The following is a 144,179-nucleotide window of genomic DNA, read 5'->3' as shown; positions in this document are numbered from 1 at the left end:
AAAAATGCCAAAAATCAACGGTATTTTGTAGGCACTTCTCACTTGCAATTTGTTATACTAAAATTCAGTGGGTCATGAAACTGCATGCCTACAAATTCTGGTTAAAAAGTGAGTAAGTGTGAGAATCTTAGGATTTTGTGCGTTAACACTAACCGGTCCCAAAATAAGCGGTCAGACGTAAGCTTTAAAAATAGTGCATTGCGGATATTACCTTAACTCCTGTTCCAAATTTCATTGATGAAACCTTAGTATTTTGAAAAAGGTTTAAATTTGTGGCAAAGTGCAATCAAAAATATTACTCATTAGCCCCCTTGACGGAAGCTTTTTTGTTAAATAAATTTGAATTTGTTGCAGAGTGTATTCAGAGATATTACTCTTTAGCCCTCTTTACGGAATCCTATGAACGCAAACTTGTTTTTTTGAAAAAGAAACTTAAGTTTTTTGCACAGTGTATTTAGAGATAATACACTTTAGCCTCCTCCACGTAATTCTATCGACCGAAACTTATTTTTTTTTTAAGAAGTTTGAGTTGTTGTTGCACAGTGTAATCAGACATATTACACTCTCCACGTAATTCTGTTAACTGAAGCTTGTTCTTTTCGAAAACAATTTTTAGTTTGTTACACAGTGTAATCAGACATATTACACTCTAGCCTTCTCCACGTAATTCTATTGCCGGGCACTTATTTTTTTCAAAAAACATTTTGAGTTTGTTGCACAATGTAATGAGCCCCTTTACGGAATTCTATCGATGCAAATTTTTTGTTTGTTTTTTTTTTTTGAAAAAGAAGTTTGAGTTTGTTGAACGTGTAATCAAACATCTCTATACTCTCTAACCCTCTTTGCGGAATTCTCTCTACGGAAATTTGTTTTTTTTTTGAAAAATGAGTTTAAGTTTGTTGCATAGTGTAATCAGAGATATTACTCTTTAGCCCCCTGTAGCGGATTTCATCGACGCAAATTTGTTCCTTTAAGAAATTTGAGTTTGTTGCACAGTGTAATCAGAGATGTTACTCTATAGCCCCCTTTGCGAATTCCATCGACGCAATTTTTTTTTTAAGAAATTTGAGTTGTTGCACAGTGTAATCAGAGATGTTACTCTTTAGCCCCCTTTGCGAATTCCATCGCAAATTTTTTTTTTTTGGTTTAAGAAATTTTAATTTGTTGAACAGTGTAATCAAAGATATTACCCTTTTGAACCCCCTTATAATAATATCCCTTGATAAACCCTTATTTAAAAATGTCAGATTTTATTGCACAGTGTAATCAAAATAAATTTTTTTTAAGTTTTTGTACTCAAGGAAAAGCCTTTGATTTCTTTAAGATATCTGTTTTCATATCTTCAGAATATTCTCTCATTCTCTATTCTCTCTCTCTCTCTCTCTTTCTCTCTTATATCTTTTTCCAGTTTTCAACCGATTCGGATTGTTGTTTGGCTCTATGAATCATTACTTATATTTTTTAAAGTGATTTTCATGGCACATTTAAAGCAATTCGTTCCAGCTTACGAATACAGTCCCTCCAAATCAACTTTGTCAATCCTAAGCAACTTTCCTTTGATGCTAGCATTTAACGAATACTTCCATACTTACTTGCAGGGTATCAAATTCTCAGGATACTGGCATACCCGCCACCCACTCGGATTTTTATTTCCACCACTGTGTAATCATTAATATTTTATGTGCGTGCTTCCAAAAATGTAACGTACCGAGAAATGTTGACAACTGCAGCTGCGAAAATCGGTAAAGGGCGGCGCAGAGGCAAAAGCTTCTCAGCTGAGAAGAGAAATCTTAAGCGAAGCCAGTTAGCCGGGCGGTCGAGTGAACCCATTGACAAGCGTTAAGCGGTCACGTGGAAAATTGCAAATACTTTCAACGACATTTGACTTGGCACAAACTGCCCTATTTAATGTCAAAGCAAAAATGCAACAACAAAAGCAAAAGTAGTGCAAATAGCCCACACTGAAACAAATCATAGCAATAATAATAATAAAAATAAAGGCAACATAAGCACAGGAAAAATATTAGAGCGCAATAAATGGCAATGACGAGGAGAAAATTTGGCATCAAATGAGCAACAACAACAAGAACACCAAAGGATGGTAGGAAAAATGTTACAGTGCATTGCACAAAATGTCAACTAACCGAACGCAACGTTTGCTCGTTCAATAAATGTCAAAATATTGAAAGCAGCGGCAAGCAAAGCAATCAAAGCCAATGGGCGTTGAAAAAGCGGTAAGTGTGGCGGCAAGTAAGAGCATGGCGCTAAGTTGAAGGCAGCCTTGCATTGTAGGTACCTTCTCGGTTGGCATGTGAGCCACATTAAGGTTAAAGCGAGCGATGAACGAGGCAAAAACAATACAAACAACAAAGATTGCACAGCGGAATATTGTTTAATAGAACAGAACGAATTCAGTTGCACGTTGCATGCGCACATTGTTGCATGGAAAGAAAACGTCATAGTTGCAAGCAATAGTGGCTGCATATATACGTCTGTATATGTATGTGCGTTTGCATGTATGTGTGGGTAAGAAAAGCTTGATGCACGTTGGAACGATGCGGTAAACTATGCATTAATGAGCAAATGTGCAGTCTTCTGGAAAAACAGCAACAACAAAAGCAATAATAAAAAAATGTTTAGCAATAAAATGAAGCAAGGGAACTGCGGCAAAACAACAGCGAAAAGAACTCTTTGATAGTATGTGTTATGTGCATGCATGTGTGTGTGTGTGTGCTAAAACTGCTAAGCAGAATTACCGTAAAATATCTTGCTTTTTTTGTGTTTTATGGCACCAGAAATCAAAGCATATTCTTTACGATTTCTTTTTTGTGCAAAAAATTTATACATATAAAGATTTTCATACTTGTGACATACCGAGCAATAACAGTACAGCCAATGACATTCGAAGGAAGCTGCCACACACAGGCGATAACCAAGCGCTGCAAAGTGCAGCAAATTTGTGCTCTAAACTGGAATAAATTGCCAATACTCGTACACTTTGATGGCATAGCGAAAGTCGAAAGGTAATAGTTGGTTAGTTATTTGCGAGAAATGACAATTGCGAGTATTGTTAAGAAAAAAGTGATAGTTTTATGCTGAAAAAATTTGAAAGTAATTGGAAAGCACTTTTTTCAAGGCGACTGAAAAACAAAACTATGTACATTTAAATAACCTCTCTTTTTGTAACACCAATGGACAGGAAAATGTTACTGGTCACATAGAAGAGATTAATATTCTTGTTCAAAAAGCACGCCTTCCATATAAGGAGATCCAAGGGACGCGTTAATACTTCTTGTTTAATTTTTTATTTTTATTGAATTTTTTGTTTGTTTTTGGACTCAATAACTCCAATTATTACGTCAGAAATACGTATATAAATATTTAACTACAAAAAAAATTACGTCTGTAATTTTTGACACTATTTAAGCCAACTAACCCGGCGAGTTTACTAGAGCAAGAATTTAGCTTATTCTCATAAATATTTGAAACTGACAAAACTTGCCGCAAAACTAAATGGAGTTTAAAACAATATATTTTCGTCCACAAACTTCGTTGACCACTATGCCGTGAAACACAACAACAAGGCATTTAGCATTATTAACGTAGTACTCTAAAAAAAACCAAGTGTAACAATACAGGCTTGCACTTATATGGGTTCCAGGACACTCCGGTGTTCAAGGAAGCGAAATTGCCGATGAATTGGCCAACCGTAGATCAGCGGTCCCCACACAAGGGCCAGCGGCAATAATCGGAAAAAGTTCCGCAGAAATCATGAATTGGATCAGCGATTATATAGGCAATCTACATAAAGAGCAATGGTCCGGTCTAGAACGGTGCAGAACTGCAAAGTGTTTTGTGACAAGTCCGAACAGAAAACTGTCAAACTTTCTACTAAAACTTGGAAGAAAAGACGTTCGGTTGATGGTCGGTATAATAACAGGACCAACCCATGAGGTCAGCATATGACCACCATTGGAATCATTGAGGACCCAATGTGCCTGTCGTGCTTGGAGGAGGCGGATAGCACCGAGCACTTTCTCTGTGAGTGTGCTACCTTTGCTAGACCACGGCTACGAGTTTTGGGTTCCGATGTCATGAGAATGAGTAATATTCGTTCTCTAAAGCTGGAGGATATTTACAGATTTGCCGAAGAATCTGGAAAATTCTCACAGGACTAACTATCTCTACCTCTGTCTCTCTTCTTTTCTATCTCTTTCTCTGATACTTTTCTCCTTCCCTCCTTGACTATCTACTCTCTTTAGAGAGCTTTAAATACAATGCGCTTTTTAGCCTGAGTGCTTTAAGAGCCACCAAATCTCCTGGTGCTCCTTGGCTCGACGATTTCAAATTTCTATTTCAAGTGTAGCTTTTGGGCTAAAAAGTACCGGGACTAACAAAGAAAACAAATTTTATTTTGTTCAAAATTAGCTTTATTCATCAACGTTATTAACCTCAAGAACCTCGCAACCATTCTAGCCCCACTCTGACATTTCAATACCACTTTTGTACAACCATTTACCTTTTGCCTCAAAATGAGCCTCAGTGTCAGCGATATCCTCTTCACTCGAGTGAAATTTCTTACCGGAGAACATCTTGTTTTAGGTCTGCGAACAGCTAATAGTCGCTGTGAGCCAAATCTGGCGAATACAGTGGATATGGGAACAATTCAAAGTTCAATTCATGTAGTTTTGCCATTGTTTTGACTGACTTGTGACACGGCGCATTGGCTTGATGAAACAAAACAGTGAGCACACAGTCAAATGCTCATGAAATATAAAACCAAGACGTTCTTTTAATATCTTTACGATGTCAGCTAACTCGCGCAACTTTAAATTTTGATCATTCAAAACGATTTTGTGGGTTTTTTGGTGTTTCCTTGTGTTACCGCCTCATTTGGACGTCCACTGCGTTGTGAATCATCGGTCTCTAGGTGTCACTACGACCACGATTGAAGTCAGCAAACTATCGTTTTATTGTTGTTTCTGATGGAGCGGGGTCCCAATAACACCTTTCAAGCCATTGCTTCTCTTGCACGATATTTTTCTCCATCATGAAGCAGTGTAAAATTAAAGTACGAAATTTTTTCTGATCCATTGCTTGGAAAATAACAAAAGTAGCCTCACTCTTGGCACAATAACTCACGAACTAATGAATAGAATTTCATGAAATGTTAACCGTTATCTTCCTAAGGTTAGTACTAACTTAAAAAGAGGTGAATGCAATAAAACCAATGTCATCTGTATGTTAGGCCCGGGTATTTCCAGCCAATGTGTTAGTACTTTAGGTATACCTATTTGGGTTAATTGGATGCACGCACGTTTCATATGTGCATAGATACCATTATGGAAAAACACTTTTTTTAAATGTCACTTTTCAATTAAAAATATTTGCCTTAAATATGAACGCACACACAATTTAGCTTTCACTTGCCCACGAAGAAGTATTTTCGGTATGGGTTTATTTATTTGAAAGAAAAGTGCGGTTAAATTAATTCTTTTTTTATTGAAGTAAAAATTATTCAACAAAAAACTAGTGAAAGTATGGGTTAAGGCTAACTAAGCGGGACAAGTTCTTTTCCTTCCCTAAACAGAAAGTTAAGCGTAAGATTACAGCGCAAACGGAGATGGGAGGCAAAAAACACAGGAATCCCAGTACCACGCTTCTCCGATATTAGAGTTCAAACGCTCACACTTTGGCAGGCAAGATGGAACTCTGAACGGTAGATGGACAGCGAGACTAATACCCGACCTAAAAAAGTGGGTAGAAAGAAAGCACGGTGAGGTTAAATATTACCTCACACAGTTTTTGTCCGGTCATGGGTCCTTTCGCAAGTATTTGTGGCGAATGGGAAAAGTGAGCCAACCAAACTGCATATATGGAGATACTGAGTATGATGATGCGGAGGGAAAAATCCAAGAGAAGAGGAGGGATATTTTTAGTGGAATCACCACACACGTAGTAGCGACGGTCACTATATGGTGCAAAGGCATTTTTAACCCAACCTCACCAACAAAAAAAACGCATTAGATTAACAATTTATCCCGTCAAAAAACTATGTTTTCAGACCCTCAAACATGCTCGTATAGAAAATAGAACTAGTAGACGACCACAGAATAAAAACTTACGATTCGGAACTTGGAAAATGAGGGACACCAAGGTGGAACCGTAACAGTCACGTAAACAATTATGATGACGGCACACACTGCGAAAAGATGCTGCAGAAGTCTGCCGGCAAGTTTTTGAATAGAACCCCCAAGGAAGCCGCAAGAAGGTCCGTCCTAAGGCAACATGAAGGAGATCATTAGACAAAACCAAACCGATGTATTCGGTAAATCGTGGAATGAATTTTTAGCCAAATCAGGACCAAATGGAAATGCTTTATTACGGCCCTATGCTCCAATGCGTAGTAAAGGAAACGATGATGATGCTAACGCCATAGCTCTATGACATCTGTCAAAGAAATATGCGCCAAAAAACGGAATTTGTAGTCGAAAGACCCTGTTTTTATTAAAAACTGGAACAACATCAAGATACATACTACAAATAGGCGGAGGAGCTCGGCCAAACACCTACCAATTATTTATTTTTATTTTTAATATAAAACTAAGTTTCTGTGGTATTTTTGCATTCTTTGTTTACTTAATTTTTCTGATCCTTTCATATCCGTTTTTATCACGTGCACGTCTCCACCGCTATACTCTCTTCTAGGCGCAACATACGTCAACTTTTTAATAAGAACTGACTTCACACACACTTATGCTTATCTTATAATCCCAAAGCCAGCACAAAAATATTTAAATGCCAGTCAAAGTTGCGAATTTCACGCCTATTTCATTAAAATCACACAGTGACACAAAACGTCAGTGAACTTCTCACTTCATGAAAGCTTGAATGTGCGTAATGATGCTTTAGGCAACTTCCCACCAGACGTAAGCACTACGTGCGCACTCCCTTTCTGGCCGCAGCCAATTGTTGATTGCGCGTTTGTGCCATTTAATTACGTATTTTTTGTTTAACTCACGCCTCAAACCCGAGTTTAAGAAAAACTGAATTCTTCAACTTGAATCGGTGTGACTAGGCGGTAAAAGAACTTCTTGCGCGCCAACAACAGCAGCAGTAACCAAAAAAAATATGCCACAATAGCGGGCACGAAGAAAACTCTAAAGAAAGAAAAAGTTGTAAAAATAACGCTACAAATTTCACAGTAGTTTGAGACAGTTTGAGGCAAAAACAAAAAAAAAAACAAAAACTAAAAAAAGGTGAAGTAGTAAAAAGGAGAAAAAAGTTGCATAAACGAATCTCAACTCGCACACAAAAACACTTACGCATACTTATAAGCACAAAGTAACCTACTCTTCGTGATATGAAACGACTTAAGTGTAAGATAGCAACTTATGAGTTGGTTGTTGGTGCATATTCATGTATGTATGTGGATACCAACACAGTGAGCGATAGCAGCTACGGCGTCTGGGGTAAAACATAATACTCTTATGCAGCCAAATAGCGTTGCCGCGGATTGAAGCGGAAAAGTGTACGTAATTTTTCTTTGAGACTTTAAGAGGGCAATGAAAAAAGTAGTAAATTTTCTCGAGTGGCGAAGTGCAAGGGCATGCATAAGGGTGCGGGTGGCGGCACGCAGCAATAAAGGCACCCGTACACACACACACACACGCACATGCATAAAATTGCAAATATAAACGTGCTCATACTCGACACTAACGACTCCCATAAGTGTCGGACGGACGGACGGACGGACAGACGTTGCACAAGTAGTAACAAGACAACAGAGCAGAGTCCCTTGCAGAGGAGCAGAGCAAAGGTGCATACATACACACACACATACATGGATGGATGTGTATAAATAGCACGTTTACTTTGGTGCATGGATACGTGCAACAAGTTATGCGGCAACGCATCATAACTCAACGCGTAAATGCGCTACTGACACAAAGTGCAGTCGTAAAATACACACGCACGCACTCACGCATACTTCAAATTGTCGTAATGAAGTTTAATCGCGCAGCAGAGTAGTGTGGCATAGTGAGTGGGAGATGGGTGGGAATGGAGTTGTTCAAATGGCAAACAAGTGAAAAGGTGATTGGCAAGATTGCTTCAAAGAAAATAGATTGCAATTCTTTTATTGCCCGCATTATGGCTTTACGATTAAAAAAGTGTGTCTTTATGGCGAAATTATGATGGAATGGTAAATAATTGTATGCCTACTTTTTACTATCGCAAGCAATTCGTTTCTGTTGTTTGGTTTTTCAAACTTTCGATAGCATGGCTTCTCGGCATGATTGTATTTTGGCTCAGGGTAATAACCAAAGCAACATGACTCCTTTCAAGCTCCATGAAGCTTTGTTTATCTCTGTTTATGCTATGTATTTTATGTACTGCACGAAGTAGATAGCGTCTCACAAAAACGCATACAGACTCACTATTATGGCACTAAATTTAGTTACAGTGCTATACGAAATGAGGATAAAAATTTGCTAAGCTTTTTCCGGTACATCTCTTTCTTCTTCTTTTTGATTAGCGCTATAACTGCTTACGCGATTTTTTTTTCGAGTTTAATAAAGCGCTAATCCACGTCAGTTGAACACAGCAAGCGAAGCCAAGTCCTTCTCCACCTGAATGCAAAGGAGGCCTTCCTCTACTACCACAAGTTGCTACCGTAGCGAATGCTTTCAAATCCGGAGAATTTATTTTCCATTCGAACGACGTGACCCAGCCAACGAAGAGGCTGGATATTTATTCACCGCGCTATGTATATGTCGTAAAACTCATGTGCAAAAGTCCAAAAATCTTACGCAGAATATTTCTCTCAAACACTTTAAGGGACGCTTTATCGGATATTGTCATCGTCCATGCTTATGCGTCATACAATAGGATAGGCATGATGAGAGCCTTGTAGAGTGCTAGTTGTGTTCGTCGAGAGAGGACTTTACTACTGAATTGCCTGCTTAGCACAAAGAGAGATTCAATTGCCAGCTGGCAAGAGAGATTCTCCATTGGATTTCAAGACCGACATTGCTATCGGTGTTAATGCTGGTTTCTAGTTAAACGATGTCTCTTACAACCTCGAAATCATAAATATTAACTGTGACGTGGATGCAGATACGCGAGTACGCCGACTGTTTGTTTGAAGACAGGAGGTACTTCGTTTTTCCTCGTTCACCACCAGGCCCATTCGCTTTGCCTCTTTATCCAGTTTGGAGAAGGCAGAACTAACAGCGCGGTTGTTAAGGCCGATGATGTCAACATCATCGGCATACGCCAGCAATTGTACGCTCTTATAAAAAATTGTGCCTGAGCGATTAAGTTCTGCGGCTCGTACGATGCTCTCCAACATCAGGTTAAAGAAGTCACACGACAGCGAGTCACCCTGTCTGAAACCTCGTTTGGTATCAAACGGCTCGGAGAGGTCCTTCCCAATTCTGACGGCGCTGCTGGTGTTGAGCAACGTCATCTTACATAGCCGTATTAGTTTTGCGGGGATACCAAATTCAGACATCGCGGCATACAGGTAACTCCTTTCCGAACTGTCAAATGCAGCTTTGAAGTCGACGAAAAGATGGTGTGTGTCGATTCTCCTTTCATGGGTCTTCTCCAAGATTTGGCGTATTGAGAATATTTGGTCGATGGTAGACTTTCCAGGTCTGAAGCCACACTGATAAGGTCCAATCAGTTGGTTGACGGTGGGCTTCAGCCTTTCACACAATACGCTCGCTAGAACCTTATAGGCGATATTTAGAAGACTAATCCCGCGGTAAGACGGCACAGATTGCAGGATCTCTCTTCTTATGGATTTGGCAGAGCACACTTAAATTCCAATCGGCAGGCATGTTTTTATCCGACCATATTTTGCATAGAAGCTAATGCATGCACCTTACCAACTTCTTACCTTATAAGATTTCGCGCTCCCAAAAAATTTTTAAATTTCCTTTTGCCTAAGACAATGAGAAACTTATGCAGAATTCGGTACAATTGTGGGCCGATACAAATACTAGGGCGAACACAAAAATAGTATCAGCAGCGACACCTCTTTTACGAGGATAGAAACTTATTCCCATACCCAACTATTTTAATTATATTCATTTTTCGTTTTTATTTCGATTAATCTATTTGTACTTTGTTTTACTATATATTCTTATTATTTTTCTAATTTAATGTAATTTTATTTTTATTTTGTAATATATTTCTTTATTTTATTTAAAATTATTTCACTTGGTTAAAAAAAAAATTCAACAGCCCGAAAATAGCATAGGAAACCATTAAGGTTTAGACAAACATAATAGCGTTTTCACAAGACAAGAAAAAGGCCAAAGGTTAATGCGACAACACACATACAGTGCATGCAAATAAAACAAGATATAACAAAGATTTGCAATTTGTAGAAAAAAAATCACAAAATTTACATAGGCTGATTAACATTAAAGTACCAAAGAAAGTGTAAGAAGAGTAATTAAACACTGTTAAAAATAAATAGATACATATGTATGTATGTATAACAGCAACATTTGCAACAAAATTACAAGCAATAAAAGCTGTAAGCAACTTTGTTACAACTTTGCAAAAAAAAAATTTACTTGAAGCCTCCGGAAAGAAATAAAAATATCACAAAAATATTATGCGTTCGCAGGCAGCAATAAATAAAGCCATTAAAAACACCAAAAACAAAAACAACAATCTGAGCTGATAATGTAGAAAACTAAACAATTGAAAAAGGTAGCAGCAATGATAATTATAGCGACAGCAAATGCAAAGCGCGAAACTGACACATACAAACACGCATACGAATAATGCCTTCTGGCAATTTGTACCTAATCGAGCCCAACAAAGCAAAAGGGCCCCGGAGGGATTAGTTCGGAGCATTGAGGTCAGTGTGGAAAGGGAAAATGAAAAACAAGTGAGAAAAAGTGCATTAATAATGGAAAATACATAAGAATAAAGTTTATGAAGCGACTTGAGTTAATGACAGAGGCAACACTTTACATGCGCAAGCAAAAAATTAGAGAAAATAAAAACCAAATATGTTTTGCAAAGCAGCAGTGAAAAGCTATTATAAAAAATATAAAAAATTATGTATGCAGGGCAAGCAGTACCATAAAAAGAAAATGCGAAAATGCAGAAAACAGGAACAATCAACAATTGGCACAACAACAGCTCAACGCTACTGGTCGGCAAAATCATAAGCGATTAACCTGCAGTTCAAACAGTAAAAAGGTGTGTGGCGGTGAATATTTGAAAATCTAGAAAAAAATGGCAGAAACAAATGTTTATCACCGAGAGAAATTGACCCACAGCCGTTTATAAAATGCTAAATTTCTTCTGCTTGAGGGGTACAGGCTGCAGCAAATCAAAATCATACAACGTGCAATAATGAAATTTTGCGTTTGATTGGACCGCCACTGTGTTCCAAATTACCAAAAGTAATGAACCTTAGATAAAATTGATATGCTTGGCAAGATGAAAAAACTTATATTACATACATACGTAAATATACAAATTGGTCAAGTAAAAAAATCGAATAAATTTTTGCCTCATTTCGACATGGAAATTATAATAATCAATATTATCGGATTTATTCCATAACGTTTCCTTATTGGAAGACAAGTGGGCAATTTACTCGCCCCTCTTGGTAACAAACTTGGCCAACTCATTCTCACAAGCGTAGTTTTGAGTTAAGATTTGTACCATCAAGAAAATTTCGCAAATGCCTTATGCTGGTTCCTAATACTGTAACACATAGTGCGCGCCGCAGAACTTAATCGCTCAAGCACAGTTTTTTATAAGGGCGTACAATTGTTGGCGAATGTCAATCATGACATGATCGGTCTTAATAACCGCGCTGCTTATACTGTATAAAGAAGCAAAGCGAATGGGTCTGGTAGTGAACGAGGACAAAACGAATTATCTCCGGTCATCAAACAAACAGTCCGAGCGCTCGCTCCGGCTCTGAAAGTATTCGATACTGTAACAGCTGATGGTAACAAGGAAGAGGAAAGCCTTCTCTGCGTTGGAAAGATCAGGTGGAGAAGAACTTGGCATGACCTGGTGTGTTCAACTGGCGCTGGTTAGCACGAAAAAGAAACGGCGCGTTTTGTTAAACTCGGCCAAAATCGCGTAAGCGGCTATCGCGCCCACCGAGAAGAAGAAGAAACCTCCTATATATGTACTTATATACCATACGATCATCATCATCATCAGGTAGCGATTACAGTTCAGGGTGAGCTTCAGCTTCATCCACAATCCTCTTCCAATCTGCACGGTTCATAGCAACAGATCTCCAGCTCCTAACTCGTAGCTTTTTCAGGTCGGCTATGGCTTGGTTAAGCCAAGTTAACCTTGGACGTCCTCGGGCTCGGGTCATTAGACAAACGTTGATAAAAAAGATTTTTGGGGGCGGCTGTCTTCCATGCTCACAGTGTGCCCTAACCATCGAAGCCTTTGGGATTTAATATACAGGGTGGCTGATGAATTTTGCTACATTAAGAAACTCAATTAACTTTTTTTTTAGTGTATGAAATTCATTTATTTTTTTTTTCAAGTTGAAGGTCATTAAATTTTATTAAATGTAGCTTAACTAGTTTTAAAAATAATTGAATTTAAATGCCCCCCATGCTCGTTGACACAAGTGCGGCATCTTAGTAAAAAGTTGTTCATTGTTGCTTTGAGAGTTGCGACAGGAATAGCCGCAATTGTTGCCCGAATGGATTGTTTTAGTTCATCCAAATTTGTTGGCTTTGTTTTATAAACTTCTTGTTTACATAAACCCCACAAGAAAAAGTCAGGTGCAGTAAGGTCAGGCGACCTGGGGGGCCAACGAAATTCGGAGTTTCTTGAAATCAGTTTATTGGGAAATTTTCGTCGCAACTCTGTCATAACAGTCTGGGCTATGTGAGACGTTGCCCCATCTTGTTGAAACCACACAGAGTTGAAAGGAATTCTCTTTCGGCGTAGTTCTGGATAGAAAAATTCTTTCAGCATTTTCAAATAACGGTCTCCAGTAACCGTAACGGTGTGACCATTTTCTTCAAAAAAATAAGGCCCGACAATACAGCGTGAAGAAACCGCACACCACACTGTCACGCGAAGAGGATGCAATTCCGTCTCGTGGAGTATCTGTGGGTTAGAAGTACTCCATATTCGACAATTTTGTTTGTTCACATTGCCGTTTAAATCGAAATGGGCCTCATCAGACATGAAAAGGCAGTTTAACATGTTTTGGTCTTCTTCCACCATTTGCAGGATCTTCTGGCAAAATTCCAAGCGAATCGGCAAGTCTGCTGCATTCAGTTTGTTAACCATTTGAATTTTGTAGGGAAATAAGTCTAAGTCTTTGTGCATTATTGTTTGCAAAGACTGTCGGCTGACACCAAGTTGAGCAGATAAGCTTCTTGTTGAAACCCTTGGATTGCTTTGTATAGCTGCAGCTACAGCAGCGATCGTTTCCTCCGTCCGAACTGGTGGGTTTCGATGATAAGGCCTTCTTGCGACTGTTTCTTGCTCAGCAAAATTATTCACCAGTCTCATTATGGTCCATCTGCTCGGGGGATCGCCGCCAAGCATCCGCCTGTACTCTCTCTGTACCAAAACTACGGACTCCAGTGCGTGATAGCGGCGGACTATCCAAATTCTTGTTTGCGTGTCCCAGTTATCCATTTTAATAAATTTTAAAGATCAATCTGCAAATTAAAACAAAAATGGAACAGATAACTTAAAAAGAAAAAAAGTTATTCAATTTTTTTTTGGTAGCGGCTTTCATCAGCCACCCTGTATTTCACGACGTCTACTTATATACTTACTGCTTTGGGCAAAAAGTAAGGTAAATTTATTTGTCAAAGTTCGCGGGATTAAAATTTCGCTTTAGTTATTTTTTTCATGAGTTGGCAGCACTGTTAGTAACATCTGGGCCAACTTTCATGTGAATGTCATTATCAGTAGTATATTTACGCTTGTGTTTACCAAACGACCAAGAGTGCATTTTTCGATTTTTACAATGTCTGATTTGATTGAGCAGAGCAGTGCCATCAAATTTTGTTGGCGGAATGAAATTTCGGCTGCGGAAACGTGTAGCATGTTGCAGAAGGCATTTGGTGATTCGACCATGTCGCAAAAAAATGTTTATAAGTGGTACAAAGACTTCAAAGAGGGTCGAGAACGTGTTGATGACTTGGAGCGCTCCGGACGACCATCGACGTCAACAGATGACCAACACGTCAATAAAGTGAAGGAGTTAGTGCTCAAAAATCATCGGTTGACTGTTAAAGACCTTACTGATATGATCGGAATATCAGAAGGATCTGTGAAAACCATTTTGAAAGACCATTTGGGCCTACGAAAAGTCAAATCTCGTTTGGTACCGAAAACTCTCAATTTCTTGGAAAAAAGTCGTCGCGTTGATGTGTGTGAAACAATGCTTTCAAAGACGAGGCCAGACCGAAAAGAGCACGTCAAATTCGTTCAAAAATAAAGGTCATGATGACAGTTTTTTCGATTTACATTACGATTTACATGCACTATGAATTCCTTCCACCTGGCCAAAATGTTAATAAGGAATATTATTTGAGCGTTATGCATCGTTTACGTGAAGCAATTCGTCTAAAAAGACCAGAATTATGGGCCAACAACTCTTGGTTTTTGCATCACGATAGTGCACCGTCTCATACTGCACTCGTTCTTCGTGACCATTTCGCCAAAAATTCCACGCATATCGTTCCGCAACAACCGTATTCGCCTGATTTAGCTCCGTGTGACTTCTGGCTATTCCCAAAACTCAAGAGACCACTCCGCGGAACGCGTTTCGAGTCGATTGAGGAGATAAAAGCTGAATCGAAGAAGGTGCTGATGGCTATACCGGAAATGGACTATTTGGCATGTTTCAGGGTTGGAAAAATCGTTGGCATAAGTGTATTTCATCCAGAGGGGATTACTTTGAAGGGTATGAAATTGATTTACAAGAATAAATAAAGATTTTTAATTTTACAACCAAATTAACCTTACTTTTTGCCCACAATAGTATATATACAAGATGAAGTCTAAAAAAAACAACACTGAGCTAAAATAGAAACGACAGGAGCTTTATTCTGATAACTTCGAGTTTATTTATTCAAAATAGTCCCCTCTGGCCTCGATACACTGTTTTGCGCGATCTAAAACTTTTCGAAAGAGTGTTTCAGGTCACTGACCGGAATATTCTTCAGGATGTCGGTACAAGCCTTTTGGATAACCTGTACGGAAGCAAAACGTTTTCCTTTCATGGCCAAATGCAATTTACCGAATAGGTAGAAGTCACAGGGAGCCCTATCAGGCGAATAAGGTCGGTGATTGGTGGTTAAAATGGGATTTCTAGTCAAAAAATCAGTCACAAGAGTGGTTCGATGAGATGGTGCATTTTCATGCAATAAGCGCCAGCTTCCTCCTTCGAGGTTTTCAAAATACGAAGACTGAAAATTGCATTGATGGTTTGGTCCATTGGAACGAACTCTTTGTGGACAATTTCCTTGGAATCGTAAAAACAAAAACAAATTTTTTCCCTCTAAATCGACTTGATTTTTGACTTCTCCAAACGAGATATTTTGGGTGGTTGCTCGTCTGGGGCCTTCCGTTCGGCACTTTGACGCTTAGTTTCAGGTTCATGTTGGATACAGCCCATTTCATCACGACTTACAATGTTGTAAAGGAAGCTCTCGTCTTTTCTCGCCTCTTTAATGAGGTCTTTCGAAAGTTGAATTCTGAGCAATTTTTGGTCCTCGGTTAACTTGTGCGGAATGAAACGCGTACTGACCTTTCGTAAGCCCAAATTATCAGTTAAAATGCGATAAGTTGATGTTTTGGAGATATTCAACTCCAATTCCATGAATTTCAAGGATGATTTCGGTGCATTTTTGATAAATTTATGAACAATTTCGATGGAGTTTTTAGGTGATTACTGATTTTGGGCGGCTCGTATGTTCATTGTCATTTATGTCCTCACAACCATCACTGAAACGTGTAAACCACTCATGAACTCTGGCGGGAAATAGACAATCATTGCTATAAACTTCTTTCATTTACTCAAAGGTTTTGGTAAACGTTTTACCGATTTTGAAACAAAATTTGATATTAGATCTTTTTGCGAAACTCATTTCTGTACCGATGACACAAACATACTGACACTTTAGACGCAATAACTTCGCTTCCACTGAACCAAATGTCACCAAGCTTTCACTGAAAGTCAGCGAGGGATGTAACTTCCAACGCACTAGCTCATTAAAAAGATGGCGGCATCAAAAACATTTGTATGAGGTCAGTCTTTTTTATTTTGGGCTTCATCTTGTAAATAAAATCGTGATATTTATCCACAAATTAGAGGGCCTACAGTTTTAAGCCACCTCCGAACGGCAGATATTAGAAAAAACTTGTTCTATCAATTGGTGCTTTATGCCCGTTCTTTCGTACCCGAGCAAGACAGAATGGAGGCACGCACCAACCCATTCGGCTACGGTGAACTCCTATAAATATCTATATTGCATATATCTGGCAGTCTTTTTGGTAGAGTAGGTACTAAAATCCAAATATGTTCAATAAGTTTTGCAGCTGGAGATTTTTTTTTTTCGGTCAGGCTAGTTGTCCTACACACTAGTACAGCTCTCAGACAGAATTAAGTCGATTGTACTGCACTCGGATTCTCTTTTAATTTTCTTTAAATCTACTCGACCTCCGCAGCAATCTGAGTAGATCTTGCGGTGCCAAGGAGCCAAGATGGTCGCTTCTTAACACATCAGTGCCAAAGACCGCAAACCTTATTCGAGCGAAGTCCAAGCAGACGCACAGAAAGTGGTCCGCCATCTCATCCGCCTCTTTACAGGCCTTTTCCATGTGCCTCGCCCACAGAAAGTGGCCCGTCAGCTGTCTGGAGTCCCTTCTACTTAATGTCAGAAGGATTTGCGATAGTCGGTCGGGCATGACAGGTAACATCAGTTTAGTCCATCTGCAGCCTCTCTCAGCCTGGCAAGCTCGCTCGTGGGTTAGAGTAACCCGTTTGCTAACCGTGGCTTTGATAGCTGTAGAAGGGAGTGGCAGAACGGGCTCCGGACCAAAGAAGTTGGCCTCAGAGCCCATACTAGCTAAGGAACCTGAAGTCAGAGAGAGTGTTGCTATTATATGTATGTTTATGGCATGTAGAGAAAACTCGAATTTCCTTTTGGCATTCAATAAACAAAAAATCTATACAAGAAATCTTTATTTAAGGAAATCCCCAAAATAAAAAAATTGTAATTAATTATGTTCACAGCAGGCAATCACTTTACGACTTCTCGCAATTTTCACACATTCCGGAATATATGCACAAATTTGCCAATTTGTATATATGTGCATATGCATGTATGTATTTTACGACCACATCACACTAAAAACGTCGCTTCACATTTATTGCAATTGCCAAAGAATGCCGCCACGTTGTGACAAGCTGCTGCCCGAGGTGTTGCACTTCAACATGTAAACAGGCAGCTACTTGTATATATGTACATATATATAAAATATTTATATATCTGTACATGTATATGTATGTATATTTGTATCTTTAGAGTTACATACAACTACATTTTATGTGTTTGCTTGACTCTATTAAAAATGTGAAAGTGGTTAAACCACAAAGAGTCCACTCAAAAAGAAAAAAAAAAATAATAATAATAACAACTACAACGCGAATAAATGGAAGTTGTTGAATATGATGAGCAACAAGCTGCAAGCCACCACATGAGTATGTTTCAAGGGGGTCAAAGAGAGTAGAATCCCCAAAAACAAAAACTTGGCAATTGAAATAAAGTTGTTGCTGATTTCGTATGGAGTCGAGTGGTCGATGAGCTGATGCTAATGCTGCTGCTGATGCCGAAGTTTGAAGTCAGAAAGCCTGCACAAATTCTTTGTGTATTTATTCACTTATATTTTTGTTAGTGGATTATACAAGTATTTTATTTTCTTTGCTTTTGCTGCTTACTACGTATACAGGTTAAGTGTTATCACTGTCATTCGATTCTCTTCCGCACGCAACTTGAAAACCATAGCCACACTGTTGTTGTTATTCGTATTTTTGTCGTAATTATTCGAGTTATATCGATGCGGTGAGGTGTGCTGTTGACACTGTTTGCATCTGTAATTGAAAGTTGTTGCTGTTGCTGGCTTTTACAAGTAGATGACATAGAGATTTGGTGTTGAATTAGCAACAACAACAATGTTGGTCATTTTTTACATACTAATTGCATATGAAAATAGTTTATCTGGTGTGATGGTATTTTGTTATTCTTCAAGAACTTGACTTTTTAGCTTTGTATGTCACTAAAGCAACTAATTCTAACTGTTCTAATTTTATTGGAAAAAAATAAATGTTGATGTTATCGCAATAATTTGAGGTAATGCCTCTTAGCTCTAAAGTTCTTGATTGTTGAAGTATATTTATTATAATTGGAACAAAATATTAAACGAGATTTATGATGCGATCTCGAAGGTTGCTTTCTATTATAGCCAAAGTTTTCAAAGCAATCACAAAAGAAAAAGGTTATTTTGGTACTAAAACCTTAATTTTCCAAAATGAACATGGATTTGTCACTGGTAGGTCTTTTCCAACATATCTGTTTTTGGTGAAAATGGTTTTTCAACTTTTGCTGAAGGATGTTCCTCACAGTTGACGGTATTTATGTGGACTTCTCAAAAGCATTTGATTTAGTTTCCCACACAATTCTATTACGTAATATATATGTTATATTTCTATGATTAAAATTTAATTTATCCAATAAATAGACCATGTCTGGTATTGATAAAAGATAAATGTTTGAAAATTTTCATTGCATTTTCAGGGATACCTCAAGACCGTATTTTAGGATTTCTACTCTTCGTGCTTATTAATAACATTAGTAGCAGTGGGTATTGCGCGGAATAAGGGCAGAACAAAGCACCTGCTGTCAACACACAAAGAGTATTCGCGTCTTGGATACGGGGCTAGTGGTAGTCAGAATTTCCAAAAAATTTGATTTTTTTGCATTTTCATAAAGTATAATATCTTTAAAATATTGTGTGAAAATTTTAAGTGAATCCGACAAATACTTTTCGAGTTATTCAACAATTAACAAAGGGCATTCGGGCGCTCCGGAGAGTTTTTCTCAAAACTATGTTTTTTGAACTGGTGATCACTGTAACTTAAAAACCGCTTGGTAGGTTTCAATAAAGTTTATACTGCTTTTGAAAACCATAAAAAACTCGTGCCTGATCGAAGGTTTTTTTTTTTTGCAAAATTTCGATGTTTTTTAACAATTAACTGTCGATTTTTTTGTAAAATAATGCAACTGTCTAGAAAAAAAATGATTGAAAATCATCATTTTTTCGGGCATCTGACTACCCCTAACCGCATAATACTGGTATGTGAGTGTTGACAACCAACACTTCGAAGTTATGAAGCACTTTGTCTACCTTGGTACCAACATGAACAACAAAAATGGCGTTCGCCTAGTGACCAAATGGAAAATAACTCTTGCCACCAAGTGTTATTTTGCGCTCAGTAGGCAATTGAGAAGTAGAGCTCTCTCCTTCGAAGGACCAAACTAACTATATGACGCACAAGCATGGACGATGTCAACAGCAGTTAAGAAAGTCTTGGGAGCCTTCGAGTGATAAATTGGCATTCCCAAAAAAGGGGAGATCACGAAATGCAGTAACTGGAGAGGTATCACCCTTCTATTATAAATATGACAAACAAAGCAATGGAGCGTGTAATAAGCAAACTTTTAGCTACGCACGCAATTATACGGAAAGAGCAGGCAGGCTTTAGACCGAATAAATCACGCATGAATCATATAAATGAATGGTAGTCTCCGCTTTACCATATATTTATTGCTGCCCGCGATATCTAAGATTGTGGCAAAGGTCATCCTGGATCGGCTATGGGATCACCTCTATTCCACAATCGACTGCGCTCAAGCTGGTTTTCGAGCATCATCCTCTTGTGCTGGCCATATACACGCTATTGAAATTATCATTTACCTGGAAAATCACCACCGCTATAACCAGTCCCTTACAAGATTTTGTCAACCGCCACGCGAGAATTATATTCTGAATTTTCTAACTAAACATAATGTCAAAAAAGTAATTGCTCGAAAAAGCAAACTGCTAGACATTTGGATTAGAAGACAGAAATGGAAGTGGATTGGTCACAGTTTACGCAAGAAAGACGGTAACATAGCGAAGAAGGCAATGAAATGGAACAAACTCACAGCGAGAGGAAGAGGAAGAGGGTCTTTCAGGCCAAGGGAAAACTTAAAAAGAACTGTGGATCGCGAGACGGCTCAAATCGGGTTAAACAGCTACTTCCTGTGAACTGAACGCGTTATCCAGTAATCGGACGAAGTGCCGCGCAGGTGTAGTTGGTGCCCTATGTCCCGCTAGGGATTCAAGAAAATAATGACGATGATCATATTAATTTAATAAACATTGAATAGCCCCAAAAATGTCAGACAATACGACCTGATATATCCAGCTTTATATACAATTATATTATTAAAAAAAAAATGTTTTAAATTTTGTCTAAAAACACATCAAAAAGCAAAAAAACATCAATGCTTACTTTTAAAGTTTTTCCAAAAAAATAAAAATTAAGGGGGCTCCAATAGTTTTTGAGATATAGCTATTTTAGTAGCGGCACTCATCGTGATTTCCCTACACTGCAAGCGCAAAAACACGCACGTACCTGCACATGAGCTGCCTCATCCAGTGAGTTCGTCGTACTCATTCATGAATACGAATTGCATTTCCTGTACTAATAATTTTTCTTGTCACTCGAAATTATCGATAACCTCGTCTATGACTATGCATGCATCAATATTTATATGTGTCAATTTCCATACCCATTTCATCATTCTACTAACTGCAAACATTTTTCCTATTTAGCACATCAAGTGGCACCACAACACCATTTACCCATCCGCTGCCTAATTTCCTGCGCTTACGCCTTATTTTTCCATCACTCACATCCAGCCAGCCACACTAGCGTCACTCCTATCAATTGCCTCAGCAGCAAAGCACACACTTCACGCCTACTTCGCTTACCGATGACGCCTTACAATAATTTGTCACTAATTTGTTGCCATCTGCCACAAGGCGCACCTTGAATTCATCCAGCGACTCAACAACGCAACTCAGCGCGCCTTTGATATTTTTGTTTATCTTTCAAATCTTTTAACCCAGAAATTTTGTTGTGTAGAGGAAATTGACAAGACAGGCAAAAAGTGAAAAAGAAATAACAGCCGCGTAAGTTCAATTCATGATACCTGTTCTTTTCTTCTCACCCACTATATCCGACCTATAAAGATTGCCTGAAAATCAATTTCTTTTTTTTATTTGCCCGCCGCAATTATAATTTTTTTTTTTTTCATTTTATTTCGATTTTGTTTTGTTTTCGTTTGGCACACTACTTTGTGGTTTACTAATTGTCTGTGGCATGTTGTGGTGGCGTGCAACCTTAGCACATACACATTTTTGCCTTAGTGGGCTGATGTCTACCTTTTGATAACGGTTTATGAGTAAAATGTATGTCAGTATCTACTTCTTTGATTTTTTGATGTTTGCTAATTCTCATAATTCATTGGGTAATAAATACAAAATTCTTACCAGTGATGTTAAAGAGTATTACGTGATTGAATACGACTGCATCATCTGAGATTTTTTTCTTATTTTAAGTTATTAAAATACTTGTAGTAACTCGATCTTAACTGAATTTTCACGCAAAGCAATATGAATCGAATGATTGCATTATTTAATAGCACTGTTTATTTTTATTTAAGACCTTTCGTACACTCATAGTTGCTTAATAAAAAACAAGAATTTTTTATTTAAAAATTAAGTCATTTTACACTAGTTAAAACTTGAATCTCTGTTGTGGGCTTGAGACATGAAAATCGTATGCGTATTTGCGCTACAGAAAATCTATTCATAAAAGCCGATTGGCGTAGGAAGGCGGCATAAAGGGTAGCCCTTTAATTTTAGAACAACGAAAGTGCAAAGAACTGCTTATTAAAAGCATAGAGCAAAGCTTTATTATTGAGAAAGTTCGAATGAGATGCAACGACGCAGCTACAATACTTACTAAACCTCTCAAAGTCTTGCCGTAAATATCAAAAGGGCATCTGGCATATCAGGCACTCACCGTGAGAGATCTGAGAGAATATTGAAGTTAATGTCAATAAGTTTTAGTTCAATGCTGTTTTTATTCAGTCAGTTTTAGGGCTGCTTGCACTACTTTTTACGTAAGTGTTCCTACTAGCAAGATTAAATCGGCAATAGGTTCAGCAACAAAATATATCATTAAAAACTCCTGAAAGTGCCAAACCCCTTCAGGATATTACGTAAGTAGTGTAGACATCCATAATACATAAAAAATATATTTTATTGAATATTATTATTGTAAGCAGATTAGTTGCCAACCCGGTGGCGTAGCTCTCTCAATGTAAATTAGTTCAGGAGTTTAAAAGCGCCAAAACTATGTATATTCCAGCAACGAACCTAATCGAAGTTATAGAAAAAGAAAACGCAAGAAAATATAGTTCTTGCTCTAGTCCGTTTAATTTTTTGTTTTTTTTTTTTTGGTTTTTCGAGGTACCCGCCAAGAACAGCAGTTCTTTGTTCATTGGGTAAAAATTGGTGAAAAAGGATATTCCTACATTGCCGAATTCACCCACAGATGATCCAGGTCAACGTTGGAATTATTGTAGAAATTTAGTAGTAGACTCTTATGAAGATCAAATATAAAATTTTCGAATTAACATATTTTCTTAGTGCTTGATTAATCGAAAATTGCCGAAACTTAATTTTCACTTCGAACTTTGAGGATCGGCGAAAATACTGCATAACTTTGCTATGTCCAATAGGAATAAGAATACCTAGATTCCGGGTCATAATGAAAATTTTTGTAAGAACAAAGCAGATGGATAACTCAATAAGTCAAGATGGTGTCACAAACTTTAAAAAAACACTCACCTTCATTGGTCAAGCCATCACGTACAGAATTGGATATCTAAAGCAAGCGCATTATTCTGCTCTTTATAGCGATTTTTTATTTTATGTGGGTACTAACCAGAAACTATAAACATAAGTAAATGTGTATATAAAAGTACATACATTTGTGTTTAAAATATTAAAAAAAAACATAGTTTTAAAAACGTTTTTATTTATTATTTTTTTTTTGTTTTTTTTTTTTTGTTTATCTTTTTATAAAGATATAGTGAATTCTACACCAAACACCATATAACTCATAGCTCCAAAGTTTATACATACAAAATTCTAAGAAAAAAGTTGAAAATTCCCATCAAAGTCTTTAATTTTTTAATCTGAATGTTAAGAAAACGTCAAGTATGCAGTTTTATAGCCCATTCGGCTCTTAATCAACATAGCACAAAAAATTAAAATTGTAATATATATTATTTTGCTGGCTTTCAGGTCACTCGGGAATAAAATGATAAAGAAATTGAAGATGAATTTACTAGGTCGGGGTAGGAAGTAGATTTTACGGTCCAGAATCGTACTGTGGGATCAATTGGGCTGGAGCGAAATGCTGGGTAAATAGTTGGAGGACTATTCAAAGAATTACTCATTGGAAAGTCACATAAGAACTTCGTCAAGTCAGAAGGCTTATAGACCTTTTACTTGTAATAGTAAATTGCACAGCACCATTTCTCAAAAGTTCACATTGGGAATGAAATAGAATGACTGTGTTGTCTTGACTTGTCAATACTGCTCATTTTTCATCGATATCAAATGGATGCGAATGAAATAAAGAACGTTCCTGTTGCAGATATTATGAAATTTTCACAGTATTCTCAGCTTAATGGTGCTCACACTCACCAACGTAATCAGCTGACACGATGAAGCAACGATCTATGATACCACAGGGACGGAACGATGATGAGAATTGATTTAAATGGGGCCCTCATTAGTTTCATTGTGTCAGCTGATACGTGCGTACGTTTACGTTGATGAGTGTAAGGACCATAAGGAAGGGAACATCTGGTAAATATAACCTGATACAATGTATTTAATGGTAGTAGTACTAGTCAATAGGACTAATACTACTTCTAAAACATGTAATAGGACATCAAAGACCTTCTAAGTCGAAGTGCCGGTCGTTGGGCACACTACAGATACTAAATTGTTATAATAATAATAGTTATTATTATTATTATGATATCCCATTCACATTAGTATAACAAGGTACAAGTTTCAAGTGGCCCAAAATTCTCATCGATTTTTGATAATTTTTTTTGCGCTGAAGTGTTCAATATTTTCTTCCACATACAACCCGCAAAAAAAAATATAGCACCACAACACTTTAACCAGTTTAGACTAGTTGTTTTTTTGTAATTTATTTTATTTTATTTTTTTTTTTTTGCTTTGGTTTTGTGTAAAATTATATCTCATTTTCTAACAAAAATCCATAAAAATTAGAAGATAAGAAAGTAGGTATTGTGGTAGTGGTAGTACTAATGACACACTTAAACCTGAAAAATACTATAAAAATTGGGCAATTTCGATCAAAATTTCAAACTTTTTAATCAGAATTAAAAATAAGAAATAGGGTAGGCCGATTTGAGGCACCTTAAATTTTAGTGCAATGAAAAAGAAACTTCACGTTGCTAAAAAATCCCGTTGATTTCTTATCATTTTTTTGGCTTTAACGTTAAAAACATCCACAAATTTTTTTTAATTTTTTTCGTTAGAGAAAAAAGTTTCAAAATTCAACGACAATTTTAAGTCACTTTGAATATATAGATATATATAATTGGCGCGTACAGCCTTTTTGGGTGTTTGGCCGAGCTCCTCCTCCTATTTGTGGTGTGCGTCTTGATGTTGTTCCACATATGGAGCTTTAAGCAGATATTTTTATGAGGAGCTTTTTCATGGCAGAAATACACTCGGAGGTTTGCCATTGCCTGCTGAGGGACGACCGCTATTAGAAAAATGTTTTTCTTAATTTTGGTGTTTCACCGAGATTCGAACCAACGACCTCTCTGTGAATTCCGAATGGAAGTCACGCACCAACCCCGTCGGCTACGGCGGCCGCCGAAATCTAAATTCTGATTACAATTTTTTAAATTTGTATGAACGTTTGTCGAATTTTTGGAAATATTGTACAAAGTTTAAAACTTTAATTAATATGGTATTTATTATAGAATGGATCGTACTTTAATAAAAAAATAATTTTAGTTAAAAAATAAATAAATAAAGAGTCAAAACTTGCTAAAATGCCGATGTGCATTATGTTTATACGGGCTAAAAAAAATACTTCCGAAAATGTGCATTATATGTATAATTTTTTTTTTTTTAATTTTTATTAATTTTTTTTTTCATTACATACATTTTTTTAATATTTTTTTTTATTATATAAATTTTTTTTTAATTTTTAAAACTTTTTTATTATAAAAAGTTTTGTTTTTTAATTTTTGCCTCTCATTTTAGACATCTCCGCGAAATACTCACTACTGTTCCATGTTCTAATAATTTTTTATGCACGCCAATACTTTAAGAAATAAAATGGCCAATCACTCAGTGCTCGTTGCCATCGTTCGAATAAAGAAATAGAGCAGAGTTGTTAATGTTATCAAAATTTAAATCTTCGTAATGCTAATTTCATATCTGAACCTCAGTATCAGTATAAAGCAAAGTAAAACGTTGTAAATTCTCATAATCCTAGAAAAAATGTATCTCCTCTTAATCTACTCAGCATAAATATGTCTATGTGTACGGAAATGTTTGTAAGATGGCATCTCTCTAGTCAACAAAAATAGAATTTTTTATTATTTATTAGGAATTGCCAAACCGTTAAAATCAGCTATGAATAAAATCCATAAAAATCGAATTAAAGAAAATCAAGTGCCGCCAAGACTGCATAGAAGTCATAAATCGAAAGTATGGCTTTCGGAAATGGCAAATCGAGCATAATATATATATTTTATAACAATAGTTTTTACTGAAATTTAATATGTTGAAATAAAAAAAAACTATGCTTTCTCATATATTTAAGCAAAAAGTTTTATGGGCACTCTTCTTCCATCAAACACTTTTTATCTTATTGTTAACGACATAGGTAATAAATTTCTAAAACATTTTTTATTTTCTTTTCTTTTTATATTAAGCTGAATTTACTATTTCTGAAATCCATACCTACTATACCAGAAATCTTGATTTTAGAATATTTGCATTGCAAATTTCACCTCTCCTTTCACACAACACCAAAAAGTGCACAACTTTCTGATTTATGTCAAAATGAAGATATTTGACAATAATGACAGAAGATTAAAAGAATTAAAGGAAAAAGAAAAATCAACAAACAAAGTGTCTTAAAATCGCAAATCTCAATAGCCACTTAAGCAACAGCCACAGGCGAAAAAAATTTCTATCATTTTTTGTTCGCAGCTCAGAGCTTAGATTTCTTAGAAACGAGCAGTGAAAAGTGAAAGCTTGTAAAAATCTGAGTTCTTTTATTTTTTTTATTTTTTTTGTATTATAATCAAAAATAGGATGGTAAACAAAAAAATCGAAAAATAATCTGCTTCTAATACTTACGCATACACATACATATATGTACTCGTATGCGCATGCATGCATGCGTGTGTGTAGGAACATAAACACGCAAACCTGTGAATGTATTACACCTATGTAAAGTAGATTTTTTAAGACACCTTACATTGCCGCAAGCTAGACGTTGTGTTTGACAGAATAACAGCATGAATGGCAGACCAAATGAGTGACTGAATGACGCACTGACTGTCTAACTGCACACTGCGCTCCATTGTTAGCTGCTGAAATGCCGAATTGGGCAGAGCTTTAAGTTTATTAAGCAGGCTTTGTGGAGACTGCCAACTGCCAAAGAAAGTCTGTCATAACAATGACGACAACAACAACAACAACAGTAAGCATCTTTCAACTTTTCACATCGTTAAGAATTCATATTGATTAGATTGTTTAACTTTCACTTCCACAGCATCAATTTCAGAGTATTTTGTGGATTCTTAAATTAATACGAAACGAAGGCGAAGACTTCAAATTATAATATTTATTAGCAATTAAGGAAAATTGTTTGAATTAGGAATGCCTGCAAAAGATATTGAGAATGGAAAAAACTTCAAAAATTTTAATAAGTGAAACAAATGTACACCCATACATAAATATGTAGGTCGATGTTTGGTTAATATTTTTCTTATTTTTACACTATTAACTCTCTAATACACAGGTCAAACTTAGTTAAAAAATCTCTTTTGAGTTAAAATCCATGTAAAAACTATAAGTAAGAAATTTGTTAAAAAATAAAAATAAAAGATAAAAAAATTCGTTTTTTAGTTAAATTCCATGCAACTTCGAAAAAGTTGACTCTAATAAACTATAGGTAATTTTCAAGTGATGTCTGAGGCATTTTCGTACGGAGTGATAAAAACAGAATCTGAACGCCATCAATTGTCTCAACTTGTCGCACAACAAAGTTCGAAAGGCAGCATGAGTAAAAATTTAAAACTGTACTTTGCAGTTAATGCCACAGCACATACGAAGCGCAACGAATATTCGAAGCTCTATTCGGACTAAATTCTTTGAAATTTCGCCGTCAGAGTAGCAAGGAAATTGAAATTTTAGCTATGCTGTGAATTATATTAGCTGTAAACACGTGTGCAGCAAGCAGGAAAGCAGGAGTTATAATTATACAAAACAGATTGAGTCTGGTGGTGAACGAGGACAAAACGAAGTACCTCCAGTCAACAAACAAACAGTTGGCGCTTTCGAATATCGGCACCCCCGTCACTTTTGACAGTTACGATTTCGAGGTTGTAAGAGACTTCGTTTATCTAAGAACCAGGCGATAATGTCAGCCTTGGCATCCAATGGAGAATCTCTCTTGCCAACAAGTACTACTTTGGACTAAATAGACAATTGAATAGTAAAGTCCTCTCTCGACGAACAAAACTAACACTCTACAAGGGTCTCATCATGTTCGTCCTAACGTATGACGCAGAAGCTTGGACGATGACGCGTCACTCGATATGTTTGAGAGGGAGATTCTGCGTAAGATTTTTGGACCTTCGCAAGTAAGCAACGTCAAGTATCGTAGGCGATGGAACAATGAGCTGTATGAGTCTTACTACGACATAGAAATAGTGCAGATAGTAAAGATCCTGCGGCTCCATTGGCTGGGTCATATCATCCGAATGAATACAAACGCTTCGGCTCTGAAAGTATTCGATGCGGTACCAGCAGGTGGTAGCAAAGGAAGGGGAAAGCCTCTTCTGCGATGGAAAGTTCAGGTGGAGAAGGACTTTGCTACACTTGGAGTGTCCAACTGCCGTCGATTAGCACATTAACGAAACAATTGGCGCGCTTTGTTAAACTTGGCCAAAAACGCTTAAGGAAAAGTGGTCTAGAAATTTCAAAAAATCGATTTTTCGTTTTTTCGATATTTCGAAATTATAGTACCTTAAGAATATACTGTGAAATTTTCATGCGGAAATTCCCAATATTATAGCTTCAATAGCCCATTAACTAGGTAGAGAGTGATCCGCGCGCTCCTGTACCTCAAACTTTAAACTGGTTTATCTCGAAACGACTTTTTTCGGCTTGGCGTTGTCACAAAAAAAAAACAAGGACTCAACTGCATCGTCTGAAATTTTAATATTTTGTTCACAACATCAATGGCTATCGCCGTTACTAAAATCATATTATTATTTCAATTATTTCGTTTTTTTTTTATTAAAAACGATTTTTAGAGTGTCAAACGCAAAACGGCGCCATTTTGTCAAACATTTTTTTTATTCTAGTGTGAGGCATAGCTACCGGCATACTGATTAATAATTTTTTTGGTTTTTGTGTTTCAGATAAATAGAAGAGCCAAAATGGACAACACCGTCCAGGTCCAATTTTTCGGGAGGGTCAACTTCAGCACCCTTTTAAAAATTATTAAAATTAAATTTTTTTTTCATTTTTATATACAAAAGAAGTTAAATAAAAAGCCTAAAAAATATAAATTTCCTTTTCCATTTTTTTATTGTAAAAAAAATTCCTGAAATACCACCGAGGCCACTTAAGCTGTTATCGCGCCAATCAAGAAGAAGTTTTTCGAACAGTAATGAAGTACTTTGTCTCTTACGAAAAACTTTTCTTGAAAGCAGGATCTATTATTTTACTTTGTACAGTCTACAGTCAAATATTTAGAGAAATTGCTTTTTTATACATTAGTTAGTGAAGGCGATTTTTTTGCTTAATTTGTTATGCTAAATGTAAATGCGTTAATTTGTGTACATTCTGCTTTGTAAAACTCGAATGAAACATAAATATTAGTAACCGTTTAATATTAAAAAATAAAAAGAATGTAGATTGTAGATTTTTATTTTTTAATATTATTTGTTCGATACTTAAAAATATGCTGTATTTTTTACCGATATTTATTCAGTACTCGATACTTTGTTTCATTATCAGAAAACAGTAAAGGTATCGATATCAAGGTGGTATCGAATGATCACTAATTACAACCGAGACTTCATATTGCCCTATATAAAGAGCGACCTATAATTTACTCATACCCCATATGGCAATAGGTTCCTCTTGGTTCCAATGGGGAAATGCACTCGAAGATTTTCCAATGCAAATTTACTATTTCCTTTCCACAATGGGCATCGGAGTCAGATCCAGCAAATGGTAATCACGCACAAACCCACTCGGCTATGGCGGCTGAGTAATAACTTACTTTTGCCTGTATTTCCCTGCTATAAAATATCAGCAAGCAATTTTTTTCATTTTATTTCTAAAGGGGCGCTTCCAACTCACTACGCTCGTACTCTCTGGAGCTGGCTTAGAAGTAGGCAATAAAAGACATATGAATGCATATAATGTATTTATTTAAAACACAAAATATCCTAAAGACCTGAGTACGAGGCAACATATCTTGAATGCCAGCGCAACGTGGTGCTTCCGGTAAACCTCTTGTGCGTCACGCTTGTATTGGCTTTCATACTAAGAAGTTAAACAGTTAAAGTAGACTATAAGCAAGAAACCCAAAAAAAGCAGTTAAGAATAGAAAGATTGAGACAAGCGCCAGCAGCAATCAGTAGCTACTGATAAAGGGCAAAACTTAGCTGTACACTGCAAAGGTGTACGCAGCGGCTCACTTGCACGCATACCTACGTGCACCTTGGCACATGCACATGCACCTATTTGGAAATACAGCAGCACACCCACTACATCCGCTGCCGTTAAAGTCTTTGATGCAACTTAAATGCGTCTGCTATAAAATGTGGCAGGGTAATGAAATGCGCACAAACACGCACGAAAAGTTCGCGTTGCCTTTGTTTATTTATAGGTGTATATGTATATGTATATGTGTACTTGTATGTACGTACTCGCATCTATGCTTTTCTACATCCAACACGAATCTGTTGCAGCGTAAAACTTGTGCGCTGCGTAATTCAAACTACACAGTTTCCGAGCGCAAGAATGCAATGCAAAGGAATGCTCGTTTTGACTAAAGTTTTCCTAGCTTAGCTATGACAGGTAGCACAGATCTCTGCAGCACCTCTTCAGCGCACAAGTTCCTTATTTTTTTTTTACTACCTTTGCGCATATTTTACCAGCAACTGTGTTTTATGTCATTTGTGTTTTATGACGCGCTGCTCTTGAAAACTTCTAAAGTTTAGTGCAATTTTATGATAGTCGCATAATTTAGTTGGATTGCAATGGAGGAATGTGGGCGCCATAATGGCGTGGCGCACAGCGTAGTCGCAAATTTATATTTTACGCATGCACTTACTTCTGGTACATGGAATAGATCATTAAAAAGCCCGTTTAAAGCGATTCTTAAAAATCAGAAATTAAAAAAAATAAAGTTGGATGCATAAAGCAATAATTAAAGGTGATGCAAGATGTCTAATTTTCACGCTGTGGAGGCATCTTGAGCTTCTTAATAAGTCCGTGAAAATCCGTTCTCTTGGAAAAGCTACGTTTTATTTCAGGGCGAATTTTAAAGAATTATTATTATTTTTATTTATTTAAAAAGTAAATATATTACAAATTTAGAATTTGAACAAATATCATTGAGTAGTCACCGTCCACATCTCTTATAGCCCCATCTGACTTAGTTCACTCTTCTGAATTGAAATTATCACTACGGTTATACAGATGGATCCAAAACGCTCCAGGAGGTAGGAGCAGGAATAGAAGGGCCTAGAGCACACTAATCCATTGAGTTTTGGTATAGCAAAAAGAAGCTTTGAAATGGCTCAGAAATCACGTTGATTTTTTGCCAATTTTTGCTGGTGGTCTTCTGCATTTTCATCCTATAACGAATATGTGAAATTTTCTTAATCATTCATGCCAAAATGTAGAGAATCTGAGATCGCTCGAATTTTTCAACAGGTATACTTTTCAATGAGTCTGCTGCTTAAGGCAATTGAATGGGTTTTGTTGACTTTCAGGCCATCGACCCATTGCAGTTTATTGGTATATATTTACAAGTTGGCGTAAAACTAATCATCCTATCGGAAAATTTATAATTTTTGGAAATGGCGTCGTACGTCAATCATATTTGACACTTGTGAACGAGAGAGCTGCAATATACAAATAGTCAAGCCATAGAGGGCACAAAGGTTAGAATAAAGAATTCTATCACTGAAAATTTTTTTTTTATTTTTGTGTTTATTAAAAAAGTTAAAGGATGATTAATTTTGCGCCACCATCACTACTTGATTGGCCCGATAATCGCTTACGCGATTTTGTCCAAGTTTAGCAAAGCGCGCCATCGTTTATTTCACAATAAGTGAAGCCAAGTTCTTATCCACCTCGTATTTTCAAACCAGAGGAGGCCTTTCTCTTCCTCTGCTGGGATCAGCTGGTACCACATCGAATACTTTCAGAGCCGAAGCGTTTCTATCCGGCATGACCCAGCCAACGAAGCCACTGATTCTTTATAACCTGTCCAATGTTACAAATAAAGCATTTCTTTCTTCAAGAAGGAGGATTATTGTAATGCGAATAGAATGGAAGAAAATATGCACAACAATCCAGGTATTAAAATAGACTAATACGAGGTTTTCGGAAGTCATAAAAAACTGTGATCAAAATATCCCGATTTTTCGACCAAGATTTTTTTTTCAAAATTTTTAACAAAAAAAATTGTTTCTTCTCAAGTAATTTTTGTTTTAAAAAGTATATTTAATACCAAAAAATCAGACAAAACAATTTTTATAAAACTGATGTAAAGAAATTAAGTTATTTCACTTCTAAAAATGCGATACCATAATTTCCATTAATCTGAAAAACACAAAATATTTCCAAACCAAGCCTGCAAATAAAAAAGTATTGAGCGAATTGACGACAAAGTCCATAATATTTGCATTACTTTATATGGAATCGCTCTATTGTCAAGGTAGACAAGACATCAGAAACAGATACCTGTAAAATTTCGAAAAAAATGTTTCAAAAACAAAATGTTCTATATAATTACCGTATTTCACGCCATACAATTCTTCTGATCTCAAAAACATTTATTTGATTGATTACTTACAGATACCTGTAAAATTTTGAAACAAAATTTTGTTTACTTACAGATACCTGTAAAATTTTGAAACAAAATTTTGTTTATCTGTAAGTAGTCAATCAAATAAATGTTTTTGAGATCAGAAGAATTGTATGGCGTGAAACAAAATTTTGTTTTCGAAATTGTACAGGTATCTATCTGTAAGTAATCAATCAAAGAAATGTTTTTGAGATCAGAAGAATTGTATGGCGTGAAATACGGTAATTATAGAGATGGAGATTCAAAAACATTTAAAGGTATTCTAGATGTAAATCCGTATGGAGACGGTAGTGAAAAGTGAGTGTATTGGCCAAGTGCAAAAGAGAATGGGTACCCGCCTTCGAAAAGTCACAAAAGATAAAAAACTCGGAGGAAGAGGCAAACTCACTCAAGCTCTCATCAACAAATGATCAGTATACTACGGGTTAGCTATTTGAAGAAATGTTGACAGCGTCGAGTTAATGAAAAAAGCTGTAATGGCCACGTATTATCATTTGTGCTCCACGGATGACAAGCCAAGCCATGAGTACTGTCCACCTGGTCCCGACAGCTGGTGCAAATGGCAAAAAGCTAAAGCCTCTGCAGAGAATTTTAATCTCCCTGCACCACTACAACCAGATATTCAGCTGCACGTAGAGCCAATATTTTTAGATTTATCACGAAATGAATTGCTCGAAAGATGTTTGGGTGGTCACACGCAAAACGCAAATGAGAACTTCAACTTTACCGTTTGGCGTCTCACTCCAAAACTTCTACATTCGGGGTCAAAAATTATTGAAATGGTCTCATGCATTGCTGCTGAATTATTCAATGAAGGATCTATATCGATTTTAGAAACAATGAACTCCTCAAATATAATAATTGGCCTACAATGTAAATCTTTCGCCGAAAAACTGGCTGAAAAGAGAGTGATTCAAGGAAATCGGCTCAGCTCATTAGCCACTAAAGAAGCTCGTAAAGCACGTCAATAGCAACTAATTGAACAGAATGAGTTCAACGAGGCTTCAGAAGGACAATTATGTTGCACTGGAATTTCTGATTAATCGGTAAGTCAAAAAATTAATGCATTTTCATGTATTCAAACTTTAGACGCGTTTTTCTCAAAACTATATTTTTCGAATTTGCGTACACGATAACTCGAAAAGTTATGGACCGATCTCCATGAAATTTCGCACACATATTTTTTATGATATTAATTTCTATGTGTTACAAGTTTTCGAAAATTTTACGAAACAATAATTTTTTCGAAGCAAAAAACTCGCCCCAAAATTCATTTTTTGTTTTTTGTTTTTTGTTTTTTGTTTTTTGAAGCATTTTGTTCCTCGAATTTTTTTTATTTTTTTTTTTATTTATATAGAAATTATGACATTAATAAACAAAAATTTTTTTGGTTTTTTGTACTCAAGTCACTGACGCCGGTTCTACAATGCCCGCCGATTGAGAAGCCCCGCTGCGACCTTCCTGGAAGAATTGGGTGTATCTACATCTGTCATTTTAAATGATTAAAATAAAAAAAAATAAATTTATACTATTTTAATGTATGCATAAATAAACTGTGAGCCAATTTAAAAAAAAAATATATTGACTTCTTCATTTTAAATAATTTTAATGAAAATCAGAAAAAAATGTGGCCGTTTACAGGTATCTGTCCCCTTAATGCCAACAAATTTCAAGGCGAGTTTGTTTTTGTTGGGACAACTAACAAGTACAGCACTCAGACAACATTTAGTCCATTGCACTGCACTCGGCTTTCCTTTTTAATTTTCTTTAACTCTACCCGACCACCGAAGAAATCTGAGTAGACCTTTTGGAACCAAGCCGAATGGGTTGGTGCGCGACTACCATTCGGAATTCACAGAGAGAACGTCGGTTCGAATCTCGGTGAAAACACCAAAGTTAAGAAAAACATTTTTCTAATAGCGGTCGCCCCTCGGCAGGCAATGGCGAACCTTCAAAAATATCTGCCCTTCGGAGTCGGCTTGAAACTGTAGGTCTCTCCATTTGTGGAACAACATCAAGACGCACACCACAAATAGGAGGAGGAGCTCGGCCTAACACCTAAAAAGGGTGTACGCGCCAATTATATATATATATATATATATATGTGGTGCCAAGGAGCCAAGGTGGTCGCTTCTTAATCGAAGCAAACACTTCACCCAAAAACTCTAAACATGTCGCTGCCTTACTTCCACTAAAATGTTATTTTTCGTGCTTTAATGCACTTCTAATGCGCTCCAATGCAGTGAAATTTATTTATTTATTATTTTGGCGCTAGAGGCAATTTTTTTATGAAAATATCAAACATATTTTTATTTCGATATTTTCTTCGCCTCACTTTAATTGAACTTTTCACTTTCTGCCCATTATATCTAATCATTTATTTTATGGGCAGTTTTAAGATTTCCCAGCAAAAATCAACTTCTTTATGAAACCAAAACAATAAATATTTGTCTCGGCGTAGCAATGAACTCTTTGCTGGTAAATTTTTAAAATACATATTTTAATAACTTCGCTAGTATTTTAATTGACTGTAGCAGAACTTGCCGTATGCGACCGGTCTTTAATATTTTTTTTATGATTTGCTTAATATATGACTTCGCATTCGATTTTCTACCGAATTTTTTAAATAAAAATGAATTTATTAAGTTTTTATTACTCACCATAAAAATATTATTGCCGCTCTTTTTTACAACGTCGAAACTCCCTATAGTTTGTTTTATGTTTCTTTATATGCACGTAGTTGTGAATATTTCACACCACACTAATTTCTTCCACGCTTCCCTTTTAACAATAGACGCGCACACAAAGAGCGAACGATTTTTAGCATCCAATAATATTTGATGAATAGCAAACAAAAATCAAATTTTATCACCGCAGCAACAATGCGGAATTCTTTTTAAGTATCACTCAAAATGGCTGCAACCAAACACAACTCGAACGTCGCTTCTTTGCTTTGCGTCAGTTGATACACAAAGTTCGCCAATGAACTTGAGTGGCGAGTTCAAAGTCAGCGTGTAGGTATGTAAATCAAGGCAACCGCAAGAATGTGGCATGCAACAATATCTGCGTGTAGTAAACGAAGTACATTCAAATCACTTCACTGAATTTTTCCCGTCAATTAAAATATATTTTATACACTGGAAATCGAAATCGAAATATTAATCCAAACAAGTTCGTTTCTTAAGTCTTTCGTCAAGTTTTATACGTGCAGATAGAAGTTAAACGTATTTTTTCTTGTACGATTTCTATATTCAATGCAATTCACATGCAATTGTTCATATAGCAATAACCGCAATTGACCACTGATTGTGCGAGAGTAATAAGAAGAAGAAGGATCGCGTTTGTGTTGCTGACGCGCACGCAGCCGTAAGAAAACTGAATGCCAATGCGCAGGCCAAATCAAATCACAGCCGAAGAAATTGCTGCTGCCACAAGATCAAGTTTAGAGTGCTGCAATAAGCAACGAGAAAAGGCAACAAAAGGGGCAGCAAAAGCAAGTGCTAGAAAAAGAAAACGAAAACGAAAACAAGGCAGAGGAGGAAAGTTACAAAGCGGTCTAACATTGACAGCGGCGGAGTTGGTAGAGAAAGAAAAAAGCGGAAAGCAAACTGTTGATGAGTATCAGTGAGCTTACTAAAAAACGACAGAAGCAACACAAAGAGCAATGATTTAAGTAGATGGATAGAGTAATGGCCACAAAAAGTAAAAAAATAAAGTGAAAGAAAGGTTGAAGAATTATAAAAACCGCAAAAAAGAAAGATGAAAAGAACAAAGGCATAAACCATTAGTATTGGCCATTGGCCAAGTCGTTAGCCATGGACTTGAACAGCTGTAAATGCTCGATAAACGACATAGAAGAGCTAAGCAAAGTGAAGTATGCGACCATAAGACGAGTATGTGCACGAGTGCGTTGCTCGTATTAAACGATTGTCATAGCACGCCCATAGTGCGGCGCATACACAGATCGCTAGGGCAGGCATTGAACCTGATTTTTGTTGATGCCACAAGACTTTGGTGTGGTGTCGCCTAGCGCATGCGCACAACCAACTTACGTACAGGCGGTGTTTATCTTAAAAAAGATACAAAACACATTTAGTGCGAGAAGAGAGAGATTTAATATGAATGAGAGCTGGTAGCGTGTGACAAAAGAGAATTTTTGAGAAAAGTGCGCCACTTAAGGAAATGAGCAAAGTAAGAGAAATAGAAAAAGTGGTTGAAATATAAAACAGTAAATATTAAGGGCAAACACCTAACAGAAGAGTACGCGCCAATTATTTATTTTTATTTACTTTTTTTTCTTTTTCTTTTTAAGGATTGAAGAGTAGTTGGTTTAGTGAGGTTCTAATAAAAAGTTGTTGTAACATAAATGAACAAAAATAAGAGAGGTTAAGAGCAATACGAAAAGAGATTGAAATATGAATCAAAGAGGGTTACAGAGTAAGGCGCTGTATCTAAAAATAGTTGTACTTAAATGAATCTGAAGAGTGGATTGGGTTGCAATATTAACTTTGATCTTAAGTTCAATTTTTGTGCAATACTGCCGCAGTGATGGCAACAATTGTGGAAAAAAAATAAGTTAAGGCCAAGAAGATTGAGCGATAAAAAATAATCGATTTTAATGGAGGGACCTACAGTTTCAAGTTAACTCCGAACGGCAAATATTTTTATGAGGAGCTTCTTCATAGCAGAAATACACTCGGAGGTTTGCCATTGCTCGCCGAGGGGCGACTGCTTTTAGAAAAATGTCTTTCTTAATTTTGGTGTTTCACCGAGATTCGAACCTACGTTCTCTCTGTGAATTCCGAATGGTAGTCACGCACTAACCCATTCGGCTGCATCGGCTGCCTTTCAGTAAAACGTTTAAAATGTGCGTGCTTCCAATTTGAAAACTTTCGATCAGTTGCAGCCCGAATCTAATTTCTAAGAGATATATGTAGAATTTCAATAAAATCACTGATTTTTATTGGAAAGTCATTGAATTTATTAGCTCACAAAAAGTATGGCATTTATTCTTATTCGACCCAGCAACCTTACTACCGATTTGGTTGAGTTCAACAAAAATCGTCTTTTCCTTCTTTTGTGCTCGCATCATCCACAACTTTTTGAAAAGTCCTGGTGGATATGGAATATGGAATTGAAAGAACTGATCCAAAGCCTAAGATTGACGGCAACTATAAGAGTGAGATAAGACGTTGTTGGCTATCAATAAATACACCAGCCCTCACCAAATTAGATCTGAACTATTTCTCAATCGTACGAAGAGAAGAATGCAGCAAATTTTTAGTGAATATGCGAATTTAAAATATCAAAATAGACTGGCTATGCCAAAGCCTCCACCATGCCACAGAGTAACTAGACTCAAGTAGCCGGATAATCATAAGTTCTGGGATGATGAATGGCAATCCATCATTTTGGCGATGAAAAAATATTTAATCTCGGTAGGTGGGATGGTCGCCACAAGTATTGCAAAGATATTCGCGAGCCATGACAAATGCATCGCACCTGAAACTTCTACAGTGGTTCTCTTATGACCTGGGGCGCTTTTAGGTACCATCGCAAGACGCCAATGTATTTAATTTTCCATAAAATGAATGCCAAAAATTACGTCTAGTCTTGGACATATCATAAGGGTAATGGCCCAACCCCCAGTGCTAAGCATTCAAAGGAGTTTTCCGCGTCGAAAAATATTGATGTGCTCAAGTGGCCCGCAGTTAGTCTAAACTAAAATCCAGTGGGGAAGCTCTGGAAAATTCTTTGTAAGTAAGTTTATAAACCCGGATGCCAGTTTAATAGCCTTTTACACCTTAAAAAAGATATTCAAGAAGAATGGGCAAAAATCAACTTAAGTGTCCTTCAATTACTCGTAAATTCGATGCCACAGGGACTAGTATCAGTTACTTTAAATAATAGAGGACATACAAGCTCTAAAAATTTTTATTTTTTTTATATAATTTTTTTTGTTTTTTATTTTATATTAAATTTTATATATAGTCGGTATATATAATTTTTATTTAAATAATTTTTTTTATTTTATTTCGTTTTCTTTAGATTTAATTTAATATTAGTTTTGTCCCATTATCTATTTCCTTTTACGCCCTTGAAAGTGTTTAACTTTTTATGACAAAATTCTGAAATAAATCCTTTCAAATGTGTTATTCTCACGTTTCCTTTCTTCCGTTATACTGATAGGTAAGATATTTAACCTGTGATTATTTTATTGCAAAAAAAAAATTATTTTGGGTCCCATATATGTTGCTATTTCTCTTATTTTAGTCACTTATTTTTACAATTTTTTCTTTCGAATGCAATTTTTCCCTCCACTAATTATGCTAGTTTTGAAAATAATTTCAGATTCTCCAACTTTTTTTTATTTTTCTTTTTTTACTGAATTTAGTTTAGTGAAAAGTCGTAAATTCAAGGCTTTATCGAGCAACTTTTTTTAACTGCAAGGGCTGGGTTCAAATTTCATTGACTTTTCCATTATATTTGTGCCTTTTAGATATAACACATGAGCGGAAAAGTCCCGAGCCTAACACATAGATGGCCCTAGTTATATTGCAGTCACCTCTTTTTTAGTTAGTACTAAGCTTAAAAAGACAGCTGTGAAAATTTCAGGTATTCGATTCATTAGTGAGTTATTTTGTCCAGAGTGGGGCTACTTTTGTTACAATATTTTCCAAGCAATGGATCCAAAAGAGTTTCGTGTTTTAATTTTACACAGCTTATTGATGGGAAAAAATACCGCCCAAGTAAAGCAATGGCTTGAAAAGTATTATGGGTACTCCGCTCCATCAGAAACAGCAATGGCACAATGGTTTTCTGACTTCAAACGTCGTCATAGAGACTGCGAAGCAACAATGATGCGCAACGCAGTGAACGTCCAAATGAGAAGGTAACATCAGAAAACATCGAAAAAATCCACAAAATCGTTTTGAATGATCAAAAAGTGAAGTTGTGTGAGTTAGCGGACATCGTAAAGATATCAAAATATATCTTTTGGCTATCTGGCTTTATATTACATGAGCATTTGACTATGAGGAAGCTCTGTTCAAAGTGGGTGCCACGTTTGCTCACTGTTGACCAAAAGCAAGCGCATCACAAGCCAATCAAAACAATGACCAGATTTGGCTCAAAGCGACTACTGGTTGTTCGCGGACCTAAAAAGAAATTCTCGACGGTAAGGAATTTCGTTCGAATGAAGAGGTTATTGCTGAAACTTAGACCTATTTTGAGACAAAAGATAAATGATTCTACAAAAATAGTATTGAAATGTTAGAGTGGCGCTGGAATGATTGCGTTATTCTTGAGGGAAATTATATTGATCAATAAAGCTAATTTTGAACAAAAAAAACGTGTTTTCTCTATTAGGACCAGGGCTTTTAGGCCAGATGTTATTGAGAATGGAAAATAATAATGACAACTCGTGGGGAGTAATCAAGAGGAGTAGAAAGTACCCTTGTACATATTTGGTAATACAGTAGAAGCTACAAAAGCAAGTAAATTGTGCATAAAAATGTGTGTACCAACCAATCTTACCATTACCACTTACCGCGGATTAAAAATTATGCCACTTGATCCCTAAACAGAAATTTATTATTTATACAAGAAAGGTCTTCGCTCCGCTTGCACTATCAATATTTTCAAAGATTTCCAAACACGTGAGCTAATAATAAAAAATGTATGTATGTAATACTAAAATGTTTCCCATATCTGTATACTATACATACTAAAATAGCCTGCGACAGGAATGATATACTACTGCAAGGCGCGCAAACAGTGTCACAAACAGTAAATGAACTACTCACAGCTGGAAAAAATCAATACGCCGGTGAATGCTAAAATCTTTATTTTTTTTTTATTATAGCTCCCGTAAAGCATGAAACACCGATTCGCTATAAATTATACAACACTATGCATATACTTTTTACCCTGGCTTCATTGAATTTTCTCAGCTAAGCAGAATGCTCCATTTACCTTGCATCCGCTCGTTAGAATCTTATCTTATCGCTCTGCACTTTGTAAGAATGTCAAGTGTCAACAAACTGCAAGCAGCAAATGAGCCGATGGGGAGCAAAATAAATAAGTACATAATAAAAATGAAAATGGATTATTTTGTCTGAGAAAGTACAACTTAATTTTCCTCATTGGCTCTGCATACAATTTAGATGTTGTTGTTTTTTTACGTGTTATCAATGCTGCCATATAAATATCCATCCTGCAACAGTTGCTCCGTCTTGCCAAATGCTAATATATCCCCGAAAGCAAAGCTGCATGTTTGTGTTTGTAAAATATATTAGCGTAGAAGAAAATAGAACAAAACAGAATAATTTCACGATAAACAAATTTTCTTTATCTCTGCAAGATGTGAGGTGATGAGGAGGAAGAAGAAGGCAAGACAAAGGCGGGTATGGAAATGCGTTTACTTGTAGAAAAGCTGTATGTAATATATTATTCGGTGTAGAAATTTGTGCAATCAATTGGTGAAAATCAATTGGCAACAGGTTTGCAGATACGATATTGAATAGAGTATTGAAAAGTTAGGAGCTTCATTTGTTTATTCATTTCGAAAATAAGCTGGACACTATTCTACAATGATTAATGGCATACATATATTTGTTATTGTATGTGCTATTTGCACGTTATAATATAAAATGATGCTGTTTGATATTCTGCAATGTAAGATCATGCGGCATAACATGATATGACGTGACGTACTTTTTATTTCGTACGAAAACTTTTGTTTTTTGTGTATGCATGTGTGATGTAATGTGATGATGTGATGCTAAATGTGAATGTAATGTAAATGTAAAGAATATGTGAATGTATGTAATGTGATAGGGTGCGACATAATATGAAGTAAAATCATCTGATAAGTTACGAAGTGTGACATAAGATATTATCATGTGATGTGTGATGAGATCTGATGTGATGGCATGCTTAAATGTGATAATATTTTATTAATGTTTGATTAATGTAATCTTGTGATGTGAAATAATTTGATACAATATGATGTGATGTCATACGAATTCATGCGACATCATATGATTGAATGTGAACTACTAATACGATATTTTCGTATGGTATGATGCGATAAAATAGGATGTAAATCATCTGGTATGTTACTAAGTATGGGATAATATGATATCAAGTGATCTGATGTGATGTGATGTGATCTGTTGTCATGGGATGTAATGTAATTTGATAAAATATGGTGTGTTGAGATGTGATTTGATGCTTAGAAGTTATTTTATGAATGTGTGGATAATGTATTCTTGTGGTGTGAAATCATCTGATACGATATGATGTGATGTGATGCCATACGATTTCATGCGATGTCATGTGATTATATATGAAATACTAATACGATATTTTCGTATGCTGTGGTGCGATATAATATAAAGTAAAATCATCTGATAAGTTACGATGATTGGCATAATGGGATATCATGCGATGCAATCCCATCATCTAATGTGATGTCATGGGATGTGATGTAATTTGATAAAATGTGATTTGTTGAGATATGATTCGATGCTTAAATCTTATAATATTCATGAATATGTGGGTAATGCAATCTTGGGATGTTAAATGATCAGATACGATATGATGTGATGTCATACGATTTCACGAGATGTCACGTAATTGAATATGAAATACTAGTACGATATTTTCGTATGGTATGGTGCGATATAACTCGATGTAATATGATAAGTGTGGCATAATAGGATATCATGCGATGTGATCCCATCAGCTGATGTGACGTGATGTGATGTAATTTGATAAAATGCGATTTTTTGAGATGTGATGCTTAAATGTGATAATATTTTATTAACGTTTGAATAATATATTCTTGTTATGTGAAATCATCTGACTCGATGTGATGTGATGTGATGTCATACGATTTCATGCGATATCATGCAATTGAATATGACATACTGCTAATATGTATATTTTCGATTCGTATGAAAACGAATATACCTACAAACTTTGTTTTTGTATAAGTGCTGTGATGTAATGTAGTGTGAAGTAAAGCACGTATGCCGATCATCTCCATGAGCCATGTGATGTGATGTGAAGTTATATGATATAATGCGATGTGACTTCATACTCAAATGTAATTTTATGAATGTGTGAATATAATACTGAAGCGATTCCTTTAAACGCGAAAATGCCTCGAAGGCCTTGAAAACGTGAAACTTTTCTAGCCTCAAAAAACAACTATCGAAAATTGTATGAATTGTATTCACGTACTTGGAAAAATTTCGAGGCACATTAGTCTGGAAAACAACCTTGAAAAGTAGTTCCTAAGTTTCAGAACTGCCTTTGTATCTGAATGGTCTACGAACTTGCCAAAGTAAAACAAAAACCAAGCGAAACTGACTGGAGTATGAAAATAGGCAACACTAACTGAAACAGCTGAAAAGTTTTTGAGCAGCATGAACAATGAAGTAAATCGAAAAAGTAACTCATTTAGAAATTAAAAAGAATATCAAATTCAAAGCGCCTCCACAGAATAGATGGACTTATGAACAAACCCACGCAGATCTGGGTCTTTGGAAAATCTCCTCACTTCTAATAAAATTCAATTATATTAAAGTTCGTCCAATTTAATTGTAAAAATTACTGAATATTTTTTCCTCCGAGTTCGGTAAGGCATCAAAAAATTTAACTTTTTGACTTTCGAACCGTATTAAGTCCAAAAGAGCTGCTATCAGAGTGCCAAAAATCCATTCATCAAGAATTTACTTTTTTTCTTTTCGATTGCAACCTGATTGATAAAAATGTCAACCAATATGTACTCGTATGTTAGCTTGAATACTTGTAAAAAATAAGCACAAAACCAGAAGACATCACCATTGAATTATTGGGCACGTTTTGGTGAATGAATTTATATAATTTTAATTTTTTTTTTTGTGGCATTCCGCGTGCCGCTTTTATATTTACTTCATCTTTATAAGTTAGAAAAAATAAAGTTTAATGACAATTTAAATTTATGCAATTTAAATGGCTGAATTTGAGCTACCCAAACTATCATTGTATACAAATAATTCGAATTTACAATTGATTCCATACAGAAAATTAATAGACGATCATCGGTGAAGGTAACCTTTACGATAAGCAAATAATTATTATCATTTTTTTTATTTATAGCGCTGTTATTTCAATCTACCTACAACAACGTACGCCACTACCGACCCAATTTTCACAGCAGTAAAGGCCAACAACTGTGATTGATCGCTGGTTCAACTCAATGCACTGAGTTGAGTGTAAACCGATCGCTTCTGTTCGCTTCTGTTCGGCAATTGAGTGAGTGAGTTGATTGCAAGCCGCTTGCCATGCCAACAGCAAATTCATTGATGATCACCCGAATTCGGTGATTGACCACAGCAAATGGCGAGTGTATGAAATCAATCAGCTGGCAGAGATAGAAATATAATTTTCTTACCGCAACCTCTTCTATGCGCTAAGCAACAGCCAATTGTTTCTATGGTGCAACAGGCGCGAAATGCTGGCAATCAGTAAGTCAGTCAACTGTTGCACGTATGCCGATCATCACCTTGACGCACTCATACACCCAAGCACATGTGTATGTACGTATGGATATAAGCGCATACTCTTATGGTATTTTGCATTGTGTTTACGTTGCTCTGCGGTTTGCAGATTTTTCCAATTTTTCCAATTTTTCGCAAAGCTCCACTCACATTCCGCTTGAACTTTTCACCCGTTGGCGGTTGGCCACATTTATATTCCTTATTGATTAATTTACTTATACAGCAGACTTATCGGTCTATGAGTTGGCCTAGTTTTAATGCTGTTGTTATGTCATTGCTTAGCATTGAAAATCAGAATAGTCGTGAGATGGTAGAAAATAAGTAATAATCAGCATAGAAATATTGCATAAACCAAAAGAAGTAGTAGTAGAAAATATTGATTTGGCTACGCTCACCGGCAAGCAGCACATGGAATAACGAATTCAATGATTGTGCGCGGCAACACAACAACGTTAGGCCTCTTCACATTCTTCGCCTATATTTCTCCAACTTTACTCTGTTCACTCACAAAAATTTAGCTTCTCCGCTTTGCTTTCAATTACTATGATACTACAGTGTAGCTTCTGCAACGGTTCTTAATGAATATGGTTATTTAACAACATATTTTACGCATTCCCCTTCTCGATTTTTTGTGTCTAGTTGGTTATTATATTATTATTTAACTTTGTTTTTGTTTTTTGTATTTTAAACATTTATTGTTAACCAAATTACAGTTATTTGTTGGCTGTACATAAATTGTTTTTATTTAAATTTTTGCTATCGTACCTCGCTTTCTCGCTGTGGATTCTCCCTTTATTTTTGCGAGTATTACTAAAGGGTCTTTCAAAAGTGATACCTAGATGTCAGTAATGAATAATTCCTAGAATGTATCTTTTTTATGTAATCTCTGATATTTGTCAAGTAGACAGATTAACATTTTTAAACGCGTTAAATTTATTGAAACTTATTATGAAAAGGGTCGATCTTTAAGAACAACATAGCGCAAAATTAATGAATTTTTGGGGGAAATATTCATCCGAATGAGTCGGCAATTCAAAGGTAGTTGCAAAAAATTCAGAGTATCTTGTCGAGGATAAAAAAAAGGTTGGCAGCCTTAAAACTGGACGTTAAGAATATTGCTGCTGTAGCTTAAAGTGTTGCTGCACAACCGTCAACATCGATTGCTCGACGTTCTCAACAATTAGACATTTATAAATCGTCTGTTAGGCAGATTTTACATAAAACTTTGCATTTGCATCTTTACAAAACTCATTTAACACAAGAATTGCAAAGACTACAAGACCTAAACGATGACTTCAATCTATACAAAAAATGTAAAGAAACAATAGGGATACGTAGAAAAAGAAGCCGGTCAGTCCTTGTAAACTCACACAATGAAACAGTTTTGAAAACAGTTAAGAAAAAATCTATTTGGGAAGATTATATAAAAACCATTTTTACTAATACCAAGCTACAGTACCTCTTCACAGTTCCTCTTCGGTAAGCCGACAAGTAAAAATGAAATCGAAATTGATATTAAAAGTATGAAATCAAATAAAGCTACAGGATCTGATCAAATTCCAACTGAAATTCTGAAACTTATAAATGACGAGAATCTACAACCCCTTGTTAAACTTTTCAATCATGTATACATATAATACAGGCATATACCCTGCAGATTGGCTGAAATCAACATTTATTGCCCTTCCGAAAAAATCCTTCCAATGCTAAGTACTGCAATGAATATAGACTGATAAGTCTAATAAGTCACGCCATAAAAATATTTCTTAAAATTCTACACAACAGAATTTACAAAAATGCGAAGAAGCAATGGGGGAAATGCGATTTGGTCTCCGTGGTAGAAGCTTATTCTGTGTGTCCAGGTGCTTGTTGAAAATTGATGCGTACAGAAAGATGTCTTTCAATGTTTCGTAGACTACAAATATCCAACATGAGAAATTGTTCAATATTTATAATAAGATCTCTGAATATCCATGAAAAGGAAATCCAAGCAATTGAAAATTTATATTACCACCAAACAGCGCATATTCTAGTTGATGGTGACCGCGCTGAAAGCATACCTATTTCGAAACGTGTTCGACAAGGCTGCATACTCTCCCCACTGCTCTTTAATACGAGTATTTACACCGAAAGACTGAAATATTGATGAAGCATTAGAAAACATTGAGGATGGTATCAAAGTAAATGGCGTCATTATAAATAACATCAGTTACTCCGACGATACAATTGTACTATGGGACAGCTTAGCTGGCCTTCAAAACTAAATGCATGATTGTTTGCAGAAGAAATACACACAACACTTATTTAACAATCAACAATGCTCCTATAGGAAGAGTAAATAAACTTAGATACCTTGGTTGCCTTCTCAACGAAAACTGGGATGCCTGAACAGAAAAAAGATGTCGCATCGAAATGGCAAGATCCGCATTTCTTAAATATGGCAAAGTCCTCAAATGTCGCGACTTTAATCTTTAACTAAAAATGAGCTTCATAAAATGCTATGTATGGTCAGTTTTACTATATAGCATGGAAATATGGACCAAAAAACTCTCCGACATGCATAGACTGGAAGCATTTGAAGATGTTTATACTGAAGAAGTGCTGCAAAGAGTTCACAAAACCTGAAATATGAACTGTTGCAACTCATATTGAAGGAGGAAGAGGAATCTAGCGTAAGCTGTTTTCGAATTTGAGAAACATAAGGCAGTGGACCGGTATAAAACGTGTGGATTCCCTCTTGGAGGCAGCTAGAGACCGCGAATTTTTTCAAATTTTAAATAAAAAAAAAAATTAATTTTATTACTTTTAAGTTGTACGAGGCGTGTTTTTACAGTAAGACCATTACGGAACCATCCGATCGAGTCTACATCTGTTGTCCATCTGCGTAATTGTAAAATGCCTCCACCCGACTGAAGAATCCCGCCGACTGTGAAGTGCGTGCTGTGATACGGTTTCTCTCAAGGCTTCAAATCAGTTGACATTCATTACCCAATCAGTGAAGTGTATGGTGAAAATATTATGAGTGATGGAATGTTGCGAAAATGGCTTAGGGCCTTTAAAGATGGCCACACAAATATTCATGACGAGGAACGAAGTGGAAGACCTTCAGTCATTACCAATGAACTCATTCAAAAAGTGAACTGTAAAGTGAATGAGGACAGATTTCGTCCTCAGCTGAAAAGTGTCCTTCTTTTGGCTGGGAACAATTGGACCACCCTCCATACAGTCCCTATCTATCGCCGAGCGACTGTCATTTGTTTATGCACTTGAAGAAGCATCTGGCGGGTCAGCGCCATTCCAATGATGACAAAGTGAAAACGACTGTGAAGCAGTGGTTGTCTAATCAGGCGGTAAACTTATGGACGTCACTACAGACAACTGATTGAAGATTTCTTGTGGTTTGAGCTTGAAAGAACAGACTTAGACGATCTTTATTTTCAACAGGATGAAGCAACAAGTCACATTCAAACATTTGCTTTATTGCGATCTAAGTTTCCCGGTCGATCAATTTCACGTTATGGTGACATAAACTAGCCACCTAAAACATCATGCGATCTAATTCCCCTAAACTACCTTTAGGAGAGTTTTTTGAAAAGTATAGTTTAAGTGAATAAACCAAGAACGAGTCCGGAGCTGAAACACATCATTCAGACCGAGGTTGCTGACCTCAATACGATATTGTGTGAGTGAGTCCTTAGACATTTTAATTCTCGTATGACAGCCTATGGACGTGCACATTTAATTGTTAAGAGCCATATTTTGGAAGACCCTTTAGTACATTAATTTTACTTTTTCATAAGTTTGCTAATGATCTTTTGGCACATATTTATATACTTGTGTGGTTTGTATTAATTTGGTAACATTTATAATGTAATTATTTTTAAGATTTTCGAGAATTCTAAAAAATGCCTAACGTTGTGAATCTTTTCACTTTTTCCCATTAACAACAAACTTGAAAGCTAGAATTCATTAAAAAATTTACCACAGAAAAACCTAAGTCACAAAATTTTTAGAAAATAAATTCCCGTAAATTCGTAACGGCAAGATAATATGATTGGTCATGGGTGTAATTATCACATGCCATTACACTCGAGTGTGGTGTGATCTACAACGAACTGACTTCGTTGGAGAAACAAGATGTTAACTACGCAATATAATAAAGCTTACAAATCATAATGAGTTTTTATTATTTTGATGCGGTTCTCAAGTGAACTAGAACTCATATAGATTAACAATAGATTTGTTACTTGACGTCAGTCAAAAGACTCACCATCGAACAGTTAGATTAGGTTAGCATAAATGGCCGCCCAAGCGAGGGCCCACTTGGACAAATAATCAAATTCGTCTATTATAATACCTTACAGAGTAGAAACAGAGTGAAAAACCCCAACTGGGAGGAAAGAAAGAAGAGGAAAAAGCTCCTTCGGCTTTGAATTGGAGGATGACAACCAAACTGTGGCTAATTACATTGCGTAACCCGTTTCAAGCTGCTGATGAAATACACCACATGTGTGATATAGTATTTAAACCTGCTATATCCACAAGCTATATATCCAATGGCAAACCTCCGAGTGTATTTCTGCCATGAAAAAGCTCCTCATGAAAATATCTGCCGTTCGGAGTCGGCTTGAAACTGTAGGTCCCTCCATTTGTGGAACAATATCAAGATGCACACCACAAAAAGGAGGAGGAGCCCTGCCAAACACCCAAAAAGGGTGTACGCGCCAATTATATATATATATCCACAAGTGTATCAAACACGTGAGAGTCTAGATGTCTGCTTTTTAGCCCAACGAGAACAAGCCAGCTAAGGAAAAGCGTCTGAAATGATTCAACCTCAGTCTCTAGACAGCTTCTGCACAAAGGACTTGAGGCAATACAAGTCGCACCGCATGGCTACTTAACGGACAATGATCAATAAGACCACTCACCAAATCCGAAAGTTGCGACTTTCTTAACCTCGGAAGTTCACCCGAGCGCCCCCCGATTTACCCGTAGCCAGAAAGACCTCGCGACTTTGTACGTTTGCGCACTAACCCAGCGCTCGTTGAGTTGATGCGAGACGCATCTTTCCAGGAGCAGACCACAAGTTCTCCATAAAAATTAAAACAGACACAAATCGATCATCTCAGAAGATCGTGAGAATCACAATGCTTTGCGGGCGAAGTGCTCCCTAAGCTCGAGAGATACCCACATCGTAAGATCCATAAGCCCCAATCGTATGATTTTGCAGTGAAACCGTCTCGAGAGTCCACTATCTAGACACCTCGTCAGCCCAGCTGCTTCCCGCTATGCCACTGTGACCGAGAACCATATTGGACCTAATATCGAAGTATTCGGATACAGTTGAGAAAGAAATCAGGCATTCCCCGACCCGCAAATAAAAAGTCCAAGGCTCTAATTTCCGCCTAGCTTTTAAGAGTGCCATCGAACAGTAACAACTGTTATAACTATTATAAAATAAAGCTGGAGCTGCAAGGATCCTGTATATGACTCGAAGTTATGCACATCACATACGCTCATGCGCAGCATTCAAAATTCGGTGAAGGGTGATCAAATTGGAGGTACTTTTTCCAATAGAATTTTTTGACAGATCCCGCGGGACTACTGTCAAGCTAAATACACATTATTTTTCAGTATTCATTGACATTTCATCATAGAAAGACTTACTCCATCGCGCGTTCAGGCCAATTTATGGGCCAAACACATAAGACCCATTTTTGGCTACTTCAATAAGCAAAATTTCCATATTTGGGCTGAAGAGCAACCCGAGGCCATTCAAGAACAGCCATTACATTTATTGAAAACAACCGTTTGGTACGGCCTATGAGTTGGCGGAATATATCGGCCCATCATTCTTCAAAGACGAAGCTGGCGCCAATGTAACAATGAATGGCGAACGCCACCGAGCCATAATAAACAACTTTTTTGAAGCCTCTGATCTCCACAATATTTGTTTCCAGCAGACGGCGCTACTTGCCATTCAGCCCGTAAAACAATGGATTTACTGCGGCGTCGTATCGGTGAGTAATTTATCTCTCGTCTCGGACCGGTGAATTGGCCACCAAGATCGCGTGATATCACATCTTTGAGCTTTTATTTGCAGACAACCGAACTAGTAAACTCCTGTAAGAAGGAGATAAAATCACTTGGGTATGCAGGTAACATTTCTCTGATCTGGGTTCCAGGACATAGGAACATAGAGGGAAATGAAATTGCTGATGAGCTTGCCAGGAAGAGGACTGAATTGGCCTCAGCGACCTCCTACCCAGTCATCGGCATCCCCCTGACAGTTGTTAAAGGGGAACCTCACAAATTATTTCTCAGGAAAACGCAGAAAAATTGGAGCTCCATCTCTTCATGTGCTATTTCGAAAGCGCTTTGGCCCCAGTACAATATACGGAGGATCCAGAAAGTCCTTTGGACTACTCGCCATTCAATTTCCAAACCTGTAGCTGTGTTTAACGGGCACTGGACGATCGGCACACATGCGGAAAAGCTAGGGCTACCATTTGACCCTCATTGCAGAAGCTGTGAGGACCTTTAAGAGAAGGAGACTGTTGAACACTTTCTCTGTAAATGTCCGGGTTTGGCAGCTAGACAACTAAGGTCCCTGGGTGCTCCTTTCTTCGACAACCTGGGACCGTGCGCCAACCTAAATACCATCAATCTTCTCCATTATATCAACAGCTCTGGCAGCCGGTAGATATCTGAGCTCTCCTAATGGTATCAAAACGGCCCTTTAGTGCTACTTGAGGAGTGCCAGACTAACACTTCAACCATTTCGCCTACCTACCTAAAGTCATATAAAGTCTAAATATTTTTTGGATAAACCAGCTTCGATTGAGGCATTGGAAGCCAGCATTACTAAATTTACTCATGACATACCGACCGTGGTCCTCCAGCGAGTCATTCAAAATTGGTGTTTATGGATAGTTGAACTACGGAGTATTTCTAAAAAATAAATGTTAGGAATAGTTCTACATAAAAATACTAAAGATTCCCCAATCATTTGGAATTTTCCTTGATTTATTTCAATTTCAAATCCGATACCTCTAAATTGATCACCCTTTACATAGTATAAACCGCTACAAGTAAAGTTCTTGCCTCAATGCTTCAAGAACTTATTAAATATTTTCTTTGTTCTCACATTTTCGACATTTTCCGTCTCAACTCTTTAATTTTTTTCCACATAATTTCTTGCACGCTTTTTTAACACTTTTATTTATATAAAACATTTAATTACCTTTCAATATAAGAAATACCAGGTCGCACTCTCCCAGCTCACTTCATGATTACCTTCGCTCTTCGATGCTTTTTAATTAAAAAATACTTTGCCAGCACGCATTCTCAGATGGATGCACACAAGTGGATGCTATAGTTGTTGTTCTGCTGCTTTGTTGCTCTTCTACGTAATATATACTGTACTCGTATAAAAGAGTTTGCAGGCTTATTTTATGTTTTGTGCAGTAAAATCAAAATTTACCACTTTTTCAATTAATTTTCTAAACAATACGAGTAAATAATTCTTCTTTCACATTTACAAACTATTGAAGCTCAGTTTTTTTACCACCAGAAATTTTTAATAGTAGGAAAAATTATCTGCACACTAAATACGCATACACTATGTTGCAAAATTAAACAACCGTTCGATTTTTAGTTCATTGTACTTCATTTAAATTTACACCGACACAAATTGTTATGGGTTAAGTAATTTGTTTCCGCTCGTTTACTTTTAATTCATTTAAAAAAAATCTCTTGTTCAAATCAAATTATAGTCCAAGTTGTTCCGCCATTTCTCGACAATGGGGGCTTCTAGTTGTGCTACGACATTATATTGGCGATTTTCTGCATATATTTGAAGAGGATTAGAGTTATTCGAATAAGTCTTTTCTTAGTCTACATTGCATTGCTTTGTTGAAATTCCCAATTTTGCTTATGGTAGAAGACTAGAAAGAGTGCATATCTGCCTCGGAAATTTTCTCATCTTACAATACATAAAATATTCTTATAAAATATATAATATTTTTTTTACTTCTTCTAAACTTACTCATCTACAAATAATTACTAAAATTTATTAGAATAGGAATGAACGCCGAGGCCCATACGGTCATTTTGGCCACCAGTTATGAGCACCAGTGCTGAGCGTTGCATACTCTTAGGCGCAAATGTTATCTTCTAAATAATTTATAGAGCTCAGTGCAAATGTAATGTATGTCTTGTCTATTAAAGATTACATGGTCCAGCACTCGAAGTGTAACCAACTTCAGACCAGTGTTGCCAATTTAGCGACTTTGTCGCTAGAATTGACGACTTTTGCTTGAGTCTTGGCGACAATAAAAAAAGTTTTGACGACAAAAATGATTTAGCGACTTATCTGGCGACTTTTGGAGAGCAAATCAAAACCGTTTTAGGCAATAGATACTTTTCTGTCAACTTGATTACCCGTGAATGCCCTTTATCTTCCATACTCTAGAGTAACAATTTACTGACTATAGGTAAAATAACGCACCACCTATTGGTGTGTTATGGTTGATAAATTATCGATCTATTATTGAAATTTTAAATTTGTTTTTACCTTAAAATTTTTTATGAAATTAACAAAAATCATATATTACGTTGTATTAAGAAATAATAAAATATATCCAATTCAAGTACACTTTGTTTCACACAATTGTAATGAGTAACCAAATTATTTTTACCACTGATCACATAAGAGCAATGCGGTCGGAAAATCCCCGGATTTTACTATGTTCTGCACGTGAAACAATTGAATTATTATCGGCTCAGTTGATTATTTACTATCTTCTAGCTTACTTACTTTTTAATTCATTTTAAGTAAATATAAAATATTTGAATCCATCTCTCAGAATGAAATTTAGGATCCGCCCCTGATGGAGTTAGCGACTTTCTAGCGACTTTTGATATTGGCCCTAGCGACTCAGATTTACTGGCCTTGGCAACACTGCTTCAGACCGCTCGCGCAGATGATGCACCAGCCAAAGTCTGGGATTTGTCTTTCGACTCACCGCACTAAAAACCCACTCCAGCCCCGTTTCTTTTTGTCCGTGAAACCACCATTAGGTATTACTTCACGTAGGTTATGTATATAATTGGCGCGTACACCCTGTTTGGGTGTTTGGCCGAGCTCCTCCTCCTATTAGTGGTGTGCGTCTTGATGTTGTTCCACAAATGGAGGAACCTGCAGTTTCAAGCCGACTTCGAATGGCAGATATTTTTATGAGGAGCTTTTTCGTGGCAGAAATACACTCGGAGGTTTGCCATTGCCTGCCGAGGGGCAGCCGCTATTAGAAAAATGTTTTTCTTAATTTTGGTGTTTTTTCGCGTAGGTTAGGCGGTTATATATTACTTTTCTATAATGCAAACAGCGAACGAGTTTTCTTTTGACTTAAGCAAAATGTCCACCAGGTTGTTAGGCTTAATTGGCTGCCGCATTTTATTTCTGAAGTAATCGCCTTCAATTGCAAACTACGGATCGACAAAAACACAATGTTCTATATCTTGAATAACGTCATTTGGACAGAACGTGCAAAAAGAGATGCCTTCGTGTCCGAATTTATGTGAGTAAAATTTGAGACATCCATGCCCTGTCAATATTTTTGGAAGGTGGAAATTCATTTGACCACGACGTTTTTCTTGCCAATTTCTTACAAAAGGAATTAGGCGCTAAGTCCAATGTCCGTTCGGCGATTTGCTCCATCTGCCACTTCTGCCTTGCTGCTTCAATAGTCACCTGTCACCTAGTAGTCCGGGAGTTTAGCCATCTCCCTCGCCAAAATATCTACTGAGCAAGGCTCAGATGTTACTAACGCTGCTACCTCTTGATGTACTGTAATAGAACTAATGAAAAGTAAAAATTACGTAATTTAATATTTCATTGATACGCCTTTTTGCTTAAGGACTCCATTCAAGTGATTCGGCATTGAATGCACCAAATTTTTTGCGGTCTCTCCAACGAAATTGGTTTTCATTCTGCTTTCAAAACTCTTTACAAATCCGACTTGTTTGAAATCGTCAGACTACTGAGCTTTCACTTCAACTCCTCACACAGAAGCTGGATTGGATAATGGTCAGAAGACCGTATGGGTGAGAGTGTGGCAAAGTACAGACCACGTTGTAAGCAAGCCACATGCGAACATCATGAGCTAAGTATATGTTTCGGGTGTTGTCTTGCTGAAAAGTGAACGTGTGTTCGCTGGTTTCAGTTCATCTCTAGCCTCTCTCTGGACATCTCTGCTGCTCACCCCAGTATTATGATATACGCACATATGCCTAAAAGTATGCAATACTTTTGTTACAAATGTTTATTATACAGTGCTTTTCTAACTGTTCAAGCCTAGACAAATTTAACACATGCGATTTTCGCACATTCATTCATAGAGTCTTTCAAATCTGACGCCAATTTTATACGAAGAACAACGCATTAAAAATATTGAAAGTTATTATGAAAATAGTCGATCTTTAAGAATAACATATCGCAAAATTTGTGATTTTTTTTTCTAGAAATAATTGTCCAAATGAGTACACAATTCAAAGGTTGGTGAACAAATTTAAAAAAACTGATTCGATCGAGTATTGAAAAAGGACTGGCAGACGAAAAACTGGACGTGCTGTTGCTGCTGAAACATTTATAAATTGACTGTTTGCCGGAATTTACCTGTAGACGTGCTCAAGGTGGATACTTAAATTATGCTATTTTTCACATAAAATAATTAAGAGTCGTATTTTGAATAAAAATATTGAAAGCTGAAAAAATCTAAACTGTTACATGTTTTATTTTAAAATAGCATCTAGGCGCGACTTGTCGAAGATGCTTTATAAAAAATCAACGAATTTATTTGCTAAATTATTCCATTTGGTGCCTCTCCATATAAGGAATGCACGACATTTTTTTATACGGCAGTGGAATAGTTAAAAAAAAAAATTTTTTTTAAATCAACGAAAATTTTAAGCTGCCTCAAACTTGCATTTTCTTATACCAAAAATGTTCGAGCTGTAAAACTGCTTACCATACTTTCTCAAGGGGTTACGACTATCCCTAATTTAGAGGCCCGCATAATTATTTTACTTAACTAAAAACGACTTGACTTTAGAAAAAATCAAGCACGAGTTTTTTATGTTTTTCAAAAGCAGTAAAAATTTTATTGAAATCTACCAAGCGGTTTTTAGATGAATTAATTAATTGATAATTAAAATATTGATGAAAATTTATTGATTTTTTACAAATATTATAAAATGTTTGCAACTTGGATTATTATGGTCCTTGTTAAAGATTGAACTATAATTTAAAAAAAAAAGAATATTAAAATTAAAAAATAAATAAATAAATTGTCGAAACTTGTCAATATGTGGTGGCTTTATATTAATTTCGGGGGGTGTATAGCTCTTTGTCCAACGTAGTTTGGTTATGAAAATCGAGAACGGATCGGGCAAGATCGGTCAATAACCATGCACTCCTCCCATGTAACGGTAATTTGCCAAAAAGGTGATAATTTGTTATAAATATAGCAAAATTATTGAAATTTTGTAAAAATAATTTAACCGATAAAATAAATACGACGATAATTAACATTTTGAGAAACGCGTAATGCCTCGCCCACTTTTGTGTAAATGTGTGTGTATATCGACAACAACGTAATAAAACTCGCCCACACTTTGGCCACGTATTGCTCACCACCTCACTTAAACCGAATATAAATATTATTGAGATCAGATACAAAGCCATGCCCACTTTTTATTTGTAGAGACTGAATTTTTGTCCCTTTGCTGGCGTTAAAAGTTATAACTCTTAATGTCTCTGGGGTTGTTTGAATCCTAAAATAGCAGCCTGCTAGGATATACAAAGATCGATCTGAACCAAATTTGGCCTCGCTTGGACGTTTTGCTTTGAAAGAATCATTTAGTACGCGGAAAATTAACCACCCTATCGGAAGATTTATAACTTTTGTAAATGTCGTCGTACGTCAGTCGTATTTGACACTTGTAAACTAAGCAGTTGCATGTTTGCGTGAAGGTCAAAATAAAGATTTCCATCATTCAGAATATTTTTTTTATTTTATTTAGTAAAAAAGTTATTCAAAAACAAAACTGGATGATTCATTTTGCGCCACCTAATTAAGGGGTTACATACGTCACACGCCAAAAATGTGCTAAAAGAAGAAAAACTGTTTTTAGAAGGGATAACAAGAGAAATAAATATTAAAAAATTATATGCATTATTTATTAGTACTTAAACTTTATAAAAATTTATTTTAATTTTTCTTTACAAAAATTAGTATAAAAAAATCACGTGATCAAATCACAAAGTACAATAAAAAAAAAGTTGCTTCAGGGTCTGCATCATTTCTACTTAAAATTTTGATGGATCTGTGAGAAGTAAAACAATTCTAATATAGTAAAATAAAGTTGTAGTTATAGTCAGTCGAGCCGGATTTTTGAATTTCGAAAAATTTTGGAATTTACGGCATTTAAAAAAAAAGTATGCGCTTTACGTAATAAATGTCACACGTTAATTGTGTTTATAATTAAAATTAAATTTATTTATTATTTAAAACTAAATTAAAAATTTTTAATAAAAATATCAAAAATTCGGACTATAGGGAAAACACTTTCGAATATTAAAAAAAACCGCATCAAAGATATTAAAATCTGTATGAGTTATCATGCAGACCGTGCCGGAAAAAGTTGTTTCGTGAAAAACGAGTTTAAACTTAAAATAAATATTTTAATTTATTTTCTTAACTTACGTCTAATCTCTCATTCCAGCTTCATAACCTTCCTGATCAGTAAGCAATTATTGTTGTTTATTTTTTTCCACTCGACGAGATGTTCTGGCCGCTTTTGTTGCTTTCATAGCCTTAATTCGAGCGTGTTTTCATTTTCTACGAGAAATTAGTGGTACGCCTCATATCCAATTGTTATTCCAAGTAATCTTGCCATTCTCAATAAACTCTCTTTTCCGTCATTAAAAGTAGATACAGCAACATTGGTAGCTATTTCAACTACTCTCCGACAACCTGGACTACATTTAGATGCAAACATCCAAATCTTCGAATTAAGACTCTCATTAACATTTTGTGTGAGTCCACCTAAGCACTTTTCAAGTAATTGTTCGTCACTTAAAGATTCATAGATGGGTTTTTGTTGCCTGCAGTACAAGTTCAGGTAAAGTGGCTTTGTGCCTGTATTAATTAATCGTACCTTCGGCTTTTGCTCTCCGTCAATCACTCCAACTTTCTTCTCCAGGTAGAGAATAAAAATGCTAAGGTTTTTCTTCCATCGTTGATTTATGGTAGAATGTCGCCCATATGGCATTTTTCGTATTTTGCAGTGAGTTAATATTATTTCTAATTGCCAATTCGTAATAAATAGCTCGTCTATTAGTTTAGCAGTTAATTTTCCTTTTCCTTTCAAACTAACTCGTTTGATTTGATTCGATGTATTTGAATTTTCCTTCATAGTCGTTGATATCTCTTCTTTCGTGATTGACGTCGATTTTTTATCGTCATTGACGACTTGGCGAAGACACTTACCCATACGTTTTTGGACATGACCCACGCAATCTTTCTTCTTTACGTCGAGGTCTTGATAAGGCTGAGCATTGTTGATACTAGAAAAAGTTTTTGTATCACCGTCACCTATGTAATATTCATATTTGACCCATAGTTTTCTAATGATCTCCGAAGCATTTACACAGCACTATTTGGCCCCATTCTCCCAGAGCTACCTTTGTGATTTGCAGCACAATTTTCGTGATGGTTTTCTAACCACGATTCATTCCTAGCCTTACCTTTGTGCTTCTCGTGAATTTCGCACTCTTTGCAGTATCTGCTTTTTACCAAACAGTCGACAACTTTTCCCGAGAAATAACCATTTTATGTTGTGACTCCGAAAAACGAAAAAAAAAAGCCTCTCTTCATCCAGGTGCCATTGGAATTTATCTTGATTGGCAAATTCTTGAAGTTCTTCTTCAGCAGCAACTTTCATAGATGCTTCAGGAACGGTTGCTGAAGCTTCTTCAATATTTTGAATTGAATCAAAGCTTGTTTGTGCGATATAAAGGGTGGTTAAATTTCAAGGGCCGATGTTGAATGTGAACCACACCTAAACATCAACAACCCCGTTGGACTTCTTTCTTTGGGGTTATTTGAAAGAAAAGGTCGATAAGCCAGCAATAATTCAAGAGCTAAAGGATGAGATAATTCCGCACATTAATGGCATAGAACCTCAATTATGCCTCAGCGTTATCGAAAATTTGGACCATCGGATAGAGGTGTGCCGCCGAAACCGCGACGGCCATTTAGCCGATATTTTGTTGTATACGTAATTGAACCATACCAATATTATCATAATAAAGAGAAATGATAATAACTTCCTAAAAAAATGGTATTTTATTCAAAATTAACACTGGCCCTTGAAACTTAACCACCCTTTATAATGCTAGATCCATGACGCTACATAAAAGCTGCATTGCCTTAAATCCTTTTCCTAACAGTCGGAAAGGTAATGTGAAGCGTGGATTTATCTCATATGGAGTGTTTATCAAAGTCCACGCGGACTTGCTTTTAAAAACTTAACATTGCCACCACATGTACGACAGACCACACACTCCGAAATAGCTGTAAAAACCGCATTGAACTGTAAAATGCAGTATGAGAACGTTGGGTCGAGTGAAACCTCATTTAATTGTACTGATAATTTTATTCAATAAATTCTGGACGTATGTAACCCCTTAAGCGAATTTATACAAGGTGCAACAACCACATTTACATGAATTTCGTTTGTGCAATACTTACCTTCTTTTTCAATAAAATTGTTAAGCTTACCTTCCCTTAAGTTTACCTTTTTCCAAGAAAAAGTGTTAAGTACACCATTGGAAATAAAAAAAACTCCTCGTCTGAATGCATCGTTCAGAATGAAATCCCAAAACTGAATATTCGCTCTGCATCACTTCGCACTACTTCACTCTGGCATTAACCTTAATTGGTATAAAAACATTTTTTTTTATTGCTAAATTTATTTTCACATAGTATATCAATAACACTTATCATAGTTCAATGATTTTTTTGTAAAAAAAAATCGATTATATTATAGAATACAGATATACCTGGGGATCTATAAATTTTCCTTACAAACAAAAAGTTCATTTCACCAAAAGACCTTCGAGAGCAGAATACTTACGAATATACAGACTTATTTGTATATATGTATGTATGTTTATAACTATATGTGTACGTATGTGCATCATACATGTAAATATAATTATTAAAATATTATTACGGGTTAAGTTGAATAATGGATTTTTAATTTGCTTAATTAAAGGAGCCTTTAATGCCCACATTTTTTCTCTGCATCAAATGTCTTTTAGTGAAATTAAACCGCAATTCTGAAGCACTACAAAGGGCCACATAGCAGATGTGCCGAGATGTGGCCACATAGTTAACGATTTTCTACGCTTGCAATGGCAGTTTCATTCTCATGTCCGCATACGTGGCACTGCTGCCATAAATTCTCCGCCATAAATCAATACAAATGTGCGCCGAAAACAAAAAATAAAATAAAAACTGAGAGCAAAAGAACGGAAGAAAACAAAAAACTGCAAATAACAATTGATCAATGCAATAAAGAAAATACTGAAAATGAATGCAAAAGTGTATCGCTCGAATACAAATAAATAAAATTAATGTGCGGAGAGCAATGAAAGCAGAAAGTGAAGCAATAAAATTGTCCGCTAGGTGGAAGAATGCAAACAAACAAAAATCCGCACTAAAGAAATAAACGAAACACGAAACTATTGTAATTAATTGCGTGAGAATTTATGACGGCGATTTCAGCGCATGTGGGTGTGTGCATGCGTGTGTGTGTGTGTGCGTCATACTTGCAGCCCGAAATGTGCAGCGAAACTTTTATTGTAGCCACTCATTGACGTTAAGCAGCATACGCCTGCACTTGTCGCTGCTGCGTTAAATCCAACGTGGCTTCCCGCTCTTCATTCGCATCACTTTCCCCTGCTATTGCTGTGGTATCGTCACTTTCATGCGCCACTCCTGCTGAGTCTGCTACCAGCTGCTCTTGTGGATCCGCTGGGGTGGCTGTCGCCGCCACTAACCTTAAACGCTCTCCTTTCATTGCCTCATCCGCTTCGCGATGGTCCACCGGCAGTTTATCGAGCGAATCGAGTATATATTTCATGGTAGGTCCAGCACGTGGCAACATGCCATCGAGCCAGCTGCGTCGCCGCTGCTTGCCATCGCTGTCGCTCTCGTTGTCATCGTCGATGAAGTCATCGTCGCCACCGCTCAGTGAACGCCCACCGCCCAAATAGTCGGTGTAATCGTAATCGGACACCAATGGATTTACTTTCGAGTAGTAAATGGCGGCGAAAGTTGAGTAAATGATCAGCAGTGCAGTGCCGACCTGCAAGTGAGGAGAAAAAGAGGAAAGCGTTAAAGTAGAAATGTAAAAAAAAAAACAAGTCTGGCAGTGAGACGTGTAATAAAATATGTGCCATGTAATGCATAAAGCCTCGTATAAAATGCGTGTAAGAACGTATTTCTCATCCACTTTTTTTGTGAAGGAAAATCGATTGGCCTTTAAAGTTCATCAATTAATCGACTTACATTCGCATATTCGTGTAAAATTTTTGCTGAAATATAATTATTCAAAAAACTAAAAAGGAATAAATTGGATTTACTGCCATAAACCTAAAGAGTATTCATGTACCGAATCCAGACTCCATCTTAGACTCATCGACAGGCATTGAAATAAGACGCTAATCCGAAACGCTTGTAATCCATTCGGTCTAAGAGAGCCGATCTGAGATGTTTTTCGAATTGTTTTTCAAGAAAGTAGAAGTCAAAACCCTTGCCATTTTTCGGCTGACTAATACTTCAAAAATGTTCAAATGACTTTTCAATTATTATTAGTGTGCTAAATAAATAAATTAATGGCGGCCGCCGTCGCCGAATGGGTTGGTGCGTGATTTCCATTTGGAATTCACAGAGAGGTCGTTGGTTCGAATCTCGGTGAAAGCAAAATTAATAAAAACATTTTTCAAATAGCGGTCGCCCCTCGGCAGGCAATGGCAAACGTTCGAGTGTATTTCTGCCATGAAAAAGCTCCTCATAAAAATATCTGCCGTTCGGAGTCGGCTTGAAACTATTTTTTTTTTAAATAAATAAATAAATAAAAATATTTTTTTGAACGAATATTTTTTTGCGCATTTAAGGGTTAGTTGTTTTGTATGAGATGGCAAAGTGTTTGAAATATTATAACTTTTTTGTTTACGAATTCAGCAAAACAGTTTAAAAGAAAACTTTGAATTAATTTTAAAGTATTTGAAATTGATGAAACCATAAGGACATCTTATGGGTGGGGAGCAACTTTGCGTAACTGACTCGACTATGTGAAAACGGCTTCGCAGCACAAAAGGAAGGCTGGATTTCCATTACTACCACGAAAGATTTGCTCAGAATGTCTAAGTACGTGGACCTATTATAAAAATTATTACACATGTATTCATTTTCTTATATTTACTCTGTGGGCAAAAAGTAAGGTGAATTTATTTGTCAAATTAAAATTTCGCTCTAGTTATTTTTTTCATGAGTTGGCAGCACTGTTAATAACATCTGGGCCAACTTTCATGTGAATGGCATTATCAGTAATATATTTACGCTTGTGTTTACCAAACGACCAAGAATGCATTTTTCGATTTTTACAATGTCTGATTCGATTGAGCAGAGAAGTGCCATCAAATTTTGTTTGCGGAATGAAATTTCGGCTGCGGAAACGTTTAGCATGTTGCAGAAGGCATTTGGTGATTCGACCATGTCGCAGAAAAATGTTTATAAGTGCTACAAATATTTCAAAGAGGGTCGAGAACGTGTTGATGACTTGGAGCGCTCCGGACGACCATCGACGTCAACAGATGACCAACACGTCAATAAAGTGAAGGAGTTAATGCTCAAAAATCGTCGGTTGACTGTTAATGACCTTACTGATATGATCGGAATATCAGAATGATCTGAGAAAACCATTTTGAAAGACCATTTGGGCCTACGAAAAGTCAAATCTCGTTTGGTACCGCAAACTCTCAATTTCTTGGAAAAAAGTCGTCGCGTTGATGTGTGTGAAACAATGCTCAAATGCATCATTACGGGAGATGAGACTTGGATTTATGCTTACAACCCTGAAACAACCGACCAATCAAGCGAATATCGTGCTAAAGGCGAGGCCAGACCGAAAAGAGCACGTCAAAGTCGTTCAAAAATAAAGGTCATGATGACATTTTTTTTCGATTTTCGTGGTGTGGTGCACTATGAATTCCTTCCACCTGGCCAAACTGTTAATAAGGAATATTATTTGAGCGTTATGCGTCGTTTACGTGAAGCAATTCGTCTAAAAAGACCAGAATTATGGGCCAACAACTCTTGGTTTTTGCATCACGATAATGCACCGTCTCACACTGCACTCGTTCTTCGTGACCATTTCGCCAAAAATTCCACGCATATCGTTCCGCAACCACCGTATTCACCTGATTTGGCTCCGTGTGACTTCTGGCTATTCCCAAATCTCAAGAGACCACTCCGGGGAACGCGTTTCGAGTCGATTGAGGAGATAAAATCTGAATCGAAGAAGGTGCTGATGGCTATACCGGAAATGGACTATTTGGCATATTTCGGGGATTGAAAAAATCGTTGGCATAAGTGAATTTCATCGAGAGGGGATTATTTTGAAGGGGATGAAATTGATTTACAAGAATAAATAAAGATTTTTCATTTTACAACCAAATTCACCTTACTTTTTGCCCAAGGTCAAGTCCAAAATAAAGTCTAGTGCGTTAGAAGTTACATCCCTAGCTGACTTCCAATGAAAGCTTGTTGACATTTGATTCAGTGGAAGCGAAGTTATTGCGTCTAAGAAAATTAATTTTTTCGAAGCAAATATAGTAGGAAAATTCGCCCTAAAATTCATTTTTTTTTTTGACGTGATAACTTATAATTCGATTTAGCCGGCTGCACGCACGAAAAAATGTGTCGTTATCTTGCTCAATCGTCGTTATTTTGCTCATTCGTCGTTACCTTGCTTGAACTGCAAGCGAAAGCGCGGAACGAACGACAAAGAGCACAATCGGCCCCGGCATTCGGCAACGTTCGACATCTGGCGCTCTCCTACTTGAGTGAGCATATATATGTATGGATGTGTATGTATATGCGCATTTGTATATAAATTCACAAACATATTTGTATTTGCATATGCCTTCTTCCTGTGTGCATGGTAATGAACCATTTCTCTGTTGAGAATACGACGATGATAGGAAAAGTAGGAAATGAAAGGGGGTGTTTCGAGTGTAAAGTGTCTTGAAAAAGGCAAATCGATGATGGTGCCTCTTAGTGTTGTTGACTTATTAACGTCTGATGCACAATCGAAATTGAACATATCTTTCATGAATTTGATAATTGTTTCGTCATTTTTCACGTAAGTGTAAATACAATGTAACTTGACCTATTCCATTGCGATTCCATTTACCTCCTTCTCTATATCCATCCAAATATCTATCATAAATAAAATTAAAATTTCGTTTTGAAAATTGCAACCATTACATCAGTATTTTCTTATGACGTTGTCACGTTAAACTACTGTCAGTAAACCGACTTTAAGCATTTTATTCCGCGATTTTTTTTTAAGTCATATAGAAACTATGACATTAATAAACAAAAAATTTTGATTTTTTGTATTCAGATCACTGAAGTCGATGCTACAATGCCCGCCGATTGAGAAGCCCCGCTGCGTTCTTCCTGGAAGAATTGAGTGTACATCCACCATTTTAAATGATTGAAAAAAAAAATTATATTACTTTAATGTATGCATAAATAAACTGTATGCCGATTTTGAAAAAAAACATATTGACTTCTTCATTTTAAATAATTTTCATGAAAATCAGGGAAAATATGGCCGTTTACAGGTATCTGTCCCCTTAACTAAAAAAAATTTTTGATCACTAAAACTTTACGCAATGGCCGAAAAAGAGAGCCCGGAAAATGTTTGTTATTTCAACAGTATGCGGAAGTTGTTTATTATTAATTGTGAAAATGGAAGCATTGGGAAGAAATTCCATGGCTCATCAGCTGACTAGGCAAAGTGCCGGTGAGTCGCTCTTTCTGTGCAAACTGAGAGTAGGAGTTGATTTCGCTACTCATAATCTACTCTTGGAAAGTTGCGTCAGACGCCCCTTCAGTGAGTGCCGGGCTAGAACACCAACATGTAAGTTTGCGAACTACATCAGAGACTCACTAATAAGTTGTATTATTGAAATATGAACTTCTCTCCTTCGATTCTTCGTAGCCGAAAGGGTTGGTGCGTGACTACCATTCAAGAGTGTGTAGGTTCGAAATAGCAAGATTATAGAAAAAGTTTTTTTCTAATTCCGGCCGCTCCTCAGTAGGCAAACATCCAAGTGTATTTCTGTCATGTCAAAGCTCCTCATAAAAATCATTTGCCGTCGGTCCCTCCTGTAGGTCCCTCCATTTGTGGAACAACATCAAGGCTCACACCACAAATAGGAGGCGGAACTCGGCTAAACACTTAAAAGAAGTGTAGGCGCAAATTACTTATTTATTTTCAATTCTTCGTTCAATCGCCATTGCAGGACTTTTGTATTTTCCTGTGCAGATTTTTATCCATAATAAAGTTATTCTGATTCTGCATAACTCACCAATACTTTGGCCAGCAAAACATTATTAGACGGTTATAGAATCTCACAGGAGATTCACTTAGTTTACCAGATATAGTTTTGATGGCGATCAATTGGGAACTTTCCAGGTCTAAAGCCACTCCGATAAGACCCAATCAATTGATTGATGGTCGGCTCCAGTCTTTCGGATGACTCGCTTCTTTCTTGTACGCGTTATTTAGAAGACTGATACCGCAGTAGTTGGTATAGATTGCATGATCACTCTTCTTATTACAGAGCAGAGCAGAGTGTGCAGAGCACACTTAACTTCCAATCGATAGGTTTGCATTCATCCGATCATGTTTTGCATAAGAGCTTACCAGATTCTCGCTGCCATGTTCGAATAGCTCAGCCGGTAGTCCGTCGGCTATCGCGCTTTTGTTATTTTCTTAGCCGAGATCTTCACATTCTCTGTTACATTCACTGCTGTCATCATAACTTAAGTTTGCTCTGAACGTGAGTCAGCGAATTGCCATCTTTTTTGTTACAGGAAAGCGCCCCGGTCTTGCAACCCTTTGTAAGCCGCCAAACTTTCTGATAGAATTTTCGAGCGTTTTCTCTGTTGGCCAGCATCTCAGGCTCCTCGCACTCACGTATTTCGGGCTAACGCTACTTCATTCTTACAATATATTGGGAGGTTGAATTAGTTTTAAAGGTTTTTTTTCGAAAAAAAACGGTACAAAATATTTTATTCGAAGTATTGGCCATCGCTAGCTACAACTTTCGCCCATCTTTCGGGCAATTTCCGGATGCCGTTTCTCCAAAATTCTGGCCGCTGCTTGGCTATCCATGACTCAACCCATATTTTGGTAGCCTCGTACGAGGAGAACCGCTGGTCCGCCAAATCGAGACTCTTATGCCGGAACAAATGATAATCGGAGGGAGCTATGTCTGGACTATACGGCGGGTGGGGTAACACTTCCCAGCCAAGCGTTCCAAGGTATTTTTTGACAGGTTGATCAACATGCGGCCGAGCGTTGTCATGTTGCAAAATAACCTTGTCGTGCCTTTTTACCGTTTCCGGCCGTTTTTCTTTCAATGCCCGGCTTAAACGCATCAATTGCAGTCGGTAACGATCCCCCGTGATTGTTTCGCCCGGTTGGAGCAGCTCAAAATATACGACGCCGACCTGATCCCACCAAATGCAGAGCATGATTTTCTTGCCGTGAATATTCTGCTTGGCCGTCGACGTTGATGCGTGGCCGAGCAACCCCATGATTTTTTGCGCATTGTCCTTGCTTTTGGATCATTCCCATCGCTTTTAGACGCTTGCAAACGGTTGATTTATCAACGCCCAATGATTCAGCAAGCTCTTCTTGGGTTTGGCACGAGTCCTCGTTTACCAATTCCCCCAATTCCGCGTCCTCGAACTTTTTGGACTGGCCAAGACGCTCCTTGTCTTCGGTGTGAAAATCACCACTTTTGAATCGTCAAAACCAGTACTCACATGTTGAAATCGACGGAGTATGGTCTGGGTAGGCCCCCTGCAGCAATTCACGGGCTTGGGCTGTGTTTTTTTTTTTTTCAAATTGAAGCAGAAAAGCAAAGCTTCCCGCAAATTGCGTTTCGACGGCACGAAAGTTGACATACTCGGAGCACGAAAACACTGCGTTGTTTATACTTCAGCGAAATGACAGATACTGATAAACAAAGCCTAGGGATGAGGCTTTGTCATGAATATATATTCAGTATTGCCAACGCGATAAAGTGATAAATAGCGCCATCTGTGTGTCACCTTTAAAACTAATTCAACCTCCTAATATCTCTCTTCCTTTTTGAGCTCCCGGTAGCGATTCCACATAGCTCGCATTGCGCCCAATCGCAGCGTGGCCTGTAGGCAGCATCTTTTTTTCCGCAGCAGCATGACATTCCTCATCGTACCAATTATTTTTTCGGGCTAATTTTTCGGCGGCGGTACGTAGAGAACGTGAAATGTTGCTCCATTGCTCGTGCATGCCGTGTTGTTGGGCAGTACTCTCTGAGAGCAGGAGTGAGAGTCAAAGATTTTTTGTGCAGTTAGAGATACGTTTTCTGCTGCCCAAAGGCATATTTGCATTCTGATAGTAATAAGGATTCGACTCTAAATTGGCCCTCGTATTGTAGGTACATCTAAAATACTGGTTGAGTGTCTGCCATCTATCGCAAGAAGATCAATCTAATTTCGCTCTTTTCTATAAGGAGACGTAGCTGGAAGAGTTTCTTTGCGCGGGAATCTAAAAAGAGTGAAATCGATTAGCCTCAATCCGTTAGCTGATTTTTCGCCGTATATAATGAATTTTCCGGCTGGAGAATCAAAAATCCCTTCCTGTCGCCAAGCACGACTTCTATGTCATGACGGAGGCACCGCTAATAGAAAATTTCCAGGAGCTCATAGAAGCGGTCTTTGATCGCATTGTCCTTCTCCATCGAGATGTTAAAGAATCTCACTTTAATGCGGATTATGACGAGACGCTAGCCTACCATACTGACCGAAAGTATTTGGCCACTAAAACCCTCTCTCACCAGAAACTCGGCACCGAATTTGCGTTGTAGCTGTCGCAAGATTCAATGGTTCTCTCTCCTTGTCCCGTCAAACGCATCTCTTGAATGGTAGTAATATCAGCCTTCTATGAGGTTTACTCAGTGTTTTTACGAAAAGATTTACCTGAGATTCTACTACATATAGTTAAGTGGAATAACTGGTGGGCGGCAGTAAAGAGCAATCGGTGTAATGGAATAAAAAATAAAAATAAAAAATACTCAAAAGCCGTTAAAAAATCCCCATCGACTGAGTGGCGGCATTACTCAAATTAAGCCAGCAGGAACTGAAGTGAAATATTTCCTACGGTTTTCTAGGAAAAACATAATTGTGCCATACCCGCTTTCATTGTCATGAAGCTGCTTTTGTGCCGAGAAGCGATTACTTACGTATTTATACATACTTTTGCAGCTGTTCAATAAACAAAAACAAAAAACGCTTCATTCAACCGCATAAACCTCCTACCGAGGGCAAATTTTTAAAACGTTTTATTGAAGTGAAAGCGTTGAAAGTATACTTGAGTGTATGTGTTTTTGCATGTATGTATGTGTGCACCTTGCATACCTGTGTGCAGCTATAACTACAAAAAAAAAACAACAAATACTGGCATAACTTACGCACATCCTGAAATACAAAAAAGTTTGCGCTCACATTTCGGCAAAAAGAATTATGTCGAACTACCATTCGACCGCAAAATTTTAATTTGTTAAACGCCTTGATGTATGTTACGTGTTCTCATTTTACAATCTGCTTTCCTTTTTTCCTCTTTTCCCAATCGAGCGCTGATGCACTCTGCTGAGCAAAAATGTGCATGACAGCCAATTATATGACCTTACCTATAAAACAACAACAAGTGTACAGCAAGTGGGAAAACTACAACAATAATAGCAACCACAACACGAATGAAAGATGCATGAAAGACGCAGCTAAGAAACATTAATTATAACTGCATGAGAATATGAAGTGGAGAAGAACAATAAAAATAAGGCAAATAGGCAAGTGCATACATACATACATACACACATACATACATTCATATATACATACATATGTATATACAAATATGCCTGTAGACACAAAGAAAGCAAACGAGTCTACTGAACGTAAGTAAAATGCGGCAATAAAGTCTACTGAGAAATGTTGATGAAAATGATGCGAAAGACATTAATTAAAAGAAGAAGAAGATTACAAAAGGAAATGCGAAATAAAAATTGCGCGCAGCTGCACGATGCACTCAAATTAAGAGTTGAAGCTCTTGTGGCAGCCACACCACAAGTTCGTGCCGGTCAAGTCCAGCTGTCAAATTGACAAAATGCGTTTATAACGGGTGTTTTTTTCCTCTTTGATTTATGGAGCTTACGATATGGGCATCACACGAGCTTATAAAGGAACCTCGCCCGCACATCAGCGCCATTCCCACGATTTTCTGAGATGATCGATTTATGGCGATGTTCATTTTTATATTGGGTACTCGAAAAAGTATTTTCGTATTTTGTGCTACCAATCACATTGTGTCATATCATATGGTGTTAGAAAGGTGACTTTATAAGCTTTATTTAACCAAAAAAAAATTTAATTTGGAGAAGTTGAAAAAAAGTTATAGCTGTTCAAAAATGAGTGAAAATAATGAAGAAGTTCGCTATATTTTGAATTTTTTGTATGAAAAAGGGAAGAATGCTACGCAAGCCACCAATAAAATTTGTGAAGTTTACGGAGACGATGCTGCATCAGTTCGTGTAGCACAACAATGGTTCGCTCGCTTCCGTTTTGCAAAATCGATGTGAAAGATGCACCTCGCTCCGGTCGACCTATCGTTGAAAAAGTCGATGAAATTATGGAAAAGATAAGCTGCCATGACATCGCCAAGGCACTAAACATTCTTCATCAAACGGTTTTGAACAATTTAAAAAAGGCTGGTTACAAAAAGAAGCTCGATGTTTGGGTACCACATGAATTGTCTGTGAAAAATTTAATGGACCGAATTAACATCTGCGATTCTTGGCTGAAACGAAATGAAATCGAACCATTTCTTAAGCTAATGGTAACAGGAGACGAAAAGTGGATCAAATACGATAATAATGTGCGAAAAAGGTCATGGCGCAAGGGTGATGAAGCTTAACAAATGGTCGCATAGCCAGGATTGACGCCTCGAAAGGGAAGGAATCATCCTCTATGTGCTGCTCCAGCCTGCTCAAACGATTGATTCTTCACAACAACTGATGACATTGAAGCAAACAATCGAAAAAAAACGGCCAGAACTGATCAGCAGAAAGGGTGTCGTCTTCCATCAGGGCAACTCAATAAAATTTATGCAATAAAATTCTTACTAATTCAAACTTGGGAAAATAAATAATGCTTACGTAGCAAACTCACTCAGCGGTAGCGCAAACCCTTAAGCGGAAGCGTTTACCGTTTCACAATATCGTTATCAATTCTTTTTGCAATAAAATTCTTACCAATTCAAACTTGGGAAAATAAATAATGCTTACGTAGCGTCTGGCTTGAGCAACGTCTTCCGGTGGAATTAAGTTATTCGTAGGTGTAGAGTTAAGTAAATTTTGTAAAGAATTTGAGTTTAATTCGGACAGTTAATAAAGGCGCACGCATCGCACCTAGTAAATTACCGTGTTTTTATTAAGGTTTTCCGCGCAAGGAAACCTAGCACACATATTTGATGACTCGGCAAAAACTGGGAGAGCTTGGCTGGGAAATTTTGATGCATCCACCATATAGCCCTGACCTTGCACCATCGGACTACCATTTGTTTCGGTCAATGCAGAACTCCCTTAATGGAATAAAGTTGGCTTCAAGAGAAGTCTGTGAAAATTACTTGTCGCAGTTTTTCGCCGAGAAACCACAAAAGTTTTACACTGATGGAATAATGTCTCTAGAAGAAAAATGACAAAAGGTGGTCGACCAAAATGGTACATATTTGGTTTAATAAAGTTCATTATAAATATAAAAAAATGAGTTGAAGTTTGATTAGAAATACGAAAAGACTTTTTCGACTACCCAATATATAAGGCAGGAGGCAGGAGAAGCTGGAGATGGGTTCACCGTGAAGTGAGAGGATTGAGGTTACCGTGACAACCTGTGATCTACTTCTGGAAAGATGAAATTTGTGAGAATACAAACGCTCTATGTTTTGAAAGTATTCGATTTGATGTCTTGGAGTGATAGCAGGAGAAGAAGCAAACCGAACTAGAAGAAACAAACCGGCACTTGAATGACCAAATGGAGGAGCGCTTGGCTGCACTGGGTGTATCCAACTAGCGCCGATTAGCACCTACTTAGGAACAAGTCAGATTATATACCAAACCTTGTGCCAGCTTGCCGAGCACAGACACACTCCTCATAAAAAACACCCTTTATTTGGTAAGTTTTTCCATTTAATTTTTTCCTCAAATTTTTTCCAAATTTTTTTTTTGTACAAAAAAAACAATATTTTCGCCGAAAAGCCTAAACGTGTTTTTGCACAGCCATTGAACGTAAAATGTGCAAACAAACATACACACACACCCTCATGCATGTGTGCTCTTTCACACCACTAGCGCATCGTTGGCATCGCTTTTGTGTTGAGTGCTTTCAGGCGCCCACATGGAAAATCTCGTTAAATGAATAGTGATTAACTTACAGGTGCGCGTTGCAGCAAATGCGCACAAAAACACATATGGCCTTTGCCAGCACACACACATATACAGGTGTATGTATATAGATATGCATATCACGTATATGTGTGTATGTATACAAATTTATATGTGTTTTTGTACACCAACCATATAAACTGCCATTCTCAATACATTCACAGCGCATACCGCATGCTTTGCATACTCCCTACACACACACATCCGCACGCACAAGCCCAAATTCGTGGCACTTAATGCTGTTGCGCCCCACAAAATATGCAACGAAATGGAAAATACGCGCATTGCACCAACGGCGCCACGCTTTGGTAGGCGACAACCTCTGCATTTCCTCGTGGGAAAAACACAGAATTTCCAAAAAGCATAAAAATATACAGATAGTGGGAAAAATAAAAAAATCTCTTCGTTTTCGTACATGCATACGTACACGAACGCATACATATTTCCACAAACTCTCTCATATATCCACATACGAAAGTCCGCACTTGTTTAACGCTTTTAGTTTCGTGTTTTTCACACGCTTAAGGGAAATTTGCCCCGCACTAAGCTTTGCAGCAATTACTTTACTCACTTTAATCACACATACCACACAAACGTACCCATACATACATGTAAATATGTACATAGTAGATATTTTTTCTCGCCCTTACATAGCTACTTGTAAGTGCGCGCTTTCGGTGGATTTGTATGTCACATTGCCATCGCACACACACACACAAATATACACAAGCGCTCATTTCTTCTAAATTCTAGTCCTCTCGTCCATTTCATTTTTCCTTTTTTGACACTAATGCTTTCCCCTAATGCAGTCTTCAGGCATGAATGCCAATTCAGTTCATTCGTTTGGATTTTTTTCTAACCCGCACTTAGTTATTGTGCGAATAAAATGCAATGAAATGAAAAGAAAAAATGCACGCGCATACTTCGGCCACTTTTCATACTCACTTTTTTCACTTGTTGCCTCGAAGTGCGCCGCACGTGCATCTCTATCTGTTCTTTAGAATATTTTCATTTCACAAATTAAATGCTTTCACTTTTCATGGACTTTGTTCTTTACACCGGCTTTTCTTTTCAATTCCATGGGATGAGCCTATTTTACCTTACTAGTTTTTGAAGTGATGCTTTGAAAATGTGAATATATATTTAACCTTTGGTGAGACTCCACACAAAATACCCTATGATCAAAAAGTACCGGGAAGGTGATGTTAACTGTTTTCATCTCTTGCCAAGGCATAGTGCACCATGAGTACCCTCCATCAGGCCAGACAGTCAATAAAGAATATTATTTATCCGTTTTGAAGCGTTCGAGGGATGCTGTACGTCGCAAATGGCCGGAAATGTAGGCAAACAATTCTTGGATTTTGCATGATGATAGCGCGCTATCGCAACTAGCCCAAATTGCGCTGGACTATTTGACCAAACACCAAGTAAACACCATCGTGCAAGCACCGCAATTACCTTTCAGTCGATAGAGGAGATATACTGTGGGCAAAAAGTAAGGTGAATTTATTTGTCAAACTTCGCGGGATTAAAATTTCGCTCTAGTTATTTTTTTCATGAGTTGTGTTAATAACATAATAACTGTTAATAACATCTGGGCTAACTTTCATGTGAATGTCATTATCAGTAATATATTTAAGCTTGTGTTTACCAAACGACCAAGAGTGCATTTTTCGATTTTTACAATGTCTGATTTGATTGAGCAGAGAAGTGCCATCAAATTTTGTTTGCGGAATGAAATTTTGGCTTCGGAAACGTTTAGCATGTTGCAGAAGGCATTTGGTGATTCGACCATGTCGCAGAAAAATGTTTATAAGTGGTACAAAGACTTCAAAGAGGGTCGAGAACGTGTTGATGACTTGGAGCGCTCCGGACGACCATCGACGTCAACACATGACCAACACGTCAATTAAGTGAAGGAGTTAATGCTCAAAAATCGTCGGTTGACTGTTAAATTCCTTACTGATATGATCGGAATAACAGAAGGATCTGTGAAAACCATTTTCAAAGACCATTTGGGCCTACGAAAAGTCAAATCTCGTTTGATACCGAAAACTCTCAATTTCTTGGAAAAAAGTCGTCGCGTTGATATGTGTGAAACAATGCTTTCAGACTATCAGGACAAGCTCAAATGTATCATTATGGGAAATGAGTCTCGGATTTATGCTTACGACCCTGAAACAACCGACCATTCAAGCGAATATCGTGCTGAAGGCGAGGCCAGACGAAAAGAGCACGTCAAAGTCGTTCAAAAATAAAGGTCATGATGACAGTTTTTTTCGATTTTCATGGTGTGGTGCACTATGAATTCCTTCCACCTGGTCAAACTGTTAATAAGGAATATTATTTGAGCGTTATGCGTCGTTTACGTGAAGCAATTCGTCTAAAAAGACCAGAATTATGGGCCAACAACTCTTGGTTTTTGCATCACGATAGTGCACCGTCTCACACTACACTCGTTCTTCGTGACCATTTCGCCAAAAATTCCACGCATATCGTTCCGCAACCACCGTATTCGCCTGATTTGGCTCCGTGTGATTTCTGGCTATTCCCAAAACTCAAGAGACCACTCCGGGGAACGCGTTTCGAGTCGATTGAGGAGATAAAAGCTGAATCGAAGAAGGTGCTGATGGCTATACCGGAAATGGACTATTTGGCATGTTTCGGGAATTGGAAAAATCATTGGCATAAGTGTATTTCATCGAGAGGGGATTATTTTGAAGGGAATGAAATTGATTTACAAGAATAAATAAAGATTTTTCATTTTACAACCAAATTCACCTTACTTTTTGCCCACAGTATAAAAGAGAATGCGACGAAGGAGCTGAAGGCCATCCCTTCGTCGAACTACCAGGGATGCATGTAGGACTGAGTTAAACATTGGCACATGTGTGTTGTTTCAGACGGGTCATATTTTGAAGCAGATAAAATAAATTTGTCTGAAATTTAACTCTGTTTTGTTTTATTTAAACATCCCGGTACTTTCTGATCATAGGGTGCAATACAACTGGTATGCAATTTGTTTGCTCGTAGCTGGCAAGATACTTTTCTAATAATTTAATTGTTTTCAATATTGTTTGTTAGTTGGAAAAATATAAATAATTTGTAACCTCTTACGTTAGGTTGAGGAAAAAGAAATTAATTGTTCTTCGGTAGATGGCTGTAGTGGTCGATATCTCGTCAAGTTTCGCCCAAGGTGATATTTCACACTAAAAAAATTCGTTTACTCTTTTTTGTTCGTTCCATTCATCTATGAATTACAGGGTGTGAACAATGGAAACCAACAAAGCGAAAATTAGGTACATTTTACAGTTTTGTTTTTGTTTTTTGATAAAGGCGGAAAGGCTAAAATGCAAGCCAGGCCGCGCCGCTGAAATTGTGAATGCTGCTTATGGTGCTGATGCTGTCAAATCTACAGTCTGTGTCAGAAAAAAGGAACCGCGATTATTCATGAATTATAAAGATATATTCTTAAATTTTCTTTTACATAAAAGTATATACAAAACTACGAGTCGCAATTACTCACTAAGCCGTGTAGTCTTCATCGTTGTCGAGTATAGCCTGGCATTCTCTCCATGCTTTGAACCAGCTTTTCTGCGTAGCTCGTCGACAAACAGGACTAGATTCTGCGAACTTGACGCACGAGTTGCTTTAAATCATAGACTGGCCTTCCGGCAAGCTGTGTTTTCATAGTTCCCGACACATTTTCAATGGAGTTAGCGTCTGGGGACTGGGAAGGCCAGTCCAATACTGTGACGCAATTTTCTTGTTTTGGTGTTTCTCAATGTTTTTTTCTGAGAGCAGTGGTTTTGGTGATGTGGGACGGTAGGATATGTTTGACTCCTTCAATCGATGTTCCATGGTGTAGATACTCACATTTATTCCCTTTTTAGCAAGAACTGATCGGCCCTTTCGAATGCGTGCAGAAAAATTGCGCCTCGAAATGCTTCGTGTTCTTCTCACTCATTTTTGTTTGGTTGCGCTTACGGAAAAGTTTCGAATGACACTACCCTGGCGCCGTAGTCCTTGAGAGCAACTATTATGCAGTAAAAAGTAGAACGAAATATATATCGAAGTTACACGAAAAAAAACGATTCCTTTCTTCTGAGACAGACTGTAATCACGTGCAATTTTGGTTTTGTCGATTCCGTTCAGGAATTTTTAGGTCAAAGATTCGCCTCGCACAGACACAGGCCTGCCGTTGAATATGTCGATAAAATTACAGAAATAATCCAAGTTGAGCGGCATACTAGTGGTCGTAGCATCGTCCAGGATCTAACCAGATCGACTATAAAACAATTTTAAGTAATTTACGCAAAATAAAAAATAAAAATAATGCATTTCTTTTTCTCCACACTAATATTAGGAGGTGTCAATTGGAGCGATATGCGTAAAACACGGTCACTTCTCTCCAACTGTCAGCCATAACTGCACCTGGTGTATTCTGCTAAGGCAAAAGCTAAGCCCCTAAGGACCGAGACTAAGCGGTATAATCAACAAATGCATAGCGGAAATGTTAGAGCAAAGCCTATCTGAGGGCACAGCTGGCAGTCCCAGCACTCAGACTCGGGCATCGGTAGGCATGGAAGGCAACCTCAACAAGTAAGAATAAAAATTGGAACCTGATATAACTGATGAACTTTTACTTTTCCATGAAATGAAGGACGCGGTTTTGAACCTGAAACAAAAGAATTTAACATCGTTCAGCGACTAAGTTAAAAAAAAGAAGCCCTATGTTTCATATTGGAATAAAAGAACCAAACATATTATCTAATGAAGTAGATGAAATCTTCAATATCAGCGCAAAATCCGTCCTCCTATAACTATGTTCTATAGCCTGGCTTACGTCTAACCACATAAGCCGTCGTCTTCAAACGTTTGTGAACAAATGCCTCAGAATTATATGCGGTACCTTGTGGCCGAAAACAATCCCCAATATGGACCTTCTTCTGCTTACTAAAAGCTGCCCAATCGATTCCGAAATAAAATGACGAAACTGGACTTCTTCTCTCCGCAGAGAAGCCGATAATGTTGCCGAAATGGCTTTTCAATGGAATCTGCAAGAAAGTCGACGCAGAGGCTGCCCACGTCAAACTTCGATGCGCACAATCTACCACGAGAGCCCTTCCACCGCCATCTGGAACCAAATCAGACACACAGCGACTCACAGAAATCATTGGAGAACATTTGTGTCCGCCCTATGTTCCGACTAGGAGCGATATAATATGCACTATGATGTTTTTCTTAAGGGGTATCGGTGATCTAGAGCTCCACTATTTAGGGTATTTTCAGGAATTTTGTTTTACAGTAAAAAACAATGAAAAACCAAATTGAAATATTTAAGGCTTCTTATTTAACTTCTTTTACATGCAAAACTGAAATGATGAATGAATAACAAAATTTTATTTTTTTAAATTTTATAAGTTGACCCTCCCCAAAAATTGGACCTAGACGGTGTTGTCCATTTTCGCTCTTCTATGATATTTATCTGAAACACAAAAACCAAAAAATTATTAATACCGTAGCTATGTCCCGTACTAGAATAAAAGAAAATTTTTTTGACAAAATGGCACGGTTTTGAATTTAACACCCTAAAAATCGGGTTTTTTCAGCTTTTTAATCAAAAACATACGAAAAAATTGAAATAATAATATGATCTAATAAGGGCGATAGCCATTCATGATGTGAATAGCAATTTCAGATGATTCGGTTGAATACTTTTTTTTTTTTGACAACACCAGGCCGAAAAAAGTCGTTTCGAAATAAATGAGTTTAAAGTTTGAGGTACAGGAGCGCGCGGATCACTCTCTACCTAGTTAATGGGCTATAGAAGCTATAATATTCAGAATTTCCGCATGAAAATTTCACAGTATATTCTTAAGATATAGAAAAAGAAATATCGAAAAAACAAAAAATCGAGTTTTGGAAATTTCTAGACTACCGGGTCCCCTTAAATAATTTCTTTATATTTTCAGTTGAGAATGTCATCTAAATATAATAAATAATTTAATTGTATAATTAATTATATATAATATACATAATTTTTGGTTAATCCTTAACTGTCCGGACGATGAAACGGTAGCCTGGACTAAGGAGGTTATACCGAGTCGAAAGCCATGGGAAGGAGCCAAATTGACGGCTATTGATCCTTGACGAGCTCCTACAGACTCTCGATGATCTCGGATACGAAATTCAGGGCTTTACTGATGAACTAGTCCTCATGGTTAGAGGCAAATTTGACTCTACTATAACTGATCGCGTGCAACTAGATCTCGACATTAAGCAAAACTGATGTCGTGAGAAAAGACTTTCGTTAAATCCGAATAAAACATGTGTGGTACTGTTCACCCGAAGAAGGTAACTAAGCCTCGGAACCCTTAAATTAAGGGGCGCCGACTTAACTCTATCTGGGAACATGAATTATCTGGGAGTATTCCTTGATAAAACCTTGACCTGGAAAAATCACTTATCGTACATCACAAATAAAGCTTTGAGAGCAATATACATATGTCAGAGGCTTTACGGTAAAACATGGGGTGTGCGGACAAAGCTGATGAGAATTCTGGATTCATTTCTGAACTCTCCGTGCCTGACAGTCCACGACAAGATGGAAAGGAAACTAGATTTCCTCAAGCAATTCAAAGTGGTCATTAGTGACCACTCAGCGTGGAGAAACAATGAAATATCCTTAAAACAGGACGCACAGGTGTGGTTTACTGATGGGTCCAAAATGAAGGACGGTAGTGCCGGGCTGGAATTGTTGAACCACATTTCAAAAAAGCAATATTACTGGGAAAAACCACTTACATTTTCCAGGCGGAGCTCTACGCCTTAGAGCTGTGTGCCAGAGAATGTCTACGGAGAGGCACGCGCGGTGCCAATATTAACATTCTCTCTGACAGTTAAGCAACTCTAAAATCACTGGATAGCTTCTCATTCCAATCACGGTTGGTCTGGGAATGTTTTAAAATCCTCAAAGCCCTAGCATCAAGAAACTCTGTTACCTTTATGTGGGTTCCGGGACATAAGGGGCATGAAGGGAATGAAATTGCGGACACTTTAGCGAAAAAGGGGGTCCTGAACCTTTCTGCGGGGTAAATAACAGTTTCAAAAGTGTCTTTCTACGTGAGCAGGAACAACGACGCCTAACCGACTACTGGAGAGCCCAATCGGGCATGTGGCAGTCGAAAAAACTCATAGATCCAGAACGGATAAAGGCAGAACCAATCCTTAACCTAAGTAGAAAGTACATAAAACTTTACATTGAACTACTAACAGGACACTGTAAAGTTAATTATCACTTGAAAAAGATAGGTGAGATAGAAAACGATTCCTGTAGACTCTGCAAAGAGCCACAAGAAACAGCAAAACACGTTCTATGCGACTGCCTAGCAAAGGGCACGAATCAGCCTAAATTACCTGGGAAATGGGGCAATAGATCCAAACCTCCTGGTAGGAATGAAGCCTACAGCAGTTTTAGGATTTATTAATAGCCTTAAACTGTTCGAGTAGGCTACATGGCTGCACAATACATCTCTTCAGGTCGCAGTGCACAAACAGCCAATCAATAATAATAATAATAATATAATTTATCAAGGATTAAAAAAAGCCAAAACCCCCCCAAAAAAAATTGAAGTAGGAAATTAAGCAACAGCTTTAATAAAACTACGTTAAGAAAAGTTCATATAAGAAAATAAATCCTGATTAATACTTAAAATTACAAACGTATTGGCTTAGTTTGACCTCTAAATGTTTTAAAATTCTAAAATTTTTGAAAGTATTTGCTTTTTATATATTCGTTTAAAAACGTTAAAATTTTTTGGCCCTACGCCCAATGTCGCCTTAGTGCACAAAAATCGAAGAACTCGTTGTCTGCAATGTAAAGGGGTTTGGTATTTTTGTAGGGAGAATTTATCAACTAAAGAAATTCAACAGACATTTTTCTATAAAAGAAACTATATGCCGCCAGGAAGCCATTAAAGTTAACTAATTGGATACTAAGAATTTTGATTTTACGTTTTTTGTTTTTGTTATTTCCATACACAGTGGCGAGCATGACAGTGATCTCTTATTAATACTTACTATGCTTTTCTAGTCAGATTTTTATTTTTGTAATTTTTATCCAAATTATTCATTCTTTATTCTTTTTTTGTTCTTTAATACAAATCAAACTTTAAAACTTTATATAAATAAAAAATATAATATCAAAAAATGTTCATCTTAATTCTTAGCTCTTTAAGGGGTTAAGGGTACGTCCTTTGTATTTTTACGTGAGTACCTGCTGGCGACAGCTCACCCACGATACTCAAACGTACACGGATCAATTTAATTATTGATCAGAACCCAAATAACTTAGGTACCAATTGGCAGTGTGGAACGGACACACTAACCGCCTTGGTAGGGCTCGAAGCCTACCCATAAATCTGTCATTCTATGGGTCCCCGCACCCGGCTGCAATGCAATTCCACATCGGCCTAAAGCCTACCCGCGCTTTAGGTCTTAACCACAGCCACCACGAAAACCTCCCCGAAGGACCGTTCCCAAAGAACAGGTCAGAACGAACTTTGAGAGCTCCTGTTCCCCGTGGTACCGAGTTATGGTCTTGGGTGAGACATCGTAACCGAAGACACTGCCAGTTGAGCTCCCATACTGCTCAGGCACTGGTGGACCTAGATTTTAGTCGCCTTTTACGACAGGCATATCTTACCTCGGGCATATTCTAACCCCTGCACCACTGGGGGAGGGGTTTAGGGGTAGTCAGAATTTACAAAAATTTGATTTTTTTTGCATTTTCTTAAAATATAATATTTTAAAAACATTGTATAAAAATTTTAAGTGAAGCCGAAAAATACTTTTCGAGTTATTCAACAATTAACAAAGGGCGCTCGGGCGCTCCGGAGCGTTCGAGAGCAAGCAGACAAACTTTAAATGCGTTTTTTCTCAAAACTATGTTTTTTGAACTGGTGATCACTTAAAAACCGCTTGGTAGATTTCAATAAAATGTATACCGATTTTGAAAAACATAAAAAACTCGTGCCTAATCGAAGGATTTTTTTTTTCAAAAATTTCGATTTTTTTTAACAATTAATTGTCGGTTTTTTCTCGAAAGCCTGAAAAATATTTTCTAAGGCCGCGATATTGTTAATTCTGAAAAAAAATCTTCGATGAGGCACAAGATTATATATTAATAAAACTAATTTCTCTTCTCCGGTTGATTTTAGATGAATTTCCAAGGAGTTGAGATGATCACCGCAAGGGACTTCTGGAGAAACGGGCTCCACACAACGAGCTATAAAAGTTTTGTATTATTAAGTTGTTTTTTTGTTTTGGAATTTTACTAAAGTCAAGTCGAAAGATTATGTATTAATGCTATGTTTTTATTTTTCTAAAATAAAGCAATTGACTATCTAAAAAAAATTATTCAAAATCATCATGTTTTCGGGCCTCTGACTATACCTAATCCCTTAATTTAAATAACTTATCGACCAATGAAATCTCTGGCATGCCACACTGCATCCAGGCTTTTTCAGGATGTGATGAGATCTCAAAAATTTATCTCACTTTAAATGATTCACAAACAAAAATTGGACGAAAAAATCTGGGAACTTATTTTTTACTGAACTGTGCGACTGAAATTTCCTGAATTTAAATTGAATTTCAATTCCTAGATCTACAAATGTTGTCCGGGTTTTCAGCCTTTGCATAGTAATTTTCTAGTCTACTTATTATAAATGTGTAAAATATGTTTTCCCTTGAACAACTAGTTTAAAAAATAAGTATTCCAATCGAAAGTTTCAAAAATCGTGCGCTCCTCCTCATGCAATGCATGTACTAACACAACTTGGCTACGCTCTACGTAAGTATTGGTGCACCATTCATCTGGATTACACTGCTTGTTTGGCTGCTGGTAACGAGGGAGTTGTCACACTCAATACAGCAGTGCCACCAAAATATTCAGAAACAAAAACTTATCACCAAAAATTTGAAGTCAGGTGCGTATAAAAGGTTGGCACGTCACAACAGTCGAAAAGTCATTTATTAGCTTGACATAAAAGTAGTCTCGTATAGTTCGTACACAAATACATATTTAGATATTTAGATATATACACACAAATATATATAAGCACACCTTCATGAAGCTTGCATGCCTTGAGCCACCGCCAACTCTGTCCCTAAATACGTCCTTTTACGTCCACAAATTATGCCTCTTGTCGCTCCGCTAAATGAATGGCGCGAAAATAATTTGTCTTACTTAAATGTGACAAAAACGAGAATGCATAGCATTGCCAAAAATGTGATTTTTTTTATTTGCTATTTCACATGCTCCCAACTACCCTCACTCTTTAGTTGTTTTTGACATTTGTTTGCCATTTTCAGTATGTCAGCCATGCTTTTTTTGTTTTGCTTTCATTTGTGTATTCACAACTACTTTTTCTGCATTTGGCATTGCTCGCGGCTGACGAATGACAACAAGTAATGTGGTCGTATGTAATTGTTTGCCAAAATAACTGCACATACCTGCGCACATGTATGTGTGTTGGACATGTAGTCGCTCATTTCCTGCATATCCACTCACAGGCCTGCATCTGTCGGCTAGGTGGCGCTCATATGCCAAGCGCTGCTGACAAATTCACAGGAAATTATTACGTGGGAAATGAATGAATGACAAGCCAAGCGAGAAGCAGCTTTTTTCCTTCTTTGCGTAGCAACTTTTATGCGCTGTTTGTCCTTTTTCTTGTCATTTATGTTTTTATTTATTTTTTATGAAAATATACTACATGTGCAAATACTGCAAAGCAAAAAATTCCTTGATAAGTGTCTAGTCGATATTCCGAAACACATAAAAGTCAACCTATTTATTCTTGGGAAATTTACTATTCGTTGGAGCGATGAAATAATGCGGAATTTTGTGTTTATGACTCATACATTTCCCTCCAAGCTAAAGAGGTTTTTTCATCAACTGTTGCCTTTTCCAAACCTCCTCACAGTCGAAATGCTGTGAAATGGTTCAAGTACCGGTCTAGCCTCGTTTTCATACCATTTTGAAACCTCCAACAGGCAGATAGTATCTACTATGTAATGGAGAAGATTGATTGGATTTAGGTTGGCGCACTGCCCCAGGCTATCGAAGAGAGGAGCACCCAGTAACCTTAATAGTCTAGCTGCCAAACCCGGGCATTTACAGAGAAAGTGCTCAACAGTCTCCTTCTCGGAAAGGTCCCCACAGCTTCTGAAATGGGGGTTAAATGGTAACCCCAGCTTTTTCGCGTGTGTGCCGATCGTCCAATGACAAGTAAACACAGTTACGATTTTGGAAATTGAATGACCTCGAGACCTCAGCGCATTCTAAGTCCTCCGTATATTGTACTGGGGCCAAAGTGTTTTCAAAATAGCACATGAAAAATGGTGATCCATCTTTTCTACGCTTCCCTGAGAAATAAGTTGTGGGATTCCCCTTTAGCAACAGTCGGGGGAAAGCCGATGACCGGGTAGGAGATCTGAGACCAATTCAGTCGAGCCCTTCCATGCAAGCACATCAGCAACTTCATTTCCCTCTATGTTCCTATGTCTTGGAACCCAGGGGTTTTCAAAATAGCACATGAAGAAACGGAGCTCGATCTTTTCTATGCTTCCCTGAGAAATAAGTTGTGGAATTCCCCTTTAGCAACAGTCGGAGGAAAGCCGATGACCGGGTAGAAGATCTCTAAGACCAATTCAGTCAACCCCTCCCAGGCAAGCGCATCAGCAACTTCATTTCCCTCTATGTTCATATGTCTTGGAACAGAGATCAGAGAAAGGTTTTCTACACACCGAAGAGATGTTATCTTATTTTTACAGGAGTTTACTAATTTCCTTCTGCTCCATGGCGTCATCAGAGCCTTGATCTTGACTTGACAATCGGAAAAAATGTTAATGTCTTCCTCGTTCCCACGTTCCCTAAGCATTTTGCACACCTGCAGGGTGCAAAGACATCTGCCTGAAGGACTCTAGCAGTATTCGGCAATTTTAAGGAAATAAATAAATTGGCTGATTTAGAAAAAACGCCTGCTCCGACTCCCGATTCTATCTTGGAGCCCCTTCGTTTACAAATCGGAGAAAACAAACACCTAAGAAAAAGTGTAAGCCAAACACCAAACAAAAAGGATAAGCATCATTTATATAAAAGTATATTTTAAGGAAAAATAAAAAAAAATAAAAAATTCCTTTCAAATAATCAATTTTAAAACAAGTTTAAATAACACAGCTATTTTGTTTTTACTTGCCATCAAAAATCCATATTTAATGGAGATTTCATATTTCAATACTATCAAATATTTTGTTATAAATTTCCCTTTTCGGCATGAAATAACTCTCGAGTTTATGTCTTTCCTTCAACTTTTTCCAATTACACAACATGCACAATAGTTTTTGAAATCCACTCACCTGAAAAACAGCCCAAAATTTGTAAGAGCCCTCGGTGATGACAAAATCATAGTAACCCTTCAATGGATCACCTTTGATGTATCTCCCTTCGCCCACATCTGTCGATTTGGCCGCATCGGCTGTGTCAGACATTTGGCGCTTCTCACGCGTACCCTGAGCATTTTCGCGCGCTATCGCATCCCCCTTTGTGCCCACAGTTTGTTTGGCTGTGCTGCCGCTATTGCTGGCCACCGCCTCTTTCGCTTCACTGCTCACTACCGAATCTTCTGTCGAAGTAGTTCGCTTTGTTGTTGTCGTTCTAGGATTTTTAGTTGCTTTGCTATTGGATTTAACTCGTTTTCCCACAGTTGTGGTCCCAACAGCCTCCGCTCCGCCATTATCAGCGATTGTGCTGCTGTTCCTTTGTGTATACTTGTCGTTTGTCTCGAATTTAGGCGGCTTTTTCGAATTGATACGCATTTGTTGCACGATTTGCTGTTGACGACGTTTTGCTGCCTCTTGTTGTTGTTGCTGCTGTTTTTGTCCATGTGTCGCGAGCACATCCCAGGCTGCAGCGAATGCCTGGTAAATGTCCCACATGGTTTTGAGGGTTTTCAGCGTAGACAACAGCGCATTCTCGGTGGGAGCGTTGGTGGTTGCTGGCTGGTTCGGCGTGTCGTCCCCTCGGACCGCCTGCTGCTGGTGTTGTGTTGTGGTCTGTTGTGGGCGGTTTTGGCGCTGTTGGGGCTGTTGAAGTTGTTGCCGTTGCTGCAGTTGCTGTTGATATTGTTGCTTTTGTAGTGGTGTTAGCGCACCAGGATACTCGTAATCATCCAGTGGGCCATCAGTATCGTAAGCAGCGTAGGGATCTCTGTAATTAAAAGGAGTTTAAGTTTAATAGTGCCAGCTTTGAATTTTTAGAGACACTTTAAAGAGACAAAGAACGTACAATTGAACCGAAAATGCGCATAATTTATGGTACAGAAATTCATTGTTATCATTTGGGGTTGAGGATCAAAATGATTGGAAAATTCACGTGTAAATTTATAAGCGACGCAAATACTAGCGGAAGTTTTTCATTTCGGATTTTCACTATATTTTTAAATTAATTCCAGTATCTTGGGAAATAACTTGTTTAATAATAGAAATTTTTTTGAAACTGGAAGCATAGTTTTTGGCAGGGCAAAAACGGCAAATTTTAAATTCAAGTAAATGTTAGCCCTGGAACAGCTAGAGATTCCTCAATAATTTTGCTTGCAAGTAAATACTCGATACTTTTTTGCCAAAGCAAGCAATGATAGCTGCAGATTTTGCAATGGAGAAGAGAGGGAAACTCTTGAACACCTTCTATGTTCTTGCCCGAACGAAATGTTTTAGAGCTCTACAATATGAGAGGTTAGAAGATCTTTCGGGGCCTACTTAGATTCACAAAAGACGCAGGCTTTTTACAAGAAGCCTACTAAGGGGACCAATAGGTCTATAGTATGTGATGGCTTACAGCCGGCGAGGTCAACCTAACTTAACCTAACCGAACCGGCACCTTTTTTATAGTATTTGCTGTATAGTCACGCTGTCATCCATCACAAATTCATTCCATCACGTCAAAGTAGGACGTAAATTTTAATTTGCTGTAAGGTGAAGGAGTGGGAAAATATGAAACCTTGTTTAGTTGTCGTAGCATGTCCTAGCATCCAGTAGAAGGTTTTGAGCAAAATAAACATCAAAAATGAATTTCTCGTACCAAAAAACACCACATACATATATTTTATTCCAAACAATGAAGCAAAAAAAAAACACAAAAATTGATTGAGGATTAATAAGTAAAATTAAAAATAAAGAGATTCGAAAGCCATTTTAGAAATATTCTTCAATGGACTTCTTTTATTCAGAATTAACCGTGAATACTTCAGTCGACGAAACAAAGTAGAGCAAAAATGTAACCCACCCTAATGTATAAATGCCAAAATATGCGATCAAAGTTTAATTAAAATTTTTTGTATAATAATTTTAGAAACGATAGAAAATAATGTGAAATGTTTTCTATTTGGCCTTCAAAAAATTTGTATATCAGTTCCGTATGTGAAAAAAGAAAATGTCCATTCCACTTCAACAAATGTAATGGGAGCATATTTAAAGGAAGCTAATTCATTTAGAGGCCAAAATCGCGTAAGCGGGTATTTTGATATTTGGTATATTTATTTATCCAACCGCATAATTTGACAATTGCCCAGAAACGAACTTGTGTCGATTGGTATAAAGAAATATTGTTCGTACATTCGTTTGCCAGAAATTACACTGTGGTACAAAAAAAAAAGTTGCAAAAAAACTTTGGATCGGACATGGTGAGGGTTGTAGCTTATGAAAAACTGAAAAGAATGGTATAGGAGAAATTTCCAATACACCCCCAAAATCTCATTTTATGGCCATAAAACCGTTTTTCAGTAGGTTGATATGAACAATCCCTCCTAACTTCGCCAATTTCCATCCGATTTCGAATTTGCTTTTTTAGTTCGAAAGAACAAAACCAAGCCTTTTTGACAGTGTGTTAACATTTTTTCTGAAATGACAACTGACGAGACTGTAGGCGGAAGTATTTGGAATTTTTTTATTTTTTCTCTATTTTTTCGACTTTGACATAATTTTTACGATATTATCCGATATTGAGGATTTTTTTAGTACCCTACTGTGTTAGTAAGTTTAATTTTGCGTCGAATGAGCTATATTTGACTGTAACTGAATTAAAATTAATAGAGTTGTGTGGGTTTTAAGATTTTTTCTTTTTTTTTTACTACGAGATTTGGTATGCGTTTCGAAGCATGAAAATAATAACAAGTGTCATTATAAACGCATAATATTTATTGGAGTATTGTGCAGTGCAGCACTGTACGGTATGGTGCGGTGCAGTACACAACGGCACTGGTTCCAAACTTAAAAATGCATTGGAAACGGCCCTTTGGAGTTTAGTATGGTACGGTACATTTGTCATTTCTTCATCAGTTTTGAATACTTCTCTGTATGAAATTCGATCATCATCATTCATCTGAAGTCGTCATCAACTAAATTCCATTGCTTAAATCGAGAAGCGAGCGTTTCAGATTGTCTTCCCGATAGAAGTATGTAAATCACGAGAAAGATCCTGAAAATCTGAATTTGATACAATGTCTCGTTCTGAAAACTTAGAACCAGACGGAAAGTACTCTTCATCATCAGGTTTATTGTTATCAGTTTGATCATCATCAGCAATGAGTTGAACTTCCTTCAGTTCATGACCTGCAGTTGAGTCAATCATATCGTCCAAGACTACGGGGTTCTTAACAGTTGCAACATCAGCATATTTTATGTGCTTTCGAGTTTTATAATGATGACCGTTTACGTCCGTTTTACAAAAATAACAATCATCTGGTTTATGATAAGGCTGATGATGCCATATCATCGGAGAATATTGAGAAATTTGACTTTTCTGGCAACGTTTTGATTTATATCTTTTGAATTTCAATGAAACAAACAATAAAACTTTGACATTTTAATAAGGTTAACTTATAATAACAAACTTCTTTTGTTAATCAATGTACAGTGTGAACTTTGGTACACTTGGGAGCTTTTTCATATTTCTATTGAAAAAAAAATGTGCTATAATATGTCAGATATTTTCGTAAGTTCTAACCAGTTCTGTTGTATGCAGTACAGTGTACTCTTATGTATATATATATACTCCAATAAATATTACGTATCTATAATAACGCATCAAAACACGTCCTTATTCCCATTTAGCGTAAGCTATACCAACATTCCAAATTAGTAAAAAAAAAACAAAAAATCTTAAAACTCGCACAACTCTACTAATTTTAATTCAGTTACAGTCAAATATAGCTCATTTGACGCAAAATTAAATTTACTAACACAGTAGGGTACTAAAAAAAATCCTCAATATCGGATAATATCGTAAAAATTATGTCAAAGTCGAAAAAATAGAGAAAAAATAAAAAAAATCCAAATACTTCCGCCTACAGTCTCGTCAGTTGTCATTTCAGAAAAAATGTTAACACACTGTCAAAAAGACTTGTTTTTGTTCTTTCGAACTAAAAAAGCAAATTCGAAATCGGATGGAAATTGGCGAAGTTAGGAGTTATTCTTCACATCAACCTACTGAAAAACGGTTTTATGGCCATAAAATGAGATTTTGAGGGTGTATTGGAAATTTCTCCTATACCATTCTTTTCAGTTTTTCATAAGCTACAACCCTCACCATGTCCGATCCAAAGTTTTTTCGCAACTTTTTTTTTTGTACCACAGTGTTATCAGAGAATTAAGGAAAACCAACCGCTGAAAACGAATCATCCTTCAGCGAGACAATGCGAGCTCTTACGTATCGGCTCACACAAGAGAATTTTTAATTAATGGGTCATCCACCCTACAGCCCTGATTTACCGCCTAATGATATTTTTTTGCACCCGGGTATCAAAAATAAAATGCGAATATTTCAATGCCTGAAGAAGTTGTTGAAGCCTTTAAACAGCTCGTTTTGGAGGTATCCATTTCCGAGTGACAAAAGTGCTGTTAAAATTGGTTCAAGCAAATGGTAGAGTACATTGACTTCCCAGGAGACTATTTTGGAAAAAATAATGACACTTTCATTATTATTTTATAAGTTTTTTCATTATTGGGTGCAAACTATAAAAGGCAATCCTCGCAAGAATCGCCTACGACGTGTACTTTCGAAGCATTCATACATATTTATGTGCCTACGGGTGCAAAGGCCTGAACACTATTACAAATGCTAGAATTTAATAGATTATTATGAGTACAAGTGCAGCTGATTGTGTGCACTTAACACCTTCCGTATATGCTGAACTGTCGAGATATTCATATTTATGTACATAGTACACCCATACATGCGTGGAGTGGAGCTGATTTTAGTTTAATAAACTTTTTTTTTATTTATTTTAAGACTGTTTTGAGTTTCTTATTTATTATTATTATTTTTTTTTTTAATGGTTTTTTACAGCAAGGCAATTTCGCGGGCCTTTTTATAGAGCAGAAAACTTCTTTCGAAAGCAATAAGTACAATTTCTTGGAAAAAAGTCCCCTATGAGAAAAAACAAGGTATGTATATACCTATATATTACTTAAAAATCTACTGCCAATGACATCCCGGTTTATCCACTTTTAATCTTCCTATTAAAAAAATGTATCAACAGTTTCTTCACGCCCAGCTTCAACACCTCAAAAAGAACAAACGCTAAAGGGCAGATAGAGAAAAACTTCAGATTTCTTACACACTGCGTACAAAGCCCCTGATTATTATTTGAAACCTTTCGCAATACTAAATAAAACTGAATGGTGATTGAAAGCAAGGCACTAAAAAATGCTAACACCTTCACAGAAATTATCAAGAAATTTAAGTTGAGGTTGAATTCTTTCGCAAAGAGGAATAATCTTAAGTTTATGTGTTAAATTTCGAGTTCTCAGAGTAAAAAACTGACTGATGAATTTATTTTTCCTTGTTCACTGCTCTCGGAAGCATAAGTCCTCGACAAGACTCAGTCGTGCGATGGTTTCTTTAAGGGGGGAGCCTGAATTATAAGGTCAAAAAAATCAATTTTTTTTTTTCGTTTTAAGCGATCCATAATATATTTCAGAATATTCACAAAGTTACAGAACCTAATTCTCAATATTTCCGTAGATACAAAGCCAAAGGCAGGCTAGCGTTAGGTAGTTACGCTGTGACCGGACAGCTATAGTACAAACTTTATCTTCTTTTCTCGACTTTTCATTTTTATGATTTCTTTGAATTGACGTACATGAATGAAAAAAAAACTAAAACCTTTTGAAATGAATCATAGCTTGTTCCCTTCAGAATTAAATTCTCTTCTATTTGAACTAACAAAATAGATAAAAAAAAGTTTTTCAGATTTTTATACCAAGTTGAAGTGAATTTTTTTTTTATAGAAAGGCATTTTTTTCTTTAAGACCTCCAAAAAGTTGAAATTTTGGAATTTCTCTCAGTTTTCTTAGTTCATCTAGAATAAAAAATCATGATAATTAGAGATCCATTTGAATTTTTTTACGAGCTGTATCTTGTACGCCAGTTGGAAACTCCAGCGTTGCAGCGCCCTACTAATTTCTATGTTAAACATTTTTTTCAACTTATTTTAACCAGTACAAAAGTTTGTTATACTTTTTAAATATTCATTAAAAGATAGAAAAAACTTTGCAGTACTAAATTAATTTTTTCCTTAAAAAAAAATCGGAAAGAGATGCAATTTTTATACCTCATAAACCAGGCTCAACCCTTAATCTATTTTGATATCTGACAGAGTAGGTGATCAGCCTGCAGCTACCAGTTCTAACTAGTGGAAATGCCCACCTGTCATTGCTTAGTAACAACGCCTTCTTACTGCTTGGTGCGCTATCTGTGTTTCACATTTCTGGCAGAAAGATCGCACAGATGGTTGATGCAATGTGTAATTGTGTGTTTTTCTTGTTTTAGCAGCCACAATGCAAATAATGCGCTGACTATTATGCGGGAGCAAGAATGGAAAGGATACGTTTTTAGGGTTGAGGATTTTTTTGTTTTTTTTTTTTAGATACAGGGGAAGTTTAGTTTAATTTGGAAAAGTGCGAGGACCGTGCTTTACGTAGGACTCAAATCCACAACCTGTGAGATGGCAGGCTAGTGCACTTATGCTAGACTACCGAGGCCACTCGACTGATGAGTAGTCGAACTATAAAGCCGATAAGAAGTGAGGGAATTATCGTTGCAGGTTTTGCAGGAATTATTGGGTAGAGCCAGAACTTTCTGTGCAAAAAGCCAAAGGCCAAGACAAAGTCACATTTAAGTGCTGCTAGCAAATAAGGCGGTAGAGGAATTTCTTTGAGGCGGAAAAGGAAAACACTCCGATTGTTGGTTAGATTAATCACCATGGAGCCAACATATGGTTGGAATAAATATCTTCAACGACGCAATATCGTGAGAGAAAGATAAGCAGTGCCAAAAAATATAATAAAAATCAAAAGGAAGTTATAAAACTGCATACCAAACATTTTCTCGAGAGTTTCTAATTGAAAACCTTGGACTTTTGATGAAAAGCTTGTGGGACTTTTATAACTTTTTATAAAGTTTGAAATTTAGAATTACTATATATAATTTTTGTTAGACAATCAGTTATAACGAAAAATAGTCAACATTCAACAAAACAAATGAAAAACTAAATAAGAATGACAAAAGGGAAGCACTTTCTCTGCGCATTTGCTAATCTCAGGCGGCGCGTTTCTGAATTCGATTAAGTTGTCTATCCCTTAACTGATTTCTAAGACTTTTAGAGAATTTTTAAAAAAGATCTAACCTTTTATTATTCAACCCCTCTCCCCGTCTTACCACCATACGAGCTCTCATAGGTCTCAAAAAAGACTAACATCTACCTCTTGGGCTTGGGCTTTCAACTGCGGTACATCTTCTATTCCACACATCCATCCTTTATTACAAGAAAATCTATAAACTTGATTGCAGTTCAATACGAAATCGAAAGAGCTCCCAAGTACTTCATGACTGACGTAAGCGGATTTATCGACAGATCCAAGTGGTCGGAAGGTAAAAGCGGATCGTGACAGCAGCAGTTTGCAAAAGTTGTAGGAATAAGAAATGCAGCTACTTCGATATGGCGCTTCATGCACTAATTAATTGCAGAATCTTAGTATCAGAACAGCATCCCGCATCTCAAAAGTTGTCTTCAAATCAATCGATCGTCGCGATTTACTTTTGCACTTGAAATTCAAATCTGTAATATCGAAACCTCAGTTTTTTGCCTATGCCATCTGCTTGTGGAACAAGCTACCCCTTAAGCTCAAGGCTACTAGAGATGCATTATACTTTAATCCTTTGCGGTTGCATTCTCAAGTCGTCGTAAATGTCGGTGCCGCCTGTATAGCGTGAAGATGTCATTAAGAAGAGAGGAAACATTTCCGTGATTAGTAGAGTAGCGATCAGAAGAAAGCTATACCGAACGGATTCTGTAATTTCCAAAATCCATATATTTGCTTTAAATCACTAAGGACAAATAACTTCGAAAAGCTAAATTTGCTCCGACTAGCTGGCGTTCCCATCAGAGAAATTTGCCGATCGCAAAGGCTAGCATTCCTCATGCATTACTATGTTATTTTTGTCGCTCATGCGTCAGTCACTTATTTTTCTTTTTACTCTTGAAATTTTTGCTTTTTGAACAATTGAAATTAATGTAAGATATTAAATTCTAATTTTGTGTATTTTAAGGGCTTATATACGTCCAGAATTATCAAATAATCTCTTTCAAATAATCGTTCTTATTTACAGATTATTATTTTTATAGTTTTAGACGTACTTCTGTAGAATTCGATTGTAAAAATTCCCCATAGATATAAAGTTATGGTAAAAAATGTAACTGCCCGACTGCCTCGAGCGAAATGCACTTGCAAGTTTAAACTCATTTTTCTCGAAACTACTTCCGGCACGGTCTGCATGCTAACTCATACTCGTACAGTTTTTAATATTTTTTGATGCGGTTTTTTTTAATATTCGAAAGTGTTTTCTCTATAGTCCGGATTTGTGATAATTTTATTAAAAAATCTTATAAACATAATTAAAGTGTGACATTTGTGACATAAAGCGCATACTTTTTTTTAAAATGCCGTAAATTGCAAAATTTTTCGATTTTAAAAATCCGGCTCGACAGACTATAACTACAACTTTATTTTACTAGAATTGTTTTACTTCTTACAGATCCATCGAAAATTGTACTTTGGGTCACGTGATTTTTTATATACTAATTTTTGTAAAGGAAAATTAAAATAAATTTTTTTATAACGGTTAAGTACTAAAAAGCATTGTACAAAACTTTTTTATATTTATTTCTATTGCTATCCCTTCTGAAAACAGTTTTTCTTTAAGCGCACTTTTAACGCTGCCGGACGTATGTAACCCCTTAATATTCCTTTATTTTATGCTAAAATTAGTATCTAACACTGAAATATAACCTGCGATTGTTGTGCTTAACTAAATAAAATAATAAACAATCAGCTGCTCAACAACTACATTCGATTATCTGTCTTCCATATTTGAGACTTTGAAAAAAAAATGTTGTTCCACAAATGGAGCGGCCTACAATTTTAGGCCCGCTTCCGAACGGCAGATATTTTTTATGAGGAGCTTTTTCATGGCAGAAATACACTCAAAGGTTTATCATTGCCTGCCGAGGAGCGACGGATATTCGAAAAAACTTTTCAGACTTTAAAGCTCCTTCTTTTTATTTCCATTTTTTGTGTGATTTTTCCGCATTACTTTAAACTTTGAAAACTTGATCAGACAGTTTTAGTAAATTTTTAAGTGAAAAAAAATCACTTTCACTCATCAAAAGTTTAGCGCGCTGAACTCGAACTCTTCACAATTGCTTAACTAATGTAGCTAACGGAAAAAGTTGTGCCAGCACAAAGAGCTGGTAGTGTGGCATGCATGAGTTTCCCTATCAAACTTAGCGTAAAATTATCATTATACTTGCAACGCGTCGCTGCATCGACGACGAGATTTATAAGTTCGTTGCAATACCAGCAAAATTAGAACGCAAGCAAAGGCACACACACATATACTCGTACACATCCACATGCACATAGTAAATACTCGCATTCTGCCAGTACGCTCTTTTTGCCACTGCTACACGTTGTTGCAACTTAATGATGCTGGCTGCACTAGCAGCAAAATTATAGTGGAAAATTCCAGCTTTGCAAAACAAGTGAGCGAGCGAATGAGTGAGTGCATTCAAGTGTGTAACTATGCGGGTTGTTGTTGTTATCATTGCTATTCACTTCAAATGCATATGCGTTGATGTGTATTTTGATGGCACAGCAGCGTCGTAGCGGTGGCGGTTGTGGCAACGTTGATTTAGTTGTCGATTTTTGCGGGCGCTACAACTTGCACAAAGCAACTACTGTCATGTTAATATCTACATACATACTATACACATACATACGTGCGTATGCGCTGCCACACTAGTAAGTATGCGTTTGAGCGCACCATTGATTGGTGGAGGCGTTGCGCGTGACTGATGCTCGTTTGCCACACACTTTCTCTAAAGCAGCTATTTTAAGCATACTTCTATCTTTATGCATATTCATGTGTGTGTGTGTGTGTGTGTGCACTCATCAGTTCTTCTACTGCGTAACGGTGCGGTTAATGATTGCTGCCGGTGGTGGTGCAAATATTTGCAATGCTGTTTGTTCGGGGTGTTGCATGTACGCGCACCATTACCATAGGCAACATCAGCTCACGGCTGGTGAAAATATCAAAAATAGCAAAAACAACAATATTAACTGTAAGCATAAACTGTAAGTAGAAACGAAATTTTTGATGCCAAATTTGTGCGTTGCTAACAAAATCCAACTGGGTGCATAGACACACACATTCATATGAACAGAGTCTTCATTAAGTTTGTGTTGTACACACTTTTGCCCAATTGTGGTTTTTATTTGAAGTTGCTGTTTTCGTCAAAATATTAGATGTTTGTTGCTTGCGCTCTTTAGCCTGGTGACTGATGGTTGCGGCCAGCAGTGCGTATGAGCAACTTTTTAAGATCCTTTTATTTGTCGATTTGATTTTCAGCAGTTCGCATCACAGATGGACCTAAAGGAAGCATGAAAAATATTAAACTTACATTCCCAAAGCTGGCGAGTCTATGTTCATGTAACGACCCTGATATATTATATAACCAACCCTCAAAAATGTATGTGAAATTTTTTATTACAACAAAAAAAAAAATTTTGAATTAAAGTGGTGAATCACGCTACGGAGTAGCTGTCACTAGTATTGAGAAAAAATCAGTAAAAATTACAAATAATTTTTTTTTTTTTGCTAATAATTTTTTCACAATTTAATTTAATTTGTTTTTTATTAAAATTCACATTTTAAATATTTAAATAGTTATACATTTGCATTACTTTTTACTAATTACACTGGTCGACAAAAAATGATTATTTTTCTGATTCAAGCATCGGACCCGGCCTATCTTATAGATTTTTCATCGCTGAATACGAATCTGACCTTAAAAAGTTTCAATCACGTCAAGATTTTGAAAAAAATTAGTTCAAAAAGTCAAAAAAACGTGTTTTTGACCATTTTTGACCAAATGTAGTGGATGAACCTGAGGTGATGGAAGCTTCTACCTAGCCTTAAACTGAAGCCTGAACCTTCAGTTATAAGATCCAAATCGAAAATACCCTGAATCAATTGTAAATTTTGATGTAGCACAATTTTTTTAACTGCTCGCGCACGATTTTCATAGGTGCAGCCATGCAGGCTAGTTAGCCTTATCATAGTGGTGCGCTGACTTGTACCTTTTACCTATCATGTTTTTAGTTATTGGGTTTGCTTAGCACGATTCGGAATTATTAGATATATATGTTATCAGAACTGCACTTTACATATCTTTTGTGATAAAAAGTTCATTTTTAATTGACACTTCAACATAAATTGGTCAATCAATATCTTCGAAGTTTCTTTATCATCAGTTTTTTTCAGGACTACATCTCAATTTCTTAATATTAGAATCTGACCTTTACCTACATCAGATATTTTTCAAATATACATATAAGTTTTTTGGTTTTTATACTTTAACTGATTCCTCAGGTTTTACTATGCCTAGAGTTTGTAAAACGGATCCAAATTTATTCTGTTACATTTGTGGACAGTTTATGACAAGAAAGCAGAGACGCACATTAACTCCTGCTACTAAAGAGTCATATGAATATTATTTTAGTTGAAAAATAATAAATTTTGATGAAAGTTGGACTCCAAATTTATGCTGTAATCATTGTACATCAAATTTGTTTTTATGGAGACGAGGACAGCGTCCTTCCATGTCTTTTGGTACTCCAATGATATGGAAAGAACCAATAGATCATTTTACTAATTGTTACTTTTGTAGTATAAATACTTCTGGTTATTCTGGGAAGAATAAATGTAAAATCGAATATCCAAATGTATCTTCAGTGACTTACCCGCAAAATCACAGTGAACTCTTACCTGTACCAAAACTACCAAAACTTGCTCAAGAAGACGATTTAGTGACAGATAAATGTACTTATTTACAATCAGTGGATGGTTGTAAAGAACCAGAAGAAATGTCCGATTCTGAGTGTTTTGATACCATTTCTGATCAACCAATTCTTATAAATCAGTCAAAACTAAATGATTTATTTAGAGATCTGAAATTATCAAAACTTCAGAGTGAGTTACTTGGTTCTCGGCTAAAAGAATGGAACATGCTTGAACCCGGAACTTTTATAACTCACGTTAGAAAGCGACAGAGAAATTTGGAATCGTATTTCTCTATGAGTGGTGAACTTGTCTACTGTAATGATGTTGACGGCCTTATGATGGAATTAGGAAGAGAACATAAGCCATGTGAATGGCGTTTATTCATAGACGCATCCAAAGACAATTTAAAGGCAGTTCTTCTGTTTAATGGAAATTTATATCCATCTGTCCCTGTTACTCACGCTGCTAAAATGAAAGAGACATATGAAAATATGAAAGTGCTTCTAGATTGTATTAACTATTCAAACTACAAATGGCAAATCTGTGCAGACTTAAAAGTTGTAGCAATTGTACTTGGCTTGCAAACTGGATATACGAAGTTCTGCTGTTTTCTTTGCGAATGGGACAGTAGAGCAAGAGATAAGCATTACAAAGTTAAAGCGTGGCCTAAGAGAAAGGAATTTATTCCAGGAGCCAAAAATGTCTCAAGTAAACCTCTTGTTGATTCAAATGACATCATTTTACCACCACTTCATATCAAACTTGGCCTGAAGAAAAATTTTGTAAAAGCCATGGATAAAACTGGTAAAGGATTTCTACATTTAAAAGAAAAATTTAAATATCTGAGTGATGCTAAGTTGAAAGAGGGCATTTTTGTTGGTCCAGAAATTCGCCAAGTGTTAAAAGATGAAGAATTTCAAAAAAAGCTCACTGCTAAGGAAAAAGCTGCCTGGATATCATTCAAGGAAGTATGCGCGAATTTTCTGGGTAGCAGACGATCTGACAAGTACAAAACGTTAGTTGCAAATACGTTGAAAAACTATGAACGCTTGGGCTGCAACATGTCCTTGAAGATACATTTTCTTGACTCGCATTTGGATTTTTTCCCACAAAATTGTGGAGACGTTAGCGATGAGCATGGTGAGAGATTTCATCAAGATATAAAAACTATGGAGAAAAGATATCAAGGAAAATGGAATCCTAGCATGCTTGCTGATTACTGCTGGGGCTTATTAAAAGATGATGATTGCAATTACTCTAGAAAGTCACAAAGATTAACCTTCCCAAGTCTGCCGAATAAAAATCAAATTTTAGAAAATGAAAGTACTCAAAACTAAATTCTTTATCCTTTGTGTGTTTCTTCTTATTCCTTAAAACCTTGAGAAAACTTACAAAGATTAGAAGCATCCGTGAAACTTGTATTTGAAGAACAAATTGTGGATTCAAAAAATTCACACAAAGAAGGAAGAAATTCCTTTCTCAGGAAAAACAAAAAGGAAAAAAAAAACAAACAAAAAAAATTTTTAAAAATAAAAAAGAACAAAAAAAAACAAAAGTGGAGTGTAAAATACTGACAGCCTCCTCGTGGCACATTCTGGGGTCGTGAATTTAATAAATTTATTATGCACTAAAATATTGGTTCACCAGCTAATGTCAGATTATAAAACTTTATTACTACTGTCAAAAATTAGTCTAATATAACTATATAAATTCATCTTTCAATAGTTGTTCGTGAAGTAAAAAGTAATTTAGATCACCATATTGGTTTTGCCTTTTTAAATTATGATGTCATATTTGTCTTCAGCGCATCATAAAACCAAACATTGAAAGAAATTTTTAGCTGACCCAGCTAACCGTATAGCTGAATTGCGATTAGCTTGAAATTAAGGTGTAACAGTTAGAAATATGTGTCTTTGGTAGAAATATAGCTAATAGCTAGAAATATTTCTAACTGTAACAACTAAATTTCTAGACAAACGAAATTCTACATACAATTTTTGCCTTTCCTTTAATTCTAAGACAAGCTGCAAAATCAAATTTTTATTTGATTTTATTAAATTTTTATTTTCGCCATCTTGAATCCGACACTTTCAATTTTGAAATTACAACTTCCGAATCGTGCTAAGCAAACCCAATAACTAAAAACATGATAGGTAAAAGGTACAAGTCAGCGCAACACTATGATAAGGCTAACTAGCCTGCATGGCTGCAAAATTGTGCTACATCAAAATTTACAATTGATTCAGGGTATTTTCGATTTGGATCTTATAACTGAAGGTTCAGGCTTCAGTTTAAGGCTAGGTAGAAGCTTCCATCACCTCAGGTTCATCCACTACATTTGGTCAAAAATGGTCAAAAACACGTTTTTTTGACTTTTTGAACTAATTTTTTTCAAAATCTTGACGTGATGGAAACTTTTTAAGGTCAGATTCGTATTCAGCGATGAAAAATCTATAAGATAGGCCGGGTCCGATGTTTGAATCATTTTCAGTGTCGACCTGTGTTATTAATGCAATAATAAATTTTCATTTATTTTATATAACAACTTAAGTAATTATGACTTTTTAAGCACAAAATTATCCAAAAAATTTTCCCAGCAACAAAATTATAGCTAATTTAAATAATTTCAATTTTTCAATCTTTTTAATTATTTAGCTGGTAGACGAAAGGCCTTCAGAATAAAAAAAAACTCAACGCAGGAATTGCAAATTAGAGTAAATAAACGAAAATGTTTACTCATATTCTGGTATATACTTCTAAACATTTCGTTTAAGTAAAATTTTTTAAAATTTAATATTTTAATATAATATACTTAATTAAGATAAAGGTAAAACTTAGATAAGGATGAGAGTTATCCAAAAACGTATGAAAGGTTAAACTATATATAAAATAAAATATTATCTAAACAAACCAGAGCTGCCATTTGCAGTAAACGATGTAAAGGAAAAAGGGTGTAACTCTGCGAAAAATTATATTTTAATCAAACATTTTTCACATTTTTTATTTTGGTGCATATTTAGTAATAATTTTGACTTACTTCCTTAACACCTAGTTAAAAGTAACTAATGCTAAAAATTATGTGGCAACCCTATTAATTGTTTTTTTACTCTCTCAAGTACCTTGCCTTTGGTAGTTGTATTGAAATATTCTATGCAATATTCAATAAAATTTAATACAGGTGGCAACCTTATACAAAATTTATTCAGTCAACTTTAGCACACAAAATATTATCAAAAATAAAGGATATTTACGGGATTCTGTGTTTTAATATTGGTTATAAAAATGTTAGCTATTTTTCAATATATAAAAAATTAGATATGCCTAATTTGTTAATAGTGTCCCTACATGCGTTAATAGTGTCCCTAGGTGACCTACTGCATTACTGGCGGTGGTGAATCAGCGGAGGGTTCTATATGGGCGTATCTCAATGTTTCTATGGTTGGTATGGTTGGATATCGCTGGGACAGTCTGAATCTACACAACTGAAGCATAACTGGAATGTATATGAAAAACGTTTGGACGCCATTCGGTTTCAATGCGCTTGTTTGTGGACGGTCATAATATCCAAGAATTAATCAAGATCTTCGAAAAGGCAGCCACTACCAAAAACAAGCCAACCGGCGTCATTGCAAAAACATTTAAAGGTAAATCTTTGCGTGGAATTGAGGATTAAGAAAACCGGCATGGCAAATGATTAGGTGAAAAAGCATGCGAAGTTATATGTAAGAACAATTGAGAATTCGATCATCAATCGATCGCCATGTCTGGTGCCATTAACGCCAAAAAACAGTTGATGACGTGACGTTACCTGAAGTCAATATTAGGAATGCATAGGTATTCCCCATCTTACACATTGGGGGAAGAAATAGACATGCGTGTCGCTTACGGTACAGCACTGGCCAAGTTTTCAGATGGGTGTGATCGTGAAAATAGGGCATTTCTAATTAGCGGTCAATGAGTGTAGAAGTGTATGCCCAATTTCCCCCTCTTTATTATCCCACTTGGGAATATAGGGCTTCAACAAAACATTTACATTATGTCAAAAAAGTGTTATTCAATAAAAGGCAAAATAATTGTTTAATCATCAAAAGTCTTGAGGATTATATTCCAACGCTACTTATGCTGTCCCCATCCTCTTTGAGAATGAGCCCGATTCAACGCAATTTACGACCTCTTATCACCTTCTGGATTGGTTCGTGCTCGGTGATGTGCCTTGTGGCATTTGTGTCCGCATTTCGGATAGTGTTAGGCCAAAAAACTTTAAATGTACTATAATTAGAAGCCTTCCAAATTCTGCATAATACTTTTCGACACTAACCACATTTTACTGCTATGTAAGTGTGTGGATTCAGTACATTCGTTAAATATTCTTATTTTAGTGCTCTCTGATATTTGTGTACTTTTCCAAATTGGCTGTAACCATCCAAAAGCTGACGAGGCTTTACGCAGATGAATTTCTGTGCCTTCTTCCTCTCCTCCGTTACTCTATACTATGCTGCTGAGGTAGCAGCAACTTTCAAAATACTCGTACTGCACCGCTTCTCCCTCGATTACAATATAGTTGGGATTTGTATTATTGTGTCGCATTGCTAGCGTTTTCTTGCTATTTCTTTCCAGGCCAACGTTTCGTGCAGCAGTGACCAGAAGATCGATTTTGGCCTGCATGGCGTAATGTATGTGAGAAAACAAGCAAATATCGTGCGCATAGTCCAGGTCATGTTGTTGGCGGCATAGCGTCCAAGTGATGCCATGGTGCCTTTTTCCACTTTCTGCATTACTTCGACAAGTGTAACCGCACGAGAATAGAAGTGGCGACTGTGAGCAGCCCCATTTTACATTGGACGTTGTTGTACATAGCTGACATATGTATGCAGAAATGCTTGTCAACAGAAACAGTTGCTTCAGTTATGGCTGTATTAGGAAGATTTATATTTAAACACCAGAGCTTTCTTGGGGCTTAATATAAACTTCCCTTGAAAATATCAATTTATCATTTTAAGCTTAATAAAAATTTTTCACAAATAGATTACTTCTTAGTATTCTTACTTCCCGGTTCAACCTTCACACTTTTTCAAACTCCTTGCCCCACCTAACCGCTCCGCACCTCAATTGTTTCCAGTTAATGAGGCATAGGAAAACCAGATGCACACCGTAGCGTATGAGTAATGTAAATATTGGCCTGTCATACTTATTATTATTATTTTCTCATTAACCCACGCGGTGAAGGCGCAATTTAAATATGTGCTTATATTGCACATGAAAGTAGGCGCACAAGCACACATATATCTATATATGAAGACCGCCTTTACCTACCAAGGAAACCGGAAAAGTAGAAGCATATAAAAAAGCGCGAATTAAAAGGAAATGAGAAGGAGGAGAATTATGTATAAAGCTGAAAATACACAATCTGGTTAAAAACCCACGAACGTAAACATATCAACCTTGACAAGTGGCCATATGCACGTATATGTGCATATACTCGTATATGAACTTGTGCTCACATGTCAAATATTAAAAAAAGGCATGACAAGGCAGATAAAATAATTGCACAAACTGCCAGCAGCGCAGACAAGGCAAGAAGACTACGCCACTAGTGTATGTGTTTGTGTGTGTTTATGTGTATGTTCTTCGAAAAACAGTATTTATTAAGCGAGCAACGGCATACATAACCACTGCGCGGCTAATTAGCTGAGATGAACTACCACACACGCAGACACATTTACTCGCACGCATGCAGTTGGAGGAAGCGCAAACGCAGCAATGCGAAAACATATCAATTGTATAGCAAAAGCGAAAGCAAAAAAAGTAAAATTAAGCAAATAAAATATTTAATTACTTATATAAAAAGCCACTTGAACGCTTTTGACACGCGTGCCGAAAACTTTTTCATTTACAAAATTTTTAAGAAAAACAACGACTCAAAAAGTGGCATCAACAAAAATCCCTTCAGCACATTCTCTTATTTATTTCTGACGAGTGAATGATTTGAGGAGGAGTATAAAATTTGGAGCTCGTCTCAGAACTTTTGCATACCATTAGGCGGCGGGCCAAAGAAATTTAAGGCATTTGTTTCTCCTCTTCAGACACTCTAGCATTATTTTCAACAAGCTAATGATATACATACTCAATATTGTTTGTGCCTTTTGTTTAGTATGCGTATTAAAGGCAGCGAAGCGGATTTGTGGTATCTTTTTTTTTTGCCACCGAAACTTAAGCCTGCTTTTTCTTTCTCTTAGTTATTCATAGAGAAATTTTGTAAAACCTTTTCTTTGCGCCTCATTTTAATGCAATAATTTATTAAGATTTAATGGGCGTTTCCTCTTAAATGGTCCCCGAGCAGAGTTGTTGAAGTAATTTTGCTACTTTTTCTTTCTTTTATTTCTGTCCAATTAAATTTGCGTTATAATTTTTTGGTTAGCAAATCTGTCAAGAAAATTATAAAATAATTTTCTTTTTTTTTTTAACTTAGAAAATGGTAAAAAGTTGAAGTAGGTGGAAGGTCTTAAATCTTGTTTTTTTTTTTTGAGTTTACATTTATTTTTTCAAATAAATGCAGCAAATCTCTTAAGAAAATTCTGTGCAAGTGGATTGGAGTGAAATCGATGAAGTCATCAGCTTACTATTTTGCTTTCTAACCTAACCTAATATTTTGTTTTTGATAACAAAAACTGACAATTTTCTGAAGTTTTGATAAAAATAGAAAACTTCTTTTGTCTATGAAATTAAAGACCTTCAGAGAAACTCACACTGGCGGCTATTCAATACAGATGATTAAGAATGAAGTGAGATTCGTAGTAATTTATAAAAATGGAGTGGTATTCACTCATGGATTTCTTTAAGCCACCTAATCAGCGCTCAGCCCCTGATGGGATTTTATTAATAAATAAATATAAATAATTGGCACCTACACCCCTTTTGGGTGTTTGGCCGAGCTCCTCCTCCTATTTGTGGTGTGCGTGTTACTGGTTTTCCACAAATGAAGGGACCTACAATTTTAAGTCTCCTCGAATGGCAGATTCTTATGAGGAACTTCTTCATTGCAGAAATACTCTGAAATTTGACATTGGCTGCGGAGGGGGGACCGCTATTAAAAAAAAAATTTCTTCTATCATTTCGTGTTTCAGGCACGGGGACTCGAACGTGTGCACCTCCGAATGGTAATCACGCACCAACCCATTCGGCTACGACGGCCGCCGTAAGCTAAAAGCTTTTAGTTAACAGAAAAATTTACTTACGCAAACGAAGTCAATGTAATCTCTTACCTTCATTATAATCTTCTTTCTTCGCTTTACCCTTTTTACCCATGATGCCATATTTATTTCGTAGTCACTCAATCACCAAATGTACAGTTAAGTCTTAAATTAAGCGCGGAAAATTTATACGACTCATCGAACGAAAGAACGCCGCAAAGGAAAAAGGACAATGATGAATATTTATGTAGGCACATAAATGCATACATACATACAAGCATATTGTGTATACACATACATATGTACAAAAACAGACACATCCTTATTTATGTTAATTCCAATAGAGTACACAAATTGCATTACGTCAATCGCTTACATGCAAATTTTTGTGTGTTTCTATGTGCAGGCTGTCTAACTTGGAAACTATTTGAAGAATTCCATTCTAGCGAACAGCATTGTACATTGCATAGGCTTTTAATACTTATAATACACAATATATCAATAAAAGGAACAATCGCTACCATTACCTGTATTGGTTTCACATTTTTGAGTCATACTTTACGTTGATTTATACGCACGTTGTGTAAGTAATCGACTCCAAATCAGTCGACTTGGCCTTGATAACTGGTGGAACGTCCATATTTCTTTACCTTTGGGTTTTTTCTCAAACATTTTCAATAGTGTTGGCATCAGGCGACTGTAGGGGCCAATCCAACCCCATTTCGCTGTTTCCACTCTTTACACCTTCGGCTTGGATGCTTGCCACCGTAGTCTTCTTGCAAAATTTAAGGTTGGCGTTCTTCCAAAAATCTGCCCAGCTGACAGTAATAAGATCCTTTGGAAATTTCAAGAAATATGCATTCGCAGTGGCAGTAAACACAATTAAACAGCCAAATCCTTTTTCGGAGAAGCAACCCGAAACATGAGACTTGAAGTTGTTAAGTATCAGCAGTACAGGCCGACGTATGCAATTATTCGCCCAAAAGGAAGATTCTTCCGCGAATATTCCATTTGACCGATTCAGTTCTAAATTTGCTTTAGGCCACGCAAGTCCATCTTCAATGTGTGATACTGAGAACAGCGATTTTCTTTTTTCACTGTGTTCCGAGATTTGAGGTCTTCTGGACGTAAACATCTTTTGAATCGTATCCTTGGATACATTAACACCACTTTTCCTTAAAAGTGATTCAGCTTCACTCAACGATAAGTTTAGCTTTGTCACAAATAAATCAATGATTTTCTGCTCTTGCTTTAGAAGGATATTGTACATTTTTTGGACCTCCTCTAGCGAAGTCGTCAACGCTTTTAACTTCGCTATAACGTTGCACCCATTTATTTATGAACGTCTTCGACTTCTTAAAATATTTTGCTGCAGGCCACGCGACAGTATTAATTTTTTTTAACAGAACTCTAAGTTTTCATATTTCCGGTCATGCGTTTGTTAGAAAGACTGTAAAAGTGCATATATACGACTGCTAGCAAATATTCGGCATACGCAGCTCTGCTGTTAATGCAAAGTACTGGCTTGTTCAACAAGTTTCGATAGGAAAAACACAATTTTATGGTTTCATATTCTTTATAGTCTCCCTGAGCTTCAATACACCTGTTCTAACGAGATTCTAATTTATGAATTACCTCCTCGAAGTGGGAATTGAAAGGGTTGCAAAATATGCTTCCGCCGCTGTTTTGACCTCATTATTTGGTGAAAAACGTTTTTCATACATGAATTTTTTAGATTTGGAAACAGATGGAAGTCGCTGGGGGCCAAATATAGTGAATAATTCCAACTTTAATTCATAGATTTAAGCCATTGTCAAAATGCTCTTGTGATTCAGTTCCTTGACCTGATGAAAAATATTTGTTTTTTCTTTTTGCAAACTGAACCTTTTTTCACGAATTTTTTCCTTCAGCGGCTCTAAAAGGTTACAATAATGTTCAGAATTTATTGTTTTATAAGCTTGCAACTAATAAGCAAAATTCCTTCCTCATCTCAAAAAACTGATTCTAATACCTTCTTGGGCGATTTCTGAGTTCTTCGAACTCGTTTTGAAGCCGGAGAACCAGGTTCACACCAATCTTTGGCTTCAAGTTTTGCTTTAGGATCAGAGTGATCGACCCAAGCCTCATGCGTAGTGATGAATCGATGCACAAAATCCACTTTATTCTTTCGAAAACGATCTAAATGGTGCTGAGAAAGTCGCATTCGAATGTATTTTTGTTCCATTATGAGAGAATGCGGCACCCATTGCGCACACAGCTTTCTAAAATCTAATAGATAAGTCAAAATATTAATTACGCAGCGCAATGATATGCCTAGGGTGTCTACTAAATCTTCTACAGTCACTGGATAATTTTCCAATACGATAGCATGTGTGTTTTCTACGATTTCTGATGTTGTTGCTGTTTTTGTACGCCCTTGACGTGGATCGTCTTCAAAGCTTGTACGACTACGTAGAAATTCATCAGCCCATATTTCTATTGTACTAGCTAATGGCGAAATATTCAACATTCGTTCATAAATTTCCTTTGCTTTTAAACCTTCCAAAAATAAAAATTCAATGACTGCACGAAACTTGATTTTTTCCATTGTAGAAATTACTGTGACACGTCGATATTAAATGGTTTGTAAGCAAAAAATGAAAATTGAAACAAAGACATCCAAAGCATTGACAGCCTTCTGGCAGTGCAAGTGTGTGTTTGAAGAAACGTGGGGTCTTTCTCTTAACAAGGCTCTATGGATCTACACGGGTATGATAAGACCTATTATCACCTATGCAGCAGTGGTCCGGATAAGTAGACTCTCTCGTGGGAGTCAGAAGGATACTACAATGGGCACTGGTGCGGCACCTGTTCAACATTGGGCTACAGAGTAGACATGGACTTCGATCCAACGATCCTCGCCATGCCCCTTGACTCCATGCCATTCAGAGTCGTGCTTGACAAGAGATACAGTGTGGTGCTGCCAGAGCTTCAACTGCGGTGAAACTCGGAAAATTAGCCCGGAAAACACTGTTCTTGCATTTTCACGGATGATTTCAGGACCGAGCACGGTTCCGGCTCTGGTGGCTACGTAGAATCAAGCGGGACAAAACTACACTATTGGAATGCATGCATTTGTGTTTCAGGCGGAAGTGTATGCTGTTCAAGAAGATACGAACTTTGTTGCGGAAACCAGATGGAGAGGCAAATCTATATGTGTCTGCAGTGACAGCCAAGCTGCGTTCATGCCACTCCCTTCTCCGGCCATCAAAGACATAGTTAGCAAACGGGTTACTCTAACCCAGAAGCGAGCTTGGCAAGCTGAGAGAGGCTGCAGCTGGACAGTCGCAGTTCCTCCTGTCACTAAGCAGATCGAACCGCAAAACTTATTGAACTACCTAGTATGTATATTTCGAAAGTACAAACACATCTCGGAATTATTAATGCGCAGAAAATACTCCATCTTTAAATATTACTCTGATGCATACATAGAAGTATTCCAGTTAGCAGTTATCCGTGCCAAGAGTAAAGGAAATATTTTTTAAAATAATAATAAAATAACTGTTACGAGCGCAACACGCGTTAGACTTCTCTTTTAAAGCCAATTTGCCTTGCATAACTCCATGAAACATATTTTTGCTTTTGTTACTGTAAATATTTTTTAATATCCTTTGATGCCTAGATTTGTATACATACACATGCATACACACACATACATTCACGTAGATGTTTTCATAACAATGGTGTTCAAAGCCTAGCGGCGCATAGGAAGCCTTACGGAGTGCTGCATGGAGAAGTGTTAGCTGAGAAGCATTCGGAATGCTATGCAAAACTATGCATTCATATTTTTTATACAATTAAATACATTTTTTTCTTTCACTGCAAGACTTGCGTACAATGCAAAGCAGCTGTATACAGAACAAGACGCCACTTGCATTCGTAATTTTATAGAAATGCCATTGCAAAGTGTGTGCGTGTGAGTGTGCGCGGATGCATGTGCTGTACTCTGCTTTTGTGTACTGGTACTGCCACTGCCGAAGTTAGATAATTGGCTGCTCAACTGAGAGGGCACCCAAAGCTGCTCAACGACAGAGAATTGGGTGGCAAACGTGTTGATCAGTGAATCTCCACATATTAAAAACTAAAGTACCAAAATATGTGCATATGTATGTTAATAACTAAGCACTGAATTTGCACTCTACTTTGTAGAGGGTTTTTTGCAGTTTGAAGCTAATTTCTCCTGGAAAACTCTTTTTGACTTAAAATACGTAAATTTACAAAAGCGGCGTGTCTATAAGCAAAAATGTGTTAAAAAATCATAAAATTAATTTTCAAATTGCAGCAGATCGAAAAGATTTTCGAAAAAATAAAGTATCGTGCAGTGAATGAATTTTTAATTTTAGAAGGTTTAAAAGCAAATTAAATTTATGAACGAATGTTGAAAATGTATAAGAACTTTTCGCCATCATTAGTACAGTAGAAAAATGGGTTTTTGAAATTAAACGTGGGCGTATAAGCCTTGAAGGCGATTCACGTCAAGGACGTACAAGAACATCAAGAACCAAAAAGCGGAGAAAAACTACAAAATTTCGTATTGGCAATCGAGTGACTGTAGAAGATTTAGTAGGAAGCCATAGGCATTTCATTGCACTGCGTAAGTAATCTTTTGACTTAAGTAATGGGTTTCAGAAAGCTGTGTGCGCAATGGGAGCCACATTCGCTAACAATGGAACAAAAACACATTCGCATGCGACTTTCTCAGCAACATTTAGAGCATTTTCGAAAGGATAAAGTGGATTTCATGCCTTAATTAACCACTATGGAGGAGACTTGGGTTCCCCACCTTGATCCTAAATCAAAACAAGAGGCTTAAGAGTGATGTGAATTTGGTTCTTCGGCTCCGAAACGAATTCGTGTCAAGGAAAGAAGATCTTAGCATCAGTTTTTTGGAATGCGAAAGGAAGTTTATTTATGGATTACATGCAAACTAGTGAAACAATAAAATCTGAATATTATTGTAACCTTTTAGACTAGCTGAAGGAAAAATTTCAAGAAGAAAGACCCCGTTTGCAAAAAACAAAAAAGCCTTTTGACTAGCCTTTTTGACCCTAGCTACTTCCAACTGTTTCCAGACCTAAAAAGTTCATGTAGGAACAAGGTTTTTCATCAAATAATGAGGCCATAACAGCTGTGGGAGCGTGTTTTGCAGCCCTTCCAGATTCTCACTTCAGTAATGGTATTCTTAAATTGGAATTTCGTTTGAACAGGTGTATTGATGTTTAGGGAGGCCATTGGTTAGATTAGATTTGATTAGATTTGTGGGGGGTTGGACAACTCCAAGTCAGTCAGGAGACCATTATACTGCACCCGGATAGTTTTCAGTAGAAAGAATAGAGAGATAGGAAAGATAAAATGTGGGTGGTAAGACGGAAAAATTAGTTTGAGGTCACTAATTCATTCATGAAGCTTAAGAGATCCGGAAGAGGAAGGGTATGAACTTTATCCATACTCAGCACATTGCAACCCAATATCCTAAGTCTGATTCTGCAAAACGCCGGACAGCTACCGAGCAAAATGCTCTGCAGTGTGGTCATTCTCAAGACAAGATAGGCATATCGGGCTGTCTACGACCCCCTTGGTAGCCATATGCTGACCACAGACGTTGTGCTTTGAGATTACACCCACCAGTACTCTCAGGGTCTTTCTGCTGAGTTTTAGGAGAAAGGTTGCTATTTTCCTGTTTGGTTCTTTCCCAAAGCACTTAGCTACTCTGCACGATTTCAACCCAAACCAACGTCCTCTATGGGTAAACCTCATGAAGTCGTCAATTCATACTTGAATCGATGCAGAATTGACACCTAGAAAGAGTTCAGGGCCTAGTGGCATACTTGCAGAGCCTTCGTGATCCAGTTTGTCAGCTAACTCGTTCCCTGTAATAGGATTAGCAAAGGTTTTCAGTGCAACTTGACTGTCACTACAAATTCCAATACTGTTGCCCCGCCACTTTTTCTCATTTAGCCAGTATGCCACGTTCAAGATGGCATAAACTTCCGTAAGGAGCACCGTGGCCATCTGTTCTGTGAATAATAAAGTGTATTTCACAACCTAATTCTGTGTATTTCTTATCAAATCGCAAAACTTATTGAACAGAGTTCGTAATAGTTATATAATCCCTGGAAAACCGATTATCTCTAAGCCACCGCGTAGTCTTAGCCGAGCGGACGTGTACCTAACGACCACTCGACAGGTCCCAGTTTCACTATAATAAAAATGGGTAAACAATCAATAGAAAAAGCTTTTTCTAATATATGGTGATTTTCTCATGAAAAAACTTCCCATAAAAGCTAGCTGCTACTCGGAGGCGTCAAAAATCTCTAGACCCTTGTATTCGCAGGGCATCAGTAGAGCTCACCACAAATTGCAGAAGCAGCTGTGTCGAGTACCTGAGCAAAAATAGTGGTATATCTGCCAATTATGTATGAACTCAACTGCACTAAGCACTTCTAGCACATTGAAAGCTCTAAAGCACTCCGCACACTTGTAAAGGCCCACGAATCGCCAATTATTCGAATAAACTCTGACACAACAGCCTACTCTCGTTCTATGCGCGCCATTACTTGCTCGTAAAATTGACGAGAACTTTTGATGATGCACACAAACAAACGTTTTTTATTACATTTTTATGACACTTTGCCACTTTGCTCCGAAAAAGCCAGCATGCGCCTAAAAGTGTGCTACCTGACAGGCTGTCGGCAATATTATTGCTACAAGTACAAGTTGAGCAAATAAACACATTTTTATGGGTAAACAACGCGCTTTCGAAGCAAATGTTGACCAACCAAAAAAAATAGTGGAAATATATAAATGCTTGAGTCATAAAAAATACGAGGTGTAAAAATAAATAAAAATAAATATAAAAATAAAAATACATTAGCACGTTTCGTGAGTTCGCCTTTCTAAGACATTTTTGCAATATTGTTTTTTTTTTGTCTTTTCTTTTTGCTTCTCGCATAGTATACATACCTAACTGTACATAAATCAGTAAAATCTTTCACAAGTTCTTATTTGATAGGCATACAAAATTTGAATGGCGAGATTGGTAGGGCGACGACCTTAGACGCACCATCGTAGCTGTCACTAAATAATGTGCCGCTGCTTCTGCCCAAATACGCACACGAAACGTTTTAGTTTCAAATTGGATTTGTTGTGCCCAAATATATCAATTTCGGTTCAAGTGGTCTAAGTGGCCTTATTGCAACTTTGATATGAACATAATTTTGTATATCAAAGTGAAGGGATTGATTTTGTGCTTATGCTTAAATAAAAGAGGGGCGTGCAGATGTATGCGAAAGTGTATTTTAGAGATCTACGGCAACTTTATTATTTTTTTTTATGACTTAAATAGATTATAGAATTTTTATTTTCCAATTTGATTAAAGAGGCAATGCAATTTCAGTTACTTTAGATGTAGTAACAAATTCAGACCATTTTCTGCTAGATATTCTTAGTGAGCCATACATTGTATCAGGCAGAGCTAGCCGATAAGAACTACATACAGTTTGTCAAGAAAATGTTTTGACATACTAAAATATTTAATTTGGAGAGTATTTCAAAAATATTTCATTAATTTACTTAATTAGCTGTACTTCGTAATGGTAAACTTTTTGAATCCAAAAAAGCAAGCAAATACAAAAATGCAAACGCAAATGAAATGCATTCTCTCAGCTGTTAAAAACTGTTTTTACATATCTATTTTCGGCATCGTTTGAGGTAACCCAGTCGGTCGATTACAGTTACCAGAAATATTTTATTGAACCCGACAAACTACTTATAGTACAATAAATCGTACAAAAATTGAAAATATTCTGGCACCAAAATCTGCAAATGGAAGACCACGTAAAATAACTAACCACACCGAACGTATTTTGCTGAGAAAAGTAACCGCAAACTCGCAGAGTTCGGCAAGAAGTCTTGCCAGTGAGCTTAGAAATGAGTATGAAATCAAAGTTTTTCATGAAATATTTCGCTAAGTTTTCTAAAAGCATAATTATAAGTATACTTCCTTGGCAAACAAGGCAAATAACAGTTTCAACTATATGAAAGTTCAGCTGGTATACCCCAAGGTAGTATTATGAGCCCCATCCTATACTTGTTATATACTCAGGATCTACCAGCTCCTAAAAAATTAATAGTTGAACGTTCGCGCACGACACTGCCACACTCACAATTGACTCCCACCCCTATGTAGTCTCACAAAAACTTTAGAAAGGACTTGATAAAATAACTCATGGGTTGAAAAAGTGACGCATGAAGCCAAACGCACAGTGCGGCCGATTCCCGAAAAGCTGGCCAAAACTCAAAAAATTGAGTAATTGATTCAAAATTTCTTACTCGGGGGTTGTCGCGGTCGCTGATTACGAATTTGATCTTAAAATTTTGAAAATCCACCCCCTTCCACCCCTATTGGCCACCCCTTCACGTGAAATAGCGTATATTCAAGAACATAATCAAGATGCATGTAAATTTATATGTTTTCGGGGTCGCAAGGTAGCAAGTGGTAGCAGCTAAATCTTGTTTTATTCAGTAACCATTACTTTTTTGAGTAACCTTTAATAGGTTTCAAAGCAGCATATGACGGCGTTGTATTACTATACAGTTTGAAAACTCAAATTTTATAAAAAAAATTGCAAAAAATGTATCTACGTATTGCTGCAGCTAAAAATTTTGTGTCGAGGTATTGTACTAAAGATTTCTCGTATTTTACTAACCTTCCGAAGATGATTCCATTTGGCTTTGTTCAATTACTCCATTACAAAATCTTTCAAATGTGTACAACTTTCACTATTCATCGACAGTAATACGATGCTCAAACGAAGGCCACGTTGCGACTGAAAATACAGAGGATACTTAGGGTACAATGCGTTGCTATGAACGGTTTTCATTACTCAAGGCATTACTGTAGCCAACCCAAAGACAAAAAAACTCTATCTAGAAACTTTTTTTTTCGACTTTTGGCCAGCTTTTTGGGAATCGGCCGCACTGTGAAACGAGACAAAATCTTCCGAAGTCACTTTTACACTAAATCGAAAAACTTGCTCACCCATTAGAGACTTCAAAAAATCAATTTTTTTTCATAGATGTCTTTCCTAACTATCGAAGATTGTGGCCTCAAAATTTCAGAAGCAAATTCAAAATATTTTCGAAGTTACAGAAGAAATTGTGAGGAAGCGTCGAGCAGGTATACGAGCCGCCGGATCGCCCGAAATGCGATTTCTCGGTTTTTTATTTTTACGATTTTTCCTAATTGGCGAGAAAGATAGGGAAAAAGTTAAACATCCTATCGAAACGAGATAACATTGATTGTATTCGGAACTAAATTCTCTTCTAGTTGAACCTAAAAAACCTTAAGAAAGTTATGATTAACCCACTTTTTAAAGAATCTAAAGTGAATTTATTTTTCCAAAACAATGAATTTTTTTTTAATATAATTCGCGAAAAATTGTTGAATTTCTCACTTTTTGTTGAATTTCCTTGATTTAACTAGAAGCTATATTATACTAAAGTAAACATTTTTTTGGGTTTTTGGTTTTAGATGAAAATTGCGACCTACACCTTTCCCGCCGCACGACAAAAGCACACTCGAGGCGCCTTGGCAAAATGCTTCCACAAGGCATAATAACGCATATATTTTAATGAAAAAATTTGAGAAAACTGTTGAAATATATAGAAATAAAACCTGAAAGTTTCGTTTCAATCGAATATTTCTTTCCTTCCCAAAAAAATCCAGGAAAAAATCGATTTTTTGAAGCCTCAAAAGCAGGCTCCTCCCTTAAGCTCAATAATATAATCTTCCGCCAAACTAACATCACAAAATATCTCAGTATGCATCTTGATAGTAAATTACCTTATTTTCACCAAACGCCAGGCTCCACAAATAAAACTCAGAAGCCTGGCTACTACATCAAAATTCTCATGTTTCCTTCGAAAGTTAGCTCTCACTTTACTCAGCTATTTTCAAACTGATATGGATATATGGCATTCAACTTTGCAGCTAAGTCAAACATATAAATACTTCAAAGATTCCTGTCAAACCCCTTTAGAATGGTCTCAAACGCTCTTTATAATATCAGAAATGCACAAATTCATCGTGATCTCCAAAAGTCCAAAAATCTTCACCAAACCCAAGAGAAAGTCTGCAACAGACCTCATATCATAATAAATTAGTCTATATTATTATTTATCATAAAATTAGTAATAATGCAAATGCCAGTTATTTTAACTAAGCTCGGAAATTTTACCACTTTTCACTTGTTCGGCCAATTACGTCTTAAGAACATACTGTGTTGATATCTGGAAATTTTTAGGTCGCAGTGTTCTTTCATTCAACTACCACATTTTTATATTTATCAGAGTGGTTAATACACTTTCTCAGTGAGATTCATAACAACTTTTAAGACCAATCGGTTCATATGTTTTCCACTTATTTCGAAAGTTCTAAAGAAAATTGTGGGTCTTATTGTCATATAGTGTAAATTATATATTATATTAAAATATTTATTTATTACGAATAAGAATTTACAAAAATACCATTAACCCAGTAAAGCAAGCTTTAGCAACCGTAAATGAATACATTTGCAACAGAACTCCCATTTACAAATTCTAATTTGGTGAAGGTGAGCTTCACACTTCTTTCCTCTTCGCTATTAACTGCTCTAGTCGCTCTCACAGCAGTCGACTCACACTTGTATAGCAACTGCAAACGATCCGTATGACGTTCGCTGTTAACTGCTCTGGTCGCCTCTCACAACAGTGGACTCACAATTGCATAGCAGCTGCAAACGATGCATATGGCCATTTGCAATAGAACTCTCATACAAATTCTGTATTAAGGTGAGCTTCATACTTCGTTCCTCTTCGCTGTTAACTGCTCTGGTCGCCTCTCACAGCAGTCGACGCACACTTGCATTGTAACTTCGAGGCATGTCATAGAGTCGTGTGCGTATGATCTTCGCTAGTTAGAAGACATAAGAGAGCAAAATCGATGGTGGCCAGCACTTATTTCTGCTTAACTTGTATGTTAATTTTATATCTTCCTATGCATCAAGAGAATTTAAACAGCATTCGAATAGTTGAAAAGCTGAAGGTAATCTTAAGTCTTGAAAATATTCAATACATTTTATTATCCACTTATGATTTTTTAGCCTTAAATTTGCTTGGCTGCTGTGTATTCATTAATTCAATAAATTTACTGCCAGCACTCTATTAAATGTTCCTTTTTATATAGTCAAAACTGTTTTTCGTCTATACGAGTTTTAAATTTATATTCATCCACAAGCATTTAATAGTGCTATTGCACCAAAACTTTGTCGACACCAAATTTAAAATATATGTAAGTAGAATATTCAGTGGCAGTACAAAAAAGAAAATGCACTCGTACATACATACTAATATATGCATATAACGGTATACATTTTAAATACCGCCCCTGAGAATATGCAAGTTTTTGGCTACTCTACTTTTCAAAGTCATGTAAATCAATTCGGAATTTAATAGAAGACGCATAGTAATGCAAATCAAGGCACATACATACACATATGCATATGACGCATGTATAAATGCATGCGTATGAGAAAATATGTGAGCGGGGCATACAAATAAGCATGCTGAACGTGCTACTCTCACATATATTTGTGCATTACAATGACTTGACGCACACACTCACATACACACATGCAAGAGTATAAACTTTCTTTCGTCTCCAGAAAGAAGCGTTCCAAAGAAACTAAGGACGTGATCTAATTGGCAAAATGCGAACACTGGCAGACGAATCAAGTAGTTAGGATAACTTTAACGGAAATTTCTTACGAAAATATTTGACTTTTGACTCCCTCTCAAGTCAGTCAAACTAGTTGTAACAAAAGCAGATAACAACACCAACAAGAAAAACTTCTAGAAATGAAGTGGAGTTAAGTGAGTTGAAATTACATAACAACCAATTTATTAGGGTATTCCTTATGTGTGAAAATTGTATTAACCCGAGAAGCTTTGTGGTTCAATGCGGATGCTGATATTAGGGATTGTTTGTTTGTGTGGTAAGCACGCTAGTGATATGGATACTAGATAAGGACTTTAACTTCACCTCGTATGAGAGCTATAGGAATTAATAATGGCTTCAAGTTTTTCATTTTCAGGTTACTCAGGGAGTTTTTGTTTGGTAGAAAAATCATACGAACCCAATAAATCCCTAAAAAGATAGATATGCAACACAAATCGACAGAAAAAAATGGTTGAAGCCTAACAGTGTTGCATTTGCCGTGCCATTTGAATGGAAAAAGATAAGAAATCTTTTTTCAAGTACTTGGAATATTTCCTTAACCATTTCACTGTATGACAAAATTTTTTTTTAATATCTATATAAAGAGTATTTCAAAAGGGACGCCTAGATGTCAGTAGTGAATAATTCCTAGACGATGCCTTTTTTTATGTCATGGATGTATAATTTTACACGATCGAACAAGGCGTTAAAAATATTGAAACCTAATATGAAAATTGTTAATGGCAAAATTCGTCATTTTTTGGAGGAAATAATAGTCCGCTTGAATCGACAATTCAAAGATGAATTAAAAAATTTTAAGAAACTGATTCTGTTGAGAATAGCGAAAGCCTGGCACACCAAAAGCTGGACGTTCTGTTGAGAAAACTGCTGTTGTAGCGCAGAGTATTGCTGAGCAACCTTCTACATCGGTATCTCCACGTAATGAACAATTAATCATTCATGAATTGACTACTTGGAGGGATTTTATATGTAGACGAGCACATGATGGACATTTAAATTATGTAATTTTTCACTTTATTTAAAAATAGTAAAACCTGAAAGAATCTAAAGTTTTGCATGTTTTTATTTTAAAACAGTATCTAGACCCTTTACTTTCCTAGCTTTATTCAGAGAGAAAAAACTGCATACACAGAATTTATAATTGAGCCATTAAATCTATACTTAGGATCGTTCATTTACAACAGAACTCCCATTTAGAAATTCTAATTGGATGAAGGTGAGCTTCACACTTCGTTCCTCTTCGCTGTTAACTGCTCTTCTGATCTCTCTCACAGCAGTCAACTCACAGTTACATAGCAACTGCAGAGGATGCGTACGATCATTTGCTACAAAACTCCCATTTAGAAATTCTAATTGTATGAAGGTGAGCTTCACACTTCGTTCCTTTTCGCTGTTAACTGCTCTGGTTGCTCTCACAACAGTCAACTCACGCAATCTGCAATCAATCATAGCAACTGCAAACGATGCGTATGGACATTTGCAACAGAACTCCCATTTAGAAATTCTAATTGTATGAAGGTGAGTTTCATACTTCGTTCCTCTTCGCTTTTAACTGCACTTGCTCTCACAGTAATCGACTCACACTTGCATAGCAACTGTATGACATTCGCTGTTAACGGCTCTGATCGCTCCCACAGCAGTCGACTCACTCACACTTGAATTGTGGAATGTTGTACTTATAGAGTCGTATGCGTATGATGTTCACTAATTGCGAAACATTAAAGAGAAAAAATATTTTATATTTATTTTATTCGGTGGAAAAAATTATATATGTAATTAAAAAAAATCTTAGCTACTAACATTGATTATATATAGTAAATACGTAGTGTTTTTAACGACTATTTTGTTTACAGTTTATATAAAAGATTTCATAAGAACAAACTACTTTTAGTTGTGTTTTCAACGAACTGTAAATTAAGCTGTGTCAGTTAAAAATGTAGGCGAAGTTTTGCCAGTTGATCTGAATTAGTGGTTGCATTTTAAAATTTCCTTTGTCACCGCTGAAGACTAATTTCGAAACAACCTCACATCATAATTTAAATGTATTTTAATGCGTTTTTTATTTCTATATTTTTTTATTTTATTTTTATATTTTGTTGATTTTTTTTTTTTAATTTTTATAAATAACTCAATAAGATTTTGATATAATCTGCACATGAAAACAGTCAACAGTATTATAATCTCAATTGTTTTTGCGAATCATTCACAGAATATCACTTAAATATGGGTTGTAAAATTTTTTGAATTGCGCTCTCAACTAATAATTTTTCATTTCCCATTTTCAAGTACCGTACTAGAGACACTCTGACAAAACGGTGGACGCGGGGGCCTTAATTATGTAGTATCATCTATTAAAAAGTATTCCCAAAAAAAAAAAACCGTATCGTTTGTATCCATTCGGGCGATATGACCCAGCCAACGAAACCGCTGGAAATTTATTCGCTGCGCTATGTCTATGTCGTTGTAAAACTCATAGAACTCATTGTTCCATCGCCTCCGATACTCGCCGTTGCCAACGTCAAAAAACCTTCCGCAGAATCTTTCTCACAAACACTCCAAGGGACGCTTCATCGGATGTTGTCATCGTTCAAGCTTCTACGCCATACGTTAGGACGGGCATAATGAGAGGCTTGTTGAGTGTTAGTTTTATTCGTCGAGAGAGGACTTCACTACTCAATTGCCTGCATAGTCCAAAGTTGCACTTGTCACACGACAGCGAGTCATCCTGTTTGAAACCTCGTCCACCAAACCATCAAACAAGTCGGAGAGATCCCTCCCAATCCTGACGGCGCTGCTGGTATTGGACAACGTCATTTTGCATAGCCATAACAGTTTTGCAGGGATACCAAACTCAGACATCGCGGCATATAGCCAACTCCTTTGTATGCTGCCGAATGCAGCTTTAAAATCGACAAAGAAATAGTGGTTCCGATTCTCCTTTCGTGGGTCTTTTGCAAGACTTGACTGTTCACTTGTATAAAAACTGTCACGGAAGTAAATATCTATTCCAACAGCCAAGTGGCACTCAGCATCCTGACCTCGGAATGTTTAACTTCACATTCGATCATATCCGCATTCTTTTATATAAGACTCATCTGGGTGCCTGATCACAGCAAGATTGCAGGAAGCAGCAAGGTGGATGAACCGGATAGTCAGGGTACCTGCGATGTTGTTTTACCGCGTATGAAGAAAATTGGTATCCCTTTGATTACCTGCTGTCTACTCATGGAAGGGCAGGCTTCGCATCAACTCATCGAACGCTGCACAAGTAAACGAACTTCAAAGATCGCGAGATCCTTTCGGTCACGTGTGGTTCGTAGGTGCTCGTGGAATCTTCTAAGGTTTATAAAGCCTCAGCTTTTTAATATTTGGTGCCCTTACAACACACTCTTGGCGAGGTATGCATGCTGTGCAACTCGACATTACTTCGAGTCCTTTTGCATCAGCTGAATGGAGGATGAGTAGCATCATCTCAGCACCTTCTCGTCAGCTATAATGCTGCAGGGCTAGCATTTAGGCATTTCGGCTGTCATTTCTTTGCTCTGCCTGCTGATATAGCAGGATTTGATATTTGCCACCTGATGAACTTCATCAGCAGTATAAAACTGTTAACAAAACTGTAACTGTGTCAACGTGCGGTCATCAATTACACCTCCTTGGGACAATCTTTGCGAGGTTTAGTTCACTTTCATTTGTTCGTGATAGGGAAAGCATCACGGAAAAAGAGATTCTTGGGCAGCTAAGCTGGCCGGTATCCACTAGTCGTTGTGGCGACACTGTTTTTTAATATAATTTGGGCAGCTGTTCTGCACTCAGAGTTCCCTCCCTCGGTAACTAAGAAGATTTTGTATCGGTTCGGAATAAACACACGTTTTTCAGAAGAAACATTCATTATTTGAAAATTCACTGTAAATGCAAAGTTTGTATTAAATAAAAATATCTCCGTAAAACCCTATCACCGGTTGAAAAAACTTACTACAAAGTCAAATTTCACTTTTACTTTCTTACTCTCCTATCCACACATTTCAAGCTGATATAATCCCCAGCTTTTTCAAGTGGCAGAATAACTTTTGCAGAAAGCACGAAAAGTGCAGAAATATATGTACACAGTCATAAAAATTTATAAAATCAAGGATTTTCTATTCACCCCTTCAAGATATTCAAAAAGTCTACTTTATGCCTTAATACCTTTGCTGTTGATTTTTGTTTGTGGCACCCACTTACGCGAAAGTTTCAAGTTCTCTGCCTGAAATTGATTTTTGTCGTCGACACGTGAGGTTTAAAGCACAAAGCAGGCACGCTTTGCATACGGCTTTTGCATTACAACAATAAAAATGAAAGGCAGAAGAAGAAAAAATTTAGAAAATGAGAAATTCAAAAGAGTAAAAAGTTTGCAAATGGCAACCTTGTAACTTGCAGTATGGCAAGCCAAGCCGCGCCACACCAGCGGCCAAGAAGTCAAAATGCGCTAAAGGATGTTGACGAAAGTTGAAGAAAAAACAAAGAAATCGAAAAAATAAAAGAAAATATAAAAAGAAAAAAGAAAAAGAAAAAGAAAAAGAAAAAGAAAAAACAAAAATTAGAAGAAAAGGAAAAAATGAAAAGAAAAACAATGTCAACGGAAAACAATTTGAACACTAACGTAGAAATGTGCAGAAAATCTCTTGCAACATTTTGGCATCAGAGAGCACGAAATTTGATGCACGTCGCATGCAGCCGTAGCAGCAAACAGCGGTAAAAACAGCGAGGAATGGCAAATAGCACGCCAATTTATTGAAGGAAAAATCAAGCTGCAGCTAAAATAAAAATAAAAAAAATCAATGAACAAACCAAGTCGGCGGAAAAAGTGCGACACAAAAAATAAGGAAATTGTAGAAAACAGGGGATGCGAGGTTTTGTGAACAATGAAAATTATGTAGACAGCGTTGGCTTTGAAGTAAATTTACTAAATCATTACCCGTTGCTTTTGTGCGTTGACACACACACGTTGATTGCTGCCAGCAGTAATTCAAGGAAATTACTTGAAAACGAACGAATGTTTAAAGAGAGCGCAAACTAACACAAAAGTTTTGGGAAAGTTGGGCAAACGTGACGTCTTAAAGAAAAAGTAACAAAAAGCGTAGGCGAAATAAACGAAGCAAATGGTAGTTTTACTTGTCTTTCGTAGGGTGTGTGTGTGCGTTTGTTTTAATTTTGCTCACAAAGCGTCTTAGTACTAATGACCAGCAAACTTTTTTAACTTCCGCATTTTTAATTAAATTTTTTTTTGGTAATGCATACTAATGATATACATACGAGATGTGTTCAAAAAATACGGCGAATTTTCAAATATCGCGGACAATGTGCATTAGACTTTCGATATTGCATCAAAATTTGTGTACAAAATGGAATTAAGTGCTAAAAATCATCTCAAATCTATCCTCAACGTGTGACTGTTTGGTGCGGTTTAGGGCCCGGCAGAGTCATTGGATCTTACTTTTTCGAAAACGAAGCTGGAGCAACAATTACGGTGAATGGATTGCGCTATCGAGAGATTTTTTTTTTTTTTTTTATTTCAAACATAATAAGTAAATTACAATGTTTAATTACACTACAACTAGTTCAGAAACTAACGAGCAGTTTGATTCGAAAATAAATTACAATTGATAAAAAGAAATTACAAACAATATTTCTTATTTTCTGTTAATAGCCAGCAAGTTCATGTGGTTTTTTCTTCTTTAATCTTCGAACTGGGCACGGGTTACTAAGGATGCTCCTAGCTTCTTCGTTTACATGCCCTTGAAGTCGAATTTGGTGCGCTTCTGCTATTTTCTTAATTTCTTCAGTTACAGTGTTAACTTTAAGGTCCCGATGAATATCAGCATTTCTGACGTACCAGGGTGCTTTAACGATGATTCTCAGCACTTTGTTTTGAAAGCGTTGTATTACATTGATATTTTCTTCACTGGCGCAACCCCAAAGCTGTGCACCATAGGCCCATAATGGTTTTAATGTTTGTTTATAGAGCAATAATTTGTTATATATGGATAAATGCGATTTCCATCCAATTAGCCAGTTCATTTTGTTTAGCCTGATGTTAAGCTCATTTCGTTTTATTTTTATATGCTCTTTCCATCGCAACTTCGCATCTAGGGTAATACCTAGGTATTTTGCAGTATTAGCGAATGGGACTTTTTCATTAGAAATCATTATTGGTTGGTATTTTGTAATTTTATTTGTAAAATCCATGTGAATGGATTTACTGTTATTGAGTTTGATTCCCCATTTTCTCGTCCATGATACCATAGAGTCGATTGCAGTTTGAAGGTTCCTTGCAGCTTTTTCTTCTGTCTTTTCAACACATAAAATTGCAGTGTCGTCAGCGAAGGTGGCAGTTAAAAAGTTTGCCATTAGTGGTAAATCTCGGGTATAAAGAATATACAGGATTGGACCCAGGATGCTACCTTGTGGTACGCCGGCTTTTATTTCAACCAGTTCAGAATATTCCTTTCCCTGTTTAATTCTTAAATATCTTGAAGTAATATATGACTCCAGCAGACTACAATATTGGTATGGGAGGCAAGTCTTTAATTTGTAAATCAAGCCTTCATGCCATACTTTATCGAACGCCTGTGCGACGTCGAGGAAAACTGCTGAACATACCTTCTTTTCCTCTAATGCTTTTTCGATTTCTGATATTATTCTATGGACTTGTTCCAACGTGGAGTGTTTACTTCGGAAACCAAATTGGTGAGAAGGTATTAGATCTTTTAATTCAATAATGGGTTTCAACCTGAGGAATATTAGTTTTTCAAACAACTTGGATATTTGTGATAACAGAGAAATCGGACGGTATGAAGACACGTCGTAAGGATCTTTTCCTGGTTTTGGAATCATTATAACTTCCGCAACTTTCCACAGTCCAGGAAAATATTTTAGTTTAATAGCTGTATTGAAAAGATAAGCCAATCGTTTTAGGGCTTTATTTGGCAATTGTTTTAAAACTTCTGCAGTTATAAGGTCGAAGCCTGGAGCTTTTTTATCTTTAAGTTGCTTGATTTCCTTTCTGAGCTCATTTAATGTAATTTGTGGAATTTCAGAACGGTTTTCATATGTACCACAGGAGTTTAAGTCGTAGTTACTCTTATTAGGTGTGAAAGTTTTTTTCAAATACTTCGCAAAAGCAGTGAGAGATGATTAACGATTTTTTATGGCCGGAATTGGATGGTATTGATCTGGACAACGTTTATTTTCAACAAGAGGGCGCTACGTGCCCCACAAGCAACGAAACCATTGATTGAATATCAAAATAACAGCTCTTATTGGAAAACGCTTTATTTTTAGTTTTATTTTAGTTCTTTTTTAATACTTTTTTTAATTATTTTTTTTTGATATTTTTTGTTTTTTTGTATTTTTTTTTTAATACGGTTTTTACTTAAAAAAGGAAATTATTCTAAAACATTTTTTTTACTAATTTTTTATTATTTTCAAAAAGCAAAGAACCATTCTTTTATCTATATTTTATTAATTAAAAAAAAAACAAATTTCTGTTTTGAAGTATTTGGGGAAATTATTCCAAAACTATTTATTTACATTTTCTTATACAATTAGAAAGCGTTGGCCAATCCTAAAAAAATATTTTGTTTTAATTTTTTTTGATTTAATATTTTGTAATTTTATTTTAGTTCTTTTTTAATACTTTTTATAATTTTTTTTGAAATATGTTTTTTTTATTTTTTTTTTTTGTATTTTTTTTAAATACGTTTTTTACTTAGAAAAAGGAAATTATTCTAAATCATTTTTTACTATTTTTTTTATTAGTTTCAAAAAGCAAGAAACCATTTTTTTATCTATTATATATTTTATTATTTTATAAAAAAAAACCAATTAGAGGTTTTCAATTGTAATGTTTGGGAAAATTATTCCAAAACTATTTGTTTACTTGTTCTTATACAATTAGTAAGCGTTGGTCAACCCCAACATTTACCAACTTATATGTCGGTTGTCATTATCATAACAAACTAAACAATTAACCGAAAGTTCAACCAACTTCATATCTTCCATAATTCAGAATTTCCCAAAAATGAAGTCACAAACACCGCACAAATTTTTAAATTTCGCATTTTTCAAACATTACAGTTATTTTTTCGGAATTTGTGCATTTCCCGCAGCCTGTCAATTCCACACACACACACACACATACGTTCATTCATATAAAACCAGTCCTCAAAATATATTCCGATTGAAATAAAACGCCAATACTTTTCGCTATTTCAACATCAATTTTCGCGCTGAACACTTTGCAAATGAAAAATGATGCAGGATGCATTTTCAAAGTGCAGGAAACATCAGCGCGCACGCTGCTGGAGGGGAGTTCAAATACGATTGAATATAAACGGAAATGTATGAGCTGGCTGTGACAGATATGTATTTTTACGTCCAAAATTTGTGCATTGTGCGCTATATACTCGCTAAGTTTTTGACTTTATTTCATGCTAGGTTCTTTGCAGTAAATTTTCCAAATCATAAATTTTACGGCATCTAAAAATCTTCTGAATGGCGTCTTTACAAACAAAAACAAATATACCAAATAGGAGGTGCCTAGAAGGGAGCCTTATAATCTTGGCAAAATGTATTTCATAAGTAAAATACTTTTCGGTAGCCCCTACTGAATTTTTCCGGAAAATATTTTCGTAGCGCATTTTAATCTTTTGGTGTCCCATTTAATTTTTTTTTTTTTTATTATGAATAAATTTTATTTGCAATCTATCAGTTGACAATCAGCAAATTTTTTTAAATATAAGAATTATGACAGGATTGATTGCGCTCCATTGAGACCAATCAATATATTGTAAAACAGTTGTATTCGCTACAAATCAATTATGTTTCCTCAAATCTGTTTGGGAGACCCAAAATATGAATTTTTTTAAGGCGTTTGACATCCATACTATTGTGTAGAAGATTTCTTGCTAGTAAGTTTTCATGGTACGACAGTCTGTTTAGGTATCTTCGAGAGGCTTTGGTGATTTCATTTCTAACATAAGGTACATTTAAGTCTTTGTGAATTTCGAAGTTAGTTATATACCAAGGAGCACCAACAATGCTTCGTAAAGTCATAGCCTGGTATCTTTGCAGGATTTCAATGTTTGAGTTACTCGCTGTTCCCCAAAGCTGTATTGCATGTAGAGCAGTACTTTATTTTCGAGACTAAGTTGTGATCGCGAGCCTAAGAGCCAGTACATTTTTTTCATTTTAAACTTGAGTTGTTTCTGTTTCTTTTTAATGTGGGTTTTCCAGGTCATTCTTCGGTCCAAATGTACTCCGAGGTATTTGACAGTTTCACTTTCAGGTATGGTAGAGCCATTCAAAAAATTCCCGGTTCTCAAAGTAAACGTTATCTGAACAGACTTCTGAGTGTTAACCTCCATCTTCCAATTCATTAGCCATTTTTTGACCATATTCAGTTGTTGTTGTAGGTGGGTGTCCTATTTAAACTGATTTTTATGAATAGAAACTTGGTGCACTGATTTTTCAGTGCTGATTCAGGAGGCCTCCACATATCGATCTTCTAGAAATATTTTGAATGTTTATATGACAGTCTTTCTGAGGCTTTTTCTACGATTTCATTGAGTTGGTTCAATTTACGTTGCTCGACCATAGCGAGAACCATTTCACAGAGACTTTCAAGCTGAAAACGGCTGTAGCTGCTGTTTTTTTTTCTATTCACAATTTTTTGTAGCAAGGACATCGAGCAACTCCAACATAAATATATACGTTGACAGTCAAGCGCCATTAAAGGCAATAAACTCATATGAAATTTCATCTAAAAACGTTCTTAGAACCAGGGAAACCATATACCTCCTCAGAAACTTACGATATCGAGATATTAAACAAATCTGTCAATTTCAAAACATTTCTTCCGATTGGGAAAAACTATACCTATTGCATTGTTGTTCGAACTACCAGCCAGTGATTGAAACAGTTTAAAAGCATATCCGAGTTAAAATTATCAAAATTTTTCAAATCCTCTAATTTTTGTGTGTCCGAATACTTCGATTACTTTAAGTTTTTAACCAATGCTCAAGTCACAAATAATTTGTTTCAATAGTAGAATTTATTTGTATCATAATTTATTTGCAGCTACTCACATAAAACCCCCAGATAGTACAAATATATAAATATACAAATACCAAATGTGAATTCTATGTATCCAAAACAAATCAGAATTAATTAAAATATCCTTACGAAAGGATTACTAAATCCCGTAGTGCAATACAGCAACAAATAAATAAACAAACTCAATAAAGGCATGCTTCATACATACCCATATATGCATACATATACATACACACATACGTCAACAAACTTCTGTTAAAATCTTCATGTATAAATCAGAAATTGGTAAAGTGAAATTCCAAGCACAAACCTGCACTCTCTCTCTCACTTGATCCTGTCAGTCAAAATTTCATTTCATAAATATGAATAAGAAACCTGCAACATGCCGCACATACACCAACTGCAGCAGTTGCACTGTTGGCAATTGCACAGCTCATTATTTTGCATTCAGTGTCAGCTCAGTGTCGAGTTGATCAGCAGCGCAGCAAAAGGATAAAGTTGCCATCCTTGGCAACTTGAAGGCAGCAAAGCCGCAGAATATATTTTACTTGGCAAGGATAATGACAGTTCAATGGGAATTCGTTGAGTGCTGCAGAGGCGTTGAAATAATACTTAAATAGACATTTATACTCATACTCAGATACATACACGAACTACCACCATATATGTGTGGGTATATTTTACTTCACTCGGTGGCCAAAGTGCACATCACACTGGCGCAATAATATCATCATCATTTTTGCTATTATTATTCCAAATTATAACTTTATTGCAATATTTGTTGTTTCTGTAACTTGTGCAATCTGCAGCGCATTTGCATAAAATTAAACTGAGCGTAAAAATAAATAAAGTACACAAACACAAATATAAAATTATAAATGTATGCACATGCAACGCCGCAAAGTATGTAATATTTTTCATGCAGGCAGATCCACGCACAGGCGAGGTGTAAAAGTTTTATTTCAATACAAGTACAGTGTGCACGGAACATACTTATGACTATTTGTAATCATAAAATTATATCTAAAAAAATGTAACTTTCCTCCTTAGCTCATATCGATACGTTTGAGACTTAGCAATCCTTACTGCGCGTAGCTCGATGGATATGTTTCTTGAAGAATATGGATGATCTTGCAATTTTTTCATTACACATCAACACAAATTTTGAATTAATATCTCTATGAACTTAGTACACCGTGCGATAAAAATCGGTTTTTTTGGTTATTCAGGAAAAATTGTATTTCCACCTGAAACTATAGATTTTATATAGTACTATTGCGTAGTCAGTTTTTCATTAACTCGTCAATTTAGTTTTTTAACACGTTCGGTACCAAGGGGATTTAGATAGTACCTCATAAAAAATCAGCTAGAAATTTAAATGTTGTTGTCTTGTAAAACTTTGGTTTTCCCAGGGTATCTTAGGAACTCAAACTCATTAAGAAAGCATTTTTTTTATACTATCACATGTTGGTTACGCTAGTCTGTAGTATATATTTTTATGAATAAACCAGGGCCACATTTATGTGACGGGCAAATTTGTAGGGTTTTATATAACTCAGTCTTATTCAAAACTACAAAACTTACAAAATATTATCTCTAAATGCAAATACAGTTGTCTCATGGCTTCCTTTGGGTGTGATAAACCCCCAAACTTGGATCGATACATTGCTTGGCCTTTATTTTGGCAATCGCCGCACTTAAAAAAAGTTGCGATCTGGAATTAATTTTCTGGAACAACACTATATGCCAGCACCTATTACTGATTGCCGTTATGGTATCCAAGAAATTTTAGGAATATTCGACATTCTTGAGTACATTTGGAGTTAGGCGTTTCCCATATGGAACAAAACACGTATATAATTCCATCGCTTCGATGTCGATGAGATTTGCTGGAGATGATCTGCTATACAGAAGCAAAAATGAGTACAAGAAAGTTAAGAAATTTGGTTGATTTTTTCTTGTGTAAATATTTTTTCTTTGAATTGTAAGTCAAATAAATTTCAGCCTAAGAGAAAATAATCTAAATGTTAGAAAAAACCATGATAAATAAAACCATGGGCATATCAGAATTGAGTTAGCCAGAGCAAAAGTGTAGGCTTAGTGCGGAATAGAGTGAGATTGTGGATAGTCGAAAATTTCTCTTTCACTCTGGCAATATTGCCGATTGCTCCAAATATCAAGAGAGAGGACTTACAGGATAGGGAGAGGCAAGTAAGATGAGGATGCATTACTTCTGTGCAAGCTTCTCAAATTTTTTTAAGAATCTTAAGTTTTTATTGAGAGAAAGAGAATGTAATTCTCAATGCTCGATACATCTGACCCAAAAATGTACTTGTACTATTTAAGTCTAGCGAAAACCGGGCAACGCCAGAGAAAATGCTCTATATTCCCCTAGGCATCTAAAGAAAATGTACACAGGGAATCGCTAACGATATGAATTCCTAGATTAACCCTGATAACATTCCTGGACTGTCATTGAAGAGGTTTAAATGGATTCTGAGGTCTTTGGAGCAGTTTGCTTCTCACTGCAAGCACCGATTTTAGGTCCTCGCCATCTTTAGCCAATTAAACTAGCTGCCGCTTTAAGTACTGCGAAGGCTTCCGATTCAAATACTGTTTTTACCATATTTAAAGCTGTTAAACATCTGAAGTTGCCACCGAAATATCCCGCTACATTACCATTTTCAGTGTTGGAGCCGCCTGCATAGAAAGTGCTTACCGAGCTCCGCAAGAGAGTGTCTGGATCTCTACATAGCTAACGACATAATTCCTTCCAAAGGGGACTCGAGTTATTTATTTATCTTAAAGTGCTAAAAACAAGGGGTACAATCTAAGCAACTCTCTGTGCCCGAAACATCGACCGTCGTCCACAATTCATAGATATGCAAGCGACACGCCGTTTTTGTTGTCTCCTCTTGGATCACTAAGTGCGGATGTGGCAAATCTATCAAAGTATTAAAAGCCGATTCTAACCTGGGCGGCCGCCGTAGCCGGATGGGTTGGTGCGTGACTACCATTCTGAATTCACAGAGAGGACGTTGGTTCGAATCTCGGTGAAACACCAAAATTAAGAAAAACATCTTTCTAATAACGGTCGCCCCTCGGCAGGCAATGACAAACCTCCGAGTGTATTCCTGCCATGAAAAAGCTCCTCATAAAAATGTCTGCCGTTTGACGCACACCACAAATAGGAGGAGAAGCTCGGCCAAACACCCAAAAAGCGTGTACGCGCCAATTATATATATATATATAACCTGCCTTATCATGGCTCATGGCTGTGAAACATGTGAAGTTGCTAGTTAAAAGACATCCCGCTGCATTACCATTTTCAGTCTTAGAGCATCCGGCGTAGAAAGTTATTACCGAGCTGCTAAGAGAGTCTGGAACTCTTCATTGCTCTCTTGTTGGAAAGCTAACGACATACTTTCTGCCACAGGAGACTCCAGTTATTAGTTTCCAATGAGGTGCTGAAAACGGAGGCTACAATCTAACCAACTCCCTGTGTGCGGAACTTCGATCATCGTACCACAATTCATTGTCCAAATACAGTGGTATACCGTTTTTATTGTCTCGTCTTGAATTACTAGGTCCGGATGTGGCAAATCCAACAAATTATCAAGAGCCGTTTCTAACCCTATACTCATGGCTGTGAAACATCTGAATTTGCTGTTTAAATGACATCCCGCTGCATTACCATTTTCAGTCTTGGAGCATCCGACGTAGAAAGTTCTGCCGAACTCTGCAAGAGATCATCTGGATCTCCCCATTGCACCCTTGTAGGAAAGCTAACGACAAACTTCCTTTCAAAAGAGGCTCCAGTTTTCAGTTTTGGTGTAGCAAATCCATCCAAACACTCCTTCGTAGTCTGTTTGACACAGAAACCGTGGTTTTGATCATGGTTCTGCGTCATCATGCTAGAGCGGTCTGACTGAAGAATACCATAGCCATTTCTTAATAAAGGTTATCCGAAAACTTTCAGCTCTCGATTTACCTTCAGCTCAACGTGGGATTTCAATGTCAGCTTTATACACATAGAGTTACTCATAGATAATTCACTATCCCAACACTTTACCTTCTAATGAGCTTACTACGACATAGACATAGCGCAGCGAATAAAGATCCAGCAGCTACGTTGGTTGGGTCATGTCATCCGAATGGATGCAAACGATCCGGCTCTAAAAGTATTCAATGCGTTACCAGCTGGTGGTAGCAAGAGAAGGAAAAGGACTCCTCTAGGTTGGAAAGACTTGGCTTTACTGAGTGTTTCCAACTGGCACCGGTTGGCATGAAAAAGAAACGGCTGGCGCGTTTTGTTCAACTCGGCCGAAATCGTGTCAGCGATTATCGTGCCAATCCAGAAGAAGAATGTTCTCGAACTTAACTTTCCGCGTGAACAAGGCTTGTGTAGACTTAGTACAATCACTTCTTGAAGGCAGTCGATTTTTCAACACAGGCAGGCTCGAATTTATAACATCATAGACATAATTTAGTGAATTAGATCAGATGGCGAAGTCTAATTATCCAATTATTTCCGAAGCTAAAAAAAATCATAGTCCTTGATGAAACAGGCACGAGTGGCATACCTGCGCTTGAGATTACCGAAACAGAAAAAAATCTTGATGGACTCCATATCCTCAACAAAATCGTTGTCCTTTCTGATATTTTTTATAAGATATTTAATATTTTTTTAATATTAGCATAAAAAATATTGATTTAAATACGAAAAAGAGAAAAAACTCCAGAATATTGACTTTGATTCGGAAAATTTTGCGATATCATCAACTAGTAGGACTTAAGGAAATTTACGAGTAAAAAGTCATTGCATGCAATGAAGAGTGAATAAATAAATACAGACTTGCATGTATCTGTAAATGTGCATGAAACATCGATGGGGGAATTGCAAAACAGTTGAGAAGTGTGCATATGTGTGTGTGTGTTGGGCGTCTGCTTGAGTTTGCACATACTTAACTAAAGTAAATTACAGACAGCAATAACACTAACACCAACAATAAAAAATGTAAATAATGCTTTTTTAAATAATATGCAGCAAATTTATTTATAAAAAATGATGAGTGCAAGCGCACAGCTGGAGCAAACACATTTACTTAAGTATGTATGCGTGTGTGTATGCACTTTTATGAACATCCAAAGGACAAACAAATAGGTAAGTCCGCATGCTCGGACGTGAGCTGATATAAAAATATGCACACAAGCATTTGTACTACGCTTGTGTGTGTGTGTGTGTGGTCCAGTCCACAATGCTTGCAATAAAAGCCTGCAATTATGGGTAATCAACGTGACAGTGAGACTTTTTGCTCGAAGCAATCACTTTTACAACAAAACCGATAGCCATAAATTCGCAAGTAACAGCAATAATTGAAATAACAACAAAAACAATAGCAACAGAAAACAAAAGCACAATTTTTATAGTATTAAAAAAAATATATAATACAAATAAAAGCAAGAAAAACAACAAACGCATACACTTACACAACGAAAGCGCGCAGCTGCAACAATCCGAGAGGTCGTGCGAAATGCCGGGCAATGCCATTGATTATTCCAGTACACACTCATTAACATATGCATATACGCTTACATATGTATGTGTGCAGATGCAAATATATGTATAATTATAAACCTATACACACACATACATACATGCATACAAACAAATATGTGCATGTTTTCATTTGTATAAATGTTAATTTCAATTTAACCACGCAAATGCGCGCCTGTGTGCGTGCAAGCAAATAAATACAATATATTACAAATGCGCACATATACATACTTATACATACATATGTATGCATGTAGTGCATATTCGCTTATTCACAATTTTTGTTTGGAAACTTCATTCGTCCGGAAATTTCAGTCAATTTCGAAGTAAAATTTAATTGGATTTAAAATTTCTCAATCACTTCCGTTTCAAACATTTTGACTTTATTGCTTACAATTGGCAATATGCACACATACATGCATATGCATATATACATACATAGTGGAATTATACATGTATGAATCCTGTTACTGTAATGCCCGAGGTTGCAGGAACCAGAATTCGCTGTCAATGTTGTCGGGAATGTATGTGCGAAAATGTGTTGTGGTGGTGTTGGGCATACACAAACATATGTATATATGTGGGTTTCCTACATATGTCAGAGGCTTTACTTACATACATATATGGATATATATAAAGTGTATACTTACATAAAGCATTATGGACCAGTAGGAAAGGGAGATCAACTTTGAAGTATCAGATTTTAAAACAACGAAAATTCAATTGTTTAACAATCTTTCGTATTTTTATGTATTATAGAACCATTCATGATAACATATTTATTTTTTATAGATAATCCCTTCAAATGTTGGCCGCAACTGCGCCGTAATTCCACCATTCGTAAACACCAATTTGGAATGACTCGCTGTGGGACTTCGGTCGGTATCTCATGAACAACTTTACTAATGTTGGCTTCCAATACCTCAGTCGAAGCTGGTTTATCCACAAAGCATTTAGACTTTACATACCCCCACAAATAAAAGTCTAAGGATGCATTTAGTGGGATACTCAGATGACATTGCAGCTGTAATAATCGCTCGAAACACTGACGAAGCCAAAAGGAAGGTTAATCAGGCGATGATCAGAGTTCATGCATGGCTAGAAGACCATGGATTATAGCTGGCCACAGAGAAAACAGAGCTAATCCTTCTAATGCACAGGCGTATCCCTTTAGAAGTAGATATACCTATATATAATAGGACTATGAATAAGTTCGTGCGGTTTTACAACAGATGGCGTAACTTGATTATTATTCCATCGATCTACATTTCCAAACATTCATTGGAGAGCTACTGTCGTAAGGCACAAACGTCAGTATAAGTTTTTTATTTGAAGCGTAAACAACAATATTTTTACCACACTTGAAAATGTCGAATTTCGTGCCAAATAATGTGTTTTTGCGGGGAATTTTTTAATATGAAGAAAAAAGCAGCCGAAAGTCATCGTATCTTGGTGGAAGTTTATGGTGAGCATGCTCTAGCTGAGCGAACGTGCCAGAAGTGGTTTGCACGCTTTAAAAGTGGTGATTTTGGCTTGGAAGACGAAGAACGCGAGGGTGCGCCGCCAAAGTTCATGGATACCGAATTGGAGGAATTGCTCGATCAAGATCCGGCTCAAACGCAAGAAGAGGTTGCAAAAACTTTGGTAGTTGATCAATCAACCATTTCCAAACGTTTAAAAGCCATGGGAATGATCCGAAAGGTAGGCCATTGGGTGCCGTATGAATTGAAGCCAAGAGACGTTGAACGCCGTTTTATGGCATGCGAACAACTGCTTCAACGGCACAAAAGAAAGGGTTTTTTGCATCGAATTGTGACTGGCGATGAAAAGTGGGTCCATTACGACAATCCAAAACGTCGGGCAACGTATGGATACCCTGGCCATGCTTCAACATCGACGTCGGCGCAGAATATTCATGGCCTGAAGGTTATGCTGTGTATCTGGTGGGACCAGCTGGGTGTTGTGTATTATGAGCTACTGAAACCGAATGAAACGATTACGGGGGATGTCTACCGACGACAATTGATGCGTTTGAGCCGAGCACTGCGAGAAAAACGGCCGCAATACGCCGATAGACACGACAAAGTTATTTTGCAACATGACAATGCTCGGCCACATGTTGCACAAGTGGTCAGAACATACTTAGAAACGCTCAAATGGGATGTCCTACCCCACCCGCCGTATAGTCCAGACCTTGCGCCATCCGATTACTATCTCTTCCGATCGATGCAACATGGCCTGGCTGACCAGCACTTCCGTAATTACGATGAAGTCAAAAAATGGATCGATTCGTGGATTGCGGCAAAACCGACCGAATTTTTCACAAAGGGAATCCGTGAATTGCCAGAAAGATGGGAAAAAGTAGTAGTAAGCGATGGACAATACTATGAATATTAAATTTGTAACCATTTTACGTCAATAAAGTTTCAAATTTCGAAAAAAAACCGCACGAACTTATTCATAGTCCTCGATGTCACCTTAGTACTCGATGTCACTTTATCGACAAAAAGAATGGTCGAAAACCTAGGAGTACAATTAGAAACAAGGCTAACTTACTGGGCGCACATAAATCATGCTGCCAAAAGAGTTACCAAGTAAGCGACGTGGACGTCGATCCAACGATTCTCTCCGTGCCCCTTGACTCCATGCCATCAAGAGTCGTACTTGAAAAGAGATACAGTGTAGTGCTGCCAGAGGCTCAGTTGTGGTCAAACTCAGAAAATGAGCCCGGCAAACACGGTTTTCACACTTTTTCGGATGGCTCCAGGACCGAGCATGGCTCCGGCTCTGGGGTCTAGGTGGAATCCAGCTTGACAAAACTGCACTTTGCTCTTGGAATGCATGCATCTGTGTTTCAAGCGGAGGTGTATGCAGTTGAAGAAGCGATGAACTTTGTTGTGGAAAAGCGATGGAGAGGCAGATCTACATATACCTACATATGTGTCTGCAGCGACAGCCAAGCTGCGCTTATGGACAGCCCCCCAACCACATCAGGGGTGGTCAAGTCCTGTAAATCCAGGCTGAACCATGTCGGTAGACATAATATCCTGATGCTAACATGGATCCCGAGACACGTGGGTATCGCGGGTAACGAGACCTGTGACTCTTTAGCTAGGATGGGCTCTGAGGCCAACTTGTTTGACCCAGAGCCCGTTTTGCCACTCCCTTCTGCGACCATCACAACCACGGTTAGCAAATGGGTAACTACCACCCACGAGCGAGCTTGGCAGGCTGAGAGAGACTGCAGATGGACTAAACTGATGTTACCTGTCATGTCCGATCGACTGTAGCAAACTCTTCCGTCATTAAACAAGGGGGGAGTGCAGACGGCAGGTTGGACTGATGACGGGCCACTTTCTGTGGGCGAAGCACATGGAAAGGTTGGGCATTTCAGAGAGTGTACTCCGCCCAGCTTGTGAAGAGGAGGATGAGACGGCGGACCACTTCCTGTGCGCCTGCCCCGCCTTTGCTCGAATCAGGTTTGAGGTGTTTGGTCTCCTTGGCACCACAAGATCTACTCAAACTTCTTCGGAGATCGGGTAGATTTAAAGAAAATTAAAAGGGAATCCAAGTGTAGTACAATGGACTTAACTCACGTCTGAGTGCTGCACGTGCTAGTTGTCCCGACAAAAAAAAACGGCATTTTAAGTAAGCTCATGGCAAACCTTGAAGGTCCAACGCAGAATAAGCGAACACTTCTAATGGACACGACGAACTCGATTCTCTTATACGAATGCAAAATATATTCTAGCACATGAGCGCGAACGGAGATGGGAGGCAAAAAACACAGGAATCCCAGTACCAAGCTTCTCCGATATTAGAGTTCAAACACTCACACTTTAGCAGGCAAGATGGAACTCTGAATGATACGGTAGATGCACATCGAGACTAATACCCGATCTAAAGAAGTGGGTAGAAAGAAAGCACGATGAGGTTAACTATTACCTCACACAGTTTTTGTCCGGACATGGTTCCTTTCACAAGTATTTGTGGCGGTGAGCCTGTGTGAGAAAGTGAGCCTGCCAAACTGCATATATGGAGATACTGAGTATGATGATGGGGAGCACAATTTCTTTAAATGCGAGAGGAGGAACATAGAGAGAACGGCTTCGCAACGAGCTATTGGTGTATTTACATCTGAAAAAATAATCGAGAAAAAGATGACAGGCGAAGAAAAATGGAATGCCGTCGCAAATTTCGTGGAGACTATAGTTACGCTGAAGAGCATTGAGCGTAGGTTTCTCAAAACAGGCGACCCTGAACGCAGGGTGAGTAATTAAATGTCCTTCTTCGGACGACGCCTTTGCCCTCTACCTCGAAGCAATGCGGAAACAGTCCCGGGGTGGACGGAAATTACAGAGAAGAGGACGGATATTTTTAGTGGAATCACCACACACGTAGTAGCGACGCGAGATCTGTCAAAAACCCCCTCTTGGAAAAAGTACCTCGAATCTAATCACTCTTTGTATAACATATACAGGTACTTATACACATATACATATACAGTAGGGTGAGTAAGGTAAGGTATTTTGAGTTTCTATTGTATTAGAGCTCCAGATACCCGCGTTTCGTAGCTCGATACTCAATCAAAACTCGTTCTTTGTTCAACTGTTTAAATGTTTGTTCGAAATTTTCGAGCTTTTGAAAAATTTCGGCAGTTAAACACGAAATTGTTAATTTTTTTTATCAACATTTCTTTAATTCTCCTACGATTTTTGCACTGCGAATAAAAAATTTGTAAAACTTCAAAAAAAGTGATGGCCAAAAAATTCAAAATATTGCTCGAATTGCAAGAAAAGGCCAGTTCGCGCTCAAAAATTTCCGAATAAGAGTGAGAAAAAATACCTACAAAAGCTAGAAGACTATCTCAATAAACTAAACCGAAATCTATTTCTACATGAGGGTCACATACAATTGTGAAAAAAAGTTATATTCAAGTCTGCACTGTCTTAACTATCTCATCTTGTACGATGGTCTGTCCATAAAGGCAACGGAATCTCGACCATTCAAGTTTTCAGTACGGTCTCATTGTTATGAGAGATAAAGGAAGTTTCAATGCAAACTGGAAACTAAAAAAACTCCAAAAAAATTCGCACACAATTGCCGTGAGTGACAAAGCAAGCTTTAAAGGATACTGGAAACTAGGCCTTTCCGGCACCCAGCTATGAAGAATCGGAAGCTAAAAACCCGTTCTTTTCAACTCCTTCCATCCACACAAAAAAAAAAATCTTTCACAATCGAAATGAGGGATTTACGGCTTTCCTATAATTTGATGTTTCATAACAAACGTGGAGCTCGAACCCGAGTCCTACCATACGGTAGTCGCACACAAACCACTCAGCCACGGCAGTCGTCAAGCCGCGAACTTTGCACAAACAAATCTGACCGCTATTATCATCTTCTTATTGAGTCAGCTGATTTCTTCCTAGTTATTCGCGGAATATAACGGAACTATTTATATTTTCTTTGATATATTGTACATTCAACAAGTGATTTTAATCGCGGATAGAAGCACGTGTTGTTAAGAAATAAAATGGAATCTTCAAACGCGTATAAGAGGCATATTTTTTATTTTTTTATAAAATGGTAAAAATGCAGTAACTGCTGCTGCAGAAATAAACACTGTTCACGGAGAGGATACCGTGAGTGTAAGGACTGCGCAAAAGTGGTTTTCAAAATTCCGACATGGTAACTGCGACGTGGAGGATGCCCCACGAGCTGGTCGTCCTGAAGTCTTTAACTCCGACGCCTTGCTCGAACTCGTGGAAGCTGAGCCAAATTTGACGGTCGATATGATAGCTCAGAGGTTAAATTCATCGCATGGAACAGTTCACAGGCACCTGGTTCAGTTGGGAAAGGTTTCAAAGCTTGGAAAATGGGTTCCGCATAGACTTTCCGTCGCCAACCTTCAGCAGAGAGTGAATATGTGTTCTCAGCTGCTGCAACGGCTTGAAAATGAAAGTTTTTTGAACCGGATCGTTACTGGTGATGAGAAATGGGTCCTTTACAATAATCCTGTTCGGAAACGCCAATGGTTGGATAAAGATGAAACACCAGAACCGACTCCTAGAGATGGTCTTCACCTCAAGAAGATTCTCCTGTCTATTAGGTGGGATATGGCCGGTATTGTTTATTATGAACTTCGGGAACCAAACCAGACGATACCTGCTGATTATTATTCCCATCAGCTATCAAACCTGAATGAGGCACTTAAACAGGCAGGGAATTAAAAATTTGCCTAAACGTTGGGAAGACATTGTAAATAATGAAGGAAAATATATTATTGATTAGTAAATACTTTAAAAACTTTTTTATTAATTTTGAATTCACCTTTAAAAAACGCACGAACTTATAGACTGACCTGATAGAAATTATTTGCAAAACCTGCTGTGATTTTTGGGAAATGTACATAGTAAATATTGGCCTAAAAATAAAATTTCGAATTATAACTCTGCAAAACACAAAACTCATTCATATTTTCCCCAATTGAAATTTCTCTATAAAGGCGTCACTTTGATTTCCTGTTGGGTAGTAATTTTCCCTGCAGGGCAGTTTTAAAAGGATGCATTGGTCATGTCATTGATGACTGGTTCGCCAGTGCATCAGCATTAATACACTTTTTGCTACATGTGTATATGTGCGTGCGCGTATGTGTGTGTGTATGTATTGAGGCAATTTAATTTGTAGTTAATTATACTGAATTACGCAGTTACTGAATGTACTTTCCCACTCATAGATGCACATATTAATTGATGTTGGTTGAATGCAATAAAAACTGATGGTGCGACTGTATTGGTGAAAGCTTTTATGTGACAGCTAAATTACTTGATATATAATAAATAAATAGTTCTATGCGAAATGCCATTTGTCTGATTCTAATTATCTAAAATTGAATAATAAAATTATAATTGTGAAGCTTGGAAATTGGTCCATGACAACTTTAGTTGAGATGGCCATTTGAGTGTTCGGAAGGGAAGTTAACCGAGAAGTTTATGAGACTTTGCACTTTAATGAAGGTGAATAATTCACTAGAAGAACACAAAGTGTTGTTATTGAGATTATCTAACAGTAGACCAAAGAACTTCGAACATAAGGAAGAGAGGTGTTGGGTGAATTGGGTCGAATAGGTATGTGAAGAAGAGCGCAATATCTATACATCTTGCAATCTATAGTAAAAGTTGTAAAATAAAGTCGCGAAAGGCGTATGTAATGTAATAACCTCGCGCAGAATGCTCCGATTTGCAAGGGACATCCTGCATCTTAGCCAAGTGAGATAATTAATTTTAACATAATTTGAATTAGTCTAAAATTAGACGTGACAATATGCACATGTGATAAAAAATGATCATCGGAATGAGGTGTTGCATCAACGAAACGAACGAACGAACGCATAAAACCTGCAGAATTTAATACGCGGCACTTCGTTTTCATTAGTGTGTTTCTTTTGTCACAAATCGCAATATTACCAAGCCGTTCAGTGAATTTTCACAAACATATAATTTTTCCTCTTTTTGTTGGTATTTTTTATTTGTTTTGGTTATTAAGTTGCCTGACGTTGCACTTGACAACATCGCGCAAAATACAGTTTTGTTGTGTTTTTGGAAGGTTGTTGTTTCTGCGAAGAATATATCCAATGCACCTTTTCCTTGAATGCAGCGCGGAGAAGGTTGAGACATCTTTGCCAATTGCAGCCAGAAGAAAGGCATAAACTCACGCTCAGTTTGAGGTATGGATGAGGTACTTTGATGAGTAATGGGCCCGAAAGACCATGAGGTCGAAGTGCAACCCTTAAATCAATCTAAGGTGAAACTAAATAAAATTGGTGGAAAAGTTTTGTTAGGGAAAGAACGCGAACTTACAGGGTATATTTGGCTTTCAATGTTCTTTTTCTATGCTTTGATTTTAGCTTCACATATTTATGCGTGTTACCAACTTAACACAGCAAAACTGATTCAAGAACGCATGAAATTGTTTAATGATACAGTTTTGATGAAACTTTGAACCAAAAATCAAAGAGTTTGTACTACTGGTAGTATCTCTTGCAAGAACACACAACAAGTTACAGCCAGATCCGTCTTTTTGCTTGTGTTTGGCATTCGTTTGTATCAAAGAAGTCCAGCATACGCCTCAGCAGTTGTGGTCGCAAAATTAATGAAAATAGTGTTCCAACTCGTTTTACATGCCACCTATTCTCCAGACTTGGCTCACTCGGATCAACTTTAAAAAATGGCAGGCGGGAAAAAGATTTTGATATTAAGATGATTTCACTGATTGGTATAAAGCCAGGTTTTAGTAATGTAATTCAACTGGAAAACGAAAGAAAGAAAAAAACGCTTAAAAGGCAACTCTTAAGCCCCGTCCACACTTTTTTGTATATAAACTCAGTCACCAGTACTATTGTATACTCGGAACAATCATTCCAGGAATGAAGTCAAAATACGATTTCATATGTGCACATACCATAAAGGAAATCTAGTCACTACCGAAAGATGAATACTCTACAAAACTGGACTAATTGACAACTAGTAATTTAATCACCAGTCCTGCTAGGTTTCTCTAAGGACTTACTGACTTCAAAAAGTTTAGGAAATAAAATTTAATACGCATACCCTCACACTCGCATACATCCACCACAAGGGAGGGAAGATAATATTGCAAGCAACATGCCACATAGGGCATGCAACATACTCGTATATGTAAAGTAAGCACATCATAAATTTTTGGTCGCAACAAAGTAGCAGCAAATGCTTGTACACACGTTTTTATTTGTTTACCTTTTTGATGGACAACCAAATGGAGCTAGAGGAATATCAAAGAATAACAACATTAACGACAACAAAAATAGCAGCAGCACCAGCAAAAGGTCGTTGGACGCAGACATTCAGGTGGCAACTGCACGCACCATCAACATTGTATCAGAAGCGTGCAGATTAGAGGAAATACATACGAGTGTGTGTTTCTAAGAGAAGTAGAGAAGGCGTTATAGGTGAGAAACACCAATAAAGGAAACAACTGTAACAACAACATGTGCGTGTTTGTAAGTGCGTGCAGCTGAAATTAGTTTGCATTGTTGCTTAAACTGAAAGCTTGAAAGACTGCACAGTTGCCAACATGTGGCACAAGCACGCAACCACATGCATACAATTTTATAGCTACACACACATACATGCAAGTATATACCGTATGTCCTATAGTTCATGTCACAATTGTCGCAACATAGTGGTGTTGAAAATGTGTTGCCACAAAGGAGCTGCCAGCTGCTAATTGCTTTAAAACGCATCATCATATCATAAATGCGTGTGTTTACAAATACATAAAAGCAACAGCAACTGCAATTTTGGACAATAAAAGCAACAACCACACAGTGTGTACTAAAACTGCAGCAGCTCTTTTTACAACTAACACAGCACAGCGACATATCTTCGTAGCCGCAAATTTGTTATGCTTGCAACACTATGTTGCTTGTTTATTAATGCTATTACTGCTGCTGTTGCTCATATTTGATTATGAAGTAGTCGGGTCATAGTGCAACATGAATGTGATCAAATTGCCCACAAAAAAGTATTCAAAATAAACTTTAGCTACTGTTGGTTTAGACTCAAGTGAACTTAACTTAACTTAACTTAACTTAACTTAACTTAACTTAACTTAACTTAACTTAACTTAACTTAACTTAACTTAACTTAACTTAACTTAACTTAACTTAACTTAACTTAACTTAACTTAACTTAACTTAACTTAACTTAACTTAACTTAACTTAACTTAACTTAACTTAACTTAACTTAACTTAACTTAACTTAACTTAACTTAACTTAACTTAACTTAACTTAACTTAACTTAACTTAACTTAACTTAACTTAACTTAACTTAACTTAACTTAACTTAACTTAACTTAACTTAACTTAACTTAACTTAACTTAACTTAACTCAACTTAACTTAACTTAACTTAACTTAACTTAACTTAACTTAACTTAACTTAACTTAACTTAACTTAACTTAACTTAACTTAACTTAACTCAACTCAACTTAACTTAACTTAGTAGGTTCTTCGTAGGTTCTATCGACATGTCGTGGCCTGAGCATTTGCCTCATGCATCTGTGATTTATCGTCAGTTCGTAAACAATCCCCCTCCAGTCGGAAAATGCATATGGCGTTCCCACGTGCGTATGGTGAAGGTATAGCACTATCATTGCTGCAAAATGTCTAACTGCATTCCAGCAAGTATTTGTTGCGATATCTTAGTGCTGGAGGCAGCTGCCCACCCATAAGTGCTTCAAACGTTAGGCGCTCCTCTCTGAGACGATCGCAGTGCTGTGTTGTATGATGTGCGTCTTAGCTCCGACCCATTAAGGGCAGCATAAAATGCTACGGAGTCTACAATCGTCGATAAGAGACGTTTTCTGCCGCCTTGCGGTCCGCCAATATTAGGCAGCATTGATGCCATCAGCTCTTGCGCTTACCGTAGATAAGTGCTGCCTGTAGCTAAGTCGCCTGCTAATTATTTTACTTAGTCGACTACTGAGAACGTATTTGATGGTTGCCGATACGTAGTTTTATTTCCTAGATTTTTCTCCGCGCACTGATAAGTACCGCCTGGATTTTTTGGGCTGCCAATTCTAATCCGGCCTTTGCCTACCATAGCTTAACCTTTGCTTTTTGCTCCAGCTGATCTATGTATCTATCCGTAGCTACAAGCGCAATAGCATCCTCATGGCCTACGATAGTAGCCCCTTCTGGTAGTTTTAGTTTGAATACCCCTTCGTACATTATATTCCAAATTGTTGAACCAAGAGACTCTGTGGGAACCCCGCCATTGATTTGATACGTGTTTTCACCGCTGTCTGTTTGAAGCATCTTGGCATATTAAAATATGGATATCGCCAAGCTGCTAACAAAAACGATACTGTTCATCTAAACTTAAGTTAACTTAACGCAACTTAACGTAACTTAAAATAAATTGGCTGACTCAACTTAACTTGATTTTATTTAACACTGCTGTTAATGAGAAGCTTGCATAAATATAAACAACTTTTGATTTTAGATTCATAAATTACGGTCTTAAGTAAGTTGAGAGCGAAGAGAAATCTGAATGCTATATGACTTGTTCCTATATATTTCCATAAGTCAATATATGATATAAAGTAGGTATGTTAAAAGATTATTGGATTTAATAAAAATATTAATTGATATACTACTGTGGGCAAAAAGTAAGGTAAATTTGGTTGTAAAATGAAAAATCTTTATTTATTCTTATAAATCAATTTCATTCCCTTCAAAATAATCCCCTCTCGATGAAATGCACTAACGATTTTTCCAATCCCCGAAACATGCCAAATAGTCCATTTCCAGTATAGCCATCAGTCCAGTATAGCCAGAAGTCACACGGAGCCAAATCAGACGAATACGGTGGTTGCGGAACGATATATGTACGTGAAATTTTTGGCGAAATGGTCACGAAGAACGAGTGCAGTGTGAGACAGTGCATTATCGTGATGCAAAAACCAAGAGTTGTTGGCCCATAATTCTGGTCTTTTTAGTCTTTTTAGACGAATTGCTTCACGTAAACGACGCATAACGCTCAAATAATATTCCTTATTAACAGTTTGGCCAGGTGGAAGGAATTCATAGTGCACCACACCATGAAAATCGAAAAAAACTGTCATCATGACCTTTATTTTTTAACGACTTTGACGTGCTCTTTTCGGTCTGGCCTCGCCTTTAGCACTATATTCGCTTGATTGGTCGGTTGTTTCAGGGTCGTAAGCATAAATCCAAGTCTCATCTCCCGTAATGATGCATTTGAGCTTGTCCTGATAGTCTGAAAGCATTGTTTCACACACATCAACGCGACGACTTTTTTCCAAGAAATTGAGAGTTTTCGGTACCAAACGAGATTTGACTTTTCGTAGGCCCAAATGGTCTTTCAAAATGGTTTTTACAGATCCTTCTGATATTCCGATCATATCAGTAAGGTCTTTAACAGTCAACCGACGATTTTTGAGCACTACTCCTTCACTTTATTGACGTGTTGGTCATCTGTTGACGTCGATGGTCGTCCGGAGCGCTCCAAGTCATCAACACGTTCTCGACCCTCTTTGAAGTCTTTGTACCACTTATAAACATTTTTCTACGACATGGTCGAATCACCAAATGCCTTCTGCAACATGCTAAACATTTCCGCAGCCGAAATTTCATTCCGCAAACAAAATTTGATGGCACTTCTCTGCTCAATCAAATCAGACATTGTAAAAATCGAAAAATTCACTATTGGTCGTTTGGTAAACACAAGCGTAAATATATTACTGATAATTACATTCACATGAAAGTTGGTCCAGATGTTATTAACAGTGCTGCCAACTCATGAAAAAAATAACCAGAGCGAAATTTTAATCCCGCGAAGTTTGACAAATAAATTCACCTTACTTTTTGCCCACAGCAGTAAATAACCCAGGTATACAAAATTCATTTTTTTTTTGGTACTAGTTTTCGATGTATTTTTGAGCGTGAATATGATTCTGGAATCCAAAAGTGCCCAAGATATCATGATTTTGAGAAAACGTGGTTTTGGATGGGGTAACTTTTCTTAAACCCTAAAGCGCTAGAAAATTCAATCTACTCTTAAATTAAAGCCTGAATCTTACATTGGAAATTTGAAAAAAATAAACAACTTTGAATAAGGTCTAGCGATTATGATCGAATTGCAAATTATTATGAGCTAAGTTCGGTGTTTTTTGTGCGCTGATATTGAATCGAAGGTCAGCCACTCTAAAAATCTCAGAGTATTCAGCTTGATGTCCGCAGCTCAACTTTTTTATTTTGCGTCCGCCATTCTTATTCATATCACTCTTATTTCTACCCACTTACCGTTCGCCGTTCTGTAATTTTCGATTATCGCCAACCTCCCAGCCACCATTTGGTCGCTGCATTGCCGCTGGCGCTGGTGTCGCATATTGCCACTGCCTGTAATAAGAGTCATAACCGGAATTTTGTGCAGCACGTCCTTCATCCACATTTGCAATATCGCCTCCAGTACTTTCATCATCATCATCATCATCGTAGTAAGCAGCTGGTCGCCTCTGTTCATAAGGATATCGCTCAACACCTACTTCACCACCACCTGCCGATGGGTTCTGTACCGGCTCTTCCTCTTCATACTCCGCAACAGGTTGTTCATAGTAGGGATCCCGAAAAGCATTTGGCGGTGCGCCAAAATCATCTTGACGACGTCCGAACGTGGGCAGACTTTCCGCGTGCACTACGACTGGTCTTTGTTCTTCGTAATAGCCTCGATTAGCGGTTGTGTGATTGTTGCTACTTTGATTGTCTTCAATATTGCTCACATCGTCGCGTTTGTTTCGATACAACAGTTGCTGTTGTATTGCTTTTGTTAACAGCTTTTCTGTATCATTTTGGTGTTCCACATTTACGAGCAGAAACTTCTTCGCCGTATCTTCGTTTACGGACTTTGCGTCATCGTTCATAATTATTTGCACCACCTTAGCATCCACCTCATTGTCAGCTTCCTCTGCAAGGCGTACAGCACTAGCGCTACTTACGTCCTCCAGCACTTGTGTGAAGGCGAAGGCAGTGATGGAAAATACAAAAATTATGGCCATCAGGCAGATGAGGCACACGCCGGAAGGCTTGAATTGCTCACTGACTTTGCACGTTTGACGGGACATGGTGAGCTTTTCTTTGATATTGCTCGCTACACAGATGATGTAAAAATGTCAAATAAATGTTTTTGTTTTTTATTTGTTTTTTTTTTTCTTTTCTTATTTTGTTTGTAAATGATTCCTGGTCGAAAAAAATTTTTACGCGCACCACAAATTCCGCATTATGCAGATTTCTTGAACTCTTCGTATTAACTAAACTACACTCACTGATTATACCGTTCGGGGTGAGTGTCAAAATTCAACTGTCCGAATAGGCAAAGGCAACAGTTCTTTCGATCACCCTTTCAACTTTTCAACGCACACTCTTAAATAATACAAATACATTTGCACTGCTCCTTCTTC

At 36.9% G+C, this 144,179-nt stretch overlaps 1 protein-coding gene across 1 annotated transcript; it reads right to left on the bottom strand.

The window, feature by feature from the left end:
* Positions 1-59,431: 59,431 nt before the first annotated feature.
* LOC129247514 (uncharacterized) lies at positions 59,432-143,843 on the bottom strand. Its single transcript, XM_054886667.1, has 3 exons — positions 143,026-143,843; positions 83,462-84,311; positions 59,432-60,561 (listed from the first exon to the last, which is right to left on the bottom strand). The coding sequence occupies exons 1-3, from the start codon at positions 143,841-143,843 to the stop codon at positions 60,073-60,075; spliced, it is 2,157 nt and encodes a 718-aa protein (XP_054742642.1). The 3' UTR covers positions 59,432-60,072.
* Between the last annotated feature and the right edge of the window lie 336 nt (positions 143,844-144,179).

The sequence above is a fragment of the Anastrepha obliqua genome, chromosome 5 (genome assembly GCF_027943255.1).
Source record: "Anastrepha obliqua isolate idAnaObli1 chromosome 5, idAnaObli1_1.0, whole genome shotgun sequence".
In the NCBI taxonomy this organism is placed as follows: Eukaryota; Metazoa; Arthropoda; class Insecta; order Diptera; family Tephritidae; genus Anastrepha; species Anastrepha obliqua.
Note: the sequence above shows the minus strand (reverse complement) of the source record. Positions and strands in the feature narration are given on the sequence as shown.

Bases quoted from the DNA above. Each gene is read 5' to 3' on its own strand.
- LOC129247514 (XM_054886667.1), bottom strand. From the start codon at position 143,843: ATGTCCCGTCAAACGTGCAAAGTCAGTGAGCAATTCAAGCCTTCCGGC. The intron at 84,312-143,025 runs GTAAGTGGGTAG...TTTTAATTACAG, and splicing joins AAATTACAGAACGGCGAACG to AGATCCCTACGCTGCTTACG. The intron at 60,562-83,461 runs GTGAGTGGATTT...CCTCACTTGCAG, and splicing joins AATTTTGGGCTGTTTTTCAG to GTCGGCACTGCACTGCTGAT.